The 144,179-nt window shown below is 44.5% G+C and overlaps 3 protein-coding genes across 3 annotated transcripts; all 3 read left to right on the top strand.

The window, feature by feature from the left end:
- Nucleotides 1-22,648: 22,648 nt before the first annotated feature.
- paqr7b (progestin and adipoQ receptor family member VII, b) lies at nucleotides 22,649-41,056 on the top strand. The gene is made up of 3 exons (XM_068006883.1): nucleotides 22,649-22,762; nucleotides 22,969-23,067; nucleotides 37,622-41,056. Exon 3 carries the CDS (start codon nucleotides 37,653-37,655, stop codon nucleotides 38,709-38,711), a length of 1,059 nt encoding a protein of 352 aa, XP_067862984.1. The 5' UTR covers nucleotides 22,649-22,762; nucleotides 22,969-23,067; nucleotides 37,622-37,652; the 3' UTR covers nucleotides 38,712-41,056.
- Nucleotides 41,057-60,749: 19,693 nt separating this feature from the next.
- On the top strand, nucleotides 60,750-79,819 carry LOC137342729 (uncharacterized). The gene is made up of 6 exons (XM_068006884.1): nucleotides 60,750-60,943; nucleotides 63,432-63,603; nucleotides 65,544-65,607; nucleotides 66,489-66,567; nucleotides 76,375-76,805; nucleotides 78,604-79,819. Exons 1-5 carry the CDS (start codon nucleotides 60,883-60,885, stop codon nucleotides 76,791-76,793), a joined length of 795 nt encoding a protein of 264 aa, XP_067862985.1. The 5' UTR covers nucleotides 60,750-60,882; the 3' UTR covers nucleotides 76,794-76,805; nucleotides 78,604-79,819.
- A 6,380-nt stretch (nucleotides 79,820-86,199) lies between these two features.
- Nucleotides 86,200-106,845, top strand: pdik1l (PDLIM1 interacting kinase 1 like). The gene is made up of 3 exons (XM_068006882.1): nucleotides 86,200-86,298; nucleotides 101,757-102,063; nucleotides 104,313-106,845. The coding sequence occupies exons 2-3, from the start codon at nucleotides 101,779-101,781 to the stop codon at nucleotides 105,051-105,053; spliced, it is 1,026 nt and encodes a 341-aa protein (XP_067862983.1). The 5' UTR covers nucleotides 86,200-86,298; nucleotides 101,757-101,778; the 3' UTR covers nucleotides 105,054-106,845.
- Nucleotides 106,846-144,179: the final 37,334 nt, after the last annotated feature.

Genomic DNA, 144,179 nt, shown 5'->3' with positions numbered 1-144,179 from the left:
TCAGCCCTCCCCCTGACATTGGCTGTTAATTAATTCAAGCGATGAACTTTAGCTGTGCCTCCACCTCCATCGGAGACCCACGCTAACTCCAGGCTTTGCAAGGAGGATAATTCAGTGCTGAGAAGCATGTAACTGGGTTGCCAAGAAATGTTATGTTTGAGTCAGGACTTTGACACAACGCGAGCGATTGTAATTGGTTCATTGGAATTCTGTCTGGGTCAGGTATGCGTTAATCCAGTCTCAGCTGGAAAGGGGAATTCTTTCGCATGAACTCTCAAATAGATCTTTTGTTTCAATTTCAACGGTAGAAATTATACAGAGGATGAACATGTGGTTTCCAGCCGTCATTCAATGCTCAGGAGTCCCGATTGGAGACTTGAGGTTATCTCCCAGTTCTTGCTGTTAATTATGTTTTTCCCCTGTCATCTCCCCCTCTCTCCCAAAGGCTCTGACTCTTGCTGGTGTTCAATAGCCACCAATACCTCACCCAAGTGGTCACTCCTCGTATTTACGATGAGGCCACATGTCACTGCACAGCAATCAGGAGCTGGGACCCTGACCTCTCGTTAGCCCCCGGGCACTGAGACCATTGTAGCACTCTAGATCAATTATCTCAGCGCACACCAGGCATTGAACCTGGGACCTCCCGGTCCTTATGTCTCTGTACTACACTAAGATGCACCATTTCCTACATTACAACAGTGACTATACTTCAAAAGTGTTTCATTGGCTGTGAAGCGCTTTGGGACGTCCTGAGGTCGTGAAAGGTGCTATATAAATGCAAGTCTTTCTTTCTTGCTTTTCTTTCTTTAATTATCGGGCCATCGGAGACCCATGTCTATTAGTATTTATTTGTGGGGGAGTCTTTTTCTCGACAGTTTCTGTATGTGCAGTGCAGATACACGATGATGCTCACACAAGGCGATTCTTGCACTCCAGGACAAGATGCAAGAGAAAGATTGCAATCCTCTCCTCAACTGTAAAATCCCTCTGACCATCACAACCTTCCTTGTCTCTCCTCTGAACTTTCTTCTCTTGTTCCTCCTAAGATACCGTCCTACAGACCTGTTCTCTTCTGCATTCTCACTGCTGTGAAGTCCAGATTCATTGCACCCTCTCTTACTCTAATTCATTCTTTCCCAGGATCTCTAAACTGTGGAATTCCTCACCTCCTTCCTTCTACACACCTGGCATTAATTTCCGACCTTGGTAGTGTCGTGCACAATGGGTCTTGGCCCTTCATCGGGGTCTCCCAATTAAAGAGCCAAAGGGGAGATGAAGAGAATTTTTTTACGCAGCGAGTTGTTGTGATCTGAAAGGGCGGTGGAAGCAGATTCAATAGTAATTTTCAAACAGGAATTGGATAAATACTTAAGAAGGAAAAATTTGCAAGGCTATGGGGAAATTGCCAGGGGCAGTGGGACTAGTTGATAGCTCTTTCAGAGAGCCGGCACTGGCATGTTGGGCCGAATGGCCTCCTTCTGTGCTGTATGATTCTAAGTGCTTCAGGCCCCCTATCTAAAGTGGTCACTCTATCCTGAATGTTACAATAAACTGCTCCTAGTCCTGAAAGGGTTAATATAAATTCCGGACAGTTTAAGTCCAATAAAGATGACCAAACTCAGATCCTATGAGAAGCAGTTTCACCCCCGTGAATGCACAAAGAGACTGGGGTAGAGTGCACTGAGTCAGCTTAAATGGTCTTGTGACACAGGAATTATTACAGGAATCTGCTGAACCCATTAAAACGAACAACATTAATCCATAGCTCTAACCTTTATGTTTGTATAAAGAAAGTTAAAACTCATGGAATTCATGAGCATGGTGAATAGAGTCCCAAATAAAATAGTCGCTGTGTCAGTTAACACCATCAAGAAAGAGCTGGGTGAATCTCTGCTCTTTCCCCGTAGCCCTGTAAATTTTTCCCTTTCAAGTATTTATCCAATACCCTTTTGAAAGTTATTATTGAATCTGCTTCCACCGCCCTTTCAGGCAGCGCATTCCAGGCCGTAACAACTCGCTGCATAAAAATGTTTTTCCTCATGTCGCCTCTGTGCCTTTTCCCAATTACCTTAAATCTGTATCTTCTGGTTACCGACCCTTCTACCGCTGGAAATAGTTTCTCCTTATTTACTCTATCAAAACCCTTCATGATTTTGAACACATCATCAAATCTCCCCTCAACTTTCTTTGCTCCAAGGAGAACAATCCCAACCTCTCCAGTCTCTCCACGTAACTGAAGTCCCTCATCCCTGGGACCATTATCGTAAATCTCCTCTGCACCTTCCCCAAGGCCTTGACAATTTAAATTTAAAACAGAAATAGACAGTTTCCTAGAAGTAAAGGGAATTAGGGGTTACGGGGAGCGGGCAGGAAATTGGACATGAATTTAGATTTGAGGTTAGGATCAGATCAGCCATGATCTTATTGAATGGCGGAGCAGGCTCGAGGGGCCGATTGGCCTACTCCTGCTCCTATTTCTTATGTTCTTATATGTTCTTATCCTTCCTAAAGTGCGGTGCCCGGAATTGGACACAATACTCCAGCTGGGGCCTAACCAGTGTTTTATAAAAGTTTAGCATAACTCCTTTGCTTTTGTACTCAATGCCTCTGTTTAGAAAGCCAAGGATCCCATTTGCTTTTTTAACAGCCTTACCAACTTGTCCTGCCACCTTCAAAGATTTGTGTATGTGAATCCCCAGGTCCCTCTGTTCCTGCAACCCCTTTAAAATTGTGCCATTTCATTTATCTTGCCTCATATAGTAAGTTGAAGCATACTATGAACAATTGATCAGCTCCAAGCCAAGTGTAAATGTAAGAAAGTTTAAACTTCTTGAATAATGGGCCTGAATTTGCTGAAAACTTGTGCCATAGTCATAATTATTACGGTGCAGAAATTCCAGGAAATTATGGTGTGAATGACTTATGCCACTACTTACCCCTCGTCATAATTTCCTGGGACTTTTGTGCTGCCCTACGGAGACCCTTGCCGAATAAGTTATACAGCTGATTATCAAAACTCCGCCCTCCGTTAAAATCAATGGTGAGATGGAGTCTGCTGAATTAAAGGCACTGTGATCGCCACAAACACTTAGACCGTTACAGAATGGCTCAGAATCAGTAAATTATTCAATTGCTCAGCAGGTTGCCTGAGGGTATCATTTTTACTGACTTGTTCTAGGAACTTGATTGAAATCTTAATGCTTAATTAAGTAATAAAATAAGTCTTTTGACAGCCAGGTGTGTTCTGACTACCCCCCCCCCTCTCTCCCCCCCCACCCCGACTGATATTATTTTTATATTAATACTAATTGAGCTTGTTTGCTAAGCATGAATTGCAACCAGCAATGAAATTTGGCGCGAGCTCGCACGCAGCTCGGGAGAGAACCCTGTGCACACAGATCCCGATTTGTTTCAGGACAAACTCATCAATCAAATTAAACCCGGCCTGGATATTCTGTCCGTACAGACTGCGACCCATTGCCGCCTTGTCAAATCGGAGCCTCTGCTCCTAAACATGCCGCTGTAAAATAACCTGTTGTTCTGAGCCGTGCCGGGCCCCGGTACCTTGGCTGTGTATCAGACATTGGCCGGGCTACTCCTGATCAACCGCAATGCCGTTGGTTGCCCAGATATCGCCATTGCAGCAAATTCACCAATGATTCGTACACGAGGAGAATTAAACTTTCTGCCTCCTGCACTCAGCTTTCTCTGAACAGATGCTGAATCAGTACAAACGAAAGAAAGAGCTTGCGTTTCACATCCCAAAGGGCTTCACAACCAATGAATTACTTTTGAACTCTAGTCACCCTCATGTCATGTAGGCAAACACGGCAGACAATTTGGCCACAACAAGGTCCCATTAAAAACAGTGAGATTAAGTGACCGGTTATTGGCCCAGAAATTACTTACCTTGGACGCTGCTCCGCAATGGCGTCCATCCCAACCGGCGTCAAATCCATCGGAGCAAGTTCGCGAACGTGCACGTGCGCTTTAAAACCCGGAAATCGCCAACTTGCTCCGATTGGTTCAACGCCGTTTTGACAGTCCCGAATTAAAGGGCCAACTACGTCACAATCCCATACAATCAAACATAATCACCAAACAATCGTAAACTTACCCATCTACCCAGCTGGAACGAAGATACTTATGCCACGAGAAGGTACACTTGAAAATACCAACCCTACACTAGTTTTTAAAAGCACAATGACTTATAATGACTGCAAAACAACAAAAAATTAAATTTTAAAAATGTGGAATGTCTAATTATACTTATTTTAATATTTTTCGATGATTAAAAAAAATTATTAAAAAATAAAAATGTAATTTTTTTAAACTTTTAACTTCTGTGTGTTTAAGTAAATTAAACCATTTCCTTGCAATTTTATAAGGTAGGTTAAATTTTTATTTGGACTAACATAGGGAATGTCACTTTAAATTTATGAGTTTAGCTTGCCTGCTTGTGGGCGGGGTTTGCAGTCCCACAGTGTTCCCATGCGCACATGGCCTGCACTGATACCAGAACACACCACTGAGGGAGATCTCAGAATCCAGCAAATTTACGTCGTGGACCCCGCAATAAGTACATTCGGACTTTTTAGCCGCAGGAGGTGCGGAGAGTCTTGCCACGCTGGTCGGAGCAAGTTCCAGCCAATCTGTTTTGGCGGAGTTGGTTGAGAGATGAATGACGAGGTCAAAAATCTAAAAATGCTGCCCGTTTCACTTAATTCTCGGCAAGAAAATGCCAATATCTACATCTACTTCATTGGACCGGTCAGTCAAACAAAGTCAACCTGACTTCTAAGTGAACCCAGCTTTTATTTCAAGACTGCAGACCATTACATTGTCCAACCTTGAAGAGGCATCAATCCGACTAGACATGGTATAATGTTCCTGAGCTTATAAGACAGCACATTCTCTGACTTACTGTGAGCAGTGCCAGTAGACAGTCATTATATAAAAGTTTGGAGACATGTCTATCATACTTCAGAGGTCACGCATGCAACTTTCGATATCACACTTTAATAAAATACCAAAGGAGAGAAAGAAAGAAAGAACTTGCATTTATATAGCGCCTTTCACGACCGCAGGACGTCCCAAAGCGCTTCACAGTCAATGAAGTACTTTTGAAGTGTAGTCACTGTTGTAATGTCGGAAACGCAGCAGCCAATTTGCGCACAGCAAGATCCCACACACAGCAATGAGATAATGACCAGATAATCTGTTCTGGTGATGTTGGTTGAGGGACAAATATTGGCCAGGACACCGGGGAGAACTCCCCTGCTCTTCTTTAAATAGTGCCATGGGATCTTTTACTTCCTGCTGAGAGGGCAGATAGGGCCTCAGTTTCATCTAAAAGACAGCACCACCGACAGTGCAGCACACCCTCAGTACTGACCTGGGAGTGTCAGCCTAGATCATGTGGTCAAGTCTCTGGAGTGGGATTTAAACCCATGACCTTCTGCCTCAAAGGCAAGATTGCTACCAACTGCGCCAAGGCTGACATATTTAATGTATAACGTGTGCTGAATCTAGCCACCTGGGAGGAATTAGAACCCTGGGCTCACACATGTGTTCACAACATGGAGCAGTAAAAGAATAGCATTCCTCTGTGCACTTCAGAAGAAGCCACAAGCTAAGCCCTGACCTGACCTGAGACAAAAGCCCTTTTCATTTCCTGAATGAAGTTATCCTTGGCTGGTGTGAGATGTGGCTTGGGATAAGCTCGGAGAAGCCAAAGGAGGAGATGCGTCACTATGCAGGACAGAACAACAGTGGATCAGGGTAAGAGTCAGTACTTAAGCAGCAGGCTAGCCTTCCAAAAATAGCACGTTAGTTAAAACAAGAAGAGCTTACATTTATATAGCAGCCAACTGCCTCCCTGACTCTGTGACTTCCTCTGGCCCGACAACCCTCGGAGATCTCTGTATTCCCGCAATTCTGGCCACTTGCGCATCCCCGATTTCCATCGCTCCACCATTGGTGGCCATGCCTTCAGCTGCCTAGGCCCTAAGCAGTGGAATTCCCTCCCTAAACCTCTCCGCCTCTCTCTCCTCCTTTAAGACACTCTTAGAGCGTTTCTCATTACCTGTCCTAATATCTCCTGATGTGGCTCGGTGTCAAATTTTGTCTGATTACGCACCTGTGAAGCGCCTTGGGACGTTTTACTATATTAAAGGCGATATATAAATGCAAGTTGTTGTTGTTGAAACACAAGGGCCATTTTACTCACAGCAAGAAACAGCACTGAGACAAATGGCCAATTATTGGGTGTCCTGGTTGAGGGAAGAATGTTGGGAAGGTCATCGGAACAACTCCAATCTCTTCTTCAAAGTTCGATCTTTTGCTTTGCACAAGAAGTTTACAAATAAAAAGCTGGTATCAGTAAAAGTGACCATGAAGCTGTTGGATTGTTTTAAAAGCCCAACTGGTTCATTAATGTTCTTTAGGGAAGGAAACTTGACGTCCTTACCCAGTTTGAGCCTATACGTGACTCCATTCCCACATCAACGTGGTTGACTCTTAACTTGGCCTCTGAAGTGGCCGAGCAAGCCACTCATTTGAATCAAACTGCTACCAGCAGTTCAAGAACAAGGCCGACTGTCACCTTCTCAGGGCAACTAGAGACGGGCAATAAATGCCACATCCTGAGAATGAATTTTTTTTAAAAACATTGTTCGATACACCCGAAAGACAGCACTCCCTCAGTACCGGAGTGTCAGCCTGGATTATGTGCTCATGTCTCTGGAGTGGGACACTATGAACCCACAACCATCTGTCTCAGAGGCGAGAGTGCTACCAACTGAGCCAAGGTAGATAAACACTTGCTTGGAAAGTAAGGGTATTATGGGATATGAGGAAAGGGTGTGGAATTAGGATTAAGAAAATTATGAGCTCCTGAAGCTAACAAAATGGTGGAGAGAGCTGATGTAGAGCTGGGTGTCACATGAAAGCTGGCTCCATCCTTTCAGATAACACCACCAAGGGGTAGCCTGTAAATAATGAAGAGGAGGGGCCAGCAATGGGCTCCAGTAATCTCAGTGGGCTGCACTCTCACCTCTGAGTCAATAGGTTGTGGGTTCAAACCCCACTCCAGAGACTTGAGCACAGAATCTCAGCTGACATTTCAGTGCAGCACTGAGGGAGTGCCGCACTGTCGGAGGTGCCGTCTTTCGGATGAGATGTTAAACCGAGGCCACGTCTGCCCTCTCAGGTCGACATTAAAGATCCCATGGCACTATTTTGAAAAAGAGCAGGGGGAGTTCTCCCCGGTGTCCTGGGCCAATATTTATCCCTCAACCGACATCACTAAACAGATGATCAGGTCATTATCACATTGCTGTTTGGGGGATCTTGCTGTGCGCAAATTGGTTGCTGCAAATCCTACATTACAACAGTAACTACACTTCAAAAAGTACTTCATTGGTTGTAAAGCGCTTTGGGCGTCCTGAGGTTGTGAATGGCGCTATATAAATGCAAGTCTTTTTTTTCTTTTTAAGAGTTCCTGAGGGCTTTGCTGGTCACATGACAGGAAACAAATCATGTGACACTGCTCCGATACACAGGCAGGCTTTCACAATGCCTATTTAGCCCTGGGAACACCTGCAGTACCGATACTGATATCTACTTCAAAGACTGATATGATTTTGAAAGTAAATAGGAACTAAATTCACAGACTATGTTAAAAAATACGCAGCTCCTGGACAGTGAGATTCATTTGAGTTTGTGGAGGCTATTTTTTTCCCGAGTCTCTGATACGCAATTTCCTGCCATTTTGGTTGGTTTCACAATATTTGACAGGAAAAAAAATCACCAATCAACAGTCTAAGTAAAATATGTAAAAACATAAGAAATAGGAGCAGGAGTAGGCCATACGGCCCCTCGAGCCTGCTCCACCATTCAATAAGATCATGGCTGATCTTCGACCTCAACTCCACTTTCCTGCCCGATCCCCATATCCCTTGATTCCCTTAGTGTCCAAAAATCTATCGATCTCAGTTTTGAATGTACTCAACGACCGAGCATCCACAGCCCTCTGGGGCAGAGAATTCCATAGATTCACAACCCTCTGAATGAAGAAACTTTACCTCATCTCCGTCCTTAATGTCCGACCACTTATCTTGAGGCTATGCCCCCTAATTGTAGACTTTCCAGCCAGGGGAAACAGCCTCTCAGCATCTACCCTGTCAAGCCCTCTAAGAATTTTATACGTTTCAATGAGATCACCTCTCAGGGCAGATGGGACCTCGGTTTAACGTCTCATCCAAAAGACGGCACCTCCGACAGTGCAGCACTCCCTCAGTACTGTACAGTGCCAAGGCTGACACTTGTGCAGACATGTAGAAAAAAGGAGAGGGTATGGAAAAGAGGGGGAGAAATAAAATATAAAATTATCAGAAGCTATTGAAAAGTTCAGCTGCTTTCATATTGGTGCTGTTTTAATTCAGATTCCAGGATCCCGAATCTGCGGATTGGATCCCAGAGCTTGCCTTTCTAAATCTGCCTCGTTTGTCCCGACAGCAGATTCGTAGACCCCTGGGTGAGAGATGCTGCTACTGAGTAAACATTGGGATTCCATTCCACAATACCGGCTTCCCGGAATCTAAATTAGAACAGCATCCAATATAAAGGCAGCTGTATATATATATAAATATATAAATGTATATATAAATTTCAAAGTGTTATTAAACAGCAACAATAAACAGCAATAATGTGCTGATGGAGGTTCTCAACACCAGGGCGCAAGCTTGAGACGGACATTGAAGTCTTTAATTCCCTGCATCCCTTGGGGTGGGGGTGGAGGAAGGGGAGGTTGTGTGTGTAACACCACCATCACCTCCCATAGGCACTGTCAAGTTTCATAAGAATATTCCTGTGTTCCTGGGCTGGCTGCCAGGTCCTTTTATCTGATTTGTACCATCGCCTCATAAACCCAAACTCAGCAAGACCTAATCACTACCCCTCGATTTGCCTTATCTTTTCTCCTCCTCTTTTTTGAAGAGGATGTCCTGCATTCTGGGCCTTGACCCTTCACCCAGGCTCCTGAATTTAAACGTTTTACCGATGGATCCATTATTAAATGTACCAGTTGTTACTTGCAATATTCCATATTTACAGTGATGATAAATGTTATTTTGCTGCTATGTTTCTGTGTGTCAATTTCGCATCAAGCTCCACTGCACTAGAGTAGGGTGTTGCAGTAACTATGTTGCTGGCCTGGTACTGCAGAGGCCCGGGCTAATAATCTAGAGGACAGCAGTTCAAATTCCACCCTGGCCATTTGAGAATTTCAATTCAGTATTAAAAACTCTGAAAATGAAAAAGCTGATAGCAGTAAAAGTGAAGCTGTCACATTGTCGTGAAACCCAACTGGTTCATGAATGTCCTTTAGGAAAGTAAACCTGCCGTCCTTACCTGGTCTGGCCACGCCACCGTGGTTGACTCTCAACTGCCCTTCATAGTGGTCTAGCAAGTCAATTAGTTATTTCAAACCATTATTCACAGCAGTTCAAGAAGAAGGCCCATCACCACCTTCTCACGGTAACTAGGGATGGGCAATAAATGCCTTTTTCCCCAATGACGCCCAAATCCAAATTCTGGACAAGACGTTAAACCAACTGTCTGCTCTCTCAGACGGGTGTAAAAGATCCCATCGCACTATTCGAAGAAGAGCAGGGGAGTTCTCCCCGGTGTCCCCTACATTACAACAGTGACTACACTTCAAAAGTACCTCATTGGCTGTGACGTGCTTGGGACATCCTGAGGTTGTGAAAGGCGCTATAAAAATGCAAGTTCTTTCTTTCTTTAAACAGTGATTCTGAATAATGAACTATTAAATCATCAGGAGTCTTCCCCCTGCACAGTGGACCCTTTCTCCCGTCTTCAGAATTCTCGTTCCACCTGGACCCCTCCCTCTGGCCTCTTACCCTCTCTCGATCTTTTCATTGCGAACTGCTGGTGCGACATCGGCCAACTCCCCTCGCTCACTCTAACCCACCTCCCTCTGAACTCGCAGCACTCCGTTCTCTCAGGTCCAACCCTGACATTGTCATCAAACCCCCTGACAAGGGCAGCGCTGCTGTTGTCATAGAATCATAGATTCATAGAAAATTTACGGCACAGAAGGAGGCCATTCGGCCCATCGTGCCCGCGCCGGCTGAGAAACGAGCCACCCAGCCTAAACCCACTTTCCCGCATTTGGTCCATAGCCCTGCAGGTCACGGCTCTTCAGGTACATGTGGTGTGTGACAGACAGACCTCTACCTTGCGGAGGCTGAACGCCAACTCTCTGACACCTCCTCCTACCTCCCCCTGGACCATGACCCCACCGCCGAACATCAAGCCATAGTTTCCCAGACCGTCACTCACCTCATCTCCTCTGGAGATCCTCCCCCCATGGCCTCCAGCCTCATAGTCCCCCAACCCCACACAGCCTGCTTCTACCTCCTTCCCAAGATCCACAAACAGGACTGCCCCGGGAGACCCATAGTTTCAGCTTGTTCTTGCCCCACGGAACTTATTTCCTCCTATCTCGACTCTATTTTTTCTCCCCTTGTCCAGTCTCTTCCGACCAACATCCACCTTTCTTCTGACGCCCTCCGACACTTTAACAGTTGCCAGTTTCCCGTCCCTCACCATCTCCTTTTCACCACGGACGTCCAGTCCCTCTACACCTCCATCCCCCACCAGGACGGCCTGCGGGCTCTCCGCTTCTACCTTGAACAACCAGTCCCCATCCACCACCACCCTCCTCCGCCTGGCTGAACTTGTTCTTACATTGAACACCTTCTCCTTTGACTTCACTCACATCCTCCAAATAAAAGGTGTCGCTATGGGAACCCGTATGGGTCCCAGCTATGCCTGCCTTTTTGTGGGATACGTGGAACATTCCTTGTTCCAGTCCTACTCAGGTCCCCTCCCTCACCTTTTTTCCGGTACATTGATGACTATCGGTGCCGTTTCCTGCTCTCGCCCCGAACTGGAAAATTTCATCAACTTTGCTTCCAGTTTCCACCCCTCCCTCGCCTTGACATGGTCCATCTCCGACTCGTCCCTTCCCTTCCTCGACTTCTCTATCTCCATTTCTGGGGATAGGCTGTTAACCAATATCTATTATAAGCCCACCGACTCCCAAAGCTACCTTGATTACACTTCTTCCCACCCCGCTTCCTGTAAGGACTCTATTCCCTTCTCCCAGTTTCTCCGTCTCCGTCACATCTGTTCTGACGATGCCACCTTCCACACCAGGCTTCTGATATGTCTTCCTTTTTCCTCAACCGAGGATTCCCCTCCACTGTAGTTGACAGGGCCCTCGACCGTGTCCGTCCCATTTCCCACCCTTCTGCCCTCACCCCTTCCCCTCCCTCCCAGAACCATGATAGGGTCCCCCTTGTCCTCACCTTCCACCCCACCAGCCTCCACATTCAACGTATCATCCGCCGCCATTTCCGCCACCTCCAGCGCGATCCCACCACCAAACACATCTTCCCCTCCCCTCCCCTATCAGCATTCCCAAAGGACCCCTCCCTCCACGACACCCTGACCCACTCTTCCATCACCCCCCAACACCCGCTCTCCTCCCCACGGCACCTTCCCATGCGAGCGCAGGAGATGCAACACATGCCCCTTCACCTCCTCCCTTCCCACCGTCCAGGGCCCCAAACACTCCTTCCAGGTGAAACAGTGATTTACTTGTACTTCTTTCAATTTACTATACTGTATTCGCTGCTCATAATGCGGTCTCCTCAACACTGAGAAGGCCAAATGCAGATTGGGTGATCGCTTTGCTGAACACCTCCGCTCTGTCTGCAACCGTGACCCTGACCTGCTGGTCACTTGCCATTTTAATTCCTCATCCTACTCCCACTCTGACCTCTCTGTCCTCGACCTTTTACACTTTTCCAATGAAGCTCAACGTAAGCTCGAGGAACATCACCTCATCTTTCGATTAGACACTTTACAACCTTCCGGACTCAACATTGATTTCAATAATTTCAGATCATAACCACTGCTCCCATTTTTTCAGACAGCAGGTGCTGGTAATGGTTCTGCTGTTGCCATTTATAGCTACTCCTGACCAATCTTTTGTTTCTTAACCTGTCCCATTCCCACCCTCCTTTCCTTACACCATCATCCCTTTTGTCATTTAATCACTTTTGCCCTCTACCCTATCACAGACCTTCCCTTGTGTTCTTTCCTCCCCTCCCCTCCCTTCCCCCACTCTGTACTTGCTTAAAAACTTTAACTCGGATTTCAAAAGGGAACTGGATAAGTATTTGAAAGGAAAAAACTTGCAGGACTGCGGGGATAGGGGTGGCGAGTGGGACTAGCTGGATTGCTCTTGTATAGTGCTGGCATGGACTCGATGGGTCAAATGGCCTCCTTCCATGCTGTAACCTTTCTATGATTCCATGATTCTATGATTTAACATCTTCCAGTTCTGATGAAAGGTCTTCGACCTGAAACGTTAACTCTGTTTCTTTCTCCACAGATGCTGCCTGACTTGCAGAGCTTCTCCAGCATTTTCTGTTTCTATATTAAATCATCTTGTTTAGATAAAAAGTTTATCAGATTAACATTTGCTGAGCCAAAGAAGGTGATATTAGGAGGGGTTACATTGAGTTAAATCGAAACTACAGCACAGAAACAGGCCATTTGGCCCATCTGGTCTATGCTGGTGTTTATGCTCCACACGAGCCTCGTCCCTCCCTACTTCATCTCACCCTATCAGCATATCCTACTATCCCTTTCTCCCTCATGTGTTTATCTAGCTTCCCTTTAAATGCATCTATGTTATTCGCCTCAACTACTCCTTGTGGTAGCGAGTTCCACATTCTAACCACTCTTTGGGTAAAGAAGTTTCTCCTGAATTCCCTATTGAATTTATTAGCGACTATCTTATATTTATGACCTCTAGTTTTGGACTTGCCCACAAGTGGAAACATTTTCTCTACGTCTACCCTATCAAACCCTATCAAACCTTGACTAAAAGCTTGTTCAACAAGATAGGTTTTAAGGAGGGTCTTAAAGAAGGAGAGGGGAGTGGAGAGGGGAGGGAATTCCAGAGCATGGAATAGATAGCTGAAGGCACGGCCGCCAATAGTGAGGTGAAGAAATGGGGGTGTACAAGAGGCCAGAGTTGGAGGAACTGAGAGATCCTGGAGGGTTATAGGGATGGAGGAGGTTACAGAGGTAGGAAGGGGCGAGACCATAAAAGGATTTAAACATAAGGCTGTGAATTTAAAATTTGAGGCATTGGGGGACTGGGAGCCAATGTCGGTCAGCAAGGACTCTAAGGGCAGCATGAAGATGAGGGAGAGAAAGGGGCCAAAGATAAGAAGAGAAGCCATTGCTGGAGATGCTCTGGCTACAATCAGATAGGGCTAGGAACAGCCCTATCCAAACCACCAGGCCCATCAAATTCAAACAGGACAAACCAGTGTATAAGAAATATAAGCTCAAATAGGACTGAGCGTCATATTGCCAGGACATAATTCGGGCACTCTGTACCATTGCACATGCATGAATAATTGCCATGGCTGAATTGAGCATTTTGGAAGAGTTCTTTGATAGCTGACAAATCTAAACTATTGCTGACCCATAGCTGTTCAACAGCAATGATGTGCAGGATCACCTGGTGCAGTTCTTGTTTTTCAGTATTTTTCACTAATGGGTGTATTCATGTGGAACGTACTCACAGAGATGTGTATTCAAGAAGCATAGTGAGACTGTTTGCAAAGAGTAAATATGAGATCGCTTTGTTTAAAGACTGCGTATAGTGACACCACTATTCCCAGCCAGAATGGAGATGATTGGGTCATTCCCCCGTCGATCATGCCTGGAGACGCTCTGCTGTAAATAACCGGGATTGATTTTACGCACATAATTTGTATTATGTAACTATCCGCCACTCACTGCATTTTGCCGGAGAAATCACCCTGCTTTTATCGGGAGACATTGCTGTAGTTTTGGTCATGAGTTCTGTTTGCTGTAGTTTGTAGAGACTCAGTTTGCATAGGCTCTGCTGGCTATAAAATGGACTCTGTGTGCTGTACCACATTGAGATTCAGTTTAAATAGACTCTGTTTGCTATAAAATAGACTGCTGTGAGTCCTGCCCTAAGTCCCGCCCGCCACCAACTCATTGGCTGACACAATGGTGTTGTTACCCTGTTTTTTAAATTAATAAACGCAAGAGGGCCAAATCCGAAGGTGCAGGACAATACCAAGGTTGGGAAGAGTAGGAGAGAAAATGAGGACAATCAAGAAGTAGTGTTTGGGTGATATCCAGGGTCGCCAACCCTCTCGGATTGTACTAGAGTGTCCAGGAATTAAAGATTAATCTCCCAGATGCTGCTGCAAGCAAATCCGGAAGAAAAATCATAGGGGTATCAAAAAAAAATTATTTTCTTCCAACACTTTTATTTATTAGTTATAAAAATATTAGAGCGGTGGGGGGTGACGGGGTGGGGGGTGGAGAAAGGGCTGTTTGACTGGACAGGGTGTTTGGAGGTGGGAAGTCAGGTGGTGCAATCTCCAGGAATATGTCCAACCAGAGTTGGCAACCCTGGTGACACCAAGCACTCTCCGTAAACTTGAGCTCATCCAAAACCCTGCTGCCCGTATCCTAACTCGCACCAAGTCCCGTTCACCATCACCCCCTGTGCTCACTGACCTACATTGGCTCCCAGTCCGGCAATGCCTCGATATTAAAATTCTTATCTTTGTCTTCAAATCCCTCCATGGCCTCGTCCCCCCATCTCTGTAACCTCCTCCAGCCCTACAACCCTCCGAGATCTCTGCACTCCTCCAATTCTGGCTTCTTGCGCATCCCCGATTTTTATTGCTCCACCATTGGCGGCCGTGCCTTCAGCTGCCTCAGTCCTAAGCTCTGGAATTCCCTCCCTAAACCTCTCCGCCTCTCTACCTCTCTCTCCTCTTTTAAGATGCTCATTAAAACCTACCTCTTTGACCATGCTTTAGGTCACCTGTCCTAATACCTCCTTATGTGGCTTGGTGTCAAATTTTGTTTGATAATCACTCTTGTGAAGCGCCTTGGGACTTTTTACTATGTTAAAGGCGCTATATAAATGCAAGTTGTTGTTGTCGTTGCTCAAACTCATCATGTAAAATCCTTACAATTGACCGGGAGAGGGGAATGTTTATCCTGTCTGTCTGGGCTGGATTTGGACAAAAAGAACCATTTTATATCATGATTGCTATATTGGGATTCCTGGAAAGCTCATTATTCCATTTACTTGGCACTGCGACAATACGAGTTGCTCAACTCAACTTCCCTTCCCTTAGGGAATGATCAAGCTGGTCACTGAGAACCAGAAATGAAATGAATGGCTGCTTGTCCGATTATGGGAAATCACGCTATGGGATAGACTGAAATACAACAAGAAGTATTTACAATTATGCTTTAATAGCTTCCGTAACCAGATGATACCAAACACTGTGGTGTTATTACTACGATATATTAGAAAGAAAAGAAAGACTTGCATTTATATAGCGCCTTTTATGACCTCAGGATGTCGCAAAGCGCTTCACAGCCAATGAAGTATAGTCACTGTTGTAATGTAGGACACACGATGCCAATTTGCCCACAGCAAGATTCCACAAACAGCAATGTGTTAATGATCAGATAATCTGTTTTTTTAGTGATGTTGGTTGAGGAAAAGATATTGGCCAGGACACTGGGGAGAACTCCCCTGCTCTTCTTCGAAATAGTGGCCATATGATCTTTTACATCCTCCTGAGAGGGCAAACAGGGCCTTGGTTTCATACCTCATCTGAAAGACAACACCTTCGACAGTGCAGCACTCCCTCAGTACTGCACTGGGAGTGTCAGTCTAGATTACGTGCTCAAGTCTCTGGAGTGGGACTTGAACCAACAACCTTCTGACTGAGAGGCGAGAGTGCTACCTGTTGAGCCACAGCTGGCACCTAATATTGGGTGGGGGGGTGGGGGTGGGGGGGTGTTGATCACTCTGAGCCCTTTGTGTGGGACAAGATTGGAAATGTGTTCATGAAGATTTTCTCCAGTTGGAATTTCTAATGAAATTATAGACATGTTCAGAATTCCAGAGCATACCGTCCTTATCAATGGAATTTTGTGGACATTAAACAGAGTGCATTGCCACCAATAAACCATTCTGTTTTTGTTGCTTGTACTTAAAATGGATATTTACCTCCAATTTTGATTGTTTAACTGGTGCCATCAGCAGAGTAGCTGAACAGGAGTTGTGGGATACAATTCGGATCCCGGACGTCGCCATGACCTGCTTGAGACTGTCTCTAATGATTCACCATTACTAAGGCATGAACGTAGGAACATGGTTAGGACATTGAACCCATTCAGCTTTGTCTGCCGTTTTGTTAGCTTCAGGAGCTCATAATCTTCTTAATCCCAATTCCACACCCTTTCCTCATATCCCATAATACCCTTACTTTCCAAGCAAGTGTCTATCTGCCGTGGCTCTGTGGGCAACACTCTCGCCTCTGAGGCAAAAGGTTGTTGGGTTTCAAGTCCCACTCCAGAGACTTAAGCACATAATCTAGGCTGACACTTCAGTGCAGTACTGATGGAACACAGCGCTGTTGAAGGTCCCATCTTTTGGATAAGATGTTAAACCGTGGCACCATCTGTCTGTTCAGGTGGATGTAAAAGATCCCATGGCACTATTCAAAGAGGAGCAGGGGAGCTCTCCCGATGTCCTGACCAGCACTTAGCCCTCAATCAACGCCACCAAAAACGGATCATCCGGTTATTTGCCTCATTAAGCATAAGAGCATAAGAGATAGGAGCAGGAGTAGGCCATTCGGCCCCTCGAGCCTGCTCCGCCATTCAATGAGATCATGGATGATCTGATTTTTACCTCAACTCCACTTTCCCGCCCTTTCCCCATATCCTTTGACTCCCTTGCTGATCAAAAATTTGTCTAACTCAGCCTTGAATTTATTCAATGACTCGGCCTCCACAGCTTTTTGGGGTAAAGAATTCCAAAGATTCACGACCCTCTGGGAGAAGAAATTCCTCCTCATTTCCGTCTTAAACGGCGATCCCTTATTCTGAGACTATGCCCCCTAGTTTTAGATTCCCCCATGAGGTGTAACATCCTCTCAGCATCTACCCTATCGAGTCCCCTCAGAATCTTGTGTGTTTCAATAAGATCTCCTCTCATTCTTCTAAACTCCAATGAGTATAGACCCAACCTGTTCAATCTTTCCTCATAAGACAACCCTTCCATACCCGGAATCAACCGAGTGAACCTTCTCTGAACTGCCTCCAATGCAAGTATGTCCTTCCTTAAATAAGGGCAGCAGAACTGTACGCAGTACTCCAGGTGTGGTCTCACCAGCACCCTGTACAGTTGTAGCATGACTTCCCTGCTTTTATACTCCATCCCCCTAGAAATAAAGGCCAATATTCCGTTTGCCTTCCGGATTACCTGCTGCCCCTGTATGTTGACTTTTTGTGTTTCATGTACGAGGACACCCAGATCCCTCTGTACCGCAGCATTTTGTAGTATTTCTCCATTCAAATAATATTTTCCTTTTTTATTTTTCCTCCCAAAGTGGATGACTTCACATTTTCCCACATTATATTCCATCTGCCAAATTTTTGCCCATTCGCTTAACCTGTCAATATCCCTTTGCAGACACTTTGTGTCCTCATCACAACTTGCTTTTCCACCTATCTTTGTATCATCAGCAAATTTGGCCACAAGACACTCTGTTCCTTCATCCAAGTCATTGATATATATTGTAAATAGTTGAGGCCCCAGCACTGAGCCCTGCAGCACCCCACTAGTTACAGATTGCCATTTTGAAAATGACCCTTTTATCCCGACTCTTTGTTTTCTGTTAGTTAACCAATCCTCTATCCATGCCAGTATATTACCCCAACACCATGAGCTCTTATCTTGTGCAGTAATCTTTTATGTGGCACCTTATCGAATGCCTTTTGGAAATCCAAATATACTGCATCCATTGGTTCCCCTTTATCCACCCTGTCCCTTACTTCCTCAAAGAACTCTAATAAATTTGTCAGTCACGATTTCCCCTTCATAAAACCATGTTGATTCTCCTTGATTGTATTATGAGTCTCCAAATGTCCTGCTATTACTTGCTTAATAATGGATTCTAGCATTTTCCCAATGACAGATGTTAGGCTAACCGATCTATAGTTACCTGCTTTCTGTCTCACTCTAGTGAATTCTGGAAGATTCCAACCAATGCATCCAATATCTCTGTAGTCACTTCCTTTAAGGCCCTTGGATGCAAGCCATCGGGTCCAGGGGACTTGTCAGCCTTTAGACTCATTAGTTTACCTAGTATTTTTTCTCTAGTGATAGTGATTGTTTTTAGTTCCCTCCCCTTTGCCCCTTGATTTTCTACTATTATTGGTATATTATTAATGTTTTCTACTTTGAAGTATACAAAATATCCGTTCAATTCCTCTGCCATTTCCTTGTTTTCCATTATTATTTCCCCAGTCTCATCTTCTAAGGGACCAATGTTTACTTTAGCTACCCTCTTCCTTTTTATATACTTGTAGAAGCTTTTGCTGTCAGTTTTTATATTTCTTGCTAGTTTACTCTCATAATTTATTTTCTCCCTCTTTATTATTCTTTTAGTCATCCTTTGCTGGTTTTTAAAGTTTTCCCAATCTTTGGGCTTACCAGTAATCTTTGCCATGTTGTAAGCTTTTTCTTTTAACCTGATACCATCCTTGACTTCCTTAGTTAGCCATGGTTGGTTCACCCTTTTTGTGGAGTCTTTCTTCCTCACAGGGATATATTTTTGTTGCGAGTCATAAAATATCTTTTTAAATGTTTGCCACTGCTTATCCACCATCATACCATCTAATCTGTTTACCCAGTCCACTTTAGCCAATTCCACCCTCATTCCTTTATAATTGCCTTTATTTAAGTTTAATACAGTATTTTCAGACCCAAGATCCTCGCTCTCAAACTGGATGTGAAATTTGATCATGTTATGATCACTGCTTCCCAAGGGATCCTTTACTTTGAGATCATTAATTAATCCTGTTTCGTTACCCATTACCAGATCCAAAATGGCCTGTTCCCTGGTGGGTTCCCCGACGTATTGGTCTAAGAAACAGTCTCTCATTGTTATTTGTGGAACCTTGCTGTGCGCAAATTGGCTGCTGCGTTTGCCTACATAACAACAGTGACTACACTTCAAAAGTACTTAATTGGTTTGAAACACTTTGGAACATGCTGAGGATGTGAAAGGCGCTATATAAATGCAAATTCTTTCTCTTTTAAGCACCTCTATTGATTCCACATCTATGGTTTCTAGGCAGTGCATTTCATATTCTATTAATCCTTTGTGTGAAGATTTGTTCTTCATCATGTTTACTTTTACTCATCTTATTCCTCAATTTAAGATTATACCCAATAATAACAAGCATTTATATAGCAGCTTTCAGGTAACAAATGTCCCATGATGCCTTACAGGAGGAATGGCAGACAACGAACAGGAAATAGGGGAGATGCTTTGAAAGCCTCGTCAAAGAGGCAAGTTTTAAGGAGCCATCTGAAGGAGGGCAACAGATGGGCAGTAAGAGATAAAGGTTTATCGAGTTAATTCACTGGCTCTAATTTGTTTTTATACACACTCAAAGACCAAATCACACTGAAGGGAGTTCTCCCTGGTGTCCTGGCCAATATTTATCCCTCATCCAATGTCACTCAAACAGATTATTTGGTCATTTATCTCATTGCTGTTTGTGGGATCTTGCTGTGCAGAAGTTGGCTGCTGCGTTTCCTACAACAGTGACTACACATCAAAAGTACTTCATTGATTGTAAAGCGCTTTGGGACGTCATGAGGTCATGAAAGGCGCTATAGAAATGCAAGTTCTTCCTTTAATTCATTGCACCTGAAGTGCTTTGGGATATCCTGAGAGATTAGATAAGGTGCTACATAAATGCAAGCTCTTTCCATCAGATTTCCACATTTATTGACTTACTAGCACTTCTACTGTGAAGATATGTTAACCTTTATTGCAAGGGGTTTGGAGTATAAGAGTAAGGAGGTCTTACTGCAATTATATAGGGCTCTGGTGAGACCACACCTGGAGTACTATGAACAGTTTTGGTCTCCTTACCTAAGGAAGGATATACTTGCCTTGCTGTACTGCCTGGTAACTTTCTGTGATTCGTGTACAAGGTCATCCAAATCCCTCTGAACACCAACATTTCTTAATCTCTCACCTTTTTAAAAATATTCTGCTTTTCTATTCTTCCTACCAAAGTGGATAATTTCACATTTCTCCACATTATACTCCATCTGCCACCTTCTTGCCCAGTCACTTAACCTGTCTATATCCCTTTGCAGCCTCTTTGTGTCCTCCTCACAGCTTACTTTCCCACCTAGCTTTGTATCGTCAGCAAACTTAGATACATTACACTCGGTCCCCTTATCTAAGTCATTAATACAGATTGTAAATAGCTGAGGCCCAAGCACCGATCCTTGCGGCACCCCACTAGTTACAACCTGCCAACCGGAAAGTGACCCGTTTATTCCTACTCTCTGTTTTCTGTCCGTTAACCAATCCTCTATCCATGCTAATATACTACCCCCAATCCCATGAACCCTAATCTTGTGTAACAACCTCTTGTGTGGCACCTTATCGAATGCCTTTTGAAAATCCAAATATCCTACATCCACTGGTTCCCCTTTATCTACCCTGCTAGTTATACCCTCAAAAAACTCTAATAGATTTGTCAAACACAATTTCCCTTTCATAAAACCGTGTTGACTCTGCCTAGTCATATTATTATTTTCTAAGTGCCCTGTTACCACGTCCTTAATAATAGATTATAGCATTTTCCCGACGACTGATGTCAGGCTAACTGGCCTGTAGTTCCCTGTTTTCTCTCTTCCTCCTTTCTTGAATAGCGGGGTTACATTTGCCACCTTCCAATCCACAGGGACCGTTCTAGAATCTAGGGAATTCTGGAAGATCAAAACCAATGCATCCACTATCTATCTCTGCAGCCACCTCTTTAGAACCCTAGGATGGAGGCCATCAGGTCCAGGGGATTTTTCGGGTGTTAGTCCCGTTAATTTCTCGTTACTAATCTTAATTACTTTAAGTTCCTCACTCTCATCAGACTCTTGGTTCCCCACTATTTCCGCTATGTTTTTTGTGTCTTCTACTGTGAAGATAGATTGAATGAAGATATTTGTTTAACGTCGCTGCCAATTCCTTATTCCCATTATAATTTCACCTGTCTCTGCCTCTAAGGGATCCACGTTAACTTTCACTAATCTCTTCCTATATAACCTTACATTTCACAACCTCAGGACTTCCCAAAGCACCTTACAGCCAATGAAGTACTTTTGAAGTGTAGTCACTGTTGTAATGGAGGAAACGTGACAGCCAATTTGTGCACAGCAAGATCCCACAAACAGCAATGAGATACATGACCAGATAATCTGTTTTAGTGATGTTCGTTGAGGGATAAATATTGGCCAGGACACCGGGGAGAACTCTTTGAAATACTGTCATGGGAATCTTTTACGTCTATGTGAGAGGGCAGACGGATCCTCAGATTAACACCTCATCCGAAAGACAGCACCTTCCACAGTGCAGCACTCCCTCAGTACTGCACTGGGAGTGTCATCCTAGATTATGTGCTTAAGTCTATTTTAAGTAAGGTTTAAAAAAAAGCAAAGCTTTTCCCAGCGTAGCTCCAGAATGATCATAACTGATTGAAAGCACACCTCGATTAAAACATCTCATCCGAAAGGTGGCACCTCCAACAGTGCAGCTATCTCACAATGAATCTCACATCTTTTATTCCATCAAGTTGCATCGAAACTACAGCTCAGAAACAGGCCATCGGCCCAACTGATCTAAGGCGGCATTTATGTTCCAAACAAGCCTCCTCCCACTCCTCTTCATCTAACCCTATCAACATACCTTTACATTCCTTTCCCCCTCATGTGTTTATCTAGCTTCCCTTTAAATGCATCTATGTTATTTGCCTCAACTACTCCTTGTGGTAGCGAGTTCCACTGTCTGGGTAAAGAAATTTATCCTGAATGTGAACGATTTAGGGTTAGATAAATCTGGCTGCAGTACTATTCCTCTCCTGGAAGCACTGACTCAGGCTGGGACACAGTTACCTTGGCCAACTGGTGATTGTTTCCCATATGTGCCTAGAGACAATGAGTGTTAGCAGGCTATCTGGCCACTGGAGGGTTGGGTTATCACAATTCCGTGTGTCTGCTAAGCTCCCCTGACACCTATTTAGCAGCAGCAGCCTAGCTGGCGAGAGACACACTAAGCAGGCTCAGGAAGATGGGGGAAGTTTTAATAAAAAATTAACTACAATTTCCTGGCATGTAGATTAACCGTCCAAACAAGATTAAGACATTGTCTCCATACCCCACCCTTGGCTCCAATGCCAGAGCTGCTCTCTTGTTTGTGCAGCACAGTCAGACCCACGTGGGGCCCAGGACTGGGCGGGACCTCCTCTCCAGCCCAACCCCCGCGGGGCTAGCTGATTGGCGGCGTGACGTAGGCGGCGGCCGGTCGATTGGCTGCGGCGGGGCGGTTGATTGACAGGCCGGCGGGATGATTGACAGGTTTTGCCCGGGACTCGATCAGTCGCGCGGGGGATACAGCGTATCGAACGGCGGAGCGGTAGCGAGCGGATCGGCATCCAGCGCTGGGAGGAGGGGGAATTCAGCCTGAAATTCCTGCCGGACCCGCCCTATACGGTACCGACAACACCCAGGAATTAGATGCAATTGTTAAAAAATATACTTATAATGCCAGTAATTTAAAATCTGCATTAAAAAGTTTGAACCTGCATGGAAAACTCTGCAATGCCTTTCATTTTTTTTTTTGGCAAGGATATTAATTATTCCATAATTATATTTGTAGCTAACACATCTGTTGTAACTGGCTGTTTTGTAAATTTCAGGTGAATGAATTTTCGGAAACTCCGGGGGCGACTTTCGGAGAAGGTGATGTTTGGACCGAGCTCTCCGTCTGCAAAGTAACAGTGTTTCCCAATAAATCGGTGAGTGTCTGGGCAACGGAATGAATGCCTTTCCGCCTGGTGATTGCCATTAAGTGGTGGCCGGGAGCTGGCTTCGCCACTTCACCAGCGTCAGTTTAGTGAGAGAATTGCTCCCTTTTGGTGAAAGTGTAAGTGTCCGGGTCTCATCGCCACACCGGGGGGGGGAGACTCTCCAGGATTGTCCTGGAGTCTCCAAGAATTAAAGAATCTCCCTCTGCTTCTAGCAAACTCCGGGAGGAAAATCCATGGGGGCATTTAAAAAAAAAATTATTCCATATTCTTTGAACATTTTTGTTTATTAGTTATAAAAATTGTTAGAGATGGAAAGAAGTCTGTTTGAGTGGGTGGGGTGGTTAAAGGTGAGTAGTCATGTGATACCTCTGGGAATACTCTAACCAGAATTTTAAAAAAGACTTACAATTATATAGCGCCTTTCACAATCTCAGGACATCCCAAAGCGCTTTAAAGCTAATTAAATACTTTTTTTTTGACGTGTAGTCACTGTCGTAATGTTGGAAACTCGGCAGCCAGTTTGCGCACAGGAAGGTCCCACAAACACCACTGAGATAAATGACCAGATGATCTGTTTTTAGTGATGTTGATCAAGGGATAAAATATTGGCCCAGGCCACCAGGGGACAACACCACTGCTCTTCAAAATACTGTAAACAATTTTACAACACCAAGTTATAGTCCAACGATTTTATTTGAAATTTACAAGCTTTCGGAGGCTTCCTCCTTCCTCAGGTAAATGTCAGGAACTCCTCGAAGTCTACGCGTTTATAAATCACAGAACAATACATGGTGATTACAGATAGTCTTTGCAACTGCCCGTTGCCAAGGCAATCACAGTGTTCAGACAGAGAGGTGTTACCTACAGAGCCCCCGAATATACAGTCAACAAAAAAAAGCAAACAGAAAAAAAACAGAGAGAGGCAGAAACATCCGGAAGGCAGAGAAAGCCAGCAAATGACCAGTTATATTAAAAACAGATAGCTTTTGTTCGCTGGTGGGGTTACGTGTAGCGTGACATGAACCCAAGATCCCGGTTGAGGCCGTCCTCATGGGTGCGGAACTTGGCTATCAATTTCTGCTCGACGGTTTTGCGTTGTGTGTCTCGAAGGCCGCCTTGGAGTACTTCAAAATACTGCCATGGGACCTTGAGCCATGGAGGGAGGATGAACATGAAGATGAGAATTTAAAAATGTTGGCGTTGGACTTTCTAGGCATGATCTCTAGTTGTACATTACAAGGAATTGGAAGTTGTGATTGAGGTGGGGTGGGGCAGTGTGTTTATTCTAGATGGATGAGCTATGTTGGTCTTTATCATCTGTACTTTGTGAAAGGTAGTTTCTGTGGAAGTATCTTCCCCTTTACGCAGTGGGTGGATGATTCAAACAGAATGGAATTTTGCTGCCTCCTTTGAGAAATTTAGAGGCATCTCTTTAGAATACTTAATTTGCTTCTCTGGCAAGATTTGAACTACTCCCAACCCATTGAAGTTGCTGCACTAACAAGACTGGGGGAGGGAAGACGAGCTCTTCAGGTGGTGGTTCAGTCATAGAATCAAGGGAGGCCATTTGGCCTATCGTGCCTGTGCCAGCTCTTTGACCGAGCTATCCAAATAATTCCACACCCCTCTTTCCCTGTAGCCCTGCAAATTTTTCCTTTTCAAGTATTTATCCAATTCCCTTTTGAAAGTTATCAACCCTCCTGCCACTGGAAACAGTTTCTCCCAATTTACTCTATCAAAACCCTTCATAATTTTGAATATTAAATCTCCCCTTAACCTTCTCTGCCCTAAGGAGAACAATCCCAGCTTCTCCAGCCTCTCCACATAACTGAAGTCCTTCATCCCTGATACCATTCTGATAAATCTCCTCTCTGCACCTTCTCTAGCCAGTTTAATGTGCTGCACCATGTGGATCAGGAGGTCCCCGGTGTGATGCCCACTGAGTTAGAGGAGCTCAGATGAGATTATGGAGACTAAAATTGGCCTCTGCATATCTTGACTAGGGAGAGAAAAAACTCAGCCAAGATTCCTTCTTCTATTTCCATCCAATGACTCTGGCTGGCAAGTGTGCTTATTTGCACATTGGGCAACCAGAGATTTGTTTGTGATGCCCCCCACGGTGAAAGAGCTTGTAGTCACACACCATCTAGGCTCACAGTTGAAGAATGGCCTCTTGGAAGAGATAATTGGCTGGGGGGTGAGGGGGAAAATTGGTGGTGCTGATTATGCTGTACATCAGGAGGAATCAGCCCCTTCAGGAGAAGAATTGAGAGGGGGACGTAAGATGGGATAGTTGGGGTGAAGGTCGCAGTTTCAGTTTTTGTATTTGGGTGTGGATGAAAAGGGGGTTCAGAGCGTTACGGTGCTTGGTGAACAATTGGGAATTTTCAGATTTTTTTTTTCCCCCATTAATTCTGAGATTACTGGACTGGATAATGGTCACTGCTGTAGTGTGTCAGTTAGCTGTGAATCTCTTACTAGATGAGGCCTACAACAGGTCCACTTTCCAATGTTCTGGGTCTTTGTCAATAAGCACCAGAGCAGCCTAACTTCACCTTGTAATTCAGGGGTAACATGACGGACATCTGAGCCCTGGGAGTATCGTACCTCAACTCTTCTCTATCCCTTCCTCCCGAACTCCCTCTTTTTTTTCCATCACCCCCCTGTGGGGCCCATCTGAGGTTCAAAATCCTCTTGTGGAAAGATTACTTTATTCCCATTTTGATTAGCAATAAAGGAAGTGTATAGGCCTTATTGAATAAACACAGTTCAACCTTAGTCTTGATACAAACTGCATCCTGTTTGGAAGGTTAAATTCCATAGTCTGCAACACAAAAGGTTGGAGGGAAGATTAAGTGGGTTGGGCAAGCAAGAGACCGGGGCCAAACTGCTTTCTGCATGCTGCTCGTGTGTTTTTTTTTTGAAGCACGGTTAGGATTAAGTAAGAGATCTCTAGTCCTCATTTTAATAAACATAGGAAGAGTAAATACACTTAGCCTTCAGTTAAAGACAACTATTTACGTGCATGTCTGTAGTCTAAGCATTTTACGTGCTGTAAACAGTTTTGTGACCTCCGTGAGCAAGATTGAATATTTTTCTTGATAGATTCTGTGTCCTTTCATCATTCTCTTGATATGCCGGCTGTGTTCGAGTCTGGTCTCTCTTTACATTTCCTGTCATTTCTGTACTGCAAATATATTCTGACATCAGTAAACTGAAACATGATGCAAATATGCTGATAGCACAGAGTATTTAGAAAAATTACATCGCATGTACAGCACACGAACAGGCCATTCGTCCCAACTGGCCTATGCTGTTGTTTATGCTCCACACGAGCCTCCTCCCTCCCCACTTCATCTCACTCTATCAGCAAAACCTATTCCTTTCTCCCTCATGTATTTATCTAGCTTCCCCTTAAATGCATCTATGCTATTTGCCTCGTACAAAAATCTTGAAAGACTTTGCATTTATATTGTGCCCACGGCCAATAAATTACTTCTAAAATGCAGTTACTTTTTGGATTTAATGGGATTAGTGTTAATTTTTTTTAAAAATTGGGGCTTTTCCTCCTCGACCCACTCTTTTTTTCCTTCCTGTCCCTGGAATGGTTCAGATGATCAGTGCACTGTAAGGTGTACTAGTGAGGCATCCAGGACACCATGGTACCAGGTTGGGTTGCTGGTTCGTGCTGTTTGTTGATCTATGGTTATAGAATCATAGAAATTTAAGGCACAGAAGGAGGCCGTTTGGCCCATCATGTCTGTGCTGGCCGAAAAAGGGCCATCCAGCCTAATTCCACTTTCCAGCTCTTGGTCCGTAGCCTTGTAGGTTGCAGCACTTCAAGTGCTCATCCAAGCACCTTTTTAAATGCAATGTGGGTTTCTGCTTCTACCACCCTTCCAGGCAGTGAGTTCCAGACCCCCGCCATCCTCTGGGTGAAAACATTTTTCCTCCGCTCCCCTCTAATCCTTCTGCTAATTACTTTAAATCCATGCCCCCTGGTTATGCCAGAAAAAGTAGCAAGCTTGAGGATTGGGAGCAGTTTAGAATTCAGCAAAAAAGGACCAAGAGATTGATTAAGAGGGGAAAAATAGAGTATGAGAGTAAACTTGCAAGGAAGATAAAAGTGGACTGTAAAAGCTTCTACAAGTATGTAAAAAGAAAAAGATTAGTGAAGACAAATCTAGGTCCCTTACAGTCAGAAATGGGAGAATTTATAATGGGGAACAGGGAAATGGCAGAGCAATTAAACAAATACTTTGGTTCTGTCTTCACAGAAGAGGACACAAATAACTTCCCAGAAATGCTAGGGAACCAAGGGACTAGCGAGAAGGAGGAATTAAAGGAAATTAGTATTAGTAAAAAAAAATAGTGCTGGAGAAATTAATGGGACTGAAAGCCGATAAATCCCCAGGGCCTGATAATCTGCATCCCAGAGTACTAAAAGAGGTAGCCATGGAAATAGTGGGTGCATTAGTTGTCATCTTCCAAAATTCTGTAGATTATGGAACAGTTCCTGCAGTTTGGAGGGTGGCAAATGTAACCCCACTATTTAAAAAAGGAGGGAGAGAGAAAACAGGGAACTACAGACCGGTTAGCCTAACATCAGTAGTGGGGAAAATGCTAGAGTCTATTATAAAGGATGTGATATCAGGACACTTAGAAAATATCAACGGGATTAGACAAAGTCAACATGGATTTATGAAAGGGAAATCATGTTTGACAAACCTACTGGAGTTTTTTGAGGATGTAACTGGTAGAATAGATAAGGGAAAACCAGTGGATGTGGTTTATTTAGATTTTCAGAAGGCCTTTGATAAAGTCCCACATAAGAGGTTAGTGTGCAAAATTAAAGCACATGGGATTGGTGGTAATATACTGGCATGGATTGAAAATTGGTTAACAGACAGGAAACAGAGAGTAGGAATAAATGGGTTTTTTTCGGGGTGGCAGGCGGTGACTAGTGGGGTACCGCAGGGATCAGTGCTTGGGCCCCAGCTATTCACAATAGATATCAATGATTGGGATGAGGGAACCAAATGTAATATTTCCAAGTTTGCTGACGACACAAAACTAGGTGGGATCGTGAGATGTGAGGAGGATGCAAAGAGGCTTCAAGGCAATTTAGACAAGTTGGGTGAGTGGGCAAGAACATGGCTGATGCAGTATAATGTGGATAAATGTGAAGTTATCCACTTCGGAAGGAAAAACAGAAAGTCAGAGTATTATTTAAATGGTGATAGATTGAGAAATGTTGATGTACAAAGGGATTTGGGTGTCCTTGTACACCAGTCACTGAAAGCAAACATGCAGGTGCAGCAAGCAGTTAGGAAGGCAAATGGTATGTTGGCCTTCATTGCAAGAGGATTTGAGTACAGGAGCAAGGATGTCTTACTGCAGTTATATAGGGCCTTGGTGAGACCACACCTGGAGTATTGTGTGCAGTTTTGGTCTCCTTACCTAAGAAAGGATATACTTGCCATAGAGGGAGTGCAGCGAAGGTTCACCAGACTGATTTGTGGGATGGCAGGACTGTCGTATGAGGAGAGATTGGGTCTACTTGGCCTGTATTCATTCGAGTTTAGAAGAATGAGAGCGGATCTCATTGAAACATATAAAATTCTGACAGGGCTAGACAGACTGGATGCACGGAGGATGTTTCCCCTGGCTGGTGGGTCCAGAACGAGGGGTCACAGTCTCAGGATATGGGGTAGGACATTTAGGACTGAGATGAGGAGAAATGTCTTCACTCAGAGGGTGGTGAACCTGTGGAATTCACTACCACAGAAGGTGTGGAGGCCAAGTCACTGAATATATTTAAGAAGGAGCTGGATAGATTTCTAGACACAAAAGGCATCAAGGGGTATGGGGAGAGAGCGGGAATATGGTATTGAGATAGAGGATCAGTCATGATCATATTGAATGGCGTGAAGCAGGCTCGAAGGGCCGAATGGCCTACTCCTGCTCCTATTTTCTATGTTTCTGTTATTGACCTCTCTCCTAAGGTCTTTCCTTTCCACTCTATCCAGGCCTCTCATAATTTTACACACCTCAATTAAATCTCCCCTCAGCCTTCTCTGTTCCAAAGAAAACAACCCCAGCCTATTCAATCTGTCCTCATAGCTAAAATTCTCGTAAATTTTCTCTCTACCCTCTCTAGTGAAAATTACATCCTTCCTGTAATGTGGAGACCAGAACTGTACGCAGTGCTCTAGCTGTGGCCTAACTAGTGTTTTATACAGTTCTAGCATAACCTCCCTGCTCTTATATTCTATGTCTCAGCTAATCAAGGAGAGTATCCCGTATACTATCTTAACCACCTTATGTACCTGTCCTGCTACCTTCAGGGATCTGTGGACATGCACTCCAAGGTCCCTCTGTTCCTCTACACCTCTCAGTATCCTCCCATTTATTGTGTATTCCCTTGCCTTGTTTGCCCACCCCAATTGCATTACCTTATACGTCTCTGGATTGAATTCCATTTGCCACTTTTCTGCCCACCTGACCAGTCCATTGATATCTTCCTGCTGTCTACAGCTTTCCTCCTCACTATCGACCACAATTTTTGTATCATCTGCGAACTTATTAATCATGTTCCCTACATTTAAGTCTAAATCATTGATATATACCACAAAAAGCAAGGGACCCAGCACTGATCCCTGTGGAACCCCACTGGAAACAGCCTTCCAGTCACACACAAACACCTGTCGACCAATACCCTTTGCTTCTTGCCAATTTTGGATCCAACTTGCCACTTTCCCTTGGATCCCACGGGCTTTTACTTTTCTGACCAGTCTGCCGTGTGGGACCTTGTGAAAAGCCTTGCTAAAATCCACGTAAACTACATCAAATGCGCTACCCTCATCGACCCACCTTGTTACCTCCTCAATAAATTCAATCAAGTTAGTCAGACATGACCTTCCCTTAACAAATCCAGAATTGTTTTCAATAATTTGCCCACCACCGAGGTTAGACTGACTGGCCTGTAATTACTTGGTCTATCCCTTTCTCCCTTTTTAAACAATGGTACAATATTAGCAGTCCTCCAATCCTCCGGCACCGCGCCTGTAGCCAGGGAGGATTGGAAAATGATGATCAGAGCCTCTGCTGTTTTCTCCTTGCTTCTCTTAACAGCCTGGGATACATTTCATCCGAGCCTGGTGATTTATCTACTTTCAAAGATGCTAAACCCCTTAATACTTCCTCTCTCACTGTTTATCCCATCCAATATTTCACACGCCTCCTCCTTAACTACAGTGTCTGCATCATCCCCCTCTTGTGTAAAGACAGACGGACACAAAGTATTCATTTAAGAACCATACCCACAACTTCCGCCTCCGCACATAGTTTACCTTTTTGGTCTCTAATAGGCCCTACTCTTTCCTTAGTTATCCTCTTGCTCTTTATGTATTTATAAAACATCTTTGGGTTTTCCTTGATTTTACTTGTCGATATTCTTTCATGCCCCCTCTTTGCTTTCCTAATTTCCTTTTTAATTTCATCCTTGCACTTTCTCTACTCCACTAGGCCTTCTGCTACAATTGAGCTCAGTGTTCTGGAGATGGGCAAATAAGCCAAGGTTCTTGCTCCCAGTCGCAATTCTTTCTCCTCCGCCTCCCTCTTTCCCCCCCCCCCCCCCCCCCGGTCCCTCGTGCTAGAACGTGCTCCTGTTTGGATGTTGGATGAGGAAAGGAGGGGACTGAGCAGTCGAATAGCCCATCCAGACTTGCCAAGATGGCTTCCACGTGGAGAGTGGTTAAACAGGCAAGGTACGGAAGAACTGCCTGTATCTGTGGAACCAAACTTTGGTACCAGTCAGTGCCTTCAGGTGAGAAGGGTCTGGAGCGGGAGGGACATGCAGAAAATTGGGCCCATTTTTAGTTAGAGGGGAGAAGAGAAAGGTGAGGAAGGAGATGTAACTTTAAAAAAAAAAAATTTCATTTTGAGCGTTTGCGATTGTGGAATCTAACGATCTGCGGAGACCAGTCTTGTAATGGGACGTGCGAATCTCCTGAACGTTTATCTTGTGATACGCCTGATAAGTTGCCAGCTGTGTGCAGGAAAATAAATTGAAGATTAACTAAGCACAGGGTTTGCTGCAGTTAGGCTACTGTACATTAAATTATCAGTCACTGTGCCAATACCTCCCTCCTCACGTGTACCACCTTGCAGTTACTCATGATACCAGTCTCAACAATTGAGTTAGATAATAAACCTTGATTACTGTGTGTGTCATATGGGTGGAGTTCTACAGCTACTGGTTTGACATTGGTATCCGACAAGCAGATCAATCAGCATTTATATCATGCCTTTCACAACCTCAGGATGTCCCAAAGCGCTTTACAGCCACTGAAGTACTTTTGAGGCGTAGTCACTGTTGTAATGTAGGGAAACGTGGCAGCCCATTTGTGCACAGCAAGATCCCACCAAAAATGAAACAAAGCTCTAGATAATCTGCTTTGTGTGTTAGTTGAGGGATAAATATTGGTCGGGACACCGGGGAGAACTCCCCTGCTCTTCTTTGAATAGTGCCATGGCACTATAACGCCCACCTGTGAGTGCAACGGGGCCTCTGTTTAACGTCTCATCCGAAAGACGGCACCTCTGACAGTGTAGCGCTCCCTCGGTACTGCACTGGAGCGTCAGCCTGGGTTATGGGCTCAAGTGTTCTGCAGTGGGACGTGAACCCGCGACCTGCTGACTCAGAGGCGAGGGTGCTACCCACTGAGCCGTGACTGACACCTATTTATACTGTCGACTGTGCCACGCTGAGCTTGATGACACAGGAGCTCTGTATTTCTAGATTTTTTTTTGTTTGGAAAAGCAAGCGTTGCACATCCTGTGCCCTGCTGACTGGGTGGTATTCATGGTATCAGAAGCAGTTCATTGGCTTTGTGACATCCTGAAGACTTGACAGGTGGTATAATAAATGCAGAAACCTTGTTTTTCCGAATGTTGAGAAACCAGTTTCTAAAGTTTGCAGGAAATGAGGCTTCACATTAGGGCTGGTGAGCTCCCAGTTGGTGTGAGGCAACCATCAGAAGTGCTCTCTCGCCCTTGCGAGCTCCAGATGAGATCACCCACCTGCTCCCAGAGTTGCTGACACTTTTGCAAGAATGGGCACTCTAACCTGCGTTGATTCTCATGTAATTTGATCAGCAGGGTTAATTACGGTTCAAGAGGAAAAGTTTACGTATAGTGCTGCAGAAAAGTTTACAAGGCTACATGTGAATGCGCCATCATGGTGTAGCTAAATCCTGATATTGCAACGGGACCTGTTCCAGGTGACAGAACTGAACAAAAATGTTAGTAATGCAACAACTGCTTTGCATTGACACAAAAGTAGTAATATTGCAACTCACCCTGCTACTGGGCGGGCATTTTAAGATGGAACTGGGATCCCCTTTAAGAGTCAGTTATGGCCGCTCGCATTGTACACTTTGCTTGATTAAGTTTCAGCTTCACGTCAAAGGAGAACATGGTAAACTCAACAACAACGACTTGCATTTATATAGCACCTTTTAATGTAGTAAAATGTCCCAAGGTGCTTCACAGGAGCGATTAACCGGCAAAATTTGACACCGAGCCAAATAAGGAGATATTAGGACCGGTGACCAAAAGCTTGGTCAAAGAGGTAGGTTTTAAGGAGCGTCTTAAAGGAGGAGAGAGAGGTGGAGAGGTTTATGGAGGGAATTCCAGAGCTTAGGGCCTAGACGGCTGAAGGCACGGCCGCCAATGGTGGAGCGATGAAAATCAGCGATGTGCAAGAGGCCAGAATTGGAGGAGCGCAGAGATCTCGGAGGGTTGTCTCGCTGAGGGAGGTTACAGAGATCGGGGGGCGGGGCCAGTAAGAAGTCACTCAAATCAAATTAAAGCACCTGGAGTCTCGCACCACCTGCAACCGGTGTGAAAGAGAAAGTCCCCAGGATCCCCAACTGATCTGAGGAGAGTGAAACTCAGGTCAGGGATCTGAGTTATACTGCAGACTGCCCCTCGTACTGGATTCAGTGACATGGGCTCTGTGTGCACCTCTCCTCCCTCCCTTCCCCGCCACCCCCCTCACTTCTTGAGGCAGGGAGCACTGTCACATCTGCCCACCTCCTCCAAGAGACAGAGTGTCAGTGATACCAAATATTACATAGAATCTACAGCGCAGAAACAGGCCATTCGGCCCAACTGGTCCATGCTGGTGTTTGTGCTCCACACGAGCCTCCTCCCACCTTACTTCATCTCACCCTATTAACATATCCTTCGATTCCTTTCTCCCTCATGTGTTTATCTACCTTCCCCTATACTCATCGCCTCAACTACTCCTTGTGGTAGTGAGTTCCACATTCTCACTGCTCTCTGGGTAAAGGAGTTTCTCCTGAATTCCCTATTGGATTTATTAGTGACTGTCTTGTATTTATGACCCCTAGTTTTGGACACTCCCACAAGTGGAAACATCTTCTCTACATCTACCCTATCAAACCCCTTCATAATCTGCAAGACCTCTATCGGGTCACCCCTCAATCTTCTCTTTTCGAGAGCAAAGAGCCCCAGCCTGTTCAAGTTGGTGCTGTCAGGGCCACCCTTTTATTCCGGCCCGAGCAGGCTGACCTCTCGTTTGAGGAAGGTGCATGGGCAGAATGGGAGATCACACACGTGGTTTAAACGGAGCCGATTTACCAGAGCATTGCCGAGCCAGTTTGTGTTGTACAGAGCCAGTTGTGACTGTGTGGCTTTATAGCGGGGGGTGCGGTTGATATTAGCACCGTCATTAAATGTCTGTCCTGACCTCAGAGCATGCTTCACTGTTCAGGAATTTAACTAATGGGTGAGTCACTTGCACTGATGTTTTTTTAAACAGTAAGTTTGATCATTGGCCTGTTAACTTACTTCAGTTAATAGCATCCATACTGCAGCAGCACCATGTATTGATTAGATGCTGAAGCTTAATCTCTTGGTCTGGTTTCGATCGTCTGAAGGGGTCGGAGGTGAATTTTCCAGGGTATTTTTTCCCTTTTCGGCCCTGGGTTTTTTTTCTCTATTTTTGCCTCTCCCAGGTGATTACACGGCTGTGGAGGGAGGGAGTGATTAGTCATAATGCTCCAACCATCATGACTGTGGAGCAGACTTGATGGACCAGCTGATCTTTTCCTGCCCATCAATTTTGTATGTAAACGTTAGCGACTGAAGGAGACTATTCCAATGCTCTCCTGGCCGGCCTCCCACCTTGCACCCGTCGTAAACTTGCTCATCCAAAACTCTGCTGCCCGTATCCTAACTCGCACCACGACCCGTTCACCCATCACCCGCTGTGCTCATTGACCTCCATTTGCTCCTGGTCCAGCAACGCCTCGATTTTAAAATTCTCAGCCTTGTTTTCAAATCGCTCCACGGCCTCGCCCCCTCCCTATCTCTGTAACCTCCTCCAGCCCTACATCCCTCCGAGATCTCTGCCCTCCTCCAATTCTGGTCTCTTGCGTATCCCCAATTTTCTTCGCTCCACCATTGGCGGCCGTGCCTTCAGCTGCCTGGGCCCTAAACTCTGGAATTCTCTCCCTAAACCTCTCCACCTCTCTCCCCTCCTATAGGACACTCCTTATAACCTACCTCTTTGACCAAGCTTTTGTCCCAATATCTCCTTATGTGGCTCGGTGATATATTTTGTTTGATAACGCTGTCCTCAATTATTAAATCTTGTCCGCTTCACAAACGGTTCCCCCTCCCAAGCTCTGGGTCGTTGCAGTGTGCAAGTTGGCTGCCATGTTTACCTGCATAATTGCCTACATTTCCCTCTCCGCCTGCAGCCGTGTAATCACCTGGGAGAGGCGAAAAAAACCCAGGGCTGAAAAGGGAAAAAATACTCTGGAAAATTCCCCTCTGACCCCTTCAGACGATCGAAACCAGACCAAGAGATTAAGGTTCAGCATCTAATCAATAAATGGTGCTGCTGCAGTATGGATGCTATTGACTGAAGTAAGTTAACAGGCCAGTGATCAAACTTACTGGTTTTTTTTAAAAAGTCAGTGCAAGTGACTCACCCATTAGTTAAATTCCTGAACAGTGAAGCACTTTGGGATGTTTTGAGTATGTGAACGGCCAAATATAAATAAAAGTTCACTCTCATTTTAGGTGTAGAGTAAAGTTCCCTCTACACTGCCCCATCAAACATTCCCAAAGCAGGTACAGCATGGGTTAGATACAGAGTAAAGCTCCCTCTACACTGTCCCATCAAACACTCCCAGGGCAGGTACAGCACGGGTTAGATACAGAGTAAAGCTCCCTCTACACTGTCCCATCAAACACTCCCAGGGCAGGTACAGCACGGGTTAGATATAGAGTAAAGCTCCCTCTACACTGCCCCATCAAACATTCCCAGAGCAGGTACAGCATGGGTTAGATACAGAGTAAAGCTCCCTCTACACTGTCCCATCAAACACTCCCAGGGCAGGTACAGCACGGGTTAGATACAGAGTAAAGCTCCCTCTACACTGTCCCATCAAACACTCCCAGGGCAGGTACAGTATTGGTTAGATACAGAGTACTTTGGGAAGGTTTCACAGAGAACCTGAGGTCCTAACATGTAATTCCCTCTGTCCTGTGTAATACATGGCAGCAACCCCCACCCCAGCCAGCCCCCTACCTCCCCCTCACCGGGGTCCTGCAAAATGCTCAGTCCAAGAAATGTATTTCTCTCAGACAGTGGAAGATACTAGATATAGAGTCCCTCTATACTTCCCCAATGCTGCCTCAGTCCCAGCCTGTGAAAAGCACCCCTTATTGCACTAGTGTGATATTTTTCCACTTCCCATGCCCTGTGGCGAGTGAGATTGCCTATTAGTGCTATGTTAGGGTAGTTCTGAGCTGTGAACCATGCCTAGTAGGATCTGGATCGAGATTGTGCAAACTTACTTGACGTAGAACCATTTAAAATTATGGGCCTTCTGTCTTTTGACTAAGTGCTCATAGATCTTGCTTCACTACATCCTCTTAAGACTTAGGTTTGAAGGAGGAAGTTTCATTATTTTAAAAATTCCAGGGGGATTTCCTCTCTGTGGTAAAAGTGCATTTTTTTATAATCACATAATAGAAAATCACATTTTGCACAAAGAATCTCACAGAATTATGTTGCGTTTGTTTCAGTGTTTGAACAGCGAGTACTGATATAAGTAGGGATACTGGTTTGGGCAGGTTAATGAGCCAGACAGCGTGAGCGAGGTAAATTAACACAGGAACATTTTGCTAAATTATTCCTGGAGATGCATCTGATGATAACACTGCTTCACGACAGCTGGGATCAGTAACTCTGACCAGTGCCTCTATGGTATCATCAGGACTCACTGTTTAAACACAGTCAGATGGACAGACACAAAAACACACAGAGGATGTTGGTAATGGTAACTGTTTAGTTTACAAAAGGAGCCCTGATGAGGAGGTTTCGTCTAATGTCACTGCATTGACGTGAAAATTTAAACTTCCACTGTCTGCGAGAAATTCATTTCTGGGACTGAGCATTTTGTAGGACCCCGGTGAGGGGGAGGCAGGGGGCTGGCTGGGGTGTGGGTTACTGTAGCTGACTATATGCAATGTATGACACAGGACAGAGGAAATTACATGTTCGGACCTCAGGTTCTCTGTGAAACCTTCCCAGCTGCAAAATCTCTCGATTTTTATCTCTCAAATCACCTGTATCCCTCGATTTACATTCCAGCCTGTAAAACACACTCCTAGTTTCCACCTCTGTTTCCCTTATCCTTAGAGACAAAACAGACAAAAAAAGGATGTTTATCATGATTTGTAACTGTTTGTTTAATTTTTAAAAGGAGCCCTGATGGGGAGGCCCTGTTGTTTTAACCGGCAGCATGACATAACTGATTCTGTCTTGTAGGCTGTCGACTCTAATTGAACTCTTTCCAGCCCGTTCTCCTTTTTGCCTTTTGATGCTAATCTATTCTTTCAGCTGTTTCCACCATGTCCAAGAGCACCAAGTCTGAGTGCAATCGAAGAAAGAAAAAGAACCTTCAAGTTCCGCTCCAGAGACTTGAGCACAAAATCCCAGGCTGACACTCCCAGTGCCAGTACTGAGGGAGTGCTGCACTGGCGGAGGTGCCGTCTTTCGGATGAGACGTTAAACCGAGGTCTCGTCTGCCCTCTCGGGTGGACGTAAAAGACCCCGTGGCACTAATTCCAATAAGATCAGGGGAGTTCTCCCCAGTGTCCTAGGCCAATATTTATCCCTCAACCAACATCACATTGTTGTTTGTGGGATCTTGCTGTGTGGACTTTTGGCTGCCGAGTTTCCTACATTACAACAGTGACTACACTTCAAAAGTACTTCATTGGCTGTAAAGCACTTTGGGATGACCTGAGACCATGAAAGGCACTGTATAAATGTAAGTCTTTCTCTCTCTTTCCCCCCCCCACCTAAATTGGCATTGATGTTCAGCCTTAAGACAAGTACCTATTGTCTTTGATTTTCCCAAGATATGTTGACATTATTCCTTGTTAATCCTATTAAATGGTTTCCTCTTTGTTTTAAAATTCTATATATATATAGGCACCAGTGCTTGTAACATCCCTGCGTTACCATGGCAACAGTTGTGATGGAGCAGATTGGCAGACTCTTCATTAACATCCAACAGATCCGGCAGATCCCGAGCCTGGTGGAGCAGTCCATTCCCAGCCTCCCGTGCACGGTGAAGGAATGCGAGGTGCCACAGATATTCCGGGAGCCGTACATCCACTCGGGCTACAGGCGCGTGAACCAGAACTGGCGCTACTACTTCTTCACTCTGTTCCAGCGGCACAACGAAGCTGTCAACGTTTGGTCCCACCTGATCGCTGCGTTGATAGTCCTTCTCAAACTGCAGGAGTTCTCCAAGACGGTGGACTTCCTGTCTGATCCCCACGCCTTGCCGCTGTTGATCCTCCTCCTGGCCGCCTTCAACTACTTAGCCTGCAGCTCCCTGGCCCATCTCTTGCACGCCCGCTCCGAGCTCGCCCACTACTCCTTCTTTTTCTTGGACTACGTCGGAGTGGCGATCTATCAGTACAGCAGCGCCTTGGTCCACTATTACTACTCCATTGAAGAGGAGTGGTATCACGTCATCAAAACGTTCTACCTCCCAATGGCTACCCTGTTGGCTTGGATGTCCTGCGTTGGATGCTGCTATGCAAAATCCAATGCCAAGGTTCTACGTCCTTGGGCGCGCAAACTCTACCAGGTAGTGCCAGCGGGGCTGGCCTACGTACTCGACATTAGTCCCGTAGTTCACCGGATATACAACTGCTATTCCAAAGGTTGCACCGACTCTTCCGTTTTGTACCATGAATACCAGATCATCTTCTTCCTCATCAGTGCTCATTTCTTCTCTTGCCCTCATCCCGAGAAGTGGCTCTCGGGAAAGTGCGACATTTTTCTGCAGGGGCATCAGATTTTCCACGTGTTCATGGTCTTCTGCACCCTGGCCCAACTGGAGGCTGTCCACTTGGATTACAAACACAGACCGCATTTCTACCAGGCTTGGCACAGTGACTCCACCTGGGCTGTGGTTGCCTGTTTCATGCTGATCATTTCCTCCAGCATTGTCACGGCGGTTTACATGAGGCACCTCGTCAAAATCAAACTTGGCCACAAGGCAAAATGAAAATAGCTGCTTCTCAATCCAGTATAATCTTCATCTTCAATACATCATCCATTTGGTGGGGGGGAGGGAGGGGGAATGCGGCTGTGTTTCTGTTGGTAATGGGCAGTGTGCTCAGGGTCTTTATTCATGGGTTGAACTTGACATCAATGTTTTTTGCTTTGGGACTGGTGGCATTTTTGGAAATTGGAGAACATCAAGCAGGTTCAAATGGTTGTCAATGTGAACATTGCTTAAATGCTGATGGTCTCGTACCTTGTGCAGAGCACTGAACTTTAGATGTTGTGAATGTATTCAGGTAGCACTGGTTTGAAATGAATGCTCCACAGTAAACAGATTTGGTCAAGGCCTGTTGCTGAGTAGAGTTTAGGTGATGAGCACCTATTGGCTTTGTGTATTCCTCAGTTTGCCATTGCTCAAACCAAAACATAGAAAGGCTTTTAGACCGAAGAACGTCTTTAGCCCATCAAGGCTGTCAACTCCCATCTACCATTCCTCAGCCTGCTCACTTAATTTGTCCAAATCCACTTAAACCCCGTTGGTCTCCCGTTTTCAAGAGTTTCCCCCCAAGATATGTTGACGTTGTCCAGAGTTGAATACTCCTAAACTTCACCATTTGGCTGATGCTGGTTGACTAACTAATTGGTCCAAAGTGCATCAAAAGCCAACATTTCAGTGTAAGAATGGGGTACGTTGTAGTGTCACGGAGCTGGCGATGACATGGGTGTGGTAATTGGGGCCCACTGCTCAATGGTACTATTTACTGGTGGAAATTGAGCACAGCAGCAAAAGAACCCTGAGAGACTCAGTGGATCCTCACCTCTGGACCCAAACATGCTGCAATTCCGTACCAGCACATCCCATTCAACCTCTGGTCAGCTGGGCTGGATTTGGATATTGCTCGGTGGATTTGTCCTGTTGGGAGACTGTGATGTCATTGCAAGCTTGGTTGGTTTTAATAGCGGCAGCAGAGGAAGAAAGGAGATTGATTGCCTGTTGTAAGTCTTCAAATTTCTACCCAGTTGATTTGAAAATATTCAGAAATAGGCGAGTAGTTTGCTAGATCCCCGATTAGAAAACCTTGGGTTTCCAATTTCAGCCATTGGTGCCAAGTGCCTTTGCAAGTCGTGTTGCTTGGTTGCACTGCTGCAACATTTGAGGCACCTCAGGGAAGGGGAGAAAAGAAAGACTGACTTGCATTTATATAGCGCCTTTCACAACCCCAGGGCATCCCAAAGTGCTTTACAACCTATGAAGTACTTTTTTGAAATGTAGTCACTGTTGTAATGTAGGAGACACTTGCGCACAGCAAGGTCCTATAAACAGCAAAGTGATACGTGACCAGATAATCTGTTTGTGATGTTGGTTGAGGGATCAATGTTGGCCAGGACACCGGGGAGAACTCCCTTGCCCTTCAGATAGTGCCATGGGGTCTTTTATGCCCACCTGAGAGGGCAACATTGATGAATGGTCTAGCAAACCTGAAGAAAGTTGATGGGACACTTTCCCTGTATGTTTGCAATGATTTTACACTTGAGACTTTCTGTAATTCTGTTGCACTAACCAAATTCTAAATCGATTCTGGAAAGCTGTACATTTTAAGGGCGTGTGCGGAGCACCAGGGCAATCTAGTTTTAAACACTCCTGTGTAACATTGGACATTTCGGTTTCAAGACAGAGCTCTTGACTGTCCAGCCGGCACTGAACTGTGCCAGAGGGAAGCACTGCAGCTCTTTGTAAGAGCTGGTAAAATAAGCTGACTTGCTGCTTGTACAGGAACGCACGTGTCCCACCGGGACGTCCTCATTTGGAGGACCCCGACAATGTTGCAGTCAGAAAGCCTCGCACTGGATAAAATTGTGCTTGTTGGGCAAATAAAGTGAGAGACTGCAAGTGAGTTATTGAGAAAGCAGAAACTATGGGGAAGGATGTCTACAGTAAATGGATCTTCCTCTTGGTTGAGCAAGAACTGTCATTTGTGTTGAATTCATGAGGAAGTGTTGGATCTTTAATGAAGTGAGTTGGAATGTACTGCTGCGATGTTCCCTACTGGTTCATTCATCCCAAATGTACCATTTTTACTCCAATCCCTCTGTGCAGTTGGAAAGTGAGATGAGTTGGATGATTGCACTCCTCCTCCACCAGATGGGGCACTGTGGGGGGGGGATACCATTGATGAAGTGGAGTACAATTATCAGCCTCTCTACATGCACATACAATAATAAAAATTGTACCCAATCTCTTGTCTGTCTGTAAATGTTTTGAGAGGGTCTCTCGTGCTTCAGCCATCACCCCTTTGTGTAAAACACTGACCCATTGCAAATAAAGAATCTTTTTTTAAAAAGTTATTTCCTCTGGACTTTTCTGACCTTGAGATAACGGATGTTGAGAGAGAAAGACGTTCCCAAATCTAATACAATGCCCCATAGCAATAATAATAATTGGCCTCCAATGGATATTGGGACCTATTTAGACCACTTTGCCATAGGAGTGTACCTGAGCAGTGACGTGAACCTAACCATTCCAATCATGCTGTAGACACTACATCAACCTTTGCAGCGCCACAGCAGACCAGCGAGTGGTGATATGGAAGTTTTTTGATTGAACCTGTCGCTCTATAAAGTGTCAAAATCTATTCTTTTAAAACCCCACACACAAGAACCAGAGGGGAGATGAGGAGAATTTTTTACGCAGCGAGTTATGATCTGGAATGCGCTGCCTGAAAGGGCGGTGGAAGCAGATTCAATAGTAACTTTCAAAAGGGAATTGGATAAATACTTGAAAAGGAAACATTTGTCGGGCTTTGGGGAAAGAGCAGGGGAGTGAGTCTAATTGGATAGCTCTTTCAAAGAGCAGGCACGATGGGCCAAATGGCCTCTTTGTGCGCTGTGAGATTCTACGAATCCGCTCATTAGAAGCCATGTTTGATCTCGTGGTGTTGCTGTGACCTTGTTTCCCACCTGCTGATGGGCACTGTGTACGGCGACTCTGGGAAGCCATGTGCTCCTTCACCTACTGCCATGGCTGGAATTTTGCCAACAGCAGCTCCCACTCCCTAGTGTGTTGGTTACTGATTGACTGGGATTCATGTATCACAGTAGGTGCACCAAAGGAGGAGGAGGCTATTCGGCCCATCGTGCCTGTGCCGGCTCTTTGAAAGAGCTATCCAATTAGTCCCGTTCTCCCACTCTTTCCCCATGGCCCTGTAAATTTTTTCCCATCAAGTATTTCTCCAATTCCCTTTTGAAAATTACGATTGAATCTGCTTCCACCGCCCTTTCAGGCAGCGCATTCCAGATCATAACAACTCGCTGCGTAAAAAAATGTTGCCTCTGGCTCGTCTGCCGATTGCCTTAAATCTGTGTCCTCTCGTTTCCAATCCTTCTGCTACTGGAAACAGTTTCTCCTTATTTACTCCAACAAAGCTGCTAATGATTTTGAACACCTCTTATCAAATCTCCTTTAACCTTTCCTGTTCTAAGGTATTAGTCATAGGTTCAGCTGAGGGTCACTCGAACGAACCAGCTGTGTGTGTTTTTGCTCATTGGTGACAGTGATGCAGCTTTGGAGGTTTAATGCCATTCACTGTTGGTTTGCAGGGAAAATGAGAAATGATTTCATCCCATTCTAACTTAAACAAGTCCAGGTTTCACACATTCCAACGAAACCCAATCACTTGGTGCAGAATTTGTGATTTGAAGTACAATACATAAATAATAAAACCATGGTATCCGTGGCTGAACTGTAGCATTCTTGCCTTTATGTCAGAAGGTTGTAGGTTCAAGCCCCACTCCAGAGACTTAAGCATAAAAGCCAAGCTGACACTCCAGTGCAGTACTGAGGGAATGCTGCACTGTCAGAGGCGCTGTCTTTCAGATGAGAATTTAAGACGTAAATGATCCCACGGCTCTATTTCGCAGTCCAGCAGGGGAGTTCGCCACGGTGTCCTGGCCAATATTTATTTCTCAACCAATATCACTAAAACAGATTATCTGGTCATTATCACATTGCTGTTTGTGGGATCTTGCTCTGTGTAAATTGGCTGTCACGTTTCCTGTCAAGCGACTACACTTCAAAAGTACTTGATTGGCTGTAAAGCACTTTAGGATGTCCTGAGGTCGTGAAAGGTGCTATAAAAATGCAAGTCTTTCATTTTTTCTTTTATAAATGTAAAATCATTAAATTTCCCTCTGCCAATAGCTCAGTGGTTGAATGCGCTGCCAAAGTGCGCTACAGACCAGGCGGGTCCCAGGTTTAATCCATGGTCTGTGCTGGGGTAACTGGTAGGGCTGCAGTTGGGGGTGTAATTAGTTTCAGGGCTTCTGAAAAAAAATTAGCCAGGGTGGACGGAGGTAAGATGGAGGGAGGATTGTTGGAGGATGAAGGGTGGATGGAGGTAAGATGGAGGGAGGATTGTTGGAGGATGAAGGGTGGATGGAGGGAGGATGCTGAAAATGTAGGTTCGGGTATTCGGGAGCTTCAAAGGGACAAGTGAGAAAAGTTCAAAGGAGCAATGACCAGATGTAGCACTGAAGGGATGGAGGAAACTTTTTAACAAAAATGTCAACCAGCCATGCTGGTATCTAAGGACGTGTTTGGCTCATCCCATTCTTGAGTCTCAATCTGGTCAAACACACCACAGCTTTGGATCCACCCTGTGTTCAGCACCAACACTGACCATTTACCCACACAGACAGGGTCTGTAGCAAACCCCTGTAAACACACCCAACATCCCCTCACAATGGAACTAATTGGATAGCTCTTTCAAAGATTCGGCACAAGCACGATGGGCCGAATGGCCTCATTCTGTGCGTATGATTCTAATTAGGTGGTATTTAGTCATCAGCATTGTCTCTGGTAGAGCTTGAAATTTCACTTTGGCCAAATAAACCAGAACTGATGAATAAGAGTGAAAACACTGCCACATATTGGTCAGAGCCTGCATTACACCCACTGAACTCATTACATGTCCCGTCTCTCTGGCTGGGGAGCTGAGGCAATTTCCCCTCACCACAGTGAAGAAAGACTTGCATTTATATAGCGCCTTTCATGACCTCAGGATGTCCCAAAGCGCTTCCCAGTCAATGAATTACTTTTCAAGTGACATCACTGTTGTAATGTAGGAAATGCAGCAGCCAATTTGCACACAGCAAGATCCCACAAACAGCAATGTGATAATGACCAGATAATCTGTATTAGTGACATTGGTTGAGGGATAAATATTAGTCAGGACACTGGGGAGAACTCCCTTGCTTTTCTTTGAGATAGTACCGTGGGATCTTTTACATCCACCTGGGAGGGGCCTCAGTTTAAATTCTCATCAGAAAGACTGGGAGTGTCAGCCTAGATTATGGGCTCAAGTCTCTAGAGTGGGACTTCGACCAACAACCTTCTGACTCAGAAGGTGAGAGTACTACCCACTGAGCCACAGCTGACACTCTCCAAACTTGTATAAAGCCACGAAGGACCCAGGTTTGATTGCCGACCTGGGCAACAGTTCAGGCAGTGTAATTAGCTGCAACGGAAAAGCAGCCAGGGCTCCTGCTCATGACTGCCATCTGGTGTCGCCAGCTGGAAAGAGCGCGGACAAGTTGAGGGTGGGATTATGCTCTCCACAGTTGTCTCCTGCCTCTCTCTGTCGAGGCTCACACATAAAGAGATACTGGAGGGCGACCCATGGAATCGTCCCCCAACGGGCCAGTTACTGTCTTGAGGGGAGAGAAGAGGGAAAAAAAAACTCTAATGGAAATTCAGCAAATATGTAAAATTCAGATGACTAAAGTGTGCAAATCCTATTTTATGCATTGTTAAGTCTCCCCGCTCGGTCTAGACGATAGCTTGTGAAGATGGTAAGACGGTCCTTTTTGTTGGTCTGATCTATATATTTACCAGTTTGCTTTTAATGGCAAGGAGGCTGCTACTGAGCGGCCTGATAAATCCTGACCCACCTCTGTCATCGGCAAACACTGTCTCTGTACCTGCTGCACGCTCTTTATGAGTTATGGGATAAACCTGAGTTGTCCAGTAGGTCAGCCACTAGCCACATGTGGCTAATTGGGAATCCAGATGTGACCAATTGCATTTCTGGTTAGTAAATAAAACATGGGTAATAGTCACTGTCATCGGGCCTGTAATCTCAATGCTCGTATTTGCATGGTGTCTGCGTGTGAACTTTAACCTTTTTGTGCGTTTGGTGGTAAAACGGTAAGATGAAAAGCAGAGTGTGGGAGCATTTTTTTGATCGTTGTGGCTGTTTTACTTCCTTGGTCACTGAATGGTGCTGGATGTTTGTTAAGTAAATATACCCGTGTGAAGTACATTTACCTGCATTGTGTGTGAGGCGTTTTCGACTAAAATTAGAGCCTGTGACTAAAATGGTGTCACCGTAGCCTCACCTAAACCGCTTCGCCTCTCTACCCCTCTCTCCTCCTTTAAGACACTCCTTAAAACAGTGATGGCCAACTTTTTGCAAAGGAGTGCCACATTGTGAAACTAGAATTGCTTGCAGTGTTGTCATGAATAATACAAATTTTTTAAACTTGGCAATCTTAGCTGAATAAAACAAATAAAAATGATAATTCCAACAATTGTTATAGGGCCAATATAGGCCTAGTTATGTAATGGTCACTGGGCCTACAAATTAAACATGGCAATTTTACAAACTTAATCTGGCTTCTGAACCTGCTTGCTCTTGGCGATATTGTTGATATTTGGATTCAATTTTGAACATGCCAGCTGCAAAAGATTATTGAGGTGGGTCATCTGTCAGCCTGGAGCGGTAGTTATTTTTGATGAAACTCACGGAAGATAAAGTCTGCTCACAAAATGTAGGTTGAGGCAAATCCACATGTAAAACGCAGAGCAAATTCATGCAAACTAGGGAAGTTATTCTGTGGTACTAACTTCCAAAACAACTTCAAGATTAATGTATTGGTGAATCGCACAATTCTTTGAATTTGGCGTGCAGCCCAAAATGATTTTTCATTTTTAAAATTTCCATCTGCTGGTGTGGTGGATAACTTTCTATCACAATATCTGAGGGGGTGAATGGGTTGGTGAAGAGTTTCAAACTTTTTTCATCATCACTGAAATCTTAAAACCGTCGTTGAAATGAATCCGCTCGTGAAGAAACAGTGTTCATATATCTCTCAAAACGAATGTGGAAATTGTCGTCATTGTTCTCAGAGTTTCGCTCCAGCAGACATTTGAAATGGTCAAGATTTTTTCGACCGCAAACAGTTACAGAACAGTTTCAGTTTTGCCGTGAATGTTGAGACAGGATTAAACAGTGTTGGGAAAAGGCAGTCCTTCCCCTGCAAACTTTTGTTGAGGTTATTAAGGTGTTTGGTAATATCTGTGAGAAAGGCAAGGTCGCTGAGCCAGTCTTTATCTTCAGCGAGTTCACCTTTTTCTGTTTAAAAACAATTAACACTTTCTCTTTTAGTTTTCAAAACCTCATAAGAGCCTGTCCCTTTGGTAATAGAGAAATAATTCCTCGGCATTGTGTGAATCGTCATCAAGTAAGTCAGGGAAATTCGCGGTGGTTTAACGCATGTGCACGAATTTTGTTTATAAAACGCGCCGTAGGTCAAGACGGTGCAAAAAGTTCATGTCTTTGGCACAGAGGGACTCTTGGTGAACGATGCAATGATTCCTGAATAACTTGCGTTCCAAAAAATTTTCAAGCCGAGCAACACAACCGTTTCTTTTGCCAGTTTTACAGGGCGCCCCATCAGTGCAAACACTGTCGCTGATTTTGACCAGTTCAACTCCTTCTCTTCAACACTTCTTCAGCTCTGTAAATATGTCCTCTCCCGTGGTGGAAATGAAAGGACGCAAAGATAGAAGTTCTTCAATCACATCGAAGCTCTCATTTATACACCTTTGTTTTTTATTCGTTCATGGGATGTGGGCGTCGCTGGCAAGGCCTGAGAAAAATACTAAGCTGCGCCGACCGTATCAGCAGAATCACAGCTTTCACCCATTGCTAGCCAAAAATATTTACAAGTAGAAAGATGAAATTTAATTTCTTCTATGACGTCACTAGACATTTCATCAATTCCTCTCATGATGGTATTCTGGGAAAGCGCATTTTCATTCACCGATGATTTTATTTTGGAATCACCAGCATGTGCAGCAAAAATTTGCCAATAATCTTTAACGTCCTGTTCTCCCCTTCAATGTAAGGTTGCTTCACCCTGCACAGCAGGAGAGAAATCTCATACGATACTCTCACCATAGACACCAATTCCTCTCTTTTTCTAACAAAGAACCCCTGTTACGCGGCGAGACATGCCTTTTTCTTGCAAATAAAATCTGCGTGTACAGTTGGACCAACTGTATATTTTATGTTGCATTCCCCATGCTTCTGTTCAAAATGCCTTTCCAAATTAAATTTTTTTGGCCCGCACCCGACCGACCAGCACAGAAAGGCAGAGTGCGCCGCTGGCAACCCTTTCCCCAGGAGCCTGAGTCTCCAGCGGACACTCCCGCAGCGTGCTGCTCTCCGGAGAGAGGTGTGCCACTTGTGGCACGCGTGCCTGGGGTTGGCCATCACTGCCTTAGAACCTACCTTTTGGTCACCTGTCCTAATATCTCCTTACGTGGCTCGGTGTCAAATTTTTGTTTGATAATCGCTCCTGTGAAGCGCCTTGGGACTTTTTACTACGTTAAAGGCGCTATATAAATGCAAGTTGTTGTTGTTACTGATTCCTTTCAGGGTTAAACTTACAATGCAGACACAAAGACACTTTCTGTGCTTATCTCAGGACTAATACTCTTGCGCCGCAGGGAAACCTGGGCTTACAGTACGTTGCCTGGTTACAGTGCTAGACTAACAACCCACTGCTCACCATCACATCATTGTGACAAAAGTGGTGCTGAGAGCTCTCCATTAAACAGTGACAAGGCTTTTAACGCATCGTAACAGCTAGTGGATTGTATGTTGACATATGACATTAAACAGATACTATGTGTTAAACCCTGTGTGATGTGTTATTGACATCGAGCTATATAAGCCTGCGTTTTTTTTTATTCGCTCATGGGATGTGGGCGTCGCTGGCGAGGCCGGCATTTATTGCCCATCCCTAATTGCCCTTGAGAAGGTGGTGGTGAGCCGCCTTCTTGAACCGCTGCAGTCCGTGTGGTGAAGGTTCTCCCACAGTGCTGTTAGGAAGGGAATTCCAGGATTTTGACCCAGCGACGATGAAGGAACGGCGATATATTTCCAAGTCGGGATGGTGTGTGACTTGGAGGGGAACGTGCAGGTGGTGTTGTTCCCATGCGCCTGCTGCCCTTGTCCTTCTAGGTGGTAGAGGTCGCGGGTTTGGGAGGTGCTGTCGAAGAAGCCTTGGCGAGTTGCTGCAGTGCATCCTGTGGATGGTGCACACTGCAGCCGCTGTGCGCCGGTGGTGAAGGGAGTGAATGTTTAGGGTGGTGGATGGGGTGCCAATCAAGCGGGCTGCTTTGTCCTGGATGGTGTCGAGCTTCTTGAGTGTTGTTGGAGCTGCACTCATCCAGGCAAGTGGAGAGTATTCCATCACAATCCTGGCTTGTGCCTTGTAGATGGTGGAAAGGCTTTGTGGAGTCAGGAGGTGAGTCACTCGCTGCAGAATGCCCAGCCTCTGACCTGCTCTTGTAGCCACAGTATTTATATGGCTGGTCCAGTTAAGTTTCTGGTCAGTGGTGACCACCAGGATGTTGATGGTGGGGGATTCGGCGATGGTAATGCTGTTGAATGTCAAGGGGAGGTGGTTAGACTCTCTCTTGTTGGAGATGGTCATTGCCTGGCACTTGTCTGGCGCGAATGTTACTTGCCACTTATGAGCCCAAACCTGGATGTTGTCCAGGTCTTGCTGCATGCGGGCTCGGACTGCTTCATTATCTGAGGGGTTGCGAATGGAACTGAACACTGTGCAATCATCAGCGAACATCCCCATTTCTGACTTTATGATGGAGGGAAGGTCATTGATGAAGCAGCTGAAGATGGTTGGGCCTAGGACACTGCCCTGAGGAATTCCTGCAGCAATGTCCTGGGGCTGAGACGATTGGCCTCCAACAACCACTACCATTTTCCTTTGTGCTAGGTATGACTCCAGCCACTGGAGAGTTTTCCCCCTGATTCCCATTGACTTCAATTTTACTAGGGCTTGATATTTACCTGTTTCTCTCCCTTCTCTCTTGAGAATCGGACTCTAGCTGGGCTAAAGTTCTGTGGGGCGTTGGCTGCCTTTCAGTGACCAGTCTTCACCTGAACCCAAAACAGCGAGTATTGGCAGACTATTTGACTGTGTGAGGCGTCACAGACAAAAACTATTCTGTCCTTACCTGAAAATCCAAACATGCACTTTCCAACAGGGGATCACCGGATAGCGGTCAGCAGCAGGAACCTGGTCGATTTTTAACCCCACCCCCCTCATCCCCCTTGTCCAGGGATGCTGAAGGTAATTGTAGATTCCCCTACTGCCAATATGGTTGGGATTAGATGAATCGGCGCAGACCAGCAGTGGTCTGTACAGTTCAGCGGCACAATGGGCAATGCAGATACCAACTGAGCCACCAGGAGGAGCTGCGGGTCACATAATTAAACAGTGCTTAACTTGTGTTAATATCGAACCTTTCTCAACCTCAGGACGTCTCAGAGTGCTTTACAGCCAATTAATTACTTCTGAAGTGTAGTCCCTGTAGTAATGAAGCAACCAATTTGAGCACAGCAAGCTCCCACAAACAGCAAATTGGCAGTTTCCACTGGTGGGAGAACTCTTCCTGTTCAAGTAGTGTCATGGGGTCTCTTACATCCACCCGAGAGGGTAACCAGGGCCTCGGTTTAACATCTCATCTGAAAGGCGGCACCTCTGACAGTGCAGCCCTCACTGGGAGCGTCGGCCTGGATTATGTGTTCCAGTCTCTTGGAGTGGGACTCGAACCCATGACTCAGAAGTGATGATGTGACCAACTGAGCCACGGCTGGCAATCTTAAAAACAACTTCATGGAATCTGAGCTGTTGCCTCACAGACATGAACTCCCCAAAGACTTTGGGGGGTTGTGGGGGGGGGTGGTGGGGAACATTCTGCCAGTCTCTCCTTCTTGGGTCTCGGGCGAGGTAGTCCCAGACTGCAGAAGCTCCTTTCAGCGTTATTTAAAAGGTACATCTAGGAGAGCACTGTCTGTTCAAGGCATCGATATATTACCCGTATTGATAGAGCTTTGATTGCTTTCCCTCACTCGCACTGGTGTCACCAGTTACAGGGGACGGGGATTGTATGCTTCCAAGAGCAGGTCAGAGGCTGGGTATTCTGCGGCGAGTGACTCACCTCCTGACTCCCCAAAGCCTTTCCACCATCTACAAGGCACAAGTCAGGAGTGTGATGGAATACTCTCCACTTGCCTGGATGATTGCAGCTCCAACAACAGTCAAGAGCTCGACACCATCCAGGACAAAGCAGCCCGCTTGATTGGCATCCCATCCACCACCCTAAACATTCACTCCCTTCACCACCGGCGCACTGTGGCTGCAGTGTGTACCATCCACAGGATGCACTGCAGCAACTCGCCAAGGCTTCTTCAACAGCACCTCCCAAACCCATGACCTCTACCACCTAGAAGGACAAGAGCAGCAGGCACATGGGAACAACACCATCTGCACGTTCCCCTCCAAGTCACACACCATCCCGACTTGGAAATATATCGCCGTTCCTTCATCGTCGCTGGGTCAAAATCCTGGAACTCCCTTCCTAACAGCACTGTGGGAGAACCGTCACCACACGGACTGCAGCGGTTCAAGAAGGCGGCTCATCACCACCTTCTCGAGGGCAATTAGGGATGGGCAATAAATGCCGGCCTCGCCAGCGACGCCCACATCCCATGAACGAATAAAAAAAAAGACAACTCCTATTAATTCAAAGAAAATCTCTATTAAAGAGAGGGATATATATGTGTTGGAGAAAGGAAACTCTTTCCCTTTCTCTAGGAGATTAAGGGGTGATTGAATTGAGGTGTTTGAGATGATTTACCAATGACTATCTTATATTTTTGACCCCTAGTTTTCGATTCACCCACAAGCAGAGACATCTTCTCTACGTCTAAGCTTCCTACCACAGCACCAATTGTTTCTGGATTATTAGAGAGTTTGGCAGTGGGGAATCACACCCATCAGGAACTGGCCCCAAACTTGTTTCACACAGAAAGCTTTTCTTATTCGCATCCACCTGATGGACCGTGGGTTTAATCTCCAACAGTGCAGCTCTCCCTCAGTGTTGCACTGGGGAGCGTCAGCATAGATTATGCGTTCAAGTCTCTGGAGTGGGGTTTGAACCCATGACCTTTCTGAGTTGGAGGGGAGTGTGGACCCACTGAGCCACGAACGGTAACAGTGCAAAGCAGGAGAAAAGATCATTCTAAGGCTTTGCCAAAGACCCTCAGCACAAAACAGAAAGGATGGGTTACTGTACGGAGGGATAAGGAAAGTGAGGGTCACACTGGGCAGTGCATCGAATTACTGAGCCAGCAGGGCTGAATTCAGGGGCTAAAAGGGTTAATTTATGAGGACAGGTTGACTGGACTAGGCTTGTATTAACTTGTGTATGGAAGATTATGGGGTGATCTAATTGAGGTGTTTAAGGTGATTAATTAATTTGATAGGGTAGATAGAGAGAAACAATTTCCTCTGGTGGGGGGAGTCCTGAACAAGGGGGCATAACCTTAAAATTAGAGCTAGGCCGTAATTTTTTAAAAAAACAAAGACACATTTAAATGCAAATTTGGCTCACACTAAAAAAACCTGTAAAAACAAAGTCCTTAACATGCCAGCTAAGAGGGGTAATGTCTGGAAGCACTTCTTCACATAAAGGGGAGTGGAATCCCCCAAAAAGCCGATAAGGCTGGGGGTCAATTGAAAATTTCAAAACTAAGGTTGATGGATTTTTGTTAGGCGAGGCTATTAATGGTTACGGAACCAAGGCGGGTAAATGGAGTTAGGATACAGATCAGCCATGATCTAATTGAATGGTAGAACAGACTCAAGGGGCTGAATGGCCTCCTTCTGTTCCTACATTCCTAGAAACACAGCAGTCAATGTGTGTCAAAAATAGAAGAAAATAAAATAAAATGGATGCCATAACTGATCCATTTTTAACGGGGATCCTGGTATCGAGACGTCATTTTCAAAGAAATCTCACTGGGCGTCAAAGATTATTGTCCAGCTTCATTCCTGGATAAATTTGTGACCCTAATGGCAGGAACCGTAGAGCTGTTTGTATAGTTTGGAATTTTTTTCTTCTTAACATCATGAAGTCAATGTTTAACACAGCCTGGTGCCAAAATAGCCAGTTTATAGCTAAGCGCCTCACCCCCACACATGCCTCAGTGAAATCCAACATCCTTCTTCGTCTAAAACACACTGGCAATCAATAGTATCTATGTGTACAGTCACCCACATAAATAGCAACACAAGGTTCCCCTTCCTTGTTGCCTTATTGTCTCCTAAAGGGCTGGTGTTTTATGTGTTCTCTCAAGTTTGAAAGGGCAAGGGAAGTAAATCATCCATTCTTGCTAAATGAGCTTCTCCCTGCCCTGAATTGTTAATTAAAGGTGCATTAACTGGCGACAGACCAGCACTTCCTCCCAGCTCTGCAATAAATCTTCCGTCCGTCTCTGGTGTTAGGTCATTGCTTGGCTGTGGCTGGGAGTCAGTAAAGGAGGAGAGCTCCGGAGTTACTGTACAGAGCAAGGCGACGGTTTCTTTCAGAGGTCCAGGTGAGTCTAAATTATTACTGAACACGGAATTGACGGGGAAGCTGCAGTCACGGTGTTAGCTCTCAGACACAGTACAAGGAGTGCACTAGAGCCCATTCGCAAACACTCATCCTCAGGAAATTCTCTGATTTTAGACAATATCACCTCCTGCTCAAAGTTTCACACAATATGAACCAGGCCAACTTGTGGAGGTAATTTGTGACCATGGTTTTGCTCCCTTTATAGCTGTGTTGGTGAGCAGAGGGTGGGTGTGAGCAGTGTGTGGGTGTGAGTAAGTAGAGTGTGGGTGTGAGTTGAGGGTGGGGGTGAGTAGAGCATGGGTGTGAGCAGTGTGTGGGTGTGAGTAGAGTGTGAGCGGAGTGTGGGTGTGAGCAGAGTGTGGGTAAGCAGAGCATGGGTGTGAGTAGAGGGTGGGTGTGAGCGGAGTGTGAGTGTGAGTAGAGTGTGGGTGGGTGTGAGCAGAGGGTGGGGGTGAGCAGAGTGTGGGTGGGTGTGAGCAGAGTGTGTGTATGTGAGTAGGGTGGGTGGGCGTGAGTGAAGTGTGGGTGTGAGCGAAGTGTGGGTGGGTGTGAGCAAAGTGTGGGTATGAGCGGAGTGTTGGTGGGTGTGAGCGGAGTGTGGGTGGGTGTGAGCGGAGTGTGGGTGTGAGCGGATGGTGGGTGGGTGTGAGTGAAGTTTGGGTGTGAGCGGAGTGTGGGTGGGTGTGAGCGGGGTGTGAGCGGAGTGTGGGTGGGTGTGAGCGAAGTGTGGGTGTGAGCGGAGTGTGGGTGGGTGTGAGCGGAGTGTGGGTGGGTGTGAGTGAAGTGTGGGTGTGGGTGGGTGTGAGCGGAGTGTGTATGGGTGTGAGCAGAGTGTGTATGGGTGTGAGCGGAGTGTGTGTGGGTGTGAGCGAAGTGTGTATGGGTGTGAGCGGAGTGTGGGTGTGAGCGGAGTGTGGGTGGGTGTGAGTGAAGGGTGGGTGTGAGTGAAGTGTGGGTGTGAGCGGAGTGTGGGTGGGTGTGAGTGAAGTGTGGGTGTGAGCGGAGTGTGGGTGGGTGTGAGCGGAGTGTGGGTGGGTGTGAGCGGAGTGTGGGTGGGTGTGAGTGAAGTGTGGGTGTGGGTGGGTGTGAGCGGAGTGTGGGTGGGTGTGAGCGGAGTGTGGGTGTGAGCGGAGTGTGGGTGTGAGCGAAGTGTGGGTGGGTGTGAGCGGAGTGTGTGTGGGTGTGAGCGGAGTGTGTGTGTGTGTGAGCGGAGTGTGGGTGGGTGTGAGCGGAGTGTGGGTGGGTGTGAGTGAAGTGTGGGTGTGAGCGGAGTGTGGGTGGGTGTGAGCGGAGTGTGGGTGGGTGTGAGTGAAGTGTGGGTGTGGGTGGGTGTGAGCGGAGTGTGGGTGGGTGTGAGCGGAGTGTGGGTGTGAGCGGAGTGTGTGTGGGTGTGAGCAGAGTGTGTGTGGGTGTGAGCGGAGTGTGTGTGGGTGTGAGCGGAGTGTGTGTGTGTGTGAGCGGAGTGTGGGTGGGTGTGAGCGGAGTGTGGGTGGGTGTGAGCGGTGTGTGTGTGGTGTGAGCGGAGTGTGCGTGGGTGTGAGCGGAGTGTGGGTGTGAGCGGAGTGTGGGTGGGTGTGAGCGGAGTGTGGGTGGGTGTGAGCGAAGTGTGGGTGTGAGCAGAGTGTGTGTGGGTGTGAGCAGAGTGTGTGTGGGTGTGAGCAGAGTGTGTGTGGGTGTGAGCGGAGTGTGGGTGGGTGTGAGCGGAGTGTGGGTGGGTGTGAGCGGTGTGTGTGTGGTGTGAGCGGAGTGTGGGTGTGAGTTAGCAGAGTGTGGGTGTGAGCGGAGTGTGTGTGGGTGTGAGCAGAGTGTGGGTGGGTGTGAGTGAAGTGTGGGTGTGAGCGGAGTGTGGGTGTGAGCGGAGTGTGGGTGTGAGCGGAGTGTGGGTGGGTGTGAGCGAAGTGTGGGTGTGAGCGGAGTGTGGGTGGGTGTGAGCGGAGTGTGGGTGGGTGTGAGCGGAGTGTGGGTGGGTGTGAGTGAAGTGTGGGTGTGGGTGGGTGTGAGCGGAGTGTGTATGGGTGTGAGCGGAGTGTGTATGGGTGTGAGCGGAGTGTGGGTGTGAGCGGAGTGTGTGTGGGTGTGAGCGAAGTGTGGGTGTGAGGGGAGTGTGTGTGGGTGTGAGCGAAGTGTGGGTGTGAGCGGAGTGTGTGTGGGTGTGAGCGAAGTGTGGGTGTGAGCGGAGTGTGTGTGGGTGTGAGCGGAGTGTGGGGGTGAGCAGAGTGTGGGTGGGTGTGAGCAGAGTGTGTGTATGTGAGTAGGGTGGGTGGGTGTGAGCGGAGTGTGGGTGGGTGTGAGCGGAGTGTGGGTGGGTGTGAGCGGAGTGTGGGTGGGTGTGAGCGGAGTGTGGGTGTGAGCGGATGGTGGGTGTGAGTGAGCGAAGTGTGGGTGTGAGCGGAGTGTGGGTGGGTGTGAGCGGAGTGTGGGTGGGTGTGAGCGGAGTGTGGGTGGGTGTGAGCGGAGTGTGGGTGGGTGTGAGCGAAGTGTGGGTGTGAGCGGAGTGTGGGTGTGAGCGGAGTGTGTGTGGGTGTGAGCGGAGTGTGGGTGGGTGTGAGCGGAGTGTGGGTGGGTGTGAGCGGAGTGTGGGTGGGTGTGAGCGGAGTGTGGGTGGGTGTGAGCGAAGTGTGGGTGTGAGCAGAGTGTGTGTGGGTGTGAGCGGAGTGTGTGTGGGTGTGAGCGGAGTGTGTGTGTGTGTGAGCGGAGTGTGTGTGTGTGTGAGCGGAGTGTGGGTGGGTGTGAGCGGTGTGTGTGTGGTGTGAGCGGAGTGTGCGTGGGTGTGAGCGGAGTGTGGGTGTGAGCGGAGTGTGGGTGTGAGCGGAGTGTGGGTGGGTGTGAGCGGAGTGTGGGTGGGTGTGAGCGAAGTGTGGGTGTGAGCGGAGTGTGTGTGGGTGTGAGCAGAGTGTGTGTGGGTGTGAGCAGAGTGTGGGTGGGTGTGAGCGGAGTGTGGGTGGGTGTGAGCGGAGTGTGGGTGGGTGTGAGCGGTGTGTGTGTGGTGTGAGCGGAGTGTGGGTGTGAGTTAGCAGAGTGTGGGTGTGAGCGGAGTGTGTGTGGGTGTGAGCAGAGTGTGGGTGTGAGGGGAGTGTGTGTGGGTGTGAGCGAAGTGTGTGTGGGTGTGAGCGAAGTGTGGGTGTGAGCGGAGTGTGTGTGGGTGTGAGCGGAGTGTGGGGGTGAGCAGAGTGTGGGTGGGTGTGAGCAGAGTGTGTGTATGTGAGTAGGGTGGGTGGGTGTGAGCGGAGTGTGGGTGGGTGTGAGCGGAGTGTGGGTGGGTGTGAGCGGAGTGTGGGTGGGTGTGAGCGGAGTGTGGGTGTGAGCGGATGGTGGGTGGGTGTGAGCGAAGTGTGGGTGTGAGTGAGCGAAGTGTGGGTGTGAGCTGAGTGTGGGTGGGTGTGAGCGGAGTGTGGGTGGGTGTGAGCGGAGTGTGGGTGGGTGTGAGCGAAGTGTGGGTGTGAGCGGAGTGTGGGTGGGTGTGAGCGGAGTGTGGGTGGGTGTGAGCGGAGTGTGGGTGGGTGTGAGCGGAGTGTGGGTGGGTGTGAGCGGAGTGTGGGTGGGTGTGAGCGAAGTGTGGGTGTGAGCAGAGTGTGTGTGGGTGTGAGCGGAGTGTGTGTGGGTGTGAGCGGAGTGTGTGTGGGTGTGAGCGGAGTGTGTGTGGGTGTGAGCGGAGTGTGGGTGGGTGTGAGCGGAGTGTGGGTGGGTGTGAGCGGTGTGTGTGTGGTGTGAGCGGAGTGTGCGTGGGTGTGAGCGGAGTGTGGGTGTGAGCGGAGTGTGGGTGTGAGCGGAGTGTGGGTGGGTGTGAGCGGAGTGTGGGTGGGTGTGAGCGAAGTGTGGGTGTGAGCAGAGTGTGTGTGGGTGTGAGCAGAGTGTGTGTGGGTGTGAGCGGAGTGTGTGTGGGTGTGAGCGGAGTGTGGGTGGGTGTGAGCGGAGTGTGGGTGGGTGTGAGCGGAGTGTGGGTGGGTGTGAGCGGTGTGTGTGTGGTGTGAGCGGAGTGTGGGTGTGAGTTAGCAGAGTGTGGGTGTGAGCGGAGTGTGTGTGGGTGTGAGCAGAGTGTGGGTGGGTGTGAGCGGAGTGTGGGTGTGAGCGGAGTGTGGGTGTGAGTGGAGTGTGGGTGTGAGCGGAGTGCGTGTGGGTGTGAGCGGAGTGCGTGTGGGTGTGAGCGGAGTGCGGGTGGGTGTGAGCGGAGTGCGGGTGGGTGTGAGCGGAGTGTGGGTGGGTGTGAGCGGAGTGTGGGTGTGGGTGAGTGGAGAACTGGCTTGGCCCAGGCTCGGAGTCCTGTATGACGGTGCAGTATAGAGCCGCAGAGACCACATGAAAAGTTTAAATTCCTGTTCCCGTTATTTCCCATCTATCACAATTGTTCTGATTCAGGATTTTTCCATCAATGAGGCAACAGGACTAAGAACAGCCGGGCGGGGTCGGTTCAAATGACCCTCTATGGAGCCCAAAGGGTGTAAAAGAAAGAAAGACTTGCATTTATATAGCGCCTTTCACAACCTCAGGACGTCCCAAAGCGCTTTGCAGCCAATGAAGTACTTTTGAAGTGTAGTCACTGTTGTAATGTAGAAAAGGCGGCAGCAAATTTGTGCACAGCAAGATCCCACAAACAGCGATGTGATAATGATCAAATAATTTGTTTTTAGTGATGTTGGTTGAGGGACACCGGGGAGAACTCCCCTGATCTTCTTTGAATAGAGCCATGGGACCTTTTACGTCCACCTGAGGGGGCAGATGGGGTCTCGGTTTAACGTCTCATCCGAAAGACACATCTGTTCTGCCACCAGTGGCCAAGCCTGCTGCCGCCTCGCCTCCCGTACTCTGGAATCTTCTCCCTAAATCCCTCCGTGTTGTTACGTCTCTCCCCACCTTCAAATCCTTCTTAAAAACTATCCCTCTAACTGGGCCTCCTCCCCACTCAAGACCTTTCCTGTTCCTGTTCGTTCCGACCCCACCCCCCTCTCACAACAACTGTGAGGCACCTTGGCACATTTTGCCACGTTAAGGGCATTGTATAGATGTAAATTGTTTTTTAGACATTGGGTGAGGATGGGAGTGAGGCTGAACTGTGATGGTAGAATCAGGAAGCAGTTCTTCACACAAAAGGGGAGTGGAAATCTGGAACTCTCTCCCACAAAAGACTGCGGATGCTGGGGGTCAACTGAAGCTATTCCAAGGCTGAGATCGATAGATTTTTGTTGGGTATCAAGGGATGCAGTGCTAAGGCGGGTAAATGGGGTTGAGGTACAGATCAGACACAATCTAACTGAACGGCGGTACAGGCTCGAGGGGCTGAATGGCCTCCTCCTGTTCCTATGCTCCTAGCATATGGTCACTTGTGTGAGGTACTGAAAGGTATCTGGCACTCATAGGGCTGCATCTCAGCAAGAGTTTGTAGCTTCAGGAACAGAGGGGCACAATTACAAGAAGTGAAGGCTCTTTTGTGAGTGATTTCACACCGTATATAGTGCCGATGAAAATTGGCTCCCTTCCAGGTAACTAAGCAGAGTGGCGTATGGGTGTTGGAGCCAGAGATCTAACAACACCCAAATAATAACCTGTTTGTATGTAACAAGGCTGGAATGTGGATGTTAACAAAACCTCAAGGACACACCTGTTGAAAATAGAAACATGATTTTATTAACTCCTTACGAGTCACTCAGTGCAGGCCTTTGATGGTTTAAAGTTCGAACTCAGATTACAATGATCAAGATGGCTGGTGTACGTCTTTAGTGACATGTGGAACTCAAATTCATGCAAAAGTTGGCGTGCATGAATCAGAAAGTGTCTAGTGTAGATGCTCCACCATCATGACCTGGTCTTTTCCTGCCCGTCATTTTCGTATGTTCGTAAGTAATTCATTTTATGCGTAGCGCTTTGAAGTGTCTGAGAGAGAGGGTACAACTATCAGGAAAGACTCAACAGGCTGGAGCTCTTTTCTCCGGAAAAGGGAAAGCTGAGGGGGGTGACCTGATGGAGGTCTTTAAAATTATGAAGGGGTTCGATAGGGTAAATGTAGAGAAAATGTTTCCACTTGTGGGGGAGACCAGAGCCAAGGGCCATAATTATAAGATAGTCACTAATAAATCCATGATGTGGAGATGCCGGTGATGGACTGGGGTGGACAAATGTAAGGAATCTTACAACACCAGGTTATAGTCCAACAATTTATAACCTGGTGTTGTAAGATTCCTTACACTAATAAATCCAATAGGGAATTCAGGAGAAACTTCCTTACCCAAAGAGTGGTTAGAATGTGGAACTCACTACCACAAGGAGTAGTTGAGGCGAATAACATGGATGCATTTAAGGGGAAGCTAGATAAACACATGAGGGAGAAAGGAATAGAAGGATATGCTGATAGGGTGAGATGAAGTAGGGAGGGAGGAGGTTCGTTTGGAGCATAAACACCGGCATAGACCAGTTAGGCCGAAAGGCCTGTTTCTGTGCAGTGAGTTCTATGTAACTCTATGTAATAAGGTGCTATATAAATGCAGGCCCCTTTCTTTTGGTGTCCTGCAATGACAGAGCAGTGCATTTTTGCACAAAGTGTGATCATCTGTAGAAATTCTGAAGGTCCATAAAGTCAGGGGCGCTCGTTATATTTCACAGAAATGTAGGCTGGAGATGGCCTCTGTGAAATACGTCCCGTTTCCCTGACTCCCTGAAGCTTCAGGAACTTCATGGAAACAATGAGGTCAAATATATGGTCCTGAATACAAGTCTTGGCCCTTCACCTAGGTTCTGAATTTAAGGAGCCCATTGTCGACGGCAAGGAGGAAAAGGCAGGATATCGGCAAGCAAAGGGCGGGACCATTCCTTGAGTTCAGCGAGGTTATTATCATCCATACAGATCCTCCCCAACCACTGCAGAAAGTACAGGCACCCGCAACGATACCCCAACCCCTGACGTTTATTTTGTAGAGTCTTTGGGTCCTCTCCCAATGGCCTAGTGGATGAATGTACTGCCTGGTGAGATATTGAGCTATACAGACCAGGAAAGGCCCAGGTTCCATTCCCAGTGTCGATAGGGTTAACTGATGTCAGCTAGGCTGGTGACAGGGACACTGCAATCACCCCCACTGCCCCTAAGCCCTGGTTCCTGACTGCTGTCCAGTGAACCTTGAAGGGAAGCGCAGGTGTGTGGACCCTGAGTGAGGATAAGATCGGCCTCAAGTGGGATGTCCTTCATAATTGACAAGCCCGTTGACACACAGTGATAACAACTTGCATTTATACAGCGTCTTTAACGTAGGAAAACGTCCCAAGGCGCTTCACAGCAGTGATTATCAGACAAAATTTAGATATAATAGGGCAGTGGGAGGTAGGTTTTAAGGAGCGTCTCGAGAGAGGCGAAGAGATTTAGGAAGGGAATCCCAGAGATTAGGGCCTATACCGTCGCCAATGGTGGGGCGAAGGAAGTGGGGGATGTACAAGAGGCCACATTGGGGGTAATTCTAAAAGCCAGCGCTGCCGGAAACAGTTATCAGAAAACCATGTGTGGCATGAGCCCCGATTCCTGACATGCACTGCAGATGGGGCAAAACTCCCCGCTGGCAGCACAGACTCTGAAACCCAGCCATACAAAGTCCAAGCTCACACACGAGCCCCTTAAAAATGGCGGGAGGGAGGGTTAGGTTTACATGTGTCCCTTTACTGAGGACACTGGGGCAACCCATGTCATCTTGACAGATTAAATTAGAAAACCAATTAAATAATAATTTTATTGTCCTGTCTACTATGCACTCCAGTCCCTGCGGTGCCCACTGGTCGCGGAAAGCCTTAAGTGCACCGCCAGGCACTGCGTGCCCCCTCTCCAGGACCACCCAGACGAAGCCATGGAAGAGGGGCAGACAGCCGGAGCGACCGCCCCCATGGGCCGCGTCTAGTCTGGACCTGTAAATGGCCACCTTGGTCAGGCCCAGGAGCAGACCCACAGGGAGGTCCTCTGACGTAATCCCCTCCCCGGGTGGCCAAAGATCAGGAGCGTGGGACTGAGGAGCAGCCCCTTCAAATAGCGGAACCGGAAGGATTAACTCTTTGGCGCCCAGCAGGAGACAGTGCCTTCAGGAGAGGAGGAGGAGAGTGAATGAAGAAAGATTTACCAAACACTTATTATGAAGATTGTGCCCCTTTCGTTTAAGGGAATAAACATAATTTATCCACAGGTGTGCAATTGACTGAGTTGATCATTGATTGATTGTGTCTGTCTGCTCTGGATTGATTGATTGTGCATGTTTGGCCAGCCCAACTCACTCCTTTGCACCTCAGTTTGGTGGAGCTCTCCTTATTGATCAGAACAGTCAATCTTTTCAATCAGCAGAGAAAGGAAGGGGATTGTCTGAAAGAGTAAAGTATAGGAGACAGGGGGTTGGTACGGATTATATGTGTCTGGTTCGAAGGGAGAGGAGTAGGGTTAATGATAACTTTAGAAGTGCTGGAACTCTCACTGAAGCTGTTGCCTGTCCTTGCCCTATGTGGTAAGTGTTTCCTTTGGACTAGCTGGAAGTTAAATTGATAGGTGACTGTTTATTAAATTTACTTTCTCCAACTAGGTTAAAGATAACCTGGTGTTAAGGAGATTCGAGCTGCACCTTGTTTCTAAACCCTAAAGTTAACTAGTCAGGATGGGTCTGGAATCATAGTTTGATTCTGAATTTTTAAAAAATTCTATGTTTCCAAGTCTTTAGACACAGAATTTAAGCTGGGGTGGAAATGAACTTCTGTTATGACTTTTGTTGTTTGGGTATGTAGAAATTTTCAGAGGCCTCTAGAAAAGTGGACTGTATTCCAGAAAGACAAGAATCGGGGCAAAAAAATGTTCTTCCATAAGTTACCTGCTGAAGTTTGTTCAAAGATATTGTGACCTGTCTGCTTGCTTTTGTAGAGAACCAGTAAGGTGCAACAACCTGGGAAATATGTGGAATCGGTTAAATGTTAGTGAGGTTGGACTTGCTCCTTTTCTTTGTAATGATTTAGGCTGAAGATTTGAAGCATTATTCTGGTTCTATATAATGTAAGGAATCTTACAACACCAGGTTATAGTCCAACGGTTTTATTGTTGGATTATAACCTGGTGATGTAAGATTCCTTACATTTATCAACCCCAGTCCATCACCGGCATCTCCACATCATGGTTCTATATAGGGATCCTTGTATTTTACAGAGAAACTGTCAGACAGGGGGGAGGGGGGGTCGGGGGGAGGGGGGATCGGGAGGGGGTCGGGGGGAGGGGGGGGTCGGGGGGAGGGGGGATCGGGAGGGGGTCGGGGGGAGGGGGGGTCGGGGGGAGGGGGGATCGGGAGGGGGTCGGGGGGAGGGGGGGTCGGGGGGAGGGGGGATCGGGAGGGGGTCGGGGGGAGGGGGGGTCGGGGGGATCGGGAGGGGGGAGGGGGGGGTCGGGGAGAGGGGGGATCGGGAGGGGGTCGGGGGGAGGGGGGGTCGGGGGGAGGGGGGATCGGGAGGGGGTCGGGGGGAGGGGGGGTCGGGGGGATCGGGAGGGGGGAGGGGGGGGTCGGGGAGAGGGGGGGTCGGGGGGGGGGGGAGGGAAATGGCCAAAGTAGGCTTGTTTTTATCACTTCTTCCAAAATGGCCACCTTGTATTTGCTGTTTATAAAATGACAGCTGGCTTTGGGGTTGTGCTTAACCGATTTTTGTAATGCTTTACACAAGATACTTACGGGTGAGGCAAGTAATTCGGCCCATCTTAATTCATTCACCTGGAATGACCCTACGCTCCTATACCTGGATTAGGACAGTGAAGGAAAATAATGAGCCAGGGTTCCCACTCCTGATTGTCGTCCATTGATCCTTGTTGGAAAGCATAATGGATGCAGGGTGAGGACAGGATCAGGCTATGTTGTGATGCCCACCACAATTGAATAGCCTACCAATGCTTGCTGCGTGGGCTCACACATGGAAGTATGGGGCACTTGGGGAGGTGCCTGTTGGACTGCACTCCGATAGAAATAACTTGCATTTTTATAGTGCCTTTCACAAACTCAGGACCATCCCAAATTGCTTCACGGCCAATGAAGTACATGTGAAGTGTTGCCATTACTGTAATGTAGCTAAACACGGCAGCCAATTTGTATAGGGCAGCAATTAGATTAATGACCAGATTATCTGTTTTATTGATGCTGATTTAGGGGTAATTATTGGCCAGGACACCGGGGAGGGGGGAAATCTCCCCTGCTCCTCCTTTTGAATAGTGCCACAGGATCTTTTAAGCCCAGCGGAGGTGCCTCGGTATAACGGCTCATCTGAAAGAGATCACGTCTGACAGTGCTGCACTCCCTCAGTGCTGCACTGAAGTGTCTGCCAGGATTATGTGCTCAGGTCCCTGCAGTGGGACTTGAACCTGCGACCTGCTGATTGAGAGGCTGCCTCTTTGAGTCAGCTCCTTCCGGGGAGGAGAAAATCAACCTTTGTGTTTTTTTTAATTCATTCTTGGGGTGTGGGAGTTGCTGGCAAAGCCAGCATTTATTGCCCATCCCTAATTTCCCCTGCACCTGCTGCCCTTGTCCTTCTAGGTGGTAGAGGTCGTGGGTTTGGGAGGTGCTGTCGAAGAAGCCTTGGCGAGTTGCTGCAGTGCATCCTGTAGATGGTACACACTGCAGCCACGGTGCGCCGGTGGTGGAGAGAGTGAATGTTTAAGGTGGTGGATGGGCTGCTTTGTCCTGGATGGTGTCGAGCTTTTTGTGTGTTGTTGGAGCTGCACTCGTCGGCAGAGTGTTTCCATTACACTCCTAATGCGTGCTTCGAAGGCGGTGGAGAGGCTTTGGGGAGTTGGGAAGTGAGTCATTTGCAGCCTCTGACCTGCTCTAGCAAGCACGGCATTTATGTGGCTGGTCCAGTTGAGTTTCTGGTCGATGGTGACCTCTAGGACGTGGCCGGTGAGGGATTCGGTGATGCCATTTTCTTACATGGAATGATAATTTATGGAGCTGATGCTTCTGTTATTTCTAGGGGTCTCACATGCTCAGACAACACTGCAGCCCGAGTTCTTCATGGCTCCAGCCCCTCAGAGTTTGAAGGCTGTCTCTGGCCTGTCGCACTTTCCTCAGTTGTTCCTGGCTGTGTCCATTGCTTCTCTGCTGCTGCTCATTCTGTTTGTGATCGTCTGTGCTTCCTGTAGGAGGTAGGACCATGGAATTCTTTTGGGGACAGTCAATAATACTAGGTCTGGCCTCGTAACTCTGTGTGTGTGTGTTTGGTGTGTACATTTTGGGGGTGGAGAGGAGGACAAGATTGGGTGTTGTGATGCCACCCACAGTCAAATAGCTTACTGATACTTGATTTTAGGCTCACGCATGTAAAAATGAGCATTTGAGTGATGCACTGGAGGGGCCGTAGGTTGCAGTGGAACTGTACCAGGGAGAAAGATTCGTTCCCTACTGTGCATGCTGCAAACCTTTGTATGTTCAGATCTCTGCACCTGTCGGGTATGAACAGGTTGTGCGACCAAGATCCACATAAAGTGTCACGTCCGGTGTCCTGATGGCCCCCAATGGTGGGTCCAGCCCAACGTGTTGCCGCAGAGCAGCTCGTTGAGCCGTCCCTCGGCCAGCTTTGCTGGGCAGGCAGAACAAGTGGTGACCTGTTACACCACACCATTCCCGATCGTTCCCCTTCGCACAACCAGAACCTCTTAACCTCAACCTAAACACTACGCTGTGGGTCCCACCGTGTCCGACGGAGATCCTGCGAGTTTACGTAGAATGAACAGCACAGAAACAGGCCATTCGGCCCATCTAGCCTATGCCAGTGTTTATGCTCCACACGAGCCTCCTCCCTCCCTACTTCATCTCACCCTATCAGCATATCCTTCTATTGCTTTCTCCCTCATGTGTTTATCTAGCTTCCCCTTAAATGCATCTATGGTATTCGCCTCAACTACTCCTTGTGGTAGCAAGTTCCACATTCTAACCACTCTCTGGGTAAAGAAGTTTCTCCTGAATTCCCTATTGGATTTATTAGTGAATATATTATATTTATGGCCCCTAGTTTTGGGGTCTCCCCATAAGTGAAAACATCTCCATGTCTACCCTATCAAACCCCTTCATAATTTTAAAGACCACTATTAGGAATATGGGAACAAGAGGAGGCCATTCAGCCCCTCGAGCCTGTTCCGCTATTCAGTTAGATCATGGCTGGTCTGTATCTTAACTGCATTTACTCACCTTGGTTTCCGTAACCCTTAATACCCTTGCCTAACAAAAATCTATCAATCTTAGTTTTGAAATTTTCAATTGACCCCCAGCCTCAACAGCTTTTTGGGGGGAGAGAGTTCCAGATTTCCACTCCCCTTTGTGCGAAGAAGTGCTTCCTGACATCACCCCTGAATGGCCTAACTCTGACTTTAAAGTTATGCCTCCTTGTTTTTGACTCCCACACCAGAGGAAATAGGGTGGAGAGAGAGAAACTATCAACTCTTTTTTTTAATCATCTTATGGGTTCCAATTGTCTCCAGGACAAGTGCCTGGTTTCTGGATGGCAACTGCCCACTGAGGGGTGATTGAAATGGGCAGCTCGCCATGTGGCCAGTTGTGTCCCATCATTCTCTGGTGCAGCGCATCACGAGGAGGGGTTGCCAACTCTGGTTGGACGTATTCCTGGAGGTTATCACATGACCTGCCTCCAACTACTCTGCCCCCAACCCCCGCCATTGGTCGCCCAACACGTGCCCTGCCTTCCCAAGGCCAATCAGAAACTAAACAGGCTCTTAATTACCTGATTGGATGATTCTTGACTGTCAGTCAAACAACTTTTCTTCCCGTCTCCAATATTTTTTATAATGAATGGGGGGGGAAAAAAAATATGATTTTTATCCCTGCTTTTTGCTCACAGCAGTGTCCTGGAGACTAATCTTTAATTCCTGGAGACTCCAGGACGATCCTGGAGGGTTGGCAACCCTAATCATGGGGTCTCGAGCAAGAGATCGGCTGGGCTTGTGGTCCTCAACAAAGATTAGTGAACAGTGAGCTCGCCTGTGCACAACTACAATACCCTGCTGCTGAAGATTGCAGGAAGTCGCTGCTTTGTATTAACACCCCATCCCTGCCCTTTTCTACTTTATAGACTTTCTGGAAGAGTGAGAAAAGGAGCAAGCAGTCAAGAAGAACACCTCAAAGTGGTGTATTTAGTAAGTAAGACAAATTCATGCACGTGTTCGCAGTGCAGTTACATTCAGCCTTTGATTCAGTGGATAGAATGGGTTTAGAAAGAAAGAACTTGCATTTATATAGTGCCTTGCATGACCTCAGGACGTCCCAAAGCGCTTTACAGCCAATGAAGTACTATTTGAAGTGTAGTCACCGTTGTAATGTAGGAAACACGGCAGCCAATTTGCACTCAGCAAGATCCCACATCCAGTGATGAAATAATGACCAGATAATCTGTTTTTAAGGTGTGGTTTGAGGGATAAATATTGACCAGCACACCATGGGGAGCTCCCCTGCTCTTCTTCGAATAATGCCAGGGGATCTTTTACACCCACCTGAGAGGGCACTCGGTTTAAAGTCTCACCCGAAAGGCAGCACCTCCGACAGTGCAGCACTCCCTCAGTACTGGCACTGGAGTGTCAGCCTTCACTGTGCTCAATTCTCTGGGACTTGAACCCAGAACCCTCTGACTCCGAGGCGCGCGTGCTACCCACTGAACCATGACTGATACCATTTATGTTAATTCTCAAAAGGAAGTTATTTAGTGCACGTCTCGAGAGATTTAAAGGCCAATTCCGACAGTTAGATTAACTTAGTTACTTGGCTTGTTTTTGAATTGAGAAATGTGGATGAGGGGCCGAGGCCCATAAGTCCAGAAAACCACTTAAGGTTGGTGAGAAAATGAGGTAAATCAGGAGGTAGCGATCATTGAATTGTTGGAGGATGAGAAAACTGAGGGAAGTAAGGAGTTGACGTGCTGGGGAACAATGAGCCAGAGTAGGGCTCGGAGAGATGTTAATTATTGACTAACAAAACATGAAGTAACTCTCAAACCCTATGTGTCATTCTGTTTACTCTGCAGAAGAAACAGAGCGTGCTTGTTCGACCAGAAGATGATCCATACAGGATAAACACAAATGGAGTGATTCTAAGTACAATTGGTATGTGTTGGCTGCGGTGTTTTAAAGATTTGAAATCTCTTGCTGATGCCTGATAAAAGACTAACTGTACCTGTAGCTGGATAAATCTTTATAAAGGTACTGAACTGCAGCAGACAAAACAGAGAAGTCAGTGGTGTTTTTTGGGCATTCACTTAAAAGATTAATTCTGTCTCTTGAATGAACACAAACCCCATGCAGCTGCTTTTTCTGTACGCTGTAGTTGGAGTGCCCTCTGCTGGCCCAGTAGATAAAGGAAGAATGACCTTGCATTTATATAGCGCCTTTCACGACCTCCAGACGTCCCTAAGCGTTTCACAGCCAATTAAGTACCTTTGAAGTGTAGCCACTGTAGTAATGTAGTTAATGCAGCAGCCAATTTGTGCACAGCAAGATCCCACAAACAGCAATGTGATAATGACCAGTTAATCTGTTTAGTTCCCCGGCTCTAACCGTCTCCTTTTCACCATGGATGTCCAGACCCTCCATCTCCGTCCCCCACCATGGAGGCCCAACCAGTCCCCATCCTGTACCACCAACCTTCTCCGCCTGGCTGAACTTGTTCTGGCATTGAACAACTTCTCCTTTGACTCCACTCACTTCCTCCAAATAAAAGGTGTTGCTATGGGAACCCGTATGGATCCCAGCTATGCCTGCCTTTTTGTGGGATACGTGGAACATTCCTTGTTCCAGTCCTACTCAGGTCCCCTCCCTCACCTTTTTTCCGGTACATTGATGACTATCGGTGCCGTTTCCTGCTCTCACCCCGAACTGGAAAATGTCATCAACTTTGCTTCCAATTTCCACCCCTCCCTCGCCTTCACATGGTCCATGTCCGACTCGTCCCTTCCCTTCCTCGACTTCTCTATCTCCATTTCTGGGGATAGGCTGTCAACCAATATCTATTATAAGCCCACTGACTCCCACAGCTACCTTGATTACACTTCCTCCCACCCCGCTTCCTGTAAGGACTCTATTCCCTTCTCCTAGTTTCTCCATCTCTGTCGCATCTGTTCTGACGCTGCCACCTTCCACACCAGTGCTTCTGATATGTCTTCCTTTTTCCTCAACTGAGGATTCCCCTCCACTGTAGTTCACAGGGCCCTCGACCGTGTCCGTCCCATTTCTCGCACTTCTGCCCTCACCCCTTCCTCTCCCTCCCAGCACCATGATAGGGTCCCCCTTGTCCTCACCTTCCACCCCACCAGCCTCCACCTTCAATGTATCATCCTCTGCCATTTCCGCCATCTTCAGCACTATCCCACCACCACCACCAAACGCATCTTCCCCTCCCCTTTCAGCATTCTGAAGGGACCCCTCCCTCCTTGACACCCTGGTCCACTCTTCCATCACCCCCAACACCTGCTCTCCTCCCGACAGCACCTTCCTGTGCGAGTGCAGGAGATGCAACACCTGCCCCTTCACCTCCTCCCTTCCCACTGTCCAGGGCCCCAAACACTCCTTCCAGGGGAAACAGTGATTTACTTGTACTTCTTTCAATTTACTATACTGTATTCGCTGCTCACAATGCGGTCTCCTCTACACTGGGGAAACCAAACGCAGATTGGGTGATTGCTTTGCTGAACACCTCCGCTCTGTCTGCAAGTGTGACCCTGACCTGCCGGTCGCTTGCCATTTTAATTCCCCGTCCCACTCCCACTCTGACCTCGGCCTCTTGCACTTTTCCAATGAAACTCAACGGAAGCTCGAGGAACAGCACCTCATCTTTCCATTAGGCACTTTACAACCTTCCAGATTCAACATTGATTTCAATAACTTCAAATCATAACCACTGCTCCCATTTTTTTTTTAAGACAGCAGGTGCTGGTAATGGTTCTGATGTTGCCATTTACAGCTCCTCTAGACCCATCTTTGTTTCTTTACTTGTCCCATTCCCACCCTCCTCGCCTTGCACCATCATCCCTAATCACTCCTGCCCTCCACCCTATCACGATCCTTCCCTTTTGTTCATTTCCCCCATCCCTCCCCACCCCCCATTTCCCTGGCTCTGTACTTGCTTAAAAACTTTTTAATCTTCAACTTCTTCCGGTGCTGACGAAGGGTCATCGACCTGAAATGTTAACTGTTTCTCTCTCCACAGATGCTGCCTGACTTGCTGAGTATTTCCAGCATTTTCTGTTTTCATTTCGGATTTCCAGCATCTGCAGTATTTTGCTTCTAAATCTGTTTTTAGCGCTGTCCAAGCGTCAGCTGTGCCTCGGTGGGCGGCGCGCTCTCGCCTCGGTGGGCGGCGCGCTCTCGCCTCGGTGGGCGGCGCGCTCTCGCCTCGGTGGGCGGCGCGCTCTCGCCTCGGTGGGCGGCGCGCTCTCGCCTCGGTGGGCGGCGCGCTCTCGCCTCGGTGGGCGGCGCGCTCTCGCCTCGGTGGGCGGCGCGCTCTCGCCTCGGTGGGCGGCGCGCTCTCGCCTCGGTGGGCGGCGCGCTCTCGCCTCGGTGGGCGGCGCGCTCTCGCCTCGGTGGGCGGCGCGCTCTCGCCTCGGTGGGCGGCGCGCTCTCGCCTCGGTGGGCGGCGCGCTCTCGCCTCGGTGGGCGGCGCGCTCTCGCCTCGGTGGGCGGCGCGCTCTCGCCTCGGTGGGCGGCGCGCTCTCGCCTCGGTGGGCGGCGCGCTCTCGCCTCGGTGGGCGGCGCGCTCTCGCCTCGGTGGGCGGCGCGCTCTCGCCTCGGTATCAGAAGGTCACAGTTTCAAGTCCCACTCCAGAGACTTGAGCACAAAACCTAGGCTGATTCTCCAGTGCCAGTACTGATGGAGTGCTGCACTGTCGGAGGTGCCGTCTTTCGAATGAGACGTTAAACTGAGGCCCCGTCTGCCCCCTCAGGAAGACTTGAAAGATCCCACGGCCACTATTTTGAAGAAACTAAACTTAATTTAGTTATAGCAAGTAGTGTTTTTTAGTGAATCAAGGTCACTACTGTAGTTAACATTCTCTAAATTAAGAGTAATTTAAAGGAGTAAACTCATTAAAGGGAGTAACTAACGAGCTTAATCTAAGGCATGTCGTGGCAGCAGAGCTCGCACCTGTGATATGCTCCTCCTGCACTATGTGGGAAGTCATGGACACTACAGGTGTCCCTGGCGACCATGTGTGCAGGAAGTGTGTCCAGCTACTGGCTAACTGCATTTCGGAGCTGGAGCTGCGGGTGGATTCACTGTGGAGCATCTGCGATGCTGAGATTATTGTGGATAGCACGTTCAGTGAGGTGGTCACACCGCAGGTAAAGATTACGCAGGCAGAATGGAAATGGGTGACCGCCAGGCAGAGTAAAAGGACTAGGCAGGTAGAGCAGGAGTCCCCTGGGGCCATCTCCCTCTCCAACAGATATACTGCTTTGGATACTGTTGGGGGAGATGGCTTATCAGGGGAAAGCAGCAAGAGCGAAGTTCGTGGCACCACGAGTGACTCAGCTGCACAGGGGGGGAGGAAAAAGAATGGGAGGGCAATAGTGATAGGGGATTCCATCGTAAGGGGAACAGATAGGCGTTTCTGCGGCCGCAGACGTGACTCCAGGATGGTATGTTGCCTCCCTGGTGCTAGGGTCAAGGATATCACAGAGCGGCTGCAGGACATTCTGAAGGGGGAGGGTGAACAGCCAGAGATCATGGTCCATATCGGTACCAACGACATCGGTAAAAAAGGGATGAGGTCCTGCAAGCAGAATATAGGGAGTTGGGAAATAAATTAAAAAGCAGGACCTCTATGGTAGTAATCTCAGGATTACTCCCAATGCCATGTGCTAGCGAGAGCAGAAATAGGAGAATAGACCAGATGAATGCGTGGCTTGAGAGATGGTGTAGGAGGGAGGGGTTTAAATTCCTGAGGCATTGGGACCGATTCTGGGAAAGGCGGGACCTGTACAAGCTGGACGGGTTGCACCCAAGCAGAACCGGGACCAATATCCTCAGGGCATTTGCTAGTTCTGTTAGGGAGGGTTTAAACTAGTATGGCAGGGGGATGGGAACCAAAGGGCAGGTACAGATGGGACAAATTCAGACCAGGAAACGGGAAGCAGAAAAGCAGTTAGTGACGTTGTTAGTGACTCAGAAAGGCAAAAGAAGCAAAGGTTAAATAGTGTTCAGCACAGGAATTTGACGGGGTTAAAGGGTATATACTTCAATGCAAGGAGTATTACAGACAAAGCAGATGAGCTAAGGGCACAGATAGACACATGGCAGCATGATATCATTGCTATAATGGAAACCTGGCTTAAAGAGGGGGATAATTGGCAGCTCAATATCCCTGGATAGAGTTTTTAGGCAGGATAGAGTGGGTCATTTTTAAAAAAAAAGGGGGGGGGTAGCATTATTGGTTAAAGAATCAATTACAGTTGTGAGAAGGGATGATCTGCTAAATGGATCATCAATCGAGGCCATATGGGTTGAGCTAAGAAATAAAAAAAAGGGGCAGTCACACTACTAGGAGTGAACTATAGACCCCCGAATAGCGAAAGGGAGATAGAAGAACAAATATGTAGGCAAATCTCTGAGTGCAAAAATAAGAGGGCAATTATAGTAGGGGACTTCAACTAACTACCCTAACATCAACTGGAATTCAAACAGTGTGAGGGACACAGAGGCTGCAAATTTTTGATTGGTGTCCAGGAGAACTACTTTAGCCAGTACGTGACAAGCCCAACAAGAGGGGATGCAATTCTAGATTTAGTCCTGGGAAATGAAGATGGGCAAGTGGGTGAAGTGACAGTGGGTGACCATATTGGGGATAGTGACCACAGTTTGGTTAGTTTTAGCATTATTATGGAAAAGGACAGAGTTAAATCAGGAGTAAACGTTTTAAATTGGGGGAAGGCAAATTTTACAGAACGAAGAGGTGATTTGGCAGAAGTGAACTGGACATAACTACTTGAGGAGAAATCAGTGGCAAGCCAGTGGGAGGCACTAAAAAGTGAAATTCTACAGGTACAATGCAGACACGTCCCCTCAAAGAAAAAGGGTGGCACTGCCGAATTTAGAGCCCTCTGGTTGTCTAGAAGTATACAGGGCAAGATAAAGCAGAAAAAGAAAGCTTATGACTGTCACAGAAAACTAAATACTGCAGAAAGCCTAGAGGAGTATAGAAAGTACAGGGATCATGTAAAAAAGGAAATAAGGAAAGCAAAGAGAGGGCATGAAAAAATATTAGCTAGTAAGATTAAAGAAAACCCAAAGATGTTTTATCAGTACATTAAGAACAAGAGGATAGCTAAGGAAAAGGTGGGACCTATCAGGGATGATAAGGGTAACTTGTGTGTAGAAGCAGAGGATGTGGGTAGGGTTTGAAATGAATATTTTGTCTCCGTATTCACAAAGGAAAGGGATGATCCGGACGTAGTAGTTAAAGAGGAGAGGTGTGAAATATTGGATAAGGTAAACATAACGAGAGAGGAAGTACGAGAGGGACTAGAATCCTTGAAAGTTGATAAGTCACCAGGGCCGGATGGATTGTTTCCCTGGCTATTGAAGGAAGCCAGGGAGGAAATAGCGGATGCTCTGAGGATCATTTTCCAATCCTCACTAGATACAGGGGAGGTACCTGAGGAGTGGAAGACTGCAAACGTAGTACCATTGTTTAAAAAGGGTACGAGGGAAAGGCCGAACAATTATAGGCCGGTCAGTCTTACCTCGGTGGTGGGCAAACTATTAGAATCAATACTGAGAGATAGGATAAACTGTCACTTGGAAAGGCATGGTTTACTCAGGGATAGTCAGCATGGATTTGTTCAGGGAAGGTCATTCCTTACAAATCTGATTAAATTCTTTGAGGAAGTGACAAGGAGGATTGATGAGGGTAGTGCAGTGGATGTTGTCTATATGGATTTTAGTAAGGCATTTGACAAGGTCCCACATGGCAGACTGGTCAGAAAGGTAAAAGCCCATGGGATACAGGGAAATGTGGCAAATTGGATCCAAAATTGGCTCAGTAACAGGAAACAAAGGGTAAAAGTCGATGGATGTCTTTGTGAATGGAAATCCATTTCCAGTGGTGTGCCACAGGGCTCAGTTTTGGGTCCCTTGCTGTTTGTGGTATATATTAATGATTTGGACTTGAATGTAGGGGGCATGATTGGTAAATTTGCAGATGACACAAAAATTGGCTGGGTAGTTGATAGTGAAGAGGATAGCTGTAGACTCCAAGAAGATATCAATGGGTTGGTGGAGTGGGCAGAAAATTGGCAAATGGAGTTCAACCCGGAGAAGTGTGAGGTAATGCACTTCAGGAGGGCAAACAGTAAAAGGGAATACGCAGTAAACGGGAATATATTGAGAGGGGTAGAGGAAGTGAGAGACCTTGGAGTGCATGTGCACAGGTCCCTGAAGGTGGCAGTACAGGTAGATAAGGTTGTGAAGAAGGCATACGGAATGCTCTCCGTTATTAGCCGAGGTATAGAATACAAAAGCAGGGATGTAATGGCAGAACTGTATAAAACGCTGGTAAGGCTACAGCTGGAGTATTGTGCGCAGTTCTGGTCACCACATTACAGGAAGGATGTAATTGCTCTGGAGAGAGTGCAGAGAAGATTTACAAGAATGTTGCCAGGACTTGAAAATTGCAGCTACGAGGAGAGATTGGATAGGCTGCGGTTGTTTTCCTTGGAGCAGAGGAGGCTGAGGGGAGACTTGATTGAGGTGTACAAAATTATGAGGGGCCCAGATAGAGTAGACAGGAAGTACCTGTTTCCCCTAGCGGAGAGTTCAAGAACTAGAGGACAGAGATTTAAGCTGATTGGCGGAAGGATTAGAGGGGGCATGAGGAAAAACTTTTTTACCCAGAGGGTGGTGGGTGTATGGAATTTGCTGCTCGAACTGGTGGTAGAGGCAGGGACCCTCAACTCTTTTTTTTAAAAAGTACCTGGACCTGGACCTGCACCTATCTCATCCAAATGGCGGCTCTTCTGACAGTGCAGCACTCCCTCAGAACTGCGTCGGGAGTGTCGGCATAGAATTTTGTGCTCAAGTCTCTGGAGTGGGATTCAAACCTATAACCTTTTGACTCAGACGAGAGTGCTGCCCACTGAGCCACGGCTGCCTCTGGATGTGTAATACTGAGCCATACAGTCAGTGCTGACGTGGCCGATCACGGGTAGAGTAGCAGTCGGCAATGCAACGACAGGTTTTGGCATTTCTGGCCAGGAAAAGAATAATCGGCCACCATTCTCGTACCTGATCCCTATCTGGGAATCCTGCTGGAAAGTATGGATGTTGGGTGAAGACAGGTCTGTAGGTCAGCTATAATTCCCTCCATGTTCAGGGAGCTGGACAACATTCACACCTAGGCTCACTCATGAAGAGCTGCAACTTGGGCCAAGGCACAGGCAGGTTGCGGGCACCTCTGGAATTGGACCCCAGCAAGAGCTGGCGCCTTCAGTGGCGGAAGGATGACATTGAATCCACAGCGTAGAAACAGGCCATTTGGCCCAACTGGCCTATGCCAGTGTTAATGCTCCACAGAGCCTCCTCCCACTCTAATTACCTCTTCCCACCCTGCCCCCATATCCTTCTATTCCCTTCTCCCTCATGTATGCATCAATGCTGTCTGCTGTACCCACTCCATGTGGCAGCGAGTTCCACATTCTTTCACTCTTTGTGTAAAGAAATTCCTCCTAAAGTCTTAATTTGATCAGTTAGTGGCTATTGCATATCTGTGCCCCCCCCCCCCGTTTTGTAAACAGTTTCTCCACATCCACTCTATCGAACCCCTTCATAATTTCAAAGACCTCTATCAGATCTTAGTTTTTTCCTTTCCAGAGAAATCAACCCCAAGCCAGTTCAACCTTTGCTGTTAGTTGTAAGTGTTTCAGTGGAGAGAAGGTTACCTTGAGACATCTGACCTTTTAGGGCCTTGTCCCCAGTTGTACCTGATTGTTACACCATCTGATGTTAAATTTGGTTCCTAGCAACATAGGGACAGGAGGAGGTCATTCAGCCCCTCGAGCCTGTTCCGCTATTCAATTAGATCATGGCTGATCTGTATCTCAACTCAATTTACCCGCCTTGGTCCCATTACCTTTAATACCTCGCGTAACAAAAAACTATCAATTTTAGTTTTGAAATTTTCAATTGACCCCCAGGCTCAACAGCTTTTTGGGGAGAGAGTTCCAGATTTCCACTCCCCTTTGTGTGAAGAAGTGCTTCCTGACATCACCCCTGAACGGCCTAGCTCTAATTTTAAGGTTATGCCCCCTTGTTCTGGACTCCCCCCACCAGAGGAAATAGTTTCTCTATCTACCCTATCAAATCCTTTAATCATCTTAAACACCTCAATCAGATCACCTCTTAATCTTCTATACCCAAGGGAATACAAGCCCAACCTGTCCTCATAATTTAACCCTTTTAACCCCGGTACCATTCTGGTGAATCTGCGCTGCACCCCCTCCAAGGCCAATATATCCTTCCCGAGGTGCCGTGCCCTGAACTGAACGCTTAGGAACAGGAGTAGGCCATTCAGCCCTTCGTGCCTACTCCGCCATTTGATAAGATCATGGCTGATCTGTGATCTAACTCCATATACCTGCCTTTGGCCCATATCCCTTAATACCTTTGGTTGCCAAAAAGCTATCTATTTCAGATTTAAATTTAGCAATTGAGCTAGTATCAATTGCCGTTTGCGGAAGAGAGTTCCAAACTTCTACCACCCTTTGTGTGTAGAAATGTTTTCTAATCTCATTCCTGAAAGGTCTGGCTCTAATTTTTAGACTGTGCCCCCTACTCCTAAAATCCCCAACCAGCGGAAATAGTTTCTCTCTATCCACCCTATCCGTTCCCCTTAATATCTTATAAACTTCGATCAGATCACCCCTTAACCTTCTCAACTCCAGAGAATACAACCCCAATTTGTGTAATTTCTCCTCTTAACTTAACCCTTGAAGTCCGGGTATCATTCTAGTAAACCTACGCTGCACTCCCTCCAAGACCAATATGTCCTTCCGAAGGTGCGGTGCCCAGAACTGCTCACAGTACTCCAGGTGCGGTCTAACCAGGGTTTTGTATAGCTGCAGCATAACTTCTGCCCCCTTGTACTCTAGTCTTCTAGATATAAAGGCCAGCATTCCATTAGCCTTATTGATTATTTTCTGCACCTGTTCATGACACTTCAATGATCTATGTACCTGAACCGCTAAGTCCCTTTGGACATCCACTGTTTTTTAACTTTTTACCATTTAGAAAGTACTCTGTTCTATCCTTTTTTGATCCAAAGTGGATGACCTCACATTTGTCTACATTGAATTCCATTTGCCACAGTTTTGCCCATTCACCTAATTTATCAATATCGCTTTGTAATTTTATGTTTTCATCTACACTGCCTACAATGCCACCAATCTTTGTGTCATCGGCAAACTTAGATATGAGACTTTCTATGCCTTCATCTAAGTCATTAATAAATATTGTGACTAATTGAGGCCCCAAGACAGATCCCTGCAGGACTCCATTAGTCACATCCTGCCAATGTGAGTACCTTCCCATTATCCCTACTCTCTGTCGCCTTTCGCTCAGCCAACTTCTTAACCAAGTCTGTACTTTATTCAGACTTTGAAATTTCTCTAGTAAGAAATGCCTGGAGATGTTATGTCCTGGCTACGATGTTGTCTTTGTACTTTTCTGAAGTAAAAGGCATCTAAGATGATCATCAGTGGCTCCCCAAGATGGCTGTGTGTAAAGGCACCGTGTTGACAACACGATCAGGGAGAAATGCCACAAGATAAACATCCAACCGTGGTGACTGTCCTCATAACTTGTTAGTGTGTCCATTTCTAGAAGATGTGAATGGCTAATGACTGAAAACTGATCCTTTGCCCCCACAGTCCAACAGACGGGAAATGTGGGCGATGAATCCCAAAATGCCCAACGTATCCCAAATATTCCGTTGGCCAGTCCAGTAGAGATTGAAGACGGCAGTGGCGATAGCTTGTATGAAGTGGTGAAAGACGTCCCGGTGAACACGTGGATGTCTGAGCAGGTGAGTCCAGAGCAACAGAGCCCGGAGTCCACGATCCCATATGAGGAAATGGTCTCGACAGAACCAAGGGGGATGGATGGATGCAGCAATGAGAACAAGGAGTCGATGGAAGGTGCACCAATCTATGCAAAAGTGGTCAAACAGAGGAACAAAGAGTGCCAGCCACAGATTCAAGAGAAGCCTGAAGCTACAGTTGAAGGGGCGATGGATGAGCCTCCACCAGTCCCAGACAAGCACTTGGATGATGAAGATGCAGCACAGTGATGAAGGTATCAGGTAAAAAACTTTCACCAGTGCAGTTTCATCAGCTGTTTTTTTTAAGACATTTACAGGTAGGGTAATTTGGCACCAAATCTTAAACATCTACTCTCTCTACCACCAGTGCACCATGGCTAGAGTGTGTGCTATCCAAGGCTTCTTCAGTCGCACCTCCCATACCCATGACCTCCATTGCCTAAAAGGTCAAGGGCAATGGGTGCATGGGAACACCCTCGCCTCCAGGTTCCCCTCCAAGTCACACACCATCCTGACTTGGAAAAATATCGCCGTTCCTTCATCGTCACTGGGTCAAAATCCTACCCAACAGCATTGTTGGAGAAACCTTCACCACATGGACTGCAGGGGTTCAAGCAGAAGGCTCACCATCACCACCTCAGGGCAACTAGGGATGGGCAATAAATGTCAGCCTTACCAACGATGCCCACATCTCGAAAATGAATAATTTAAAAACAACTAAACCAGTAATCTCACTCTTGAGACCATAGGGTGGTGGGGAAAGTGGAAAATGTCTCACTGGTGCAGTAGGGATGCTCCTTCAGTTGTGTCTGAGGTACATTTTAGGTACGAGCTTCATTCAGAGTCTCACGGTGCTGTACCTGGGCCGGGAATGCTTGATGTAAATATAAGAGGCACAGTCACTTTTTTTCAAAAAAAAAGTCCAATTTTGCCATTTCTGTGCCCCAGGATGTGGAGACATTGTCTATTTAGAGATTTCAATCCATTTAAATGATCAGTAAAGCTCAGAACTTGATCCCTGGGAAGGGCCAGTGATTTTATATCTTTGATCTGTTCGGAAACTGGCATTTCTGGGAATTTATAAGCAGAGCGCCACAAACGGTGGGTGTGGAAATTCACAAGGCTGAGTTGTGCCCATCAGATCTCCTGCCTGGCTGCGACCCCTGTGCTCTGCCCTCCTGGTTTTTGTAAACAATTTTACAACACCAAGTTATAGTCCAGCAATTTTATTTTAAATTCACAAGCTTTCGGAGGCTTCCTCCTTCCTCAGGTGAACGTTGTTGGAAAATGGTGTTGTAAAATTGTTTACAATTGTCAACCCCAGTCCATCACCGGCATCGCCACACTCTGGTTTTTGGACTTGAGAAAAAGTTGCAATACCAATTAAATTATCTCTGATTTTTAGCTCCACAAATTTGAAAGAGAAGGCACGATACGTGGCCGAGGTTGGAGGGTGTCCTATGCAGGAGTTTTTTGTGTTACGCTGGAAATTTGCACTAACTTTATAACAGTTTAAGAATGTTGGTCATTTTTCACACCCCTTTGGATCGGATCTGAGATCTCGATGCATCCTTGGTATCAAAGCTGGGGGTTGGGGGGTAGGAGGAATACTGTGAGGTGTTGGTAACATGTCCTTTAGGGTTGCCAACTCTAGTTGGACGTATTCCTGGAGGCTTCATCACATGACATCCTGCCTCTAACCGTCCTGCCGTTGTTGATGGGACATGTCCATCCTCGCTAGGTACCGCCTTCCCACAGCCAATTGGAGAACAAACAGTCCCAATTGGATCATTCTTGACTTGTCAGACAGACTTTTTTTTCCCCCCCAATTTCAATGTTTTTATAACTAATAAATGAAAGTGTTCAAAGAAAATGGGGGAGGGGGAAAGAAGTTCTCTTTACACCCCTATGGTTTTTCTCCCTGGGGGTTGCTCGCAGCAGTGTCCAAGAGATTAATCTTTAATTCTTGGAGACTCCAGGACAATCGTGGAGGGTTGGCAGCCCTAATGTCCTTCCATATCAGCCTCGTAAAAATAAGTGTGTCTTATGTTCTTTTCAGGGTTATGCTCCCAACTGAAGAATGCATCCAGCTGTTTGTACTGACTTTCACTTGTGAACACTACACCTCCATAGTGAAAATACTGCGACACTGAACAATATATTTAACTACTGGAGAAGCCCACGGTAAACTCTGCTTGAACATTTTACTGTCAACGATACATTGAGCACTTTTTTGTAGGCTGATACTATTGAATCCCTGTGCAGTCCTGTTGTATAAACCTGTCCAATAGTGTTCAGTCTTGTTGTATACTCCCTGTCGCAGCCTGAGTCAGAAGATCGTGGGTTCAAGACTCGCTCCAGGACTTGACAATAGAATGTTGGCTGACTCTCTGGAGTGCTGCATTGTTGGAGGTGCCTTCCTTTTCGATTTTGAAACGCTAAATCTCAGGCCACATCTGCCTGGATGATAAAAGTCATACGTCACGATTCGAAGCAGAGCTGGGAGTTCTCCTAATGTCCTCCCTCAACCAATACAACCAAAAACACACTAACTTGTTTTTCATCTCATTGCTGTTTATGGGATCTTGCTGAATGCAAAATGGTTGCTGTATTTGCCTACATACAACAACCACTGCCTTTCAGTGTAATTCATTGTATATAAAATGTTCGGACACGTTTAATGGGATGATGCGCTATATAAATGAAAGTCTTTCTATTTTTGTTTGCAAAGTCTGTATACTTTGTGTATTTTTTTTATATGTGTATATAATATAATTAGTAGAACTCCCTGATGGTTCAGCTGCTTAAGACTGAGCCATACAAAGCTGGGATGATTCTGGGTTCAATCCCTGGCCTGTGCTTGGTTGGTTGATCTCAGACAGGGCAGAAGTAGGGGTGCTATGATTGGCCTCAGCACCTCCTGGGTTAAGGGGTGCAGAGGAGCCGAGCACTTGCTCCTGATCATCGGGGTGCGGTCAGGATCCGATGTAATGCCCTTCACAGTCCAATTGCCTGCCTTCACTCATGGTCCAAGCTGACACTTGAGAACATGAACACTTGGGTGGGGTATGCGGAACTGTACCCCAGCAGGCGTCCGAGCTTCCAGGAGAGAGAATGGGGGAGTAGGGTGAATGTTTTGTTGGATGGTGCAGTTGAACCCATGTGTATATAAGTCTATCGTGCAATGATGCAACCAATCTTGTTACGCACTCTGTTTCACCTTTATAACAGGATTACGCAACATATTAATAAAGTCTTTTGTATTTTGAAGGAGATTTTCCACTGTCTGCTTCTCTATATAAACTTCCTGTGGTATATTTTACTCCATTCACTATTCAGTGGAAATTGCTGAACAAGTGCTTGGGACTAGGAGGGGAATGGGAAAGGAGAGTAACTCTAAAGGAGATAGTGAAGTTTGTGAAGGATATTTGTTGTTCATGTGTCCAGAGAACAATTAGTTACACTAGTGAGCATGCATGAGAGTTGGAGTGCCTTACTGATAGGATTAATATGTAAGCTCATGTACTTATGTACTAACTACATGAAACTGGAACACGCTTATGTAATCTCATGCTTACATTGCGTGATTAACCTTATAAAGGTACTGCACACCGGTGCACTTTAGGAACTCTACCTAGTCTTGCATAGGGCTAGTGTGACAGGTCAGAGGATGCAGTTTATGAACCCCCGATGAGTTCTTTGCTCGTGAGTTTAATTGACGTTAATCTCATGAGCACTGCATGTACAGTCGCCACCACTTAAAGCGTTCACGTTTAAAGCAGGCAGTTGCTTATGTCAGCCAAAAAGCAATCACCATTACCTATTTGCAGTAATATCAATTTCAAAGTTGCCATTTATTTCAGGCAGAAACAGCTTTGCTGACTAGTTCACATCTCATTAAGGTGCACTGAATGCAAGAACAAACATAAGTAAATAAATAACACCTCGCTAATGTTCAATTATCTCCATTTGTGGGGGAGACCAAAACTAGGAGCCATAAATTTAAGATAGTCACTAATAAATCCAATAGGGAATTCAGGAGAAACTTCTTTACCCAGAGAGTGGTTACAATTTGGAACTCGCTACCACAAAGAATCGTTGAGGTGAATAGCATTAGTGCATTTAAGGGGAAGCTAGATAAGTACATGAGGGAGAAAGGAATAGAAGGATATAGTGATAGGGTTAGATGAAGTAGGGAGGGAGGAGGCTTGTGTGGAGCATAGACCTGTTGGGCCGAATGGCCTGTTTCTGTGCTGTACGTTCTATGTAAGGGTTAGGTTAGGGGGGTGCAGGCAGGAGGGTGGTGGTTTTCCCCCCCCCTTGTGTTCATCTGAAAAACACAAGCCAGTCTGTGTGATTGCAACAGAATCAGTCTTGGTGTGCCATCTCCCTGTCCATTGGAAGCGGGGGACCCCATTGGAGGGCTCTCTGCACGGGAGTCCTCCCCTGCACTGTTGGGGGTCTGGGGTGGAGAGTGTTGCACGGAGCAGTACCGACAAATAAGCTTTTAGTTCACTTCACAGCCCGTGACTTCTGCGGCCTGGATGAGTCCGTGTATCACATTTATACGGAGTGTGAGATTGCAGCCCCTCTTCCACTATTTGAAGGGTCTGCTCCTCAACTTCAGGCTCCACTTCAGTCCCACGCTCCTGATCTTTGGCTACCCTGGCCAAGGTGGCCATCCACAGGTCCAGGTTGGGACCTAGGGGCAGTCGCTTTGCCTGTCTGCCTCTGCCTCTCTTCCGTGGTCTTGTCCATGCCCGGGTGGCCCTGGCGAGGGAGCACGCGGTGTCTGCTCGTACGCTTGAGGCCTTCCACGACCGGTGGGCACCGTACGCACTGGAGTATGTAGTTAACATCGGTAACAACATTATGATTTAATTTGATAAGTTTCCTTTTTCTTTGATATGATTTGGGTGTTTATTGTTTGTGCCCCTCTTAAAAAAAAAAAGGGGGCACTTTTGTTAGATTTCTATTATTTTGGGTTGATGACACTGGGACAATGTCTACTTGCAGGGTTTATTAAAAAAGAGGCAACAGAATCAGCATATTAAAATAGGCCTTGCCTATAATTTGATTAGCCCAGGATCAAAAGCTTACTGGGCTTTGGCCAGGCACACTAGTGTTCCAAAGCAGTTCTTAAACATCCTCTTAACCTGTTACAACGCTAAGACAGGATGGAGATCCACCTTCAGTGTGGTTGAAGGACAATGTTAATGTGTCTGTGATGATAATAGAGGTTTTGTCCCCTCAGATATGTGGGATCGGCTCAGATCCTGGCTCCCACCTTTGGAGCAGTAAGGGAGGCTTGCCTGGTCCAGGAGTGCTATTAGGGATACGGGGTTAGGGGTTTGAAACCACTCTGCTGATTGCAATTAGGGCTGGCTCTTTGGACCAGCCTGAGATCTGCCTGTGCGTTCCTGGAAACCTCCATCTTGCTGCACGACGGACAGATGTTTGTTAGGCAAGGGTATGAGGGGTTACTGAACCAAGGCGGGTAGATGCAGTTAAGATACAGATCGGCCGTGATCTAATTGAATGGCGGAACAGGCTCGAGGGGCTGAAAGGCCTCAGCGTGTTCCTGGTAGCAGCAGTACCAGGCTGTCGATGCGTTTTACCTGTGACATTCTATATGGGAAAAGTTTCTAAACTGAATGTTAATTTTGTAGTTTGTAATGTTCTCGGAGATCAGTTGGAACTGCTTTGTGATGTCGCGTTACCACTGTGATGTCACAGCTGTGGAGAAACGATTTTTCACTTCACCAGTCCTTTGCCCACAAAGCAACGTGGGGACGCGGTTAATACACAACTTTCAATTGAATCTGGTGAAGCGTTTTCTCCGCACAGTAACGTTGGCTCTGAGCTTAATTCACTACCAAACGGTAAGTCTTTCCTCTCCCTATATTGTAAAGGCACATTTTCCAGGTAGGAAGGCAGCATTTCAGGTTTATTTTCTGTTTTCTCTTCCACCATTTTTCTCCCCCCTCCTCTCCTGAAGGCGTTGACTGGTGCTGGCGTTTAGCTTCCATAGGAACTGCCAACCCTCTTGTAACCTAGTCCAAGAGGCCATTCTTCCACATGTGAGCTTAGTCACTGAAAGCTGGCGGGCTAATTGGCTGGATGGAATATCTGAGCTGAGGCTGAGCCGAGCCTGCCTGAAGGCCACAAAAATGCATTTACAGCAGGACTCACTAGATACCGATGAGTCGTAACCTCGGCTGAATTTTCCTCTCCCTCGTTCAGTGACACTGAGGCCAATTGTAGCACCAGTAAAGAAAGAAAGAACTTGTGTTTATGTAGCGCTTTCACAACCTCAGGAAGTCCCAAAGCGCTTCACAGCCAATTAAGTACTTTTGAGGTGTTAAACTGAGGCCCCGTCTGCACTATTTCAAAGAAGAGCAGGGGAGTTCTCCCTGGTGTCCTGGCCAATATTTATCCCTCAACCAACATCAGATTATCTGGTCATTATCACATCGCTGTTTGCGGGATCTTGCTGTGTGCAAATTGGCTGCCGCGTTTCCCTACACTACAACAGTGACCACACTTCTAAAGTACTTCATTGGCTGTGAAGTGTTTTAGGATGTCCTGAGGTCGTGAAAGGCACTATATAAATGCAAGTCTTTCTTTAATGCAGTGTATTATGGTGCTGCTAAAGTGCGTCTATGTTTAATTTGGAGTATTATGGCTAAAGGTGCATCTCCTTCGTCAATTGGAGACATTTCTTCATGTTAGTTAGAGGTGGGGGGTTCCTTTTTAATATTTCTTAAGCATGACTTAGAAATTTGCATGCAAAACATTGTGGTGGATCTATCTCAAAGCTTTATTTGTATCAGATCTATTTATAGAAGATGGCAGCTACCTTATATAATGGTGGTTTGGCAACTAGCAGTAGATGTGAATGAATAAACTGGGACTTTATAAGATGGTTGTGTTGTTCTGATGGGATTTGTTACTTTTAATTTACTCCAGCTGTTGCTAACTTTGTGAAACAGAATCATTAAATTGGATGGCTCAATCTTACAGTAACAAATCAGAACTTTTTTAATTACTTTGTTGCGACCTTGTCACTATTTTTGTTGATCACTTTGGGAAAGCTTGAAATTATGGTAATAATTCATGTATGACACATACACTCATAGCATACATGTTAGCCTGGTCACTTTCCAAGATAAACAGGTGGAAAAATTCAATTCAAGATCTTTCCATGTGATTCAGAATTCGGGTTTTGGGCTCCTTTCTCAATGTAAATTGGTGCACACAGATGCAGAGAATAATAGTACTGTAAAAAATTGTAGTCGTGTAACAAGCAAGTGTTCAATCTATGGAACAGTGGAGGAGAGCTTTGGGAACCATAGGTCTAAAGTCACCTATTCCTCCCAAGCATGTTACACTCACCACATGTCACATCTCAAATTACTGTGTGTGTGTGTGTGTGTGTGTGTATATATATATATATATATATATATATATTTATTTATTTTACTAGGGGCCATAAATATAAGATAGTCACTAATAAATCACTATTTCACAAATCTACCTCTCTCTCCTCCTTTTAAGATGCTCCTTAAAACCTACCTCTTTTGACCAAGCTTTTGGTCACCTGTCCAAATATCTCCTTATGTGGCTCAGTGTCGGTTTTTGTCTGATTATGTTCCTGTGAAGCGCCTTGGGACGTTTTACTACTTTAAAGGTACTATATAAATGTGAGGTGGTGTTGTAATAAATCCAATAAGGAATTCAGGAGAAACTTCTTTGCTTAGAAACTTGCTGCCATATGTATAGCATAGATGCATTTAAGGGGAAGCTAGATAAGTACATGAAAGAAAAAGGACTTGCATTTATATAGCACCTTTCATGACCTCAGGCCGTCCTAAAGCGCTTTACAGCCTATGAAGTACTTTTGAAGCATAGTCACTGTTGTAATGTAGGAAACACGGCAGCCAAATTACACACAGCAAGATCCCACACACAGCAACATGATAGAATCCAGATAATTTTTTTTTTAAGTGATGTCAGTTGAGCGATAAATATTGGCCGGAACACTCCACTGCCCTTCTTTGAAATAGTGCCATGGGATCTTTCACATCCACTTGAGACGGCAGACGGGGCCTCGGTTTAACGTCTCATCCGAAAGACAGCGCCTCCGGCAGCACAGCACTCCCTCAGAATGGCACCGGGTGTGTTATCCTAGAGGTGATCCAACAAAGGTTCACTAGATTGATTCCTGGGATAGGAGGGTTGTCCTATGAGGAGAGATTGAGTAAAAAGGGCCTATATTCTCTGGAGTTTAGAAGAATGAGAGGTGATCTCATTGAAACATATAAGATTCTGAGGGGGCTTGACAGGGTAGATGCTGAGAGATTGTTTCCCCTGGCTAGAGAGTGGAGAACTAGGGGGCATAGCCGCAGGATAAGAGGTCGGCCATTTAAGACTGAGATGAGGAGGAATTTCTTCCCCCAGAGGGTTGTGAATGCTGAGATCGATAGATATTTGGACTCTAGGGAAATCAAGGGATATGTGGATCGGGCAGGAAAGTGGACTTGAGGTTGAAGATCAGCTATGATCCGATTGAATGACGGAGCAGGCTCATGGGGCCGTATGGCCTACTCCTGCTAATTCTTATGTTCATATGATTTTGGATCTGGAGTGATTATGATCTGGAGTGGGACTTGAACACACAACCTTCTGACTCAGAGGCGAGACTGTCACCGCTGACACTTGTGAGGGATTTGTAAACAATTTTACAACACCAAGTTATAGTCCAACAAATTTATTTTAAATTTCACAAGCTTTCGGAGGCTTCCTCCTTCCTCAGGTGAATGGTGTGGGGAAGGAGGAAGCCTCCAAAAGCTTGTGAAATTTAAAATAAATTTGTTGGACTAAACTTGGTGTTGTAAAATTGTTTACAATTATCAACCCCAGTCCATCACCGGTATCTCCACATCACTTGTGAGGGAGAAAGGGAAGAAGGGTATGCTCCTGGGTTTAAATGAAGTAAGGTGGGAGAAGGCTCCTGTTGGGCCGAATGGCCTCATCCTCTGTGCCTCACCTGGCGGTTACACCTGGGCTGGGTTGTACCAATGCCGGTCAGTAATTAGGGGAACACCGTGCTCTTTTAATAAAACCTCAAGGCGAAGTGAGGTTGAAAAAAACATTCTATGGCGCTATTTCGATAATATTTATCATCAACTACTGATGATATAGAGGCTGTAAATCGTACAGCAATGCAATAAGTTGTGCCTTGGCCACACGCCCTCCCCCCGGGAAGTGATTTAGTACGGTCCGGTTGGCGCACCTTATTTGAATTTGCGCTCGCGCTGAGGCCGAGCGTGCGCGTGACAAGGGGGCGGGGTTTGCTCGGAACGTGACGGACAGCAGCGGGGGCGGAGCCAAAACGAAAAAGGGGGTTTGGTTGGACGGAGGATAGAATTTGATTGACAGGGACGAGAGCCCCGCCCCTCCCCTCCCCTCCCCTGAAGAGGGGGCGGAGCGCCCTTGTTGAAAGTGACCGGCGATGGTTAAATAAAGGGGGCGCGGGCAACCCGAGGGGGCGGGGCTAGGGAACGTGACGGACAGGGAGCCGAAGCACGCGGTTGGTTCAGGAGGGCGGGGCCAGCGCAGGGGCGTGAGCGGCAGTTATTTGAAGCTGGCGCTCGTGCAGTGGCGGCTGGCGCGAGCGAGCGGGAACGCGGGAGTCGGACGGAGGCAATGGCCGAGACGAGAGCGGGACAGCAGCGAGCACCCACCGACTGAGGTAGAAATTAAACCCGACACACACACACACACACACACATACAAATATATATAATATACATACACGGAGACGGACGAATAATAATGGGCGGGAGAGTGCCGCCTTCCCCGCCCCCCCTCTCGCAGGCCGCTCAGTCTCTGAGGTGAATCTCTTTGAATCGGTGGTGGTGTGTGGGGGGAGGGGCGATTGAAAGCCCGCGGCCCGGTGCGGCCTGCGGCTCCTGTCACCTCCTTTCCCTCCTTTATTCGGTTTGGTTCCCGTTTGCCCGCCGGGGCTCGGTTCGCAGACCTCTGACTGCATTTAATTTGCTGGCGGTTTAATTGAGCGACTCCATTGAGGGAGATGCAGTGTGAGAAGGGGGGAGGGGCCAGGCCGTGCTTTTCTGTGCCATTTAAAGATTTCTTTGGTTTCTGTTTCCTACCAGAAATCTCTTTCTCTTTCCCCCCCCCCCCCACCCAAACAATTCTCTTGAACTGTTTCTAATGCACTAAATGGATCTGCTTGACACAGTTAAAAGGAAGAACTTGCATTTATATAGCGCCTTTCACGACCTCAGGACTTCCCAAGTGCATTACAGTACTTTTGAAATATGATCACTTGTAGGAAATGCTGCAGCCAATTTGTGCACAGCAAGTTCTCACAAACCGCAATGTGATGATAACCTGATCATCATCTGTTTTAGTGATGTTGATTGAGGGATAAACATTGGTCAGGACATCATGGGGGAATTCTCCTCTTCTTCGAAATAGTGTTATGTGATTTTTTTACATCCACCTGAGAAGGCAGACGGGGCCTAGGTTTAACGTCTTATCTGAAAGACTGCACCTCTGGCAGTGCAGCACTCAGTACTGCACTGGGAGCGTCGGCCTAGATTTTATGCTCAAGTCTTTTGAGTGGGACTTGAGCTCATGACCTGCTGACTCAGAGCTGAGAGTGCTCTTGTGGGACCTTGCTGTCTTTCCTACAATTTAACAGTGACCACACTTCATTAAAGTACTTAATTGACTGTAAAGCACTTTGGGGTGTCCTGAGGTTGTGGAAGGCTCCATGTAAATTCCTTTGAATCAGTTGGGGGAGGGGCGATTGAAAGCTCTTGTGACCTACAGCTCTGCTCACCTCCTTTCCCTCTTAATATGGTTATTCAGTTTGATTCCTGTTTGCCCACCGGGGCCCAGGTTGGATCAGTTTGCAGGCCTCTGACTGCATTTAATTTGCTGGCGGTTTAATTGAGCAACTCCATTGAGGGAGATGCAGTGTGAGAAGCGGGGAGGGGCCAGGCCGTGCTTTTCTGCGGCATTTAAAGATTTCTTTGGTGTGTGTTCTTCTACCACTGAGCCACAGTTGGCACTTCAATCCCTGTTGTCAACTAGGATTTCACTAAGGTGTAGTGCTGGATGTGTGAATTCTGTTTTCTTTCTCCCCCCCCCCCCCCCCTGCAGTTTTCTCCCCTTTCCAGAACGTGCTGACTTTTGCTGGGGCATGGCTCCATATGTGTTGCCTTCCTTGGTATCTCACCTGACTGCCCATTTTTCCAGTGTGCTCTGAATGTTAGCAGGCTTTACAAACCTGAGGGTATCACAGCTGAGTTTGATTCCTGTACTTTATTGATGTCCACGTGGATGTGAGAATTTTTTCTCCCGTGACCATTTAAACTGAGAATATCTGTGTTGTGCTCGGAAAGACCATTTCAACTGTATAACAGGGTGAATTACTAATGGTAGTGATAGTTGGAGCAATTTGAGGTGCTGAATCGAGAATAAACACACATGTATTGGCTAAGGTGCTTCTTCTTCCCCGCCCCCCCCCCCCCCCCCAAAAAAAAAAGTGTATTGATAGCAATATGCTAAATAAGCCTATAATAATTTAGCTTGAGTTAGGAATGCATTTAAGTGGTGCCAAAACAGATATGTCAACAGTAGGGAAATTCTGGAAATGCAGGCCAGTCTGAGAAGAATGGACTCCACCAAAAACAAACCTAATATCTTTCCAGCATTTACAATTTTTTCCTAAAACATCAGAGAAATGTAAGGAATGAAACTGATTAGCAAGACTGTTATAGATTGTAAATTGTTTTACTTGCTGTGCATAAATATGATATGTTTGCTTTTTTGGAGTGATTGTGTATCCAAATGGGTAATTTTATTAAAACCAATATATGTTGCTTCCTGTGAAATATGCTTAGTCAGAATTTAATTAATCTTGCTCTCAAAAGTAGCTGCTGCTCAGTTTTGGATGGGTTTTGAGTTGATTAGTTGCACACTTAATGCAAGCCTAGCTGTAAGATTTCCCTAATGTTAGTTCTGTGTACTATGCCTGCTAGTGTTCCAAATAAAATATGGGTTAATTGACTTTCCAGTGTTGGATATGTTTTGTTTTGTTTCGGTATCAAATGAAGTTGTTTATGGTAAGCTGCTAAATACAGAACATAGAGTATTGTGAAGAATATGTGATTTACAAAATAGTAATCTGATGCATTGGGGTGATTGACATTGTAATGCATTAAGAAAAAGAACTTGCATTGGGCTGAATTACATCATGAACCATGGAAATAAAGCATGAATACTTTAAGATCTCTCAAAGTTACTGCTTTGCAATCATGCCATGTATTCTCTTATGTAAACATGATTGTTTCCATGTTTTTACCTTTTTTTATGGCCCAATGGACAGGATTTTTTCCACAGTACGTCAGTGTATCTCTGATATAGTGCTTTGATATAACCAAATCATGAACGTGCCTCTGGGGGAAAGTACTGGAAGCAAATATAAAGAAGTATGAAAGACTTGCATTTTTATAAAGCCTTATCCAGACTCTGAGAATCCCAGAGCACATTGTTACAAGTTAAGATAACATCACAAGTTGTAATTACAATGATCATGTAATGTATTGGTGTCATCTGATCCCTTCAATGTACTGTATCCTCAAAAAGCACATGAACCTGTATTCTATCCAATCTCTTTTCTGATTGTTCTTAGATAATGGCAGCTATTGTGGACTGTGGTTAAATATTAAGTTGAACGCATCATACTATGTAGTAGATTAAACGGTTAAAATTATATCATACATTCTTTGTTTTTAAGGTTATTTGAAACTTCGAAATCCTGTTACAAGATGGGAGGACAAAATACTCACTGTATCTATACTTCAATTCTGCATGAAGAAATTTCTTAACTCCTCTCTTTACTCTTGGTGACAATTTTAAATTGATGGCTCTTCATCACTGATTATCCAACCAGAGCAAATAGTCTTTCTCTCTTCTCCCTATTAAAACCCTACATTTTAAAAATCTATGTCTGTATATTAAAAATCTTCTGCTAAGGCATATACTTCCCGACCACAAACCTTCGTTCCCGTTGTTGTGATTTTTGGTCTTACTTTTGTCAGTTAACCATTGTAAGTTGCTGTCAATGTTTCCTATTCAATTTTGCTATGTCACTTGCCACTATATAGTTGTAGGTGTCTTTCTGGAGTGAGATTCTGTCGCCAGCTTTTATATAATAAAAAAAATTATATTCATCAACTAGCCATGGGTAATTCATTAACTAATTTTTTTTATATAGCTTTTTAGGATGGTTTGGAATCGTCTTGAGTGGGGGCGGGGGCGGTAAATGGACCCATGTTGCTCCTGTTCTTGCTGCTTTTGCTGCGCAAGATGGACAGTGGAAATTTTGTTTTTCTGTTTTAATCTCTCCAACTCTCCCCTCCATCTCCCACATCCAATCTTTTAAGGAAAACTAAAACATTTCCCTTCATAGCCTTTCGCTTTTATCTGGTACTGCAACTTTGGTATCTGCCTATGTTGTACTGCAGTGGATGAGTAAAATTTTGGTTGTTCTAAAAAAGACTATTCTTTGACTCGCTATGCACAATGCTATTGGTTCATTTTGAGAAAGTAATTTTTGAGTTGATCCTTCCCCTCCCAGTTTATATTCTATTTATGACAGTGACATTTTGAAGTGAATTATTTTATTTTATCTTTTTGAAGCCCAATATACCACTTTAGACATTGTGCTGTAATTTCTTGTTATGGTCATGGGGGCAGGGCAGGATAACACTAAACAAACTAAATGTAATTCTGTTGAATTTCTAGTGCAGAAATGCTGTGTTAGTTTTTAAAGGGCCTGTGGTTTGAAAGTTTTACCTTCCTGACACACTGTTTCTTGTGCACTGTTTTTGGGAAGGAAAATTGAACACTGGTACATGGAGAAGGGCAATTAAAGCAGTTTAAATTTAGTAATCATGGAGATTTCTGTTGAAACTTTATCTTTGACATTTGTTTTGTTTTATATTTGGAGATTGTATTCCTTTTTGGAGTTTTTCATTCCCTTTGTGAATAAAAAGGAACTGCATCTATAGTTTAGAGACTATATCATTATATTGCTGAAGAAGTCCCATACTTTAGTGAACCACTATGATGCCACATTTCAGCTATTTTCTGGGGGAATTCAAGAGGAAGAGATTGAGATAATAAGTGCCAACACTTGGAATGTAGAATATTGGATGCATTGGAGTAACACCGAGGAATGCGGATGTTCATGTGATGTGAGGAGAGCTTGAGTTTGTAAATGTATCTAATTGCTAAGTGTATTGTAATATGAAAAAGACCTCATATTGTTTAATAAAGACCTATTAGAATATGGTTGCTGAGATTGATTGGACTTGACTTGAGAAACCAGGTTTGATAGGGGATTGACTGATCTATGCAGATTGTGTGAGGACCATGTTCCCAGGGTATTGAATGCTTGGTTTGATACTATGTGTGGCAAAGATTGTCACAAGAATAATTCATAGTATGTTATGTGGTATAGTGCCATATTCTGTGCTCTATTTAGAATTTTTGACTTTTTGGATGAAGTCACAATAATATGTTAAGTTAAATTCAGCTCCAGAGGTTAAATCTACAACATAACAGCTATTGGGTATGCAGATTAGAATTTAGTGATTAAGGGATTTGAACCGTCTGGACAAATGGTGTTTCCCACATACCACATCAGCTTGAGACAGTGGTGGTTTGTTAAAATCATTCCAGTAAACAGTCACATATGATATGTTGAAATGACTGGATTCATGTGAGCTTACAGGATGAACTGACAGGTACCTATTCCATAGAAGGCAGTAGTTGTTTTGATTGGTTGCTGAACTGGCCAATTCCCAGACATGAGGAGATTGCCGTCTGAAAAGTGCATTTAGCTTGCTAATGGGGGTAGTGTGATTTACTTCATTCTCAATGTTACGAGGAGCATTACAAAATAATTTGAAATTCACTAAACAGTACTCCGTTCACATACTATATGTAAAATAAATAAGCTTAATAATTTAGAATTTTCCTTGTCTCACTAGAGTGTTCATCAGTCCGCCTTTCGAAAGATGTATGAGGGGGGCATGTGCAAGATTACAGCATGTAATTAGTGTAAGGGATTTTCATTGTTACGGCCCCTGCATCATGCTATTGTCTGACTAAGATAATGAGCAATATAGAAAACTCCTATTTGTAAGGGCTGTGCATGCAGTGCGCCAATGGACGAGCAGTGACACTGGACCCAAGAGGATATCTAGTGTAGACCCAAAATTTGTAAATGCACGTCGTCATATTTAAACAAAAACAGGAAATGCTGGAAACACTTGGGTCGGTCAGCATCTATGGAGAACACAGATGACAGAACTGTTGTGACGAGAGTTTACACCTGAAATGTTAACTCATCTGTTCTCTTTACAAACGTGGACTGACTTGCTGAGTGTTTCCAAAAATTTCTGTTTGATTTTAAAGCCTCTGTTTTTTTGCCCTTTGTTTATATCATTTTATTGTGTTCAATGCTGCGGGAGAATTGTAGCACACATACAATTTGGTCAATAAGATGATCAGAATGTGATGTATACTTTAATCACATGACTAATATAAAATCGCAATCATGTAATTCTATGCCCTCATTTTATCTCTGGTATTATAACCTATTGGTGACTAGTCATCTGAAGGGATCCTGGTATCTTTTTAATAGGAGATAGTATTTTTGGAGCTATTCTACAAAATCCTTTTGCTCTAAACGAGTGGCTTTATTTATAGACCAAGTATCATATGGTAGATAGACATGAGTATTAAGCACTTAAATGCCAGTTAGATTTTAGTTGATATTGTAATCTGACAGTTTTAAAGATGAAAGCATCACAATTGTTGAAAATGAACCTCCCATTTTGGGTATGGGATGACAAACGGGGAAATACATTGTCCTCGTGATAAAGGTTGGATTTTGGTAGAAATTCATTTGTTTCATCGGTGCAATATCAAGATTGAAAAGGTTGTGCATAACGATGAAGGGATTTTAGCTCGATTATAAATCTCCCACCGCACTATTAATAATTAGACATGGTATGTGCCACTGAGTTGACATGTACTTACAAGTTCTAAACCAGAGATACTAACTAAACTTGTACTATAATTGACTGAATAAAATGTATTTCACTAAAATTGCTTTTTCCTTTTAGGGAAAGTAGCAGATATTATCTCCAGGTAAGTTGATTGCACTGGTTAGGAGACATCGGAGATCCAAGATCCCAGTGATGTTTAAGATGTGGCCCGCAGACCAAATGCAGCCTGCAAGCTTCTTTGCTCTCGCCCACAAAGTCCATACTGGTTCCATTCTTCTTTGCACTTGTGTGTGAAGCTGTTTAAGGGTCCTGGTCCTGGAGGATCTTAACCAACCAGCATGCCAGCCTTAGAAATTTCAAAGAGCTGAAGCATTCTCTATTGCTCATTGTGCTGTTTTAGTATGAATGTTCAAATGAGCATAATCAATGTGCATGATTCATTGGTGTCAAAATGATCTTGAATCAGCTATGCAATATTCTGAAGGTCCTAAATCTGTGCAGCAAAAGTAGTTTTGACAAGTAGTAAATTCTCCAAGCACTAATTTACCTTGATCAGCAAAGGCATTGCAGGTGGAAGAACTGCAGAGGAGGGAATCTGTTAACGGAAAGAAATTTGACCTTGTGGTGTTGAATGCAAAGCAACCAAGAATTTAGTGTGTTTTTTTCTTTTTGCATTTTCTTTGTACCATTCCCTTCTGTGTAAGAACATAAATAGGAGTAGGCCATACGGCCCCTTGAGCATGCTTCGCCATTCAATCAGATCATGGCTGATCTTCGACCTCAACTCCACTTTCCCGCCCGATCCCCATATCCCCTAATTGATAGATTTTTGGAATCTAAGGGAATCTTGGCCTTGAATATATTCAATGACTCAGCATCTATAGCCCTCTGGGGTAGAGAATTCCAAAGATTCACAACCCTCTGAGTGAAGAAATTCCTCCTCATCTCAGTCTTAAATGGCTGACCCCCTTATCCTGAGACTATGCCCTCGAGTGCTAGATGCTCCAGCCAGGGGAAACGATCTCTCAGCATCTACCCTGTCAAGTCCCCTCAGAATCTTATGTTTCAATGAGATCACCTCTCATTCTTCTAAATTCCAGAGAATATAGGCCCATTCTACTCTATCTCTCCTCATAGGACAGCCCTCAAATCCCAGGAATCAATCTAGTGAACCTTCATTGCACTGCCTCTAAGGCAAAATTATGAAGAGTTCTAATAGACCAGTGTTGCACTCCCTCAGTACTGGACTGAAGTGTCAGCCTGGATTATGTGCTCTAGTTTCTGGAGCAGGGCTTGAACCCAGGAACTTCTGACTCTGAGGTGAGAGTGCTATCCACTGAGCCATGGTTGACAAGTGAAGTGAATTTAAACACTGACAATTGAGGAGAAAGGATATGAAACTTGCATTATCTAGCTTTTTGTTTTTGGGAGTTTTTATTTTGTATGGGGCTTGCATTTTTTCTATCTGGAGGCTCATATTGTGTAATCATATGTGGCCCTCTTGCTGGCCTTGCAGCACTATGCCCCCTAGCTCACAATTTGGACATCCCTGACATCCAGTATGATTATGGGAAGTGTAAAAGGTTAGGCAAATCAGCACATCTGTGTGCAGATTACATAGAGGATAATTGGCTGAGAGGTAAAATGCAATAATTAAATCAATCTAAGCTAAGAACTGTTATAGATGGGTATATAACAGTTTTGTGACACACTGCAAACAGATCACAATCTTTAGGTCAGTGGAGAAGGCAGCAAGATAAAGCTAGGTGTTGGCATACATGTTGAAGCAATCATGTTTCTGGATAACATTGCTAAGGGATTGTATGTAGTAAGTGAAGGATGGATGCGGGAGGACGATGAGTCGGGGGTGTCGGAGAAGCCATTGGTAACAATGTAGTGTCAGCATTAATTCAGGAGAGAGCAGTATCTCGGAAACTGACTGCAGTGGAGAGATATTGGGAGGAAGATCGAATGGTCGAAGGTGGCAGAGAGGATGAGCGATAATTGTAGTTGCACAGGATGTCATTTGTGACTGCCCAATGTTGTCTTGCTACTGGTGGGTGGGACGAAAGCCAGATTGCACGGAGTCAATTTAAGGAGAAGGTGGGAGAGTTTCTGTTGCTGTAAGGTAACATGTTCCATAATTTTGCCGAGGAATAGAAGGTTTGAAGTATGATGGTAGTTGGCCAGTGGACGAGTCTTGGGGTAAGTTTCAGGAGAGATATTGGTCCTGAGGAAGATGGGGACAGTGCCAGACAAGAGACAGGTTGATTGAGCATGTAGGTGAGGAAGTTAAATTGGGTTGAGAAAAGTTGGATGGGATTAGATCAAGGATGCAGATGGTAAGCTTTATGAATGAGATGAGTGAGTTGACAGATGGTTGAAGAAGCTGCTAAGAACAGGAAGAGTGAGGGTATATTTAAGTGGAGAGCAAATAGGGTACGCAGGGAGTTTGGCAGAATTGGAAGGCTCAGTCGGGTTGCAGTGTGTGCATCGTTGGAGGGGCTTCAATTTTAGGTACAAATCCTTGAGGTTTTTGTATTTTGAGTCTTTGATGAGGGTTGGAATTGTGAAGAAGGATTAGTTTTCGAGAAAAGGAATTCGGAGTTGTCTGTCCTGGGATGATCCTGGAGCGGTAAGCAGTTGTGACTAAAGAGAGGGATTGTCGTAACATGTTGATTTGAGGCTGTGACGATGGTTATTATACTGAGGAGGGGGGGTGAAATCTGAGGGGATATGGGTGTCAAAGATGGAGTTAAATCAGTTAGTGATACATTATCAGTATTGCAATGACAGTTCAGATTCATAGAATGCTAGAGGATGAGTATTTGTGGATAGTTTTTTTTTGGGGTGAAGATTATGGTAGAGGGGCTGTGTGTGTAAGAAAATGCTCAAAAAAAACCCCCAATTTGTCAGTGATAGAATCCAGTTTGTGGTTCAAGTATACAGTGGGGGGGGGGGGGGGGAAACCTGGTCCACAGTTGCACTTTACTGAAATCCTAAAAATACCTCCAGAATGTACCAATGGCGTCTGGTGGATGAATGCCTAGAGGAGGGTATTTGGAATCTTGATGGTAGAAATGCCACCAAAAGGCAGATGAGCTGATCCTTGAACTAGCCAACAGCATCCACAGTGTGCAAGCTATGACGCAGCAGTACATAACAAGTCAGTACAAGAGTCACCATGGACAGTCTGAATGCACAATGAATAAAGTGGAGGGCAGTCACAGGAGCTCTAACAAAATGTTGCTGAAATCCCAAAATCAACACTAATAGTTAAGCAATAGCTTAACAAATTGTAAAAAAGTACTAACTTGCAGTCACTTTAGTGATATTTGTAGTAATTTGGCTGAAAGTCTCTAGAATGTTGGGCCAGTAGAACATGGGAATCTTAGTATTGCTAATTAAATTTTACTAGTGGCTGTAGTGAATTCGTTGGTAAAATCTGGTAGCATTTTGCTGGATAACCGTGGCTAAATTTGAACCGGGTTGATGGTCATAATGATGTGATGTCATACTAGACTGAAATGCAGCTAGTGGCTGTACAGGGTAAACACCACCACTTTTGGTATTGGAAATGTTGGTGTTTTGCTACAGTAATGTGTTAACCTGTACACTACTTAAAGGTGATGAAGGAAGACTGCTGTAAGGACTTGAATGTCAAGAGGAATATAATAGCACCGATCTATACATTGTAGCAGTGAAACCTTTAATCCATTATTTTACCTTTTACTTGAGTGGATGCCAAAAGGTAAAGTTTATGCACAATGTTGCATGTTTCTGTCACTTGTTTTATTGATTTAATTGGAGTTGATGTCGTAGGATAATTCATATGTTGCAGGTAGAATGAGTTAAAGATACAACTCAATGCATCAGCATCATAAAGATTGGAAACTTTTGGCCCTAAATGAAACATTTTCTCTTTTAGTAATTACCTTCTGTAATTTCTAGTGTTTTCTATTGTTTGTGGTTTTATTATGCTATTTCAGGGGAAAGATTGATTGTGTATTGTATCTTGGCTATTTAAACTGTTCAATACTACCAGCTTTAATTAACTAGGATTAAAGTGATGTGGGGAAGATGTTCAGAATGATATAGATTACCTAGTAATGAAGGTTAGTAATGTTGCTGTGAAGAATTTATCATGTAACATATTACCATCATGTGATAGTTACTCCATTAGGCACCTTGCCATGGTGTCATGGCCCAGATTGGGAATTCAGTGTGTGGGGAATATGCCATCACTCTAGTGCATTGCATCACCGGATTTTTTTGTTAAGTGAATACGCATTCATTGCTATGAATGTATAAAGTCTGAATATTGTCAGTACAAAAGGTCAAAGCTCTGTCTCCCTATCCTTCGGCAAGATGTTTCGTTTTAGTACTTCCAACTTGAATCTTAAATCTGTTTACTTTTTCCCTTTGTGGTGATTTGCTACTTTTCATCCAGAGCTGAAGTGATCTGATTGCCATCCAGGACCAGAAGATACAGATTTGCAAAGCTCCCTATTTTACTGGCTTGCTAACAAATCCTGTATCAGGTGTTACGAGAGGTTCTCTGGCGACTTCAGAAGCACTGCACAAATAGATTGTTTAGTGGTACTTCAATATAGGCATGTATCTGTCATTTTAAATTTGTGTACAGCAACTGCCTAACTTTAACTGGAAATCCTGATCATATTCATTGCAAAAATGTGAACTACGTGAATGCAACTAATTGGAAAAATCCAGTATGTAATTTTTAAAAATGACCAATGCCATAGTTTGGTTTAAGCATTGAATGCAATATTTTCTATTGAAGATAGTCCATTAATGGCTCTACCATTGGCAGCTGTGCCTTCAGCTGCCTAGGTCCTAAGCTCTGGAATTCCCTCTTTAAATCTCTCTAAGGTGTTCCTTAAAACCTACCTTTTTGACCAAGCTTTTGGTCACTTGTCCTAATATCTCCTTATGTGGCTCGGTGTCACATTTTGTTTATCGCTCCTGTGAAGTGCCTTGGGACATTTTACTATGTTAAAGGTGCCTTATAAATGCAAGTTGTTGTCAGTTTGTGGATGAACAATGATCATCACAAATCTGCAGATGGAGAATAGAAACTTAGAATATTTTTCCAGTTGTAGTACAAAAGTAGATTCAATAGTCTGTATTTTGCTGTGAAAATAACAGTGAGGCTAACAGCACTCACCGTTATTTATGTGCAAATCGGTCAGCAACTTCCGGTAAGCGGCGGAGCGCAGTTAAACACAAAAATCCGGAAGTTGCTGTCTTGAGATGCACCGTGCCTCCCATAACCTGTGAGAAAACGGCATCGCATTGTCTGCCTCCCCATCCAAATGTATTGAATGGCGTGAATTTCCTGTACTGATGTCATGGATACAGACTAAAGTCGCCACAAAAAGTTAGGGCTTGTCTATTCCAGTCTAAGTTTTTTTTCAAAAAAATATACTTTATTCATATAATTTGCAACAATACATCCAACAGTTTTCATATCACATTTCAAACATACACTATACAGGTTATACAATTTGCAAGATACATAAAGTACAGTTCAGATGAGTCCAACAATGCAGTTACACCGTATATAATTACAGTTCATGGTACTCATTGCATTACACTCTATAGATTATTGATTACAGGTATTTACTGGTACATTACATTTCATTGCATCAATTTGAGTTTTACATTCTGCCCGAGAGGGTTTTTCCCTGATTGCAGCCCCTCTGTATACAATGGTGGGAAGGCTCTAAACGGTTGCCTTTCCCCACAGAGCCTTTGCGGGCGGCCGCACGTAGTCCTGGACCTTGGAATGTGCCAGTCTGCAACACTCGGTCAAGGACAGCTCCTTGCACTGGAAGACCAGCAAGTTTCGAGCAGACCAAAGGCCATCTTTCACCGAGTTGATGGTCTTCCAGCAGCACTTGATGTCTGTCTCGGTGTGCGTCCCTGGGAAAAGCCCGTAGAGCACAGAATCCTGTGTTACGGAACTGCTTGGGACAAACCTGGACAGATACCACTGCATCTCTCTCCAGACCTTCTGTGCCTTTGCAAAGTCCAGAAGGAGATGGGTGACTGTCTCGTCTCCACCGCAGGGGACAGTGCGCGGTGGCGCTGAGACTCCGGGAGTGCATGAAGGATCTGACGGGAAGGGCCCTTCTCACCACCAACCAAGCTAGGTCTTGGTGCTTGTTTGAAAGCTGTGGTGATGAGGCGTGCTGCCAAATGACATTGACCGTCTGCTCGGGGTACCAACCGACAGGATCCTTTTTAATAGCGTGGTAATTACTCACAAACAGCCTCTCTGGCACTGAAAATTAAAGTGTGGACTCTCATTCCTTCACCTTTTTAATTATTGTTGGAGATTTTAAAAAAATTTAAATACTTTTTAAAAACTTTTTCTTTGTCTCTCATCTCTCTCTTAATCGAATCTTTCTTTCCCTCTCTTTATTTTGCTTTCTGTACCTGATTTGACATTGAATTCACTATTCTAACTTACACTTCCTGGTTCAGACTCTGCTACTCATTAACAATTTTTCAATCTGATTGGCTAAAGAGATATGCAATTGCTTGCTCTGTTACACAGGTCCCAGATGCCCTATGGAGGGTGCCACACCGGTTGGATTTCCTGCTGCCAGCAACTTGCCGTGCAAAATCCCATAGAAAGTCTGTGGGCAAGTGCAAGTCTAACCAATGGCGGATGCTGTTCGCTTGCCCCTCGTAGCAAATTCTGGCCCATTACTTCCGATTTACAAATCAAGAATACAAGTTAGAATGTGATGAGCCTGGTGGTAATTTGAACAGCTGTTCTGCTAATGCAAATATGTGAATCTAAAAATATTGCAGAAAAGCTTTTATGCAAAAGGAGCTTTTTTTCCTTTTTCCCCTGTGTACTAGATGTTTGGGTCAGGTAAGGGAAAAGTAATAGCTTGGGTTCCATAGCTTGGTGTAGCACTTAGTCTGTATTATATGAGAGGCCTGATTTGAGTAACTATTTTGGCTACATTAGCTAACATGGTGTTTAAACTTTGTTTTGATTGACTTAGTGTCCCATTTGATATGTGGGCTGTAACTTGTACAGATTTAGTGGTCAATTCAAGTTTTGATAGCACCAGTCTACCTTGAATATGGAATTTTCATATTACTTTCATTTATACAGCTGTAGGTTTGTGTCCTATGGGGTTATCTTTGTGTTGTATACCTTGATAATGTCACAATCTTGATTGGGAAACCTTGAAGCAATTGCCTTTGTGGACTCAAATGGCCTCCTTCTGCACCGTAACTTTCTACAATTCTATCACTACAGCACTACAGTAAATCTAGTGTACAAATTTGCTTTATGGTCAAGTTGGTCCTATACTTATAGGACATATGCATAAAAATGTGACTTAAGTTTTTTTACAGTACTTAGTCCACATCATAAAGTAAAATCTAGTATGCAATTGGCAAATTCACAGGTTGTTGCAACCAGCAAATTTGGGGGACATATCTTCTGCATAGGTGTAAGCAGCGTTTTGCTACTTGCATGAAAACTATGGATATAACTTTACACTGTTTTTGACAGTATTGTGAAATCAGTGCTCTGCAGAATTGAATATTGCATTGGGTAATATTGTGCAATATTTTTAGTTTTGGTGCAGTTTACTTTAAAATTTCCTTATTCCATCCTCCTGGAAATCTTGCAGTATTCATCAGTAATAACCCAATATTGACTCCCAAGTCTGGGAGAATATGTAATTTTGGCATTGCTTCTGATTTTTGTGAACCATTGTTTTAATTTATTGCGTATAGTACTTTTTTAATATCTCAATATTGACTAGAAGGTTGCAGTTTTAATTTCTACACAAAATCCAACCTAAAAAAGATAGCAAAGGCACGAAGTCTGAAATAAAACAGAAAATGATGGAAATACACAGCAGGCCAGTCAGCCTCTGTAAAGAGAAAACAGGTTATAGTATGTAGAGTTCCACATCTGATCTGTCATAACCTTTTTTTCTCTTTACAAATTGACCTGCTCTGTTTCTAGCATTTCCTGTTAATCGAAGAATATTTCCAACTTTGCTCTGGTAGCTTGTGATGTCTTCTCACCTTTTTAAGGTAGGTGAGTAAATCGTGGACTTATTCCTCCAACATACCATGATTCTATTAAATATTCTGAAGCAATGACGGATATAGAACAATTGGACTAGTTTGAGATTGCTCTAGCAAAGAACCAGCACAGACATGATGGGCTGAATGCTTTCTTCTGTGCTGCAAATATGTATGGTTCTTTTACTTGGAAAAAGGCATTGTGCTTTTTGCACTTGGGAGTGTGGGGTGATGAGAGCGAATGTACAGCAGCCTTGTATCCTAAAACTCAGGTTAAGTGTGGGTTTTAGTTGTGAGATTTATAATAAAGTTGAAGCTGGTCAACAAACCTTTTGATTGTACTAAAAAGCATAATATACACTTGATTTAAAAATGATTAGTATTGGAGGTGTTAGTGACCAATTGGCATTTTCTCACTACTACTTTATATTTCAAGAAAATGGAAATATATCAGTGATGATGCCTCCTGTTACCTGAAAAATCCCAAAACTGTCCTTTTGATGCATTCATAATAGATTGAAATATTACTGGCCATTGTAGTATGTTTTATGCTGCCCTGTTGATTCAGTTTCTATTGACCAGCTGCACATGGTGTTCAGCATTATTAATTGTGCTAGGTAACAAAACGTAGTAAGTTAGAGCAGCTATACTGCTTGACAATGTATATTAGAATTAAACATTTAATAACCCTGGCGGAGTAGTCACAAAGAAATAAGATTTACTAGCATCTTGAGAAAATAAGTAATTTATTGATGTATGTCTACACAATATTACTAATGCAAGGTTGTTTTGCTTCTGAAGAAATTCTGAAACCTGTAGCCTTATTAATTAAAAAATAATAATTTACCATCTTTTTAAAAACTGCTGTCTCACAAAAGACTCATGGCTTGAATCTCTAACATTTCATTGGCGTCATTTTAAAAAAAAACCAGATGTTAGAAGCACAGGTATATTTCCTGTTGCTATTTTTGTACTGTGAAGCAGAATTTCTTACGTGATTTTTTTTCTTTCCCAGTTTTAAAAAAAAAATATCGTCCATGGCGAGTAGAGAGCCAAAGTACAACTTGGTGCGTGAGTTGGGACGTGGCAGTTATGGTGTAGTATATGAAGCGGTGGTAAGAAGGACTGGTGCACGGGTAGCAGTGAAGAAAATTCGGTGCCACGCACCTGAGAATGTGGAACTGGCCTTGCGAGAGTTTTGGGCATTAAGCAGTATCAAGAGCCTTCATCCTAATGTGATCCACCTAGAGGAGTGCATCCTGCAGAAAGATGGGATGCTGCAAAAGATGACTCATGGATCATCCTCTTCCCATTATTTAAAGGTAAAAGTTTAACTTTTTTGTTCAAAAATGATGAAATGTCATTTAAATCCTTAATTAAAATAGCTCTGCTTCTCCTATTCACCTATACTAGTTACCCTGAATTTGCAAAGCACTAGAAAAGCTTTTTTTTGGGGTGGGGAAACTCTGTAGAGTGACTAGATTGGATCACGTTGCATGCAGCAATCCAGTCAGAATAATCCATGTGACTAAAAATGAGGAGGAGGAGGACTATGTTGCTTACATATTCAAAAAGACATCTTGCACGTTAATCAACTTTTACTGTTTTTATATATGTAAAAAAGGCTACTGATAGTGACTCTCTAAGAGGGTGGGGGAATAAAGGTCAAATAAGTGGTTGAAGCCATAACCCTCGTTTTTCATGTTTGGCTAATTTTTGAAATTGGCTGATTTGTGTGTCTCTACTTCAAAGACTGCAAAACTCCCATAATTTAGATGAGGTTTTGAGTGTAAATAGGTAAGAGGGAATGTCTGGTTTAGATCTATTTGTTGGATAGAACATTGATGTGCATATGATATTGCTATAATAATGTCACCAAAGCATGTTAAGATGGCATGTGATCGCTTAAATTCCTATAATTTTTTTAAGGTGATCTTGAGTCTAGTTAATATAGTTTAGTGATAACTATTGTCAGTTGTGAGGAAATCCAGTTTTGCAACATGTTTTTGACGCTTGTTATGGCAAAGGATGTTAATACTGCAAAATGGATCACTTTTTCATTTTGGGCATCTTGCGTCTGCATCAAAAGCTTCTTAACCGTGTATAGCTTGGTTAAGATGCAGATTAAGTCCCTCTTTACTCAGTGCCAACAATGTACTTTCAGCTCAACTTTCAAAGAGCATACCCTGCAGTGCTGGCACAGATTTTCTTTTATTAATCCAGTCATTTATTGTGACTGTGAAGTGAGATTGCTAATTCAGAGCCAAGTGATGGGCAGCTTTGTGATGTGGATTTCTGCCTACTTGGAACTGGATGAGACTGTTGTCCCATTTGGTCTGGGTGGATTTTTTTCCTCTCAACTACCTTTTCACTTCATTGGTTTTCATTGGGAAATTGATACAGTGAAAGTAGGACGTATTACATGATTGCAACAGTATTTTCTGCACAGGTTAGACTAATTTTTATCGAAAAACCTGTCAACAACAAATACTCAGCTAACAGGCCAATGTAGGGGGTGGGAGAGAATGCATTCTTTACAAGTTGGATTTCTCCATAACATGAGATTGTGTGTAGCTCAGAACATTGCACTATATCCTGGAAAAGAAATGCATAAGCAGTAAGATTTTTTTTTTTTAGTTGCTGGACAGTACAGATATTCTGCCTCCACTCTTGTTTTGCTTTTGTTAGGTAGCAGCTAGATGGTGCCTGGTTAATGTGGTTTGCCTCACATGATTTTCAAACAAGGTTCCTCTGAATGAGATGCCAAATATTGCTGTTAACTTTTGAGTGTTTAATAAAACCAATTTGGGTACCCAGTATTGGTTGTCCCAGGTCAAGCATAGGATGTAGAATAAAGCCTCATGTGCTGTTATAATATGGTTGTAGCCCCATCCTCCTGAAGAGTGCTCCTAGAGTACCAGTGACGTTTCATCCCCCCCATGCTCAATTTGAGCTTGTCAGTTAAGTGCTGAAAATTGAGAGAAATCTTGGCTGTGGAGCTTTGTCCCCTATGACCTAGATTGGAACTGCCTGAACTCACTTCATCTAGCTAGAAATAAGACTCTCATCAGTCCGGGTTGGATTTGAAGCTACGTCCCAGTGGTGTGAGCACTGTGTCCTAACTGGGCTGTTCATTGAACTTTAGTAAACTAAAATGTCTAAAATTTGACATCGTTATGACCTTTGAATCAAAAGACTGACATTTTGGATGGATTTGAAGATGATGCCTGTGTTTAGGAGTGTCACTAAATTTTGATCCATTCAGATAACAGTAGCAGCAACTATTTTAAGTGTCCTACTGAAAAATGTATTGATGTAAAGCCTCTTGTCTCAAACTTTTTCTTGAACTAGTTGATACTCCACTGCTTAGATGAGCACAAACTTCAATAAATCTAAGAAGAATTAAATTTGTAACCTTAAGTTTGACGCAGTCAAATGCTGCAGCATTCCATGGTAATAATGTCTGCATCTGAACAAAAATGGAGGCTGAATAGCTGGAAAGTTGTACTTTTTGCTAAAAGATCATGTATGTTTAACAGGAACAAACTTTTATTTGTATTTACTTTTAAAGCTGGTGGAAACTTCACTGAAAGGGGAACTCAGCTTTGATTCTAGGAGCTCTTACTATCTCTGGCTTGTAATGGATTTCTGTGATGGTGGGGACATGAATGAATATCTGCTATCGAGAAAACCCAACCGTCGGACCAACACTAGTTTCATGCTGCAGCTCAGTAGTGCCTTGGCTTTTTTACACAAAAACCAAATTGTGCACAGGGACCTAAAGCCAGATAATATATTGATTACTGAGACTGGATCAGAAGCTGGAGGAGGAGGTCCCATTCTAAAAGTGGCAGACTTTGGTCTAAGTAAAGTCTGCTCGGGGCTTGGAGCAGACCAAAAGGAACCAGTTAATGTGAACAGATGCTGGCTTTCTACAGCTTGTGGGTCAGATTTTTATATGGCGCCAGAAGTTTGGGAAGGTCATTATACAGCTAAAGCAGACATCTTTGCACTGGGAGTCATCATTTGGGCCATGTTGGAAAGGATTACCTTCATAGATTCAGAGACTAAGAAAGAACTATTGGGAAGCTACGTGCGACAGGGGACAGTGATTGTACCCCTCGGCGAGGCACTATTGGAAAACCCCAAGATGGAGCTTAACATTCCTGTTAAGAAAAAGTCCATGAATGCAGGAATGAGACAACTAATTAAGGAAATGCTAGCAGTAAATCCACAGGACAGGCCTGATGCTTTTGAACTAGAACTGAGGATATGTAAAATCACGTGCAGAGAGTGCAGCCGGACTGCGTAAGTCTAAGAGTGTGTGTGAAAATGAGAAATGTTACACAGGGCTGGCTCTGACCAATTTTGAGGCTTGCCAAAAATTTTAGATTGCAGGCAAGTTTTTTTTTTGTGCCACTCCTGTCCCCCTAAGTGTAAATTCAAAAGTAGCTGTAGCCAGTCCAAAATTTAACCTGCAGTTCTAAGTGCTGCTGTTCATTGGTACCCACATCCGAACTCAAACAGACTCCACCACTCTGTTACCGTAAAAATTTTTGAGCCTCTTTGTCCCTTAGCCCTGCAAATCGCTTATCGAATTTGTGACTGCCGTTAAACATTTTATTCTGTGCTGAAGGGTGTAATCTGTTGTTTGGTTGTTGTGGAATGCTATTTATGGGTCTCTGGGGTTTTAGCTGATAAATGAACAAAGCTTTTTTTTTTGCAGAACACCTGAAATATCATTTGGTCATCCATTAACTAATTTTTCATGAGTTTGCACCCCCACCCAACCCCTAAACAAAAAACAAACCTCTTAACCAAATATGCCTTAAATTAATTCTCCAGTGCTACTCCACTCATAAATGGCTTCTGATGGCCCCATAAGGTTTTCTTTTCATTCAAACCTTATTCTTTCCTCTACATTTATTGATTTTCCTTTGGAAGCTGTTGTCACCTGATTCACCACAGCTTCCTTTTGTTGGAACTTTTCCACAATTGATTGCCATTAATGCAAATTTGTATGATAACATGAGCTATGCTTTGGCAGCAAGCAGACTGGCGGTAAGTTAATAACTGGAACCTGATTAAGAAGTCATCAAATTTGATCTAGTCTTGAGCTGTGTATTTTGGTTGAAACAAATGTAATTTTGGAATTAGGTGTTATTTAACAGCAAAATGGTTGTGTAAACAAGCGTGGCTTCAAGGTGGTGCCTGAACTGTGTGTGACCCTTAGATGAGTGACTTTAAAAACTTTTTCTTGATATTTCCCTCCCCCCCCCCCCCCCCCCCCCCATTCTTGGAAATGAGAAGTTTGACAACCTTTAAATGCTGGCTTTTCTCTCTGTGGGTAGTTATTGAAAATGGCATTCTAATTCTGTGGAATAGAAACCAGTAGTAATACCTGTCCTTTTGGACAGATAACTGAAATGTCTGCCCTGATGTTTTTTTAGGGAATTAATAACAGGGAAAATAACATATTATAAGTTTCACCTGTCCGAACACTGAGAAAATAGCAATAATTTTCTTGGCTCATTGAAATGAGGCAGTATGAATGTGTGTATAGTGGATTTTTTGGCTTTACTTTGGCTATATTTCAATGACATGTTTGGCTTTATTTGAATTAACATAACATGGGTGGGGGGGTAGTGTATATAGCATACAGATTGTTAATCCCCATATTTGTGTCCTTTTTTTAAAATGAAATTTAGAATGGATTGTGAGGATGAAAGATAATAAGGGTGTTTCGTAGAGCGTCTGACTACTCTGTTAATATCTTTTGACTGCTGCCTTTGTCATGTTGCTGTCACTACACTGCAGTATTAAGAGCACTTCACATGTAGAATCCATCAGGTCAAATGGAAGCTTTTTACAAAGGTAAAGGTGGAAGTGATGTAATACAATATTACATTTGGCTACATTAGGTTACAAAATGTAGGAAAACTAGTTTTAAAAATTCAAGGCACTACCTTGTTAAGTGGGTTACCTTTCTACTGAAAAAAAATGAAAATGTATTAAACTATATGTAAAGTTTACTGTGAAATTTGTAATATTGTGTAATTTATTCTAAATGTAATATGTATAAATAAAATTATATGAAAATCTAATTCTGCATTTAATGGTGACTTTTGCAAATCAAAATGTACCGATTGTTGACCACTTTCACAGAATTTTTTTTTGCTGGGCAGAGTTTTAGTGGGAGTCGTTTTTTCTATAACATTGCTTATGTTTAGTCAGTTTATACACCACATTCATGATTGCCATTGATGGGAAACACATACTTTGAGGAGATTGTGTTGTTCAAGTCACCAAATTATATCCATCATGTTCACATACTACATGGATTACCTTGAGTGACATGAAAAATCAGGAGGATGGGTGTGAAAATACATGGTGTTACTTTTAAGTACTTCAAATCTCATGGGTTTACCATATTCTTTAAAAATGAGTTGCTGTACAAATGAAATTTCAGGAGGTTTTTTCAATTATTTCCTAAAATGTAAAGGAATCTAAATGCAGATGGTAAAGTCCCTTGTGTTACAATTTTTCCCACTATTTATTTATCATTCTGACCTGAGGAGCTGAAAATGGTTGAATTAAGAGATGTTCTGCATTTAGTGGAGCGGGTTATAAGTAAATGTTTGGGTGCTAGAGAACTTGCACTTACTTAAATTTGCATATAAAATTGCTGTTTGGAATCCAAATTAGTTACTCAAGCACTTAATTACTGTAAGTAGCTGAACCATGTAGACCAGGACTAGGTTCGATCCCTGATCTGTTCTGAATTAGCTGATCTCTTGTAAGGGTGTGGTTGGGTACCACTATTGGCCTTGGTGTCCCTCTGTAGAAAAAACCTGCTAGATTTCTTATGTCTGGTCCATGATTCAAAGACTCCTGTGTGTGTTTTTTTTGCAGTGAGCATAATTAAGTTTAACTATGATGTTTTCCCCACCCCAACCCCCAATCATGGGTGTGGTGTTATCTGTGATGTTACGGAGCAATAATTCCTGTGTGGGGTAACTCAGGACCAATTGTAAATATAAGGATGGTGTTCTGAACAAGGAAAACTTAATAGAAATTGAGAATTCTAAAGATCAGTTGGGTGAGTTTAAGTAATGTTTTAGATGGAAATGCTGCTTCCTTTTACTCAATTATATATCTACATAAGTGTGTGCACTATAGCACATTACATCTCAGTGATGGGTGTTCACCTCAAAAGTCTTTTTGTAAGGCAGAAAAAAGTCCCCGATTGGCTCAAAGTATTAAAATAAACAATGAAATGTAAACCACTTCTGACTTGATATATCCTCCATCACTAAAACTGCCTACCTCCACCTCTGTAACATTGCCTGCCTGCACACCTAGGAACATAGGAACAGGAGTAGGCCATTCAGCCCCTCGTGCCTGCTCCACCATTTGATAAGATCATGGCTGATCTGTGATCTAACTCCATATACCTGCCTTTGGCCCATATCCCTTAATATCTTTGGTTGCCAAAAAGCTATCTATCTCACATTTAAATTTAGCAATTGAGCTAGTATCAATTGCCGTTTGCGGAAGAGAGTTCCAAACTTCTACAACCCTTTGTGTGTAGAAATGTTTTCTAATCTCGCTCCTGAAAGGTCTGGCTCTAATTTTTAGACTATGCCCCCTACTCCTAAAATCCCCAACCAGCGGAAATAGTTTCCCTCTATCCACCCTATCCGTTCCCCTTAATATCTTATAAACTTCGATCAGATCACCCCTTAACCTTTGAAACTGTAGAGAATACAACCCCAATTTGTGTAATCTCTCCTCGTAACTTAACCCTTGAAGTCCAGGTATCATTCCAGTAAACCTACGCTGCACTCCCTCCAAAGCCAATATGTCCTTCCGAAGGTGCGGTGCCCAGAACTGCTCACAGTACTCCAGGTGCGGTCTAACCATGGTTTTGTATAGCTGCAGCATAACTTCTGCCCCCTTGTACTCTAGTCCTCTAGATATAAAGGCCAACATTGCATTAGCCTTATTGATTATTTTCTGCACCTGTTCATGACACTTCAATGATCTATGTACCTGAACCCCTAAGTCTCTTTGGACATCCACTGTTTTTAACTTTTTACCATTTAGAAAGTACCCTGTTCTATCCGTTTTTGATCCAAAGAGGATGACCTCACATTTGTCTACATTGAATTCCATTTGCCACAGTTTTGCCCATTCACCTAATCTATCAATATCGCTTTGTAATTTTATGTTTTCATCTACACTGCCTACAATGCCACCAATCTTTGTGTCATCGGCAAACTTAGATATGAGACTTTCTATGCCTTCATCTAAGTCATTAATAAATATTGTGAATAATTGAGGCCCCAAGACAGATCCCTGTGAGACACCACTGGTCACATCCTGCCAATGTGAGTACCTTCCCATTATCCCTACTCTCTGTCGCCTTTCGCTCAGCCAACTTCCTAACCAAGTCCGTATTTTTGCCTCTTTTCTATGGGCTTCTATCTTAGCTAACGGTCTCTTATGTGGGACCTTATCAAATGTCTTCTGGAAGTCCATATAAATAACATCCATTGACATTCCCCTGTCCACTACTTTAGTCACCTCTTCAAAACATTCAATCAGGTTTGTCAGGCACGACCTACCTTTCACAAATCCATGCTGGCTCTCTCTGATTAACTGAAAATTCTCGGTGTTCAGTCACTCTATCCTTAATTATAGACTCCAGCATTTTCCCCACAACAGATGTTAGGCTAACTGGTCTATAATTCCCCGGTTTCCCTCTCTCTCCTTTCTTTAAAAAGTGGAGTGACATGTGCAATTTTCCAATCTAGAGGGACAGTTCCTGAATCTAGAGAACTTTGAAAGATTATAGTTAGGGCATCTGCAATGTGCTCTCACCTACTTCCTTTAAAACCCTGGGATGGAAACCATCTGGTCCTGGGGATTTGTCACTCTTTAGTGCTATTATTTTCTTCATTACTGTTGCTTTACTTATGTTAATTTTATCGAGTCCCTGTCCCCTGCCACAGTTCATCTGTTGCTGGGACCATTGTCTATGATCTTCACCTCCAGCTTTGACTAATCCAATGCTGTCCTGGCCAGCCTCCCATCCTTCACCCCTCAAACTTCAGCTCATTCCAAAACTCTGCTGCCCAGATCCCCCCTCTCCAAGTCTCGCTCGCCCATCACCCCCGTGCTCACTGAACTACATTAGCTCCCAATTGTCCAATGCCTCAAATTTAAAACTCTCACCCTCATGTTTAAAACCCTCCATGGCCTCGCCCCCTCTAACCTCCACACCTACGACCCTCCAAGAACTCTGCGTTCCTCTAACTCTGATCTCTTGTGCATCCCTTACTTTGCCCCACATTGGTGGCTGTGCCTTCAACAGTCTAGGCCCTAAGTTCTGGATCCATCTCTTGACTTCTGTACTACTTCACTTCCCTATTTTTTTTTAAAAAGACTCTCTTTAAAACGCACTTCTTTGACCAAGCTTTTAGTCACTCCTAATAATATCTCCTCCTTGGCGTGGTCAATTGTTATCTGAAGTGCTTTGTGGCGTTTTTCTATGTTAAAGCTGCATATTGTCGTCATCCCAGTTGTTGCAGTTCCAGTTTTCACTGACTTCTGTTTTAACTCTACACAGCAGAAATTCCCCCATGGCTCTGTTTTAAAGCCAACTTATAACTGAATGAAACAGACCAAAAGGTCCCATGATTGATCCTTGGTCTCTAGTGAAGCAGCTAACCTCAGCTGGGTGGCAGTTGTAGGTACAACAATTGGTCTCAATACCCCTTGGCCCAGGGGGTGGGGGGGGAGAATAGCATTGCCCAAACACTACTAAAAAGTGTGCATGTGTGAACATCTGGTCAGACCAGGATTAACCTCAGTTTAATGTGTCATTTAAAGGTGGCACCTCCAAAAATGCAGCACTCTTCTAGTAGTGTCCTGAAGTATTGGCTGAGATTATGGACTCAAGGCTACCTTGGAAATAACAGCTTTTTGGGGAAAGATGCCAAAAGGCTATTGGCTCCTGTGGCTCTGTATCCATGACTTCAGGAGAGGTGGGGAGAAAATAATGACAAAAATGGAAAAAAATAACTGGATATAGCAGATAGTTTCCTGATTTCTTCTGTCTCACCTTCACTTCTCAAACCCCCACCCCCGCCACCAACGCCAATTTAAATCTACAAGGGTAAACAACTTCGAGGCTGGGACATTTTCAGGTTTTTCAATCAGTACAAGTGGGGTTAGGCCACTCTTGCTGGCTTCTTGTGTTCCTGTTTCTCATTGTTTAGTATAATGATTACAGGTGATTTTGAGCTTTTGCAGTGGACATACATAATTGATGCTGCATCCCCTGATCAAGTCACCCTAGAATACTAGCTGAGTCATGACCTTTTGGTCTCTGCAGTTCCTGAATTTGTGTTCATGTCACAGTTTGAGGAAAAGAGGCAGGGTGACATTCGTAGATGATTAAACATGGTATTGAGAATTTATGCAGAAAATACTTGAGCTGTGTTTTGCACAACCTGAATGACCTTATTAAAGCAATGCTTCAGTTTAATTTGACAATTGAGTGTTCATCAGTGAACATTATAAAATAGAATATTTGCTTCTGTTAATGAAAATTGATCTTTAAAATCTCACCCATCATAGGTACAGCCCAGGAGGAAGCCATTTGACCCATCGTGCCTGTGCAGGCTCTTTGAAAGAGTGATTCAAATAGTCCCATTCCTCTGAATTATGATCAATTGCATTTTAGATATTGCACCATCATATCAATATTTAACATTGCAGCTTAAAATTTTACTTCAGTTTCTGGAACAATGTTTAGTTGGGCAGGAAAAGAAACTGAGCACGGTTTGAAATTATGGGGTAGAGTTTCCACTTTGGGCGCAATGGGAAAATTGCATCCAAAATACACTTGAAATTGGGCTGGTTATGTTAAGCTTCAAGTTTCTGCTAAAATTTATTTGCATAATCACAAACAAAATCTTCCATGAACCATTGCAATCAGTCAGCATAATAGAATGTAATTGATTCTTCCCATTTTAAAAAGTATTCCTTGATATATTTGAGTGGTAACCTGGTGCAGTTTTATTAATACAGCTGAAAGTGGGTTTATCATCAAAAATAAGCATTTTTAATATGGGTGTCCAGTCCTCCACTTGTGAGTAACCTGATTTAAAATCACTGAAAATGACTTTTTAAAAAAAAACTACACTGAACCATTTAATAGCTTCATTGGTGTATACTAGTTAGTTTCTTAGTAAATTAAATATTTTTTCATATGAGAACTTTTAAAATGTGCCCGTGCACCTAAGAAAATGAATGCAATTTGAAGGGCTTTCCCCAATCAGCGGAATCTCTCCATTTTGACCTGGGGGTGTGGCCAGTTGTGGGTGGGACCTGATTTAGGCAAATTTAATCTTGAACCAGCGTAAAAGATCACGGAAAACACAAACACAAATGCTTTTGGCCATAATTCGCTTATGTTTAAAATTCCTCTATCCTTTGCGCTGATTTGGCTGATTCTGTCCAGATTACCCTGATACAACTAGTGGAAACAAGCGGAAACTCTGCCCCCAATTGTTTAGAGCTAGTTTGCCCTGTACTTTACCAACGTTTTACTGCTGAATAATTATGCTGCAGGTCTTGCGTGACCAAGTGTTTGTATAGGCATGGATAGACTTGGATGATATTATTCAACCTTATTACTCTGTAGAGTATAGGTTTTCTACTATTTTTCTCCATTAAATCACTTCCAACTGATCCCTTGTGTACTCTTTTCTTTGGGCATCTGTATTTCCATGCCAACTGTTTCTTGCCTGGTCGTCCTTTCTCCATGGCAGTTCCATTCCAACAACTGTCCAGCAACACATGTTTGGGGGTTTTCTAAGGGTATGTCCAATCCAGCCCCATTTTCTCCGTCTTATTTGCCAACTCTCTTCTCTCCTGTCCCACAGTTCTTCATGCTCCCTTTCTGGCCAGCGAATGTCCAAGATTGTTCAGACATTTATTGACAAATATCTAACTTATTTGTCATGGTCTTTGTTTCTCTCCTAGATATACTAGCTTGAAATATGCCCACGGTCATACCTCATGCATTTCAATTACAGTATTTGGAAAAATTCCTAAATGTAGTTATTTTTTATGAGATTGGGTCAGATGAAGACCCTTTGGTCCATTTTGATCTCACGCTTCTAGAAAACGCTCCCTATTGTCTTCCCATTATAATATCTAGCCGCTTGTTAAATGAATCAATGTCTTGGCCTCAACTAACCTTATTGGCAACCTGTTCAGCTATAACTTTTAATCTATCAACTTCTCATCAATCATTTCAGGAGATTAGATAGATAGATAACGTAAATACAGTGGGTAAAATGTTTGTGTGTGTGTGTGTGTGTGTGTGTGTGTGTGTGTGTGTATACAATGAACAAACTATACTTGCTGTCCTAACATGAATATGGATTGTTCTTTGAAGCTTCTAGTGTTGGACTAATGACAATAGGTTTTCATACCTTTTGTGTGGGGATGCCCTAAAAATATTTGTTACACAGTAGTAGATGTGGTGAACTTTGTTATTCTATGACTGCACTGAATAACTGTAGTACAATTAGCCTCACTGTTCTTGAAGTGGGAGAGGGGCTGCAAATCTCAGCCAGAGTTTCCACTGTTGATTGTTATCCAGTGAAACCTGTTGGAAAATGCCTGTGAATGTCAGCTGAAGAATGGATTGGGTTTGGCTGAGATGTACTCCATAGTCTATGGGCACTGTATGATGCGAGGAAGAGCGGCATATTTATATTTGTCCTTTTGTTAAATCAAAGCCATTTGTACAAAATTACAAACTTTGGATCTAAGCCAATCTTGAATATTGGGGTGCCCAAGCTTTCATCTTTGTATGTACCTTGGAACCTCGGTGGTTGAGACTGAAAGGGAGCAAGTTAGGATGCAACAAGAAAGTACTGTTCCCTGTCCTCTATGACTATAGAGGGAGTCCCCAGTGATGCTGCATTTGCAAATAATTGCAGCAGGAATCATAATCGTCCAGCACAGAAGGAGGCCATTCGGCCCATCATGCCTGTGCTGGATCTTTGAAAGAGCTATCCAATTAGTCCCACTCTTTCCCCATAGCCCTGCATTTTTTTCCTTTTAAGTATATATCCAATTCCATTTTGAAAGTTACTATGGAATCTGCTTCCACCACCCTTTTCAGGCAGTGCATTGCAGATCTGACTGATCTGTGTGTTTCCAGCTTTTTCTGTTTCATACAGTTCTCCAGTACTTACACTCTTTTATATGCAATTGAGACTATGACTGAAATGTTCCACATCCCCAAACATTCCTTCACATGCATCAACCACCTAAGTCCAAAGATGCAAATTTCAGGGGCAATGTCTTCAGACCTTCACTGCTCTAATTGTAAGACCAAAAAGCTTCTAGATTATGCAATCCTGGGAGCCCAATCTCAACCCTGTTGGTAGTAAAAACAAATTCTAAACTGATGATTTAGCAGGTAGAAGGCATTCAGGGGATGCTAAAGTCCAGTTCAACCTGGTTGTAAACGCATCTTGGAACCTGCCTTACGAAGGTTAATGTAAAAAAAACTACTGAAAGCACTGCTATAATAAAGGTATATGAAGGATGTGAATGAAGAAAAAATGACGACTTAGCTTGTAAGGGTTTATTTGTTCTTCAAATGGAAGCATTCTCCATGTATTCATGTAGTCTTGTCAACCAGGCCAACTCTGTCCCTTTTGGAATGTTAACAGAATTATAATGTAGTTAAGAATTTGGATCTGGTATTGATGCTGCCAACCGTCCTGGAGTCTCCAGATATGGTAGATTAATCTTCAGGACAATGCTGCAAGCAACCCAGGAGAAAAATCAGAGGGGTATTAAGCAAAATTGTTTTTTTTTCCCATTTTCTTTTAACATTTTCATTTTATTAGTTATAAAAATATGGTGGGGTGGGGGGGGGGGAAGACTGTTTCACTAATAGTCGAGATTAATCCAATTGGGTAACAGTCTGTTCCCTTTCTTATTGGCGTAGGACGGCAGTAGGCCTGGAGGATGGACCAATGGTGGGAACGTGGGGGTGGTTTGAGGTGGGAAGTCATGTGATAACGTCTCCAGGCGTTCACCCAACCAGAGTTGGCAAACCTATCAGACATTGATACCTTCTTAAGTTCAGTGGCGTCAGACATTCTCGTAAGCAGTCTGAGCATCTTACTTTTATGGGAGTTGACTCCCACTGCCCTATGTCTACTCGTACGTTAGTGCGACTTGGGGTGTAACAATAAAACCCACTTTGTGGTCTGGCCAGATATGTGCCTTTTGCGTATGTATCTCTTCAATCTCTGAAGGCTGATGAGTTAACACGATCTGCAGTGAGGCTTGGTTCAAATCATTAAGTTGCTTTGTTCCACAATAAGATGAACGTACAGAGCAATACTTACGATCGGTTTCACTTTGTTCAATCAATAGAACGTATCTCGAAATAATGAACATGCTGCAGCACCCCACTTTAGTGGGTAGGCTTGCTTCACTTACAGGCAAACTCCTTTGCAGTCTGTCCTGCAGTAAGAACCTCCTCTTACTGCAGACTTCTGTTTTTCACAGCTTGCTTGAGCAGCACCATTTCTAAAAGCCAGACTGTCTTTTTGGTGGTGTCGGTATCTCCCAACCGCTGCTTTATAGAAAGAAAGAACTTGCATTTATATAGCGTCTTTCATGACCTCAGGTGGTCCCAAAGCGCTTCACAGCGAATTAAGTACTTTTTTTGAAAAGTAATCACTGTTCTAATATAGGAAATGCAGTAGCCAATTTGTGCACAGTTAGGTCCCACAAACAGCATTGTGGTAAATGACCAGATAATCTGTTTGTGATGTTGGTTGAGGGATAAATATTGGCCAGGACACAGGGGAGAACTCCCTTGTTCTTTAGAATAGTGCCATGGTATCTTTTACGTCCACCTGAGAGGGCAAACAGGGCCTCTGTTTAATGAGTCATCCAAAAGATGGTACCTCTGACAGTGTAGCACTCCTTCAGTACTGCACTAGACTGTCAATGTGGATTATACGCTCAAGTATCTGGAGTAGGCCTTGAACCCAGAACCTTCTGACTTAAAGGCGAGTGTGCTACCACTTTTTTGTGGAAAAATAATCAAAAAATCCTGAAATGTGATTATTGTAGTATGTACAGATATTCTCCAGCACATAATCCAGGCTGACACACCAGTGTAGTACTGAGGCAATGTTAGAGGTGCTGTCTTTCGGATGAGACTTTGAGGCCCTGTCTGCCCTCTCGGGTGAACATAGAAGATTCCATATCATAAAGAGCAGAGATTTCAACCAGTGTCCTGGCCAATTTTCATCTCTCAATGAGTCACTAAGAACAAATGATCTGGTCATTTATATCATTGCTGTTTATAGCACCTTGCTCTGTGTAAATTGGCTGCTGCATTTCTTTACTGAAGAGACTACACTTCAAAAGTACATCATTGGCTGTGATGCACTTTGGGAAGTCCTGAGGATGTGAAATATGCTATATAAATGCAATTTAATTTTTTCTTCCCTCCCTCCCTGGGGGAAGTGGATGGCCACAGTGCCAGTTACACCATAAAATATCAGCAATGTAACTATCCCTCTTGGTGATATTGACTTGGCATCTTTCATAAACTGGGATATGTCTTTCATTTACATGGTATAACTGGCATTGTAGCCATCGACTCCGCCCAGGGAGGGAAGGAAATAAACAAAACTTGCATTTATATGGCAGGCGGGTCGGCAACCAGAGGACACAGATTTAATTGGCAAAAGAAACTGAGGGGAACTTTTTTTAGGCAGCAAGTTATGATCTGCAATGCACTGCCTGAAAGGGTGGTGGAAGCAGATTCAGTAGTAACTTAGTTGAAAATATGCAATGAAGTGTTCGAGCGATTGATGAAGCTTTCAATAAAAAAAAATTCCTCTAGTTTCCTGATGTTATAAATACTGATCCTGTCTACATCGGTCTCTGCACGCCAAAAAAAAAAGATGCTTTGAGGTATTTTGACCTGATGTTTTTTTTAAATGCAGGTACCTTTTATTTGTGGTAATGGAGAAAACATGACTTGATTTCTGAAAAATAATATCCTGTATTTGCGGCTGTTATGTGCTGATATGCATATCTTGAACTAGGAGACTGTTGTATAGAAGATGTAAAATTAATTTCATGTTTCCTTATGTCTATACTATATTAAATGTCTTGTATCTAGTGCACCTTTTCTGTATTATGATTGTCACACCTGTGCCACTATTTTATCAGCCTGTGGTAATGCCTGAGTATTACTTTTAACCATTCAGTATGTGTACTTACCACTATACTTACCTTTCAGACCTCCCAATCCTGCTTCTCCAGGTTCATTTCTTAACTTTATTGCTCTAGGTGGCACTGAAGGTAAGTTTTACTTTTTTTTTCAAATTGTGCTTCTAAATTTAATTTTAAATTTACTTACAAACTGCTTCGTGTTCTCCGATATGAACCTTTTCTGGCTCAGGCCTTGCTCTAGCGCCCAGTGCCGCTCTCTGGTAGCCATCCACTTACAGTATTTGCCAGGAATAAAGCAATTTGTTTATAAAGCGCTTGTACTGCTATGATCTATTTAAAAGCAAATGTTGGCTTCCTGATGAAGACTGGATGGATGTGGCAAGTGGGTGTGGTACAGGACAGGCCAAGGATGAACCAGGGAGGGAGAGCAAGCAACAGCTGGACTTGCACAGATCAGGCGAAAGAGCGAGGGTATGGAAACAGCCTGCGGCTTTCCTCTGAGGCTTGTATAAGGGAATAGGGCGTGTTGCGATGGAGATATTAGGTGCATGGGGGGTGGATAGGCAGAGGCTATGGGACAAAGAGAGGGTAACGGATCTGGAGTGATGGGAAGGTACATTAGGGCAGAAGGGAAAGCATACAAGAATGTGGAGCAGAGGATGGAAGGCGAGGAGGGGCTGAGGATACAGGATTGAGTTCATTGCTCAATGGGCTGGTGGAAACAATGGTTACAGTAGGCTGATAGGAAGGGGAGGGTATGGTGGGAAGCTGAAAGGAAAGGGAACCTAATGGAAATAAGGGAGAGTGGACAAGGCAAAGAAGGAAAAAAATGCATGAATGAACAAACGTAGAACAAAGTGTGCTCTGGAGAGAGAAGCAGAAGCAGTGAGACTGGCAAACAGTAATAGGTAGATGACACTGACAAGTAATATTAGTGTGTGTGTGATCTGTCACACTTCAGGTGTCTGTGTCATGCATGCAAACTTCTGCATCACTTTTTTAAAAAAGTAATTTCCTGAAGGTATCTACTGACCTTTAGTTGACCTCAGGATTTGCCTAAGAATGATGAGACGCTAATTGGACAAAGGAAAATGCAGCAATTTGACCTTGTGGCCTTAAAGGAACATGCAAGCTACACATAACTGCACCTCAACAACAGAATCATACCTTATGTGTTACATGGTATAACACTCTGAAGGTCAGCACCTCCAACAATGCAGCACTTGCACAGTATTGCACTGAGGTGTCAGCCTAAATTGTGTGCTGAAGTCTAAGGACGTTGAGACAAATTGTGGGTGCTGGGGAGGGTTAGTTAAAGATGTTGAGAAACAATGTATGATTGCTAAGCAAGATTGAGTTTGCCCTGGACAGTTAGGAAGGAGTTTCCAGCTTTTCCTGAAATTGGCCACTTAATTTTTTTTCTCTTTCTGCTTTGCACCCCCCCACCCCTCCCAAGAGGTGGAAGGTTAGTTAGGTTGGGAAGGGTGGCACATGAGTTTGCACCATCTAATGGATAAGGTGATGGTTGCTGGGTTTGATGGTCTTTTTTGCATCCTTTTTGTATGCTTCAGCTAGTTCAGTACTTAATTATCTTGAGGCCTGGAGGGGATGCACGAGTTTAACCTGCCACCGCTCCTTCAAGAAACCTGAAGCTCTAGGGATGTTCTTCTGGTCCAAAATCAACATAATTAAACTGAATGTGATGCTGAGAATGAATTGTCCTAAGTGTATTTGGGGGAGGGGGGGACTGGATCAACTAATTAATTTTAAGATGGGGCAGTAGAAGACTCCGCCTATCCCAGCTTCAGGTCTCCAGATAGATGTGTTGATTGGGTCTTCCTATTTCCCCACAAGTACTTTTGCATTTTGGTTAAAGTTCTTGGGTTAAGTGGCTGCAGATGCCAGTATGACCAAATGCCAAGTTAACTGGGGACTAGCTATTCCTCTTGTTTTGATATTAAAACATATATCAGAATAACTGGCCAATTTAGATTTTGCAGCTTGGGTATTGGGAAAACAATACATATAGAATTGCATAGAAATTACAACATGGAAGCAGGCTGTTTGAACCAACCAGTCCTTGTTAGAGTAACCTCTGCCTCAGCAATAGTCCCAATCCCATGTGTAACCCAATTCACAAGCAATTTTGACATACTGGATGAAAACCTCCATGCTCCAAACCTTCTCTTTGGAATTCTGGGGCTACTATCAATAGTTAAAGGTGTAGCAGTCCTAACACCCTCTTGATCTTAATGACCTACTTGGGATGAATGTTCTGCAGTTTCAACAAGGCAAATTTAATATCTCCCAAGGAGAGCTTGCTCTGGATTGGAGAAATGTTCCTTTCATTCCCATTCTCTTCCCCTCACATCCAAAAGAGTGAAGCCATTGTTGGTTGATCAGGCCACCTCACTGTGAAATATCTCCGTGTTTAGTGCAGTTGGAGGCGATATTAATCTGATCTAATAAGAACTGGTAAGCTGTTTCCTTTCATAACTGAATGTTCTAGTTAACAATATCTGAGTTCTGTTGACCCAGGTAAATGATTAAGGACTTCCTGTGTAATCCTGCAGTGTCTGTTTTAGTGCGTGACTAAAATAGTGGATAGAGACTAAAGAATGTTTCAGAGCAGCTGGGATAGTTGTTAGGTAGTCTTAAGGCTGAATTCACGGACAATTTTACAAGATCTATTTTTCAAAACAGCTATAATGCCACTTGGTCTGGACCACGAGATTTAATGGAAAGAAAAATAAATGCAAAGTCTTAATTGACAGGAAAGAAATGGTTTCCTGACCATATTATTTGTTGGGTTACAATCCTATCTAAATGTTGTACTTTTTTTTTTAAAAAAGAAAACAAGCGTTTGTTTGCACTGTGTAAAATATTAGCTTGATGTGATAACTGAAATCGATGCAATTGGATCGTTGAATTTGAAGGATCCAATTGGGTGGTCATCTTATAATATGTCTACCAATGCCAAGTTAACCGAACATAACCTGCTCGGGTTAACTTGTAATACTGGCCTGACAGTCAGCTCTCAGAATAGCTGGAAAAGTGTATACAGATTCTAAATCTAGTGCAGTTCTATTGATCTATGTCAGCTACTGGTAAAGCAGTTAATGTAAAGTCTTGTTTGAATGTAATACTACAATGATTTGCCTTTGTTTAAAAAAAAATAACAGCCTATGGCTGCATTTGAAGTGCTCTCAGATCACTAATAAATAAGCGTTCACTGAACAGGAGTACACATGGCAATGATTGAGCATTACGTCCATATCCACAAGATATTTCCACTTGTGGGGGAGTCTAAAACTAGAGGTCATAAATATAAGATAGTCACTAATAAATCCGATAGGGAATTCAAGAGAAACTTCTTTACCCAGAGAGTGGTTACAATGTGAAACTTGCTACCACAAGTAGTTGAGATGAATAGCATAGATGCAGTTAACGGAAAGCTAGATAAACACGTGAAAGGAATAGAAGGATATGTTGATAGGGTTAGATGAAGAGGGATGGGAGGAGTCTCGTGTGCAGCATAGACCTGTTGGGCCGATTGGCCTGTTTCTGTGCTGCAAATCCTATGTAACATCCTTTATGTTCTTGTTTAATGTGCTGTTCCTAAGAGTGCAATGGTTATCACTTCACAGTGATGGAAAACTGACGATATAACTTTGGAGTCAGAGACTGGTGGGGAGCAGTGTGGGACACCCTAGTTATCACTTGGGGATGTCAGTAGACTGGATTCACAGTGCGTGGACTATAACTCCAGTGTAGTGTCAGCTGAGTTTGAACTCAGGGTCCCCATAAAACAAAAACAGTATTTTAAAAATGTTTTGAGAAATCGGGCGTAGAGCAGCATGGGTGCCCTCAAAGTTGTGGGAATGTGGATTCACAATTTACATTATAAATACGGTGCTGCCAATCTCAAACTGGTAACACGGAATAAATGCAATCTAACAAAAGCAAAATACTGCAGATGCTGGAAATCTAAAATAAAAACAGAACATGCTGGAAACACTCAGCAGGTCAAGGTAGGGGTTAATGTTTCAGATCTGATCTGAAACATTAACTGTGCCGTCCAGCATTTTCTATTGAACACAACTTAAGATATTTGGTCACAATCTATTGTTGAATTAGAAACGTCCAGTTACTCATGCTTTTAGCTGTGGTATCTTAATTCTTCAAATTCTTATCTAATATTCCATCACATGCCTGACCTGACTGCTCTCTGGACCTTGCTTTACAGATATGTAATAATGAGAACCCACTTTCATTCCAATAATCAAAGTACTACTGTTTAGGAAAGGCAATTTGCTTGCACTGGGCTAACCACTTAGAAAAAATAAATGCTTTAGTGTGCTTCAAGTTAAATGAAGCTCATAGACTGAACCTTGTTTATAAAGTGTAGAATGCTGTCAGATCTAAAGTCACTGAAGGACCCTGAAGGCAGAGGGTGGAAACATTTGTCTCCACCTCAGTTTAATCTGCTCGAACCACAGCTCCCTGTTACTGATAGTGAAACCTCTGTGAATTGAAGGTTGTGGATAGATGGAGTTCAATGAACCTGATGTTTTAAATGTCGCCCTTTCTTTCAGCTCCTGCCCAATCACATGCGGAGAAAGTCCATTACCGCAACTTTTTTAAAAACAAACTTGAACGGTTGGCTACGGTAGCAAAGTCCCTTCTTCAAAAAATAACAGTGCAATGTTTATGTTCCGCTAAACTACTGTTGTCAAGATTTATTACTGTGGTATTCTCAATGTCGGGCATGATTCCTGCTTGTGCTGAAACATTAACTATTTAACGACCTTCTGTAGCTCACACGTCACTAGTAGATTCAACATTAAAACACGAATCTCACTAAGTGTAAACTATTGAGCCAGGTTTTGTATCAGAGCAAGTTCACTGGCCAAGGTGGAAAAGTATCAGCAAATTAAAGAGGGAACTGGCTAGATAGTTAGCTGGTAGAGACGGGTGGGGTATGTGGCAAAGAAAGGGTGTGGGGAATGAGTGATTTGAAGTAGTGTACGGTATCTTTCAAATTTTAGGAAAAGGTGCTATGGGCTCTACTGATGCTGTATGTTCTTATGTTCCAAATTTGTGGAATAAAGATGGTTCAGAGTCAAGTGAAGTGAAGTCCTTATTGGATTTGTTCCAAGTCCCAAAAATTACACTAAAGCAGAAAATAATTTTGTTGGGGGAAAGAGAAGGAATGAAATAGTAATCTGAGGGAAATTCTTGGAGAATGTCTCCACCCATAGAGGAGATTTTGTCTTGGGAATGAACAACTTCATGGAGACCTGCCATTTTGGGTCTCCAAGCCATATGCGTCCCATTTGGATCCTTCCTGGTGCTGCAATTAATCTCAATGTTGGAATGCAATTGGGCAACTGAAAACCTGTCGGGGCCCTGAGGCTTTCTTTAATGGAGAATATTTCTTCTCAAAATATGCCTCTGTTTCCTCCCCTTCACTTCAGGTCTTTGAGGGGAGTACTTCAGATTTAAAGTACTTCCCCTCCCTCTGCTTTTTGTTACGGGGGGAGAAACTCTTTTTTTTCTTAGGTTGGTCAGTCAGTCACAGGGTTGACTTGTGCCGATAGTTCCCCAGTTGAAAGTGGGTGTGATTGTGCAAGGAAAGTCCATTTCGCCTGAGGCAAGATGGATTTTGGGTTGCATTGCTTAGTCAGTGCCGGCACATGTTACAAGAATAGCTTGAACCTCAGTTATTATACTTGTCAGGGCAGGACAGAAGGAATGTAAAACTGCAAAGTGAACATTTTGAAAATCTGTTTTTCATGGCTGTTATAAAACCTTGTTTAGGGGGATTTCACAACTGCAGCAGAGTAACTTAAGATCAGCTTTAGAAATATGTACACTCCCAGAGCTTCAAAAATCCTCAATGGTCCACAGTCCTGTATAGTTTTCAGAGGGGTAAGGGGGCCTGAGTGGTATCGTGAGACGCACACTGCCACCTCCTTTGGCCCAGACTGATGGGGATGAATGTCTGCTAGCTACAACTGTTCTGTGAAATGAGTTGGGCAGTCTCAACCTACCCATTAATTTTGTATGTTTGTAAAATGTGGCATTGGGTCAGCAGTGTGGGGAAGCCATTCAGTGTGGGGTGGGGCCACAAGGCCACAGCAGGCAGTGGATGGAAGGTACAAGTGCTCAGGGTGGGTGAAGGCAAAAGTTAACAATGCTAGTGATGGAAGGAACACCTGAGCAGTGACCAAACTCTCTTTTTCCACCCCCTGTCCCCCCCCCCCCCCCACCCCCACCCCCACCCCCCATTGCCTCAGTGTATGTGACCAGATTTTAGCCCTGACACTCAACAGCTAGATAGGCTCAAGGTGTCTGGGGGAAATCTATTTAAAATAAATATGGATATTAAATTTGCTGGAAAACTGAAGCCGGTTCCTGGCAAGTGTTGGGAATATGGCTTTAGCCACTCCATATCTGGAGGCAACCTTAGGACCTCAGATTGAATCTAGGGTTGCAGAGCACTGAGCAACGAGGAAGCTGCAGCAGGGAAGAAAAAGGTAGCATTGGGCCAGTAGCTGCATTTTAGAAGCGCCAAGTTGGGTGGCACTGTGCTGAACAATGTCACATTGCCATGTTTCTTGGCGATGCAGATGAGGTATGTTGGATAAGTAAACAATAGTGCCACCTTGCTTGGACTTAGGTAAGTAAAATGAATAGGTAGGTTAAATTGTGATGGAAAAATGTGACATAGGCAAGATGGAATTAGTGTGATCGAAGTAGGTGTGACAGTAAATTGCTATAGGAAATAAGTGAAACTTGGCAGGAAGTGTGCATATACACATGACTCTTAATAGCACATCTCCTGTAGTTTTGCACATGCTGAGTCAGAGGTTATACAAGAACAGGAATGTTAAACCAAGTAGAAATATCAGGAACACTGATTTATCAGCATTGAGGGTGGTTCTTGAATGTGGAAGGTCTGGGAAGAGTAGGGTCTTAACAGTATTGGGACAGGGTCACAGCTCTCCCAATACTTTTGAAGGAGGTTAGAGTTACTCTGGGGCAGACCTGGGAACATTAGGATAGGGGCACTGGAATCTGGAAGTACTGGAGAGTAAGTTCCCATAGTCTCAATGGGTTGGGTCCGGGAGCAGAGTACTGCAAATGTGATCTATGGGTTTGTGAGGGGTTTTGGAATGGGGGAGGCCAGTCTTGGGGTCTGGCAGGAATGGGGAGGGGTTTTGGGAGCTGTTACCTTTTTGGTCTTTTTTCTAACTTGTTTTGCTAAATAATTTCAGCGCCCATTGATCACTCTTGTTGGTAAGTCCCAACCCCTGTACCTTTTGAGAGTGTCTATCCTTGTCTTGAGATCTAGATAGGCTTTTGGTTTATGCATTTGGAAATGAACAGCAAACCTTATCTGGTAAATTACCTTTAGCTCCTGGACTTATCCTGTGCCTCCATAAGATCTCGCTCTGATCTTCAAAAGCAGTAGAGCATCATGTCAGGCTATGTTTTAAGCTGAAAATATTGTGAATTTATTTTACAAAAGATGGAATAAGCACATAAATAACAGCCATATTTTAAAGTTATATTTTTACAGTCGCCATCCTTCCACCTAACTGGACTAAATAATTAAAAGATCTCAACTCTTAAGCTTCTTTTCCTTTAATTTCTTACCACTGTGGGAACCTAATTAATTTAAAATGTTTCTTGGATATTCAAACCGATTTTTCTCTCTTGCAGGATTTCAAAGTGATCGGTTCCTTCTGAGATTTTCAAATGGACTCTTTGATTTGAACAGAGTGGCTTTTTTATTATATATACACTGGAAAAGACTGCCTGGATTTCGACTATCCCACCACTCAAATTTAAAAAGGAATAGTTAGTGATACACAAACTCAACTAATTACACTGCATTGTTTAAATTTGAATTATTCCTGTAACCGATCAAACTTGTAGCATTGTATTGAAATAAGTCAGGTACAGGGAAGCCGAACTACAGTCACTTTTAAACCGCATATATACGGTGACTGGGTTTAAGGGAACAGCTGGTAAACCAGAACTAGACAAAAATCCTTTTTCTTATCGCAGGAGCTTGGGGGGACAGAGTCTGGCAGTATTAGGTGGGGTTTGCATTTGGCAGGATTGGGGGTCCTAACAGCCTTATGGAGGAGGGAAACCCAGGGGAATGGGACATGAAATACCTATGGTCTCTTTTGGACCATCAAGCGATAGCCTCCCCCCAGTTATGTTCTTCCACGTCAGCTCCCCCACCCATCCACTGACAGGCATCCCACACCATTCTCATCAGCCTGATCCTTTCTTGATGTTCCTGCCTTGAAGTACTTAAAAAGAGACTTGCATTTATATTACACCTTTCACGACCTCAGGACATCCAAAAGCACTTTACAGCCAATGAAGTACTTTTGAAGTGTTGTCACTGTTGTAATGTACGAAGCATGGCAGCCAATTTGTGCACAACAAGCTCCCACAAACAGCAATGAAATAAATGATTAGATCATCTGTTTTAGGTTGGTTGAGGGATAAATGTTGGCCAGGACACTGGGGAGAACTCCCCTGATTGTCTTTGAATAGTGTGGTAGGATCTTTTACATCCACCTGAGGGTAGACGGGGCCTCGGTTTAACGTCTCATCTGAAAGAATGGGGCTTGTCTGAAACAAAGCATTGAGAATTCAATCTCTGGTTTGTTTTGAAGTCTTTTGAGCAAAGAAACTCATAAATCCTCACATGCTGAGTAGACATTCCCTTTACTTCCCCTTAGGGCGAGGGGACACATCCTTTGCTTCAAGTTGGAAAGGTACTAATTCATTATGGGAGGTTCTGCAAACTATGTGTTCAAAATACAGCAAACTGGGAAATTCTGCAAACTGTATGTGCTCAATGTACAGATGTGGATGAAAGCTCTTCAAATGTTCTAGAGAAAATATCCAGTCAAAGCCCAGACTTTTGAGACTGGCTGAGGCCTTGAAGTAAAAACTTTAAGGAAGATATTAAAAAGACACAAACTATTCAATGGATAAATATAACTGTTATTGTGAAATGTGTAGTTTTTCCTTTTATTTAAACCTTTATTTTAGAGATTAGAAGTTTGTTACTGTGACAAAATGGTAGACAAAAGTTTTTCGAAGAGTTTTGAGTCATTCAATTGGTTCACATTTTTAAAAAAAATTAGTAGATTTCCCCTAACTGGCCATACAGGATTGTTTGTTTACAGATGTCCTTAGCAGTTTCCCATTGGCAGTTTTCTGACTGCTTACCCTAGTTTTGATTTGTAATTTCCTGACCCCATCAGTTTTGATTTGCTGCTGTTTTAATTTGAATCAATTAACAAAGTGTGATGGTGAAATATTTTTATATATGTGTTTTCATTGGTTACATGTCACATGCTTGGACTACACAATCCAAATTTAGCTAACAGTAACAGCTCTGACCAAAATTCAAGCCCAGGCTTTTTCATGAGGCTGAGGCTTTCAAGTAAAAATCTTAATGAAAGCATGAAAAGTCACAAAGGATAATTTGAATTTAATCATGTTATTGTGAAATATGTAATTTTTTTGAATTTATTTTATTTAGAATCTTATTTTGGACAATTAGAAATTTCAGTTACTGAGGAAAAAATGGCGAGCAAAATTTTTTTCAGAAAGCATTGTTATTTGTGGGAAAAATATAATACAGCGCTGCACGGTGGTGTTACATGGAGCCATGACAAGTAAGTCTTATGACTAATATTCTAACTCCTCTAAAGTGTCACCTACAGGGAAATGTAACAGGCAAGTGGACATTTTAATGTTGAAATTTCCATAAGAAATGTTTGTATATCAGTTTTCAATGGAATGTGCAATTAATCTAAATTTTATTATAGATGAATAATTGATAGTGATATACTGGAGCAGGCACTATAATATCTGCACCATACAGAATTATAACTTTTTTTGATAAATATATATATTGCAGATAGCGACAATGTGGGCTGCCTTCCTTATCCACCTCCAATTATACCACATCAGGACTGATAACTCGTTAATTTTTTATAAACCACTACTTCACACTCAAGCAAGAAGCCTTTCTATTGATAACCATGTGGAAAGTCTACTCTTCATAATTTATGTGTGGAATATGTTCACTGCTTGAAGAATGGACCTAACAGCACACCTGCTGGGGACGAGCTCTCTCTAATTTAATGTCATTGTAATATTTCTTATGAATAAAGCCGTCTTTAACCAAACTGGATAATGATTTAGTATGTCCTGTTATGGTACCTTCTCTGCCTCTATGGGAGTCTCTGGTCCTGTGTAACAGGTCATGCACAGTTCACAATGCTGGAACACAGAAGTAGGTAACCTTTTGAACAGAATGGGCCAGAGTCCATTTGTGGCCCACCTCTCCCCTTCTATATGTGGGGCTTGGCGGAATTGCCACTTCATAGAATGATACAGCACACAAGGAGGCCAATCAGTCCATTGTGTCTGTGCCAGCTCTTTAAAAGAGCTATCCAATTAGTCCCACTACCTTGCCCTTTCCCATAGCCCTGCAAATTTTTCCCCTTCAAATATCTACCCAATTCCCTTTTTGAATGTACAACCTGCTTGCCTCTGGCACGTTGAATAAGCTGGAATTCCCATAGCGTTGCCTCCTTTTCTTGGTCTCTGGCTAAAGATGACAAGTTAATGCTATTTAGGCTGCATGATTATCCCAGCTTCCATATAATAAAGGCCCCAATGAGAGAGAACCATTGATTCTTTGTGGGCAGTGCCTGGCCTCCATTTGCCGACAGCCTCCTGTGGCATGATTGAAGTCAGGAGCGTACTGTGGGGAACAGCAGCATAAACTCATATGCTATCACTCCATTCCAGCGTGTTCCTTAAACAAGGCTTTATTTAAGGTGGTGGCCCATGGCAAAAGGTTACTGAGCAAACACTGTTTTACAATGTGCTACTGAAACAGCAGAAAGATCAGCTATGTTTATAACAAGTAACAAAAGTGGATTTTTGGGCAGTTTTTGGAATTCCCCAGTGCAAGCTGGGCCGAATTCTAAGGCATCAACAGACAATTAGTGAGCGCTTAAACAAACCCAGGGGTGAACAGCCAACCCCCCTCTCTACCTCATGAATTGAAGGACTTGAGATATCTATTGGTAGGGTTTGGTGAGTGGTAGCCATTTTGTAAAGATTATCATCACTTTCATGTAGGGTTGCCCACACTGGATGTATTCCTGGAGGTTTCATCACATGCCCCGCCCCCACATTCCTGCCATTGGTCACCCAAAACGCCCATACTTGTGGCGCCCTGCCTTCTCTCACCAATTGGAAAGTGAATAGACCCTTTACCTGATTGGGTGATTCTTGACTGTTGGTCAAACAGCCCTTTTTCCAATGTCTGATTTTTATAACCAATTTTTAAAAAAAAGTGTTCAAAGAAAATTTAAAATTAAAGGGCATTAAAATAATTGTCTGATTTTTTTTTTTCTCCTGGGTTGCTTGCAGCAGATTAATCTTTAATGCCATGAGACTCCAGGGCAATCCTGGAGGGTTGGTAACCCTACTTTCATATGGTGTCCAGAAGGACAGAGTAGGAATAATCAGATGGGGGCACCCTGTCTGGTACCTCAATGGCCAAAGTGTGTATTGGTAGCAGCCTGTCCATCCTTTTGGCAGAAGAACTGATTCCAGATAGAATTGAAAAAAAAATACAGAAAGATAACCAGAAAAATTAACTGAAAAATATGGAGAGGCCAGCCCTGGTGGATTCATCTATGTGATGAAATGTGAAAGAGGGGACTGATGTCAGAGAGCTTGGACTGCTGTCTCGCCTCATGATCATTTTCAGCAGATTAAACAGGAAATGTTATTTGACCCTGTTTGAAAGTCTGCTCCCAACTCCTTAACTTTAGGGAGAGCTTCATAGCTTGAGTACAGTCCTAGTCAGTATGCTGAATAAGTGAGACATTTAATACAGTCAATACAGTGCAGTTTTCTACTAATCCTCCCACCAAACCAACTTAAGCTCTACTTTGCCCACAGCTCTGGTTAGACCCTACCTGGACTATGTCTACAGTTCTGGCCACTGTGATGTAAGGGACGGAAATAAGCCCTGGATGCAGAGCAGCGGAGAGCATCCAAGCAGGTGTTGAGGGATGAGGAAAGACTAAATAACCTTCAGCTCTAGAGAAATGGCTGAGGGAACTCTGAGTAATATTAGATACTTAACAGAATAGAGAAAGGAAACCCAGAACAGTACATTTTTGATAGGCCTCCTATCTTTCACCCTCCAAAAACTTAAGCTCATCTAAAACTCTGCTGCCTGTATCCGAACTCGCACCAAGTCCCATTTCATCCATCACCCCCTATACTTGCTGACCTACATTGGCCCACCAATGCCTCAGTTTTAAACTTCTCATCCTTGTGGTCAAATCCCTCCCTGTCCTTGCTCCTCCTTATCTCAGTAACCTTCTCCAGCCTTACAACCCTCCGAGATCTCTGTGTTCCTTCAATTCTGGTCTCACGCGCAATGGCCACTTCCTGCGCCCCACCATTGGCAGCCGTGCCTTCAGCTGCCTAGGCTCTAATCTCTGGCATTCCCTCCCTAAACCTCGCCACCTCTCCTTTAAGACCCTCAAAACCTAATCCTGTGACCAAGCACCTGTCCTAATCACTCCTTTGGCTCGCTGTCAAATTTTTGTTTGATAACGCTCCTGTAAAGCGCCTTGGGATGTTTTACTACTTTAAAGGTGCTAATATAAATGTAAATTGTTGCTTGGATAATGTGCTGCTTGCTATTTACTGTCTAGGTTTACACTTTAAGTGTGGTCACTTGTGCAAAGTATCTGTGGAACTGGGTCCCAGTCTAAGACACTGGAGTAGATATTTATAGTTACCGCCTAGGCGTTGAGCAGCGGTGTGTGTGTGCACGTGTGATCAAGAACCCCTTTCTGAAGTCTGGTTCGGGTGTGGAAGAAAGAACAAAGGGGAAGGTCTGTGATAGGGCGGAGGGGGCAGGAGTGATTAAATGACAAAAGGGATGATGGTGCGAGGCAAGGAGGGTGGGAATGGGACAAGTAAAGAAACAAAAGGTGGGTCGAGAGGAGCTGTGAATGGCAACAGCAGAACCATTATCAGCACCTGCTGTCTGAAAAAAAAATGGGAGCAGTGGTTATGATCTGAACGTATTGAAATCAATGTTGAGTCCGGAAGGTTGTAAAATGCCTAATCGAAAGATGAGGTGCTGTTCCTCGAGCTTCCGTTGAGCTTTACTGGAACAGTGTAGGAGGCCGAGGATAGAGTGGGAATGGGATGGATAATTAAAATGGCAAGCGACCAGAAGCTCAGGGTCACACTTGCGGACTGAACGGAGGTGTTGGAATCATAGAATTGCCACAGCACAGAAAGAGGCCATTCGGCCCATCGAGCCTGAGCCGGCTCTTTGTAAGAGCAATCTGTTCGTCCCACTCCCCCGCTCTTTTCCTGAAATCCTGCAAATTTTGTCCTTTTATACTTATCCAATTCCTTTTTGAAAGCCATGATTGAATCTGCATCCATCGCCCTTTCAGGCAGCGCGTTCCAGGTCATAAAAAAGTTTTTCCTCACTTCTACTTTGGTTCCTTAATCCGTGTCCTCTGGTTCTCGACCCATCCGCCAATGGGAACAGTTTCTCTTTATTTACTTTATCAAACCGGTCATGATTTTGAACACTTCCATCAAATCTCCTCTCAACCTTCTCTGCTCTAAGAACAACAACCCCAGCTTCTCCAGTCTATCCACGTAACTGAAGTCCCTCATCCCTGGAACCATTCTAGTAAATATTTTCGGCACCCTCGCTAAGGTCTTCACAGCCTCCTTAAAGTGCAGTGCCCAGAATTGGACACAATACTCCAGTTGTGGCCGAACCAGTGTTTTATAAAGGTTCAATATAACTCCCTTGCTTTTGTACTCTATGCCTCTATTTATAAAGCCCAGGATCCCGTTTGCTTTTTTAACCGCCTTCTCAACTTGTCCTGCCACCTTCAAAGATTTGTGCAAATATACCCCCTGGTTCCTGCACCCCCTTTAGAATTATACCATTTGGTTTATGTTGCCTTTCCTTATTCTTCCTGCCAAAATGTATCATTTCGCACTTCTCTGCATTAAATTTCATCTGCTATGTGTCTGCCTGATCCACCAGCCTGTCTATGATCTCTTGAAGTCTATTACTATCCTCCTCACTGTTTACTACACTTCCAAGTTTTGTGTCATCTGCAAATTTGGAAATTGTGCCCTGTACACCCAAGGCCAAGTCATTAATATATATCAAAAAAAAAGCAATGGTCCCAGCACCAACCCCTGGGGAACACCACTGTGTACCTTCCTCCAGTCCAAAAAAGCAACCATTCATCACTACTGTTTCTTGTCACTTAGCCAATTTTGCATCCATGCTACCATTGCCCCTTTTATTCCATGGGCTTCAATTTTGCTGACAAGCCTATTATGTGGCACTTTATCAAATGCCTTTTGAAAGTCTACATACACAACATCAACCACATTGTCCTCAAGTGTTCAGTAAAGCGATCACCCAATCTGCATTTGGTTGCCATAGAGGAGACCGCATCGTGAACAGTGAATACAGTATATTAACTTGAAAGAAGTACAAGTAAATCACTTTCACCTCGAAGGAGTGTTTGGGGCCCTAGATGGTGGAAGGGAGGAGGTGAAAGGGCAGATGTTGCAGCGCCTGCGCTCGCACGGGAAGGTGCTGTGGGAAGGGGAGCGGGTGTTGGAAGAGTGGACTAGTGTGTTGGGGAGGGAACGGTCCCTTCAGCACGCTAGGAGAGGTGGGGAGAGGAGGATGTGTTTGGTGGTAGTATTGTGCAATATAAAACTCTGCTGTCACCTTTAATTAAGGTAGCTATCATCAGATGTTCTATCTTGCTGACATTTACTGTCTCACGGATCCTACTGACAGCCATCTTGTCTCTCTGGGTACTGTTACAGGTTCCCTAATGACAACCATCTTGTCTCCCTGTGTGTTGTTGCACAGCCCCTAACGACTGCTGTTTTCTATCACTACCACCTGCTACACAGACTTAATGAAACAGTTTCCTTTTTCTATCCACTGCTAATCAGCCTTTAATTAACCGTGACTTTTACTTGCAAGGCTGCAAGTTAGCAATTATCATGGAAATGTGGAGGGAATTTTGGAATGTAAATCGTCAAACGCCTGTGAATTCCATTTGACTTATTCAGTCGCCATACATCTGTGGTCTTGATCTGATGTCCCTATCTACTATCTCTTAAGGAGAGCAGCTGGGCAATACTAGTGTTGGACAATAAATGCCGGCCTTGTCAGCGACACCCAAATCCCAAAATGAATGAGAATTTTTTTTTAAAGATAGTGCTCATTATTCTCTGCTCAACAATCCCTAATGATTCTCATTCCCCTTCACTACTCACAGTCCCCAATGTTGGCTATCGTTTCCCTGCACACGGAAACGAGTGATTGTTACAATTACTACTGCTACAAAACTCCTGATGGCTGCACCCTCTCCCAACCTGCTCCTGCACTGCACCCGATGATCATTAGTCACTTTCCTCACCCATAGCTAAACAGTCCGTCGATAGCTATGTCTTGTGCGCTGCTACACGGTCTCCAGTGACTGCTGTTTTGTATTACTGCTACGTGTCCTGATGAATACTCACTTCTCTTCCCACCTAGTCAGCCCATAACAATTGAAGCTTAAACTCCTACACAGCTCCTAATAGCTGCTGCGTACACTCTCTCAGGAGACTAGTATCGCCAAACCAGAGCTCATGGGATGTGCGATTGAAGTTGTGAATTGGATTACTAATTGGCTAGATAGTGGAAAGCGGAGGGTTGTTATGGCATTGAGCAAATGTGATAAAAAGGGAAGCAGAAAGGATCTGTTCTGGAACCTCTGCTGTTTGTAATATTTATTAATCTAGAAAGATAGCTTAAGTAGACTGTACGTTTCTAGATGAGACAAAGTTGTGATGTTCAGAGGAGATAACCATAAGAGATAGGAGCAGGAGCAGGAGTAGGTCGTTCGGCCCCTTGAGCCTCCTCCGCCATTCAATGGCTGATCTGATTTTTACCTCAACTCCACTTTTCTGCCTTTTCCCCATATCTTTTGACTCCCTTGCTGATCAAAAATTTGTCTAACTCAGCCTTGAATTTATTCAATGACTCAGCCTCCACAACTTTTTGGGATAAAGAATTCCAAAGATTCACGACCCTCTGAGAGAAGAAATTCCTCCTCATTTCCGTCTTAAACGGGTGATCCCTTATTCTGAGACTATGCCCCCTAGTTTTAGATTCTCCCATGAGGGGTAACATCAGTGTATCTTGTATGTTTCAATAAGATCTCCTCTCATTCTTCTAAACGCCAATGAGTATAGATCCAACCTGTTCAATCTTTCCTCATAAGACAACCCTTCTATACCTGGAATCAACCTAGTGATCCTGCTCTGAACTGCTTTCACTGCAAGCATGTCCTTCCTTAAATAAGGGCACCAGAACTGTATGCAGTACTCCAGGTGTGGTCTCACCAGCACCCTGTACAGTTGTAGCATGACTTCCCTGCTTTTATACTCCATCCCCCTAGAAATAAAGGCCAATATTCCGTTTGCCTTCTGGATTACCTGCTGCACCTGTATGTTGACTTTTTGTGTTTCATGTACGAGGACACCCAGATCCCTCTGTACCGCAACATTTTGTAGTCCATTCAAATAATATTTTGCTTTTTTATTTTTCCTCCCAAAGTGGATGACTTCACATTTTCCCACATTACATTCCATCTGCCAAATTTTTGCCCATTCACTTAACTTGTCAATATCCCTTTGCAGACACTTTGTGTCCTCATTGCAACTTACTTTTCCACCTATCTTTGTATCATCAGCAAATTTGGCCACAAGTCACTCTGTTCCTTCATCCAAGTCATTGATATATATTGTAAATAGTTGAGGCCCCAGCACTGAGCCCTGCAGCACCCCACTAGTTACAGATTGCCATTTTGAAAATGACCCTTTTATCCCGACTCTTTGTTTTCTGTTAGTTAGCTAATCCTCTATCCATGCCAGTATATTACCCCAACACCATGAGCTCTTATCTTGTGCAGTAATCTTTTATGTGGCACCTTATCGAATGCCTTTTGGAAATCCAAATATACTGCATTGGTTCCCCTTTATCCACCCTGCCCATTACTTCCTCAAAGAACTCTAATAAATTTGTCAGACACGATTTCCCCTTCATGGATATTATTCTGAGAGCTACGAACAATTTTCAACTCGAAGCAGTGTCTTTCTCAAGTTAGATCATGTTTAAATTGATCTCGATTGTGGGATGAAATGCTTCCTGTTCCTTTCCAGATATATAATCCAGCTTCCCAGTAAAATGCTAAGTTTTAATCTTTACGCCGCTCGCAAACTAGCTGAATTCCGAAGATTGAGTTTTGACATTTAATACCAATACCAATGAGCTTCCAATGTATTATCTCTTGTTTCTTCTAAGCTTCCTTCTCCCTGCAACTTTGCTGCGTTCAAATCAAGACACACGGTATCGTCATCTACCCACGTTCTTAGAGCCTCCAAACTGTGGAATGTCTTACTTCGGTCCATGATCCCTTTCTCCTGTAATCTGTAGAGTTTTGGAATCTGAGTTTGATGCTATTACCTCTAGACTAATCTCATCGTCTTTCCTACTCTTGTTTCCTTTTCTCACAAACTCAAATATCCAGGGTTCATAAGATATCTATCGCAACAAAATATATTTTCCCCAAAGCTATAACTCTGAGCCAACTGCATCTGTGCCATGGTCTGAGTATGTGCAGAGCAGAGAATTTCCGAGTATGATTCCCTCAATGCCGATGCCGTAACAGGATTTCTGAGTTTCTTTGTTTTTCCAAATGATTTGAAAACAAGCTGGCGGATGAATTTGTTTCAGGTAAAGATTCAAATTTAATCCATTAACGAGTGCTTAATTTTTATTTCCAAGATAGAAGCTAGTTCACAGACAGAAAGAGAGACAGAGAAAGCAAGAGAGTGTAAGACACACCAGACATAAGGCAATTACAGCACCTATATTCATTTTGTTTATACTGAAAAATCAAAAACAGTGATTGTTTACAGAAGATGCACTTATTTTTCTTAGTGCAAAAGTCAAATCATGTCTTGGCCCACACTATAACGACATTTGTTTGTTTTTTTTCAAATTTTTAAAAATTCGTTCATGGGATGTGGGCGTCGCTGGCAAGGCCAGCATTTATTGCCTATCCCTAATTGCCCTTGAGAAGGTGGTGGTGAGCCGCCGCCTTGAACCGCTGCAGTCCGTGTGGTGAAGGTTCTCCCACAGTGCTGTTAGGAAGGGAGTTCCAGGATTTTGACCCAGCGATGATGAAGGAACGGCGATATATTTCCAAGTCGGGATGACTTGGAGGGGAACGTGCAGGTGGTGTTGTTCCCATGTACCTGCTGCTCTTGTCCTTCTAGGTGGTAGAGGTCGCGGGTTTGGGAGGTGCTGTCGAAGAAGCCTTGGCGAGTTGCTGCTGTGCATCCTGTGGATGGTGCACACTGCAGCCACTGTGCGCCGGCGGTGAAGGGAGTGAATGTTTAGGGTGGTGGATGGGGTGCCAATCAAGCGGGCTGCTTTGTCCTGGATGGTGTCGAGCTTCTTGAGTATTGTTGGAGCTGCACTCATCCAGGCAAATGGAGAGTATTCCATCACACTCCTGACTTGTGCCTTGTAGATGGTGGAAAGGCTTTGTGGAGTCAGGAGGTGAGTCACTCACCGCAGAATACCCAGCCTCTGACCTGCTCTTGTAGTCACTGTATTTATATGGCTGGTCCAGTTAAGTTTCTGGTCAATGGTGACCCCCAGGATGTTGATGGTGGGGGATTCGGCGATGGTAATGCCGTTGAATGTCAAGGGGAGGTGGTTAGACTCTCTCTTGTTGGAGATGGTCATTGCCTGGCACTTGTCTGGCACGAATGTTACTTGCCACTTATGAGCCCAAACCTGGATGTTGTCCAGGTCTTGCTGCAAGCGGGCTTAGACTGCTTCATTATTTGAGGGGTTGCGAATGAAACTGAACACTGTGCAATCATCAGCGAACATCCCCATTTCTGACCTTATGATGGAGGGAAGGTCTTTGATGAAGCAGCTGAAGATGGTCAGCCCTCGGACACTGCCCTGAGGAACTCCTGCAGCAATGCCCTGGGGCTGAGATGATTGGCCTCCAACAACCACTACCATCTTCCTTTGTGCTAGGTATAGAATCATAGAAGTTTACAACATGGAAACAGGCCCTTCGGCCCAACATGTCCATGTCGCCCAGTTTATACCACTACGCTAGTCCCAGTTGCCTGCACTTGGCCCATATCCCTCTATACCCATCTTACCCATGTAACTGTCCAAATGCTTTTTAAAAGACAAAATTGTACCCGTCTCTACTACTGCCTCTGGCAGCTCGTTCCAGACACTCACCACCCTTTGAGTGAAAAAATTGCTCCTCTGGACCCTTTTGTATCTCTCCCCTCTCGCCTTTAATCTATGCCCCCTTGTTATAGACTCCCCTACCTTTGGGAAAAGATTTTGACCATCTACCTTATCTATACCCCTCATTATTTTATAGACTTCTATAAGATCACCCCTTAACCTCCTACTCTCCAGGGAAAAAAGTCTCAGTCTATCCAACCTCTCCCTATAAGTCAAACCATCAAGTCCCGGTAGCATCCTAGTAAATTTTTTCTGCACTCTTTCTAGTTTAATAATATCCTTTCTACAATAGGGTGACCAGAACTGTACACAGTATTTCAAGTGTGGCCTTACTAATGTCTTGTACAACTTCAACAAGACATCCCAACTCCTCTATTCAATGTTCTGACCAATGAAACCAAGCATGCTGAATGCCTTCTTCGCCACCCTATCCACCTGTGACTTCACTTTCAAGGAGCTATGAACCTGTACTCCTAGATCTCTTTGTTCTATAACTCTCCCCAACGCCCTACCATTAACGGAGTAGGTCCTGGCCCGATTCGATCTACCAAAATGCATCACCTCACATTTATCTAAATTAAACTCCATCTGCCATTCATCGGCCCACTGGCCCAATTTATCAAGATCCCGTTGCAATCCTAGATAACCTTCTTCACTGTCCATAATGCCACCAATCTTGGTGTCATCTGCAAACTTACTAACCATGCCTCCTAAATTCTCATCCAAATCATTAATATAAATAACAAATAACAGCGGACCCAGCACCGATCCCTGAGGCACACCGCTGGTCACAGGCCTCCAGTTTGAAAAGCAACCCTCTACAACCACCCTCTGTCTTCTGTCGTCAATCCAATTTTGTATCCAATTGGCTACCTCACCTTGGATCCCGTGACTCCAGCTACTGGAGAGTTTGCCCCCGATGCCCATTGACTTCAATTTTACTAGGGCTCCTTGGTGCCACACTCGATCAAATGCTGCCTTGATGTCAAGAGCAGTCACTCTCACCTCACCTCTGGAATTCAGCTCTTTTGTCCATGTTTGGACCAAGGCTGTAGTGAGGTCTGGAGCTGAGTGGTCCTGGTGGAACCCAAACTGAGCAAATTATTTGAAAACAAGCTGGAAGATGAAAGAAGTAGCTTTTTTGAGGTAACAGTTCAGATGAAAGTTATTAGCAACAGCTAGCTCAAACACAGGTAGAGACAGATGTTTAGATTTTGTTTATTCTAAGGACACAAAAACACCCATGTTTGTGTACAGCTGCAGTAAGTAAGGGAAACCTTAATATCTGGCAAGTGAGCGAGGCTTCCCACTGTTGGCGTGTACTCAGAACATTGGCATCCAGGTATCACATGCAAATTCCTGTGTCACACATATTAAAAAAAAAAGTAGAAAGCCAGTCTGTTTGGAATATAATAACAGCTTGCATTTATATAGCACCTTTTAATGCAGTAAAACGTCCCAAGGCGCTTCACAGGTGCGATTATCAAACAAAATTTGACACAGACACATAAGGAAATATTAGGACAGGCGACCAAAAGCTTGGTCATAGAGGTAGGTTTTAAGGAATGTTTTAAAGGAAGAGAGAGGAGAGGCGGAGAGGTTTAGGGAGGGAATTCCAGAGCTTAGGGCCCAGGTAGCTGAAGGCATAGCCGCCAATGGTGGAGCGATGAAAATCGGGGCTATGCAAGAGGCCAGAATTGGAGGAGCACAGGCATAGGGAGGGGAAATGCCCTGGATGGATTTGAAAACAAAGATGAGAATTTTAAAATCGAGGCGTTGCTGGACTGGGAGCCAATGTCGATCAGTAAGCACAGGGGTGATGGGTGAACGGGACTTGATGAGAGTTAGGATATGGGCAGCAGAGATTTGGATGAGCTCAAGTTTACGGAGGGTGCAAGGTGGGAGGCTGGACAGGAGAGCATTGGGACTAGTAGAGTCTAGAGGTAATAAAGGCATGGATGAGGGTTGCAGCAGCAGCAGCAGCTGAGCTGAGGCAGGGGCGGTGATGTTACGGAAACGAGGAAACTCCAGAGCAATTTCAAATACCTTATTAATGCAGGAGTCAGAATGTCTGTAACCTCTTGGTAACTTTGTCACATACTTTTTTTAAAAAAAAGAGAAATCCATGTATTTCATCCTGGATTGTGACCTGCAGCTTGAAGTCAATTCAACTCTGATTGATCTCACCTACTCACAATGATCAAAAAAACACTCGCACACTCTGCTTTTCATCTTACCATTTTACCAACAAATGCACAAAAAGGTTAAAGTTCACACATGTACACTGTGTGAGTGAGTATTGAGATCATATGACTAACAATGGTGTCTATTACTCAATTTCTATTTACTAAATCAGAAATGCAATTGGCCATGGCTGGATTCTCAATTAGCCACATGTGGCTCGTGGTTAATGTATTGGACAACACTGCCGTGGATCCCCCGAGACACCCCTCACAAACCCAAAGGGACTCCAGTTTGAAAAGCACTACTATGTAGCATCCCCTTGCACTTTGTGCCACTGGGGCACAAGTCGGGTAATTTTGACTGTACGATAGTGTAAAACAGATGATAGCCAATTTTACATCATTACATTTTACATCATTGAAGTCAATGAAAATAAAAATGGGGAGAGATGTAAAACAGGCTGCCGATTCGCTATCACCCGTTTCACACTATCGCACAAAGTCAAAATCTGATGTGAAGCTTTTTTTTATTCCCTTGTGTATCATTCTGATTGCAAAATGCTCAAAATAAAATTACTTCTTTTCATAGAATCACACAGCACAGGAGGCCATTTGGCCCATCGTACCTCTTTGAAAGAGCTATCCAATTAGTCCCACTCTCCTGCTCTTTCCCCATAGCCCTGCAATTTTTTCCTCTTCACATATTTATCCAATTCCCTTTTGAAAGTTACTATTGAATCTGCCTCAGGCAGTGCATTCCAGATCATAACTTGACTTTTAATTAAATCGACTCTGCTCTTGTTTGAAATGAGATGAACCATCTCACTTGAGTGTTTTACCTGATGTCGCAGCTGATGATGGTTCATTTTCACATTGTCATTAATGCAGAGTGTTAGTGTTGTGAATATTAATGAGTGTGAATTTTACTGGTGTTTTAGTTCCTTCAACCTTCAGGCACATTAATCCAGACATCTGTAAGATCATAAACAAGGACCATCTGCAGAAGCTGCTCCTATCATCATTTATTTCCTTTGCTCAGATGATTACAACCACTAATGACAAATTCAGTCTGTCTCACCGATAATTCCCCTCAGCTGGTTACGGTTTCCAAGATCCATACGAGAAATGATGGACAGGAAAATACCTACTGACCCATCCAGCCTGGCCCATATAATTATTATGTCTTATGCATCACAATCTGGGATAAGGCTTGAGACGGAGTTGGCGAGATTTGAACAGTACTGATTGAGAGGAGTTATGAGAATGGACCGTGTTCCCTAAAGTAGATGATCAGGAGGTGCTTGGGGAAGGGGGGAGGGGGAGAGGGAAGGGGAGGTCTGTGAAAGAATAATACAAGGATTGCTCCAAGGAATAGATTTGATTGGGAAATCGGCCTTTCCCATTCCGTGCTTAATGTTCCAAACCCTCAGGAACCTCAATAATACACTGCCTTGAGCTGTCCAATTCTGGCCTCTTGCTCATCCCCGATTTTAATCGCTCCACTCCATCGGCGGCCGTGCCTTCAGCATCATCAAAATCCTTGTACGGGAATGCTGGAAATCACGATGGGAGGAAGGTTAACTTTATGATGTGGCTACCACTCAGCTTCAGAGCAAGAACACAACAACAACAACTTGCATTTATATAGCGCCTAAGCTCTGGAATTCCCTCCCTAAACCTCTCCGCCTCTCTCTCCTCCTTTAAGACGCTCCTTAAAACCTGCCTCTTTGACCGAGCTTAAAGGCGCTAATATAAATGCAAGTTGTTGTGTTCTTCCTATGAAGTTGAGTGGTAGCCACATCATAAAGTTAACCTTCCTCCCATCGTGATTTCCAGCATTCCCGTACAAGGATTTTGATGATGTTTCTCTGAAACGGTGAACACGGGACACCTGCCCACCATGTTTCTGACGTCGGTAACGCACAGCGACCAGAGGAAATCTTCATCCTAGCTGGGGTAAGTGAAGAACAGTCTGTTCCTCTCTGTCACCAATCCCATTCCCAACCAGGTCAGATTCTGATATAAGACGCGGCAATAATTTTTAGATATTAGTTATTAGAGGCTGGGGGTCAATTGAAAATTTCTAAACTGAGATCGATGGATCTTTGTTGGATACGGGTATTAAGGGATATGGAACCAAGGCGGATAAATGGAGTTGAGATATAGATCAACTATGATCGAATTGAATGGCGGAACATGCTCGAGGGGCTGAATGGCCTCCTTCTGTTCCTATATCAGTTGAGGCGAGTGATAGGCCAGGTGCTTCTCATGATCTTTGCCAAATACATTCTGATTCATAAGGGATGTGGCACCAGGATCGAAACCCATCATTTCATTGTCAAGATTCAAACATAACCTTTCTGCGGTAAAGGGATTAGCCATTCTTCGATATTTGTGAAGTCTTTGGTTTACCAGACACTGATAAAGCCACAGATAAAAGCCTGCAGTGACCACCGAGTATCTCCCTCGACCTGATAAGGATGTGGTCAGTGATTGTACCTGCTTACCACCAATTGTAGCTTCTTTGTCTTTTAAACATTTGAAGCTATTTCTTTTTAGGCCGAGAGTCTCCTTCCATTCAAATGCCTTCAGACTGTAACTCTTGTTTGCACTCTGGCCGATGCAAAGGAGCTAAGGGCACACAAGCCAACCGGGTGTTCCGTCTATCAGCTCTGACCAAGGTCACAAATGACATCCTCTGTGATTGTAACCTTGATGCATTCTTGCTCCTCGTCCTCTTCGACCTTTCTGTAGCCTCAACCGGGAAATCACAAAGTGTAATGGGAAATCTGGTACTCTCTCCCCCAAAAGGCTGTGGATGCTGGGGGTCAATTGGAGCTTTCAAGGCTGAGGTTGATTGATTTTTGTTGGGTAAGGGTATCAAGGGATGTGGAGAAAAGGCGGGTAAATGGAGTTGATGTACAGATCAGCCATGTTCAAAATGAATGGCAGAGCAGGCTCGAGGGACTGAATAGCCAACTCCTGTTCCTATGTCCCAATCACACCATCCTCCTCTCCAACACCTCTCCTCTATTGTCCAGCCTGTGGGACAGTGGTAACGCTTTTACCTATCTAATTTGAGCTAGAGCATCTCCAGCAATGGCTTTGTCGAAAACTTAATTACCTATTATATGCAATGCATTAACTCCAAACACTTATTTTCAGACAAGTAAGAATTTAATTAAAAGAAACTTGTATACAAGGGAAGCTGTGTTCTGAACAATGGTCAGAACAACCTCTTCACTGAACAAAGGAAACAGTTCACATTTATACAGTTTAATTAATAACGCCTACCTGTGTAGAATATGGGCGTACATGTACATTCTTTATTGGTTCAAGTGGTTAGTCAATCAAAATAGGGAACCCACCCTCTGGTTCTTCATGACTGCCTCGTGATGTTTGGACACAGGTCTGGGAAAGTGCCTTTCCCCTAAGAAACTGTCTTTATTATCAGTTCTGTACTCAGTCTCAAGGCTACATGGTCATTCATTTCTGTTAGTCAGACAATTATCAACATAAGCAAACCATAGCTCTTCTGTATGTCTTTGGTGAGAACTAAAACATAAGCTTTCTATTATATTCAGCTGGTCAGTTAACATGGTCAACTTATCCATCATGCATTTCTTCTTTTTTTGGTTTTAAGGCTATTAGGAAATTAATATGGTCAGGTCCACACTTATGGTTTAGGTGTATTAGAAAGTTAATATGGTCAGGTATCTCTTTATGGTTTTCCACAGCTTCTCTTCCACCACCCCCACCCTGTTACCTCCAAGGTTCCCCAATGATCTATCCTTGCCCCCCCCACCCTCTTCCTCATGTATATGTTGCCCCTTGATGACATCATCCACAGACATAGGGTCAGGTTCCGCATGTACCTTTCCACTACCCCTACTGACCCCTCCACGATCGGGGTGGAGGGACAGAGTGCTTGTCTGACGTCCAGTCCTAGATGAGCCACAATTTTCTCCAGCTAATCGCTGGGAAGACCGAAGCCATTGTCTACGCACCCCTACAACAAACTCTGTACCCTTGCCCCCAATTCCACCCCTCTCCCCGGCCATTGTCTCAGGCTGAACCGGACTGGCGTCCTATTTGACCACAAGCTGAACCTCTGACCCCATATCATCTCGAGCACGAAGATCGCCTACTTCCATCTCCATAACATTGGCACGGCAAACAATTGGTGCTGCAGCTTCGGATTAAACCATCACTCCCTTCGATCGCGGCTCCTCACTGAACCACTGACTACTCCTAAAACTTTAATCGTAAAAGGTTGTTGTGACACTTCCTTACATTTTTTCTTCCTTGACAAAGTACATGTGTAGCCTATACCCAGGCCATAGGGTGTCAGCTCTTTATTAATCCATTCTCGGGGTGTGGGTGTCACTGGCAAGGCCGGCATTTATTGCCCATCCCTAGTTGCCCTGAGCAGTTGGTGGTGAGCCGCCTTCCTTGAACCGCTGCAGGCCGTGTGGTGTTCTTTGTCACGGTTTGACTTGCTGGGCACTTCAGAGGGTAGTTTAAGAGTCAATCATGTTGGTGTGGTACTGGAGTCACATATAGGCCCAGACTGGGTAAGGACGGCAGGTTTCCTTCCCTAAAGGATATTAGCTTGGCTTAGTTCACAAGATAATTACGGACGAGGAAGGCCATTCAGCCCATCTTAATTCATCCACCTGGAGTGACCCTGTGCTCCCCCATTGGAGTATCCAATTGTTTCTTAAACGGTTCCACCAATTTTCCTCTCACTAGTCCAGGAGTCCATTTTATGTGTCGATCACTCTCTTTATGAAGAACAATTTCCTGATATCAATCCTAAGTTTACCTTTGCTTAGTTTAAGCCCATGTCCCCTTGTGCTAAGTAATATTCTGCATTTACAGTTTTCATTCTGTTTAGTATCTCATAAACCTCTATAAGATCACCTTTCATGTCTCCTTTCCAGGCTGATAAGCCCAAGTCTCTCCTCATAACTCCTGACCCCTGACACCGGCTCTTCTCTGCACTGCATCCACCGCTCGAATGTCTCCCTTGGGTGGGTCTGACCAGAGCTGGGCACAGTGCTCAGGGCGGGTCTGACCAGAGCTGGGCACAGTGCTCAAGGTGGGTCTGACCAGAGCTGGACACAGTGCTCAAGGGGGGTCTGACCAGAGCTGGACACAGTGCTCAAGGGGGGTCTGACCAGAGCTGGACACAGTGCTCAAGGGGGGTCTGACCAGAGCTGGACACAGTGCTCAAGGGGGGTCTGACCAGAGCTGGACACAGTGCTCAAGGGGGGTCTGACCAGAGCTGGGCACAGTGCTCAAGGGGGGTCTGACCAGAGCTGGACACAGTGCTCAAGGGGGGTCTGACCAGAGCTGGACACAGTGCTCAAGGGGGGTCTGACCAGAGCTGGACACAGTGCTCAAGGGGGGTCTGACCAGAGCTGGACACAGTGCTCAAGGGGGGTCTGACCAGAGCTGGACACAG

The sequence above is a fragment of the Heptranchias perlo genome, chromosome 26 (assembly GCF_035084215.1).
Source record: "Heptranchias perlo isolate sHepPer1 chromosome 26, sHepPer1.hap1, whole genome shotgun sequence".
In the NCBI taxonomy this organism is placed as follows: domain Eukaryota; kingdom Metazoa; phylum Chordata; class Chondrichthyes; order Hexanchiformes; family Hexanchidae; genus Heptranchias; species Heptranchias perlo.
The sequence above is the reverse complement of the archived record's forward strand: the minus strand, read 5'-3'. Positions and strand labels throughout refer to the sequence as shown.

Excerpts from the sequence above, each read along its gene's own strand:
- paqr7b (XM_068006883.1), top strand. The coding sequence starts at position 37,653 with ATGGCAACAGTTGTGATGGAGCAGATTGGCAGACTCTTCATTAACATC.
- LOC137342729 (XM_068006884.1), top strand. The coding sequence starts at position 60,883 with ATGATAACTTTAGAAGTGCTGGAACTCTCACTGAAGCTGTTGCCTGTC. Across the intron at positions 63,604-65,543 it reads GTCTGTGCTTCCTGTAGGAG|ACTTTCTGGAAGAGTGAGAA; the intron begins GTAGGACCATGG and ends TCTACTTTATAG. Across the intron at positions 65,608-66,488 it reads ACCTCAAAGTGGTGTATTTA|AAGAAACAGAGCGTGCTTGT; the intron begins GTAAGTAAGACA and ends TTTACTCTGCAG.
- pdik1l (XM_068006882.1), top strand. The coding sequence starts at position 101,779 with ATGGCGAGTAGAGAGCCAAAGTACAACTTGGTGCGTGAGTTGGGACGT. Across the intron at positions 102,064-104,312 it reads CCTCTTCCCATTATTTAAAG|CTGGTGGAAACTTCACTGAA; the intron begins GTAAAAGTTTAA and ends TTACTTTTAAAG.